Source organism: Medicago truncatula, chromosome 6 (assembly GCF_003473485.1).
Source record: "Medicago truncatula cultivar Jemalong A17 chromosome 6, MtrunA17r5.0-ANR, whole genome shotgun sequence".
Lineage (NCBI taxonomy): Eukaryota > Viridiplantae > Streptophyta > Magnoliopsida > Fabales > Fabaceae > Medicago > Medicago truncatula.
The window spans coordinates 4,354,979-4,476,874 of NC_053047.1; the positions used below are offsets into that span (position 1 = coordinate 4,354,979).

The 121,896-nt window shown below is 33.9% G+C and overlaps 12 protein-coding genes and 1 pseudogene across 15 annotated transcripts in view; 5 read left to right on the forward strand and 8 right to left on the reverse strand.

The window, feature by feature from the left end:
* Positions 1 to 2,551, forward strand: part of LOC25495327 (uncharacterized) — a 5,794-nt gene extending 3,243 nt beyond the window's left edge. Inside the window, exons 3-6 of one of the 2 annotated variants that reach the window (XM_013595542.3) lie at positions 1,054 to 1,127; positions 1,202 to 1,281; positions 1,655 to 1,806; positions 2,200 to 2,551. In XM_013595542.3, the coding sequence (XP_013450996.2) occupies positions 1,054 to 1,127; positions 1,202 to 1,281; positions 1,655 to 1,806; positions 2,200 to 2,267 (374 nt within the window). In that variant the 3' untranslated portion in view covers positions 2,268 to 2,551. Of the gene's footprint in view, positions 88 to 1,053; positions 1,128 to 1,201; positions 1,282 to 1,654; positions 1,807 to 2,199 lie in introns of those variants that run through there. The other variant, XM_013595541.3, reaches the window with a different exon arrangement.
* Positions 2,552 to 3,128: 577 nt separating this feature from the next.
* On the reverse strand, positions 3,129 to 5,600 carry LOC11417147 (membrane-anchored ubiquitin-fold protein 2). Its single transcript, XM_003618577.4, has 4 exons — positions 5,398 to 5,600; positions 4,694 to 4,966; positions 3,763 to 3,927; positions 3,129 to 3,481 (listed from the first exon to the last, which is right to left on the reverse strand). The coding sequence occupies exons 2-4, from the start codon at positions 4,824 to 4,826 to the stop codon at positions 3,426 to 3,428; spliced, it is 354 nt and encodes a 117-aa protein (XP_003618625.1). The 5' UTR covers positions 4,827 to 4,966; positions 5,398 to 5,600; the 3' UTR covers positions 3,129 to 3,425.
* A 7,142-nt stretch (positions 5,601 to 12,742) lies between these two features.
* LOC11412995 (probable galacturonosyltransferase 14) lies at positions 12,743 to 18,300 on the reverse strand. The gene is made up of 6 exons (XM_003618579.4): positions 17,607 to 18,300; positions 16,574 to 16,629; positions 16,304 to 16,459; positions 14,978 to 15,568; positions 14,159 to 14,461; positions 12,743 to 13,714 (listed from the first exon to the last, which is right to left on the reverse strand). Exons 1-6 carry the CDS (start codon positions 17,815 to 17,817, stop codon positions 13,430 to 13,432), a joined length of 1,602 nt encoding a protein of 533 aa, XP_003618627.2. The 5' UTR covers positions 17,818 to 18,300; the 3' UTR covers positions 12,743 to 13,429.
* A 900-nt stretch (positions 18,301 to 19,200) lies between these two features.
* Positions 19,201 to 23,006, forward strand: LOC120580853 (uncharacterized). Of its 2 annotated transcripts, XR_005646623.1 has the most exons (6): positions 19,201 to 19,487; positions 20,405 to 20,452; positions 20,533 to 20,654; positions 21,305 to 21,413; positions 21,736 to 21,919; positions 22,589 to 23,006. XR_005646623.1 is itself a non-coding variant. In XM_039835025.1 (5 exons), the coding sequence occupies exons 2-5, from the start codon at positions 20,408 to 20,410 to the stop codon at positions 21,809 to 21,811; spliced, it is 351 nt and encodes a 116-aa protein (XP_039690959.1). In that variant the 5' UTR covers positions 19,202 to 19,487; positions 20,405 to 20,407; the 3' UTR covers positions 21,812 to 21,997. The 2 variants fall into 2 exon arrangements, 1 of the variants encoding a protein (XP_039690959.1); XM_039835025.1 differs by lacking the exon at positions 22,589 to 23,006 and having other exon boundaries at positions 19,202 to 19,487; positions 20,533 to 20,651; positions 21,303 to 21,413; positions 21,736 to 21,997.
* A 4,220-nt stretch (positions 23,007 to 27,226) lies between these two features.
* On the reverse strand, positions 27,227 to 32,550 carry LOC112422631 (uncharacterized). 2 transcript variants are annotated; one of them, XM_024785886.2, is made up of 6 exons: positions 32,456 to 32,550; positions 28,801 to 29,202; positions 28,589 to 28,715; positions 28,207 to 28,497; positions 27,984 to 28,085; positions 27,227 to 27,882 (listed from the first exon to the last, which is right to left on the reverse strand). In XM_024785886.2, the coding sequence occupies exons 2-6, from the start codon at positions 29,193 to 29,195 to the stop codon at positions 27,361 to 27,363; spliced, it is 1,437 nt and encodes a 478-aa protein (XP_024641654.1). In that variant the 5' UTR covers positions 29,196 to 29,202; positions 32,456 to 32,550; the 3' UTR covers positions 27,227 to 27,360. The 2 variants fall into 2 exon arrangements, with proteins under 2 accessions (XP_024641654.1, XP_039691061.1); XM_039835127.1 differs by lacking the exon at positions 32,456 to 32,550 and adding an exon at positions 29,348 to 29,591.
* Positions 32,551 to 45,012: 12,462 nt separating this feature from the next.
* Positions 45,013 to 46,678, reverse strand: LOC11420064 (7-deoxyloganetin glucosyltransferase). Its single transcript, XM_003618584.1, has 2 exons — positions 46,159 to 46,678; positions 45,013 to 45,944 (listed from the first exon to the last, which is right to left on the reverse strand). The coding sequence occupies exons 1-2, from the start codon at positions 46,676 to 46,678 to the stop codon at positions 45,013 to 45,015; spliced, it is 1,452 nt and encodes a 483-aa protein (XP_003618632.1).
* A 6,787-nt stretch (positions 46,679 to 53,465) lies between these two features.
* LOC11415999 (7-deoxyloganetin glucosyltransferase) lies at positions 53,466 to 55,383 on the reverse strand. Its single transcript, XM_003618586.3, has 2 exons — positions 54,864 to 55,383; positions 53,466 to 54,622 (listed from the first exon to the last, which is right to left on the reverse strand). Exons 1-2 carry the CDS (start codon positions 55,381 to 55,383, stop codon positions 53,685 to 53,687), a joined length of 1,458 nt encoding a protein of 485 aa, XP_003618634.1. The 3' UTR covers positions 53,466 to 53,684.
* A 12,717-nt stretch (positions 55,384 to 68,100) lies between these two features.
* On the reverse strand, positions 68,101 to 69,905 carry LOC11412304 (7-deoxyloganetin glucosyltransferase). The gene is made up of 2 exons (XM_003618589.3): positions 69,383 to 69,905; positions 68,101 to 69,083 (listed from the first exon to the last, which is right to left on the reverse strand). The coding sequence occupies exons 1-2, from the start codon at positions 69,903 to 69,905 to the stop codon at positions 68,152 to 68,154; spliced, it is 1,455 nt and encodes a 484-aa protein (XP_003618637.1). The 3' UTR covers positions 68,101 to 68,151.
* Positions 69,906 to 76,162: 6,257 nt separating this feature from the next.
* Positions 76,163 to 78,170, forward strand: LOC11417148 (7-deoxyloganetin glucosyltransferase). Its single transcript, XM_003618592.4, has 2 exons — positions 76,163 to 76,731; positions 77,027 to 78,170. The coding sequence occupies exons 1-2, from the start codon at positions 76,209 to 76,211 to the stop codon at positions 77,950 to 77,952; spliced, it is 1,449 nt and encodes a 482-aa protein (XP_003618640.1). The 5' UTR covers positions 76,163 to 76,208; the 3' UTR covers positions 77,953 to 78,170.
* Positions 78,171 to 85,203: 7,033 nt separating this feature from the next.
* On the forward strand, positions 85,204 to 92,298 carry LOC112422679 (7-deoxyloganetin glucosyltransferase-like; annotated as a pseudogene).
* Positions 92,299 to 93,107: 809 nt separating this feature from the next.
* Positions 93,108 to 95,043, reverse strand: LOC11412517 (7-deoxyloganetin glucosyltransferase). The gene is made up of 2 exons (XM_003618594.4): positions 94,429 to 95,043; positions 93,108 to 94,247 (listed from the first exon to the last, which is right to left on the reverse strand). The coding sequence occupies exons 1-2, from the start codon at positions 94,949 to 94,951 to the stop codon at positions 93,316 to 93,318; spliced, it is 1,455 nt and encodes a 484-aa protein (XP_003618642.2). The 5' UTR covers positions 94,952 to 95,043; the 3' UTR covers positions 93,108 to 93,315.
* Positions 95,044 to 100,981: 5,938 nt separating this feature from the next.
* Positions 100,982 to 102,717, forward strand: LOC11410262 (7-deoxyloganetin glucosyltransferase). The gene is made up of 2 exons (XM_003618595.3): positions 100,982 to 101,515; positions 101,786 to 102,717. The coding sequence occupies exons 1-2, from the start codon at positions 100,990 to 100,992 to the stop codon at positions 102,715 to 102,717; spliced, it is 1,458 nt and encodes a 485-aa protein (XP_003618643.1). The 5' UTR covers positions 100,982 to 100,989.
* Positions 102,718 to 103,576: 859 nt separating this feature from the next.
* On the reverse strand, positions 103,577 to 105,488 carry LOC11412518 (7-deoxyloganetin glucosyltransferase). The gene is made up of 2 exons (XM_003618596.3): positions 104,857 to 105,488; positions 103,577 to 104,710 (listed from the first exon to the last, which is right to left on the reverse strand). The coding sequence occupies exons 1-2, from the start codon at positions 105,380 to 105,382 to the stop codon at positions 103,779 to 103,781; spliced, it is 1,458 nt and encodes a 485-aa protein (XP_003618644.1). The 5' UTR covers positions 105,383 to 105,488; the 3' UTR covers positions 103,577 to 103,778.
* Between the last annotated feature and the right edge of the window lie 16,408 nt (positions 105,489 to 121,896).

The following is a 121,896-nucleotide window of genomic DNA, read 5'->3' on the forward strand; positions in this document are numbered from 1 at the left end:
TTCTTATGGGTTTCAAATTTAAGTTTAATGAAGTGTTTGTAGTGATTTTCTTATGTTTGTTATTTTATATGAATTGATATGCACGTATCTATCAGTATCATAAATTTTGTAGGATCTTGCAATCCTTGCTAAAATCCCACTCTTTACGTTCTTGACTTCTCTTCCCAATCCCTAGTAAAATCCTCATTTTGATTCCCTTCTTAATTTGCGTGTAAAGTATTGTAGTGTGTTCAGTTAAGCGCTGATTTATGTAAACTGTTATAGGAAGCTTATTGTAATAGGCTGAAAACAGTTTATAGATGCCGCAAGCTATTTTGGAAGTGAACTCAAATATTAATATAAGTGTTCATGTCATGATATAAGTCTAAATAGCTCTTCCAATTTCCTTTAAGTAGAGAATATATCGGTGCATATTTTTATTTTGACATTTTTTTAGTGAAGACAGAACATGCATTTTTGACTTTTACTATTTTATTTGGTGGGTCAAGTGAGTAGACTAGTGAACATTAGAATGTAATGATTGATACAACAGTTATGTATAGAGCACATGATTGAGTTGTTAGTATCACTCAACTGGGCTTAAAGAGAAGAAGCACATATCTGCACCATGTTGGGAAATATGCTTGGTTTGAAAAATGTCTCTATTTTTACTTTTTAATTTAATCTTATTACCATTGCCTTAAAAGCCAGTTCAAGTATTGATTTCTTGTATACCCTTGGTCAAATGGTTGAATTTTATGTACTCCTTTGTGTTGCTGCTTTGAATGAGAAATTTAAAAAGCGCAGCAAATTGCCCTTCGGTTTCCGTGGTAAAGTATGCTCAAGGTATAGTTTTTAGTTAGTCTTTCAACTAGAGTTTGTAGCTGTGACTATCATCTCTCAAGGTAGTCAGTACTCTTTAGTATGCCTACCTTGTTGATTAATTTGTATGTTTGTTTCTTTCTCATGATTCTACTAAGTGAGGCCATTCTCTGTACAATTATTTTGATAATCTATCATCTCCATTGAATAATTACTTATGTATGGTTTCCTCTGTCTTTTTCATGGTAAAAGAATTGGAATGCGAAAGGGAATGCAGTAAGGGTGAGGACTATCGGCTCATCAAACTCACAATCACAGATTTCAATGTAATAACAGTGACATTTGTGTTTTTTTCTTTTCATGTCTATGTTATAATTAATATCTGTTTTTGATAAAACAGACGAAGAAAGAACAAGCCACTGTTGTGGAGTGCAAAGGTCACGATGCTGCTCGGTTCCACTGCATCGATCATGCTCATGGGTAAGCATAGTGATCTAAATATGATATACCTTCATGTAGAATTTATTTTCCTCAACATTGATCATCTTGTGGTTTCTACTCAAGACAAACTAAAGGAATCAAAATAAAAATCTGGCAAAAATGTAGAGACTAATTGTTTATTTCAACATATATTTTACATTTTGCACAAAGTAATTATCAGTAATTTTTTGCATCAGATTGAACTTCTCTATTTATGTCCAATTCATTTGTCCTCTGTACCTAGTTTTACAAACCGATTTCTCTTTGATTACATTATCTCTCCTCACAAATTGTGTGTTTTTCATTCATTTTGATGACCAATACTATAGATGATTTGTTAATTTTTTTTTTTTTTGCATTCACCTTTTAACAGTTGGGATAAGGAGATCACAGGTATGGTTGAACAAAAGGATGGGAAGAAAAGAATCACAGTTTCATTTGAGTGTGAGACACTGAAAGCTGAGGATGCAGCTGAAGACCACATCAGGAAGTTCATGCCAAAACTAGCTGGGATGGATGCTGTTGGTATGTCAATATTAATGATTTGTTTCAGTCTACCGATCTTTGATCTTCTTCATGTTACTGCTTTATAACTCTATTGGTCTTGCTGTTAGTTATAGTTTCATGTCAGTTTGGTTCAGTTTTGACAACCTTGGTTTTAACGGAATTTAGTAGTATAATTACTTTCTTCTAGCATTGTATTAATTTCATAATCAGAATATACAGAAGTTCAGTCCCTCAGAATATGTTAAGGTTTTATACATGCACGAGCTTAAGCATTGAATTATAAACTTCATTGTTTCTTCCCCTGCATGCTGGGTCTGTTTTGTGGCTAACTTATCTTCTTGGTTCTGTTTTGCTTAAATGTTTCTCTTTTTCTTGACTCTTATATTTCGCTTGGTGGTTTGAATTATGCAGTTAACGTTGGAAAGATGACAATTTCTGGGCTGGATTTTGGAGCTGATGAAGCTGATGATACAGAGTAGAAAATCTGATATTGTAACTAGTTAGTATCCCATTAAGCTATTAAGTTAAAGACCAAATTGCATGATTTGAACAAATCTTGTAGAAAACTATTCTGTAGAAAGGTAGGAACCTGAAGTTTTCCCAAAAAATCATCCTGGAATAGAGACATGTGCTCATCACTTGTTAAAGGATTGTGTGTTTTATTTACTTTTTCCTTTAATCTTCAATATCAGCTGGATGATTTAAGTATGAATAAGATGGATTTGGATTCCTTAACGATCCAAATTGTCTGATCTTGATCGAATGACGGTGTACATTTTCAACTTACTTTTTAAACCTGATTAAAATTGAAGAGTTTGTTGGGCGCACAAGATGAACTGTTTCCTTTCAACAAGGTTTTCTTATTTCATTTCATACATTGGCTATCATACTTAAAGATACAAGGTTTAAATCTCGGAGAATTTTCTTAAAATAATATTATATACGGACAACGAATAATTTTGTTTAAAAGATAGCAGTATAATAACTAATGTGGTTGATATGGCTCGAGATAAAATGATAATTTTGAGCAAATCACATGAATTTAATTACTATTCTTATAATTTGCATCGAGTTTAATTCAACTCTATAAAATTGGCTTGTAGAGTGAAGAATATCTCTCATTTATAAACTTATTTCTCAGACATTATCTTGTTAAAGGTTAAATTTTTAACACCCTTCACGTCTAGGATTAGACATCGAGTGTACGATCCGATAGCAGGTCAATCATAAAATGCTTCTTAGTAGAGTGTTTTGATACATGAACTTATAACTTCTAATGATGTGAATGTTTTGCATCAACCATAGAACAAAGAATAATTTTATAACATAAATCAAGAACATGATGCAAACTAGTAGATAGAGTTCATTTCAATCAACAAATACAATGTGACGAAAAAAAATCATCTATGAAAATTGCGTATGAAGAAACAACTAGATTCAGTTCACAATCTTCACAAACTTGACAACTTTTTACATGTAGTAATATTAGGGTTTACAACCAAAGAACTTGTGTATGAGGAAACATTTGAAAACCATAAACAATGATAAAAATGAATACAAATGTGACTTTTAACCATAGACAATGGAAATTTCTTTTCTCTAAAATGATGATATCTTCTATCTATTCATTGTGAATTCTATAATATAACACAAACACATTTGCTTTGCATTGCTTCATCTGCTACTTTCTTATCTGTTTCAAGAGAAAAGAACCAGAAAATCAAATTAAGCACCAAAACTATATGAACAAAAAATTGTTCAAACACACGAAGACATTGTTACGAGAGTTGGTAACATGAATCTCCGAAGAAAAGAACGTGAGTTCGATATCTGGAGTCGCTCATTTGGGTGACAATCCAAAAACCCGTGTGAAACAACCAGAAAGAGCCAACACACGCATTTTAACACGCTATAATTGCAAGAATCAATGACCAATAATAGCTTTCAAAACATGTTTAAGAAATAAATACAAACCTTTGTCCAAATTAGGTGGTTGCACAACCACAAGCATTGTCGTAACTCCACCAGGAAGATTACACAATGGACTCTGACATTCTTCTACTGTTTTGTTGTTCTCCAATATTTTTCCAGCACAAATTAACTTCACATCTTTTACAGTTTTTGGACCATACTCTTTATCTTCAAAAAAGAAACACAAACTTATAAATTTCACATATATACCACTAAAAAGCAACAGAGAATATTTTAAGACTTTGTAGTTAGACCTATGAAGCATGGACACTCCTAATATTAGGTGTCCTGGTGTCAGACACACGTTGGTGTCTGACACCAACACCTATGGTTACACTGAATTATATCATTTTCTCAAATGATCATCGTCGTCGGCGTGTATGGTGTCCGTGTTGTGTGCGATGTAAATGTATGTGTTCGTGCTTCATAGGTTAGACCTCTTACAATGTTAAATCATTAATAAAAACATTTGAATGGATGACAGCAAAATATATAGTTAGAATCCTACACTTAAAATGGAATCATCGTAACTTGTTATACCTCATTATATTCTTTCTATCAATCAATACATCCACATTAATATTCCTAATTTTCCATGTAACTCAATTCATTTAACTACCAGTTCTTATTAATTTTGCAGTATTTCATTCATTACAACAGACAAAAATTGGCATCTTATCGTATAAATATTTATGTATAAGCTACTTCTATAACAAAAGATAAAATAAAGTCAAACTGTTTCAAAAGATAAAATAAAGTCAAACTATTTTTGTATAAGCTAAGTTATTTTCCTAAGCTATCTTGGAGAGCTTATGGAAATAAGCTGAAAACAGCTTATGAACATGTCATAATTTGTTTCTATAAGCTCTTACGCAAGTAAATAAGCTCAAATAAATCAATCCAAACAAACGCTAAATAAGATTAAACAACTAACCTTTTGGCCATTGAGTAAGAATACTTTCTTTCAAAGTTGCAATACTAGTAGCAGCAGCAAAACTTTTGGGTCCAATATCCGATCCATCGCTCAACCGAAATTTGATCTCTAATTGATCTTGTTTCCCAGCCATATTCAGAGAGATACAGATTCTCACTTCAATTCAGTTTTCTCAGCAATGAATAAAAGGAATTCAACCAAAATCTCTCCTTCAAGACTTTGCAAAATTTGAGTCCTCTTAATCACACTCAATACCAAAACAGGATGCAAAATCTGAAACAGTGAAGTGGATAAGTAAGAAAACTAAGAAGAAAGGATGAAATTTCTGAATTCTGATCAAACTTTTTGTCATCATTCTATGAATAAATAATTTGGTGATAAAAACTAAGCTATGTCTATCCAATCCAAATAAATAAAGATTTTATTTTATCATTAATCAAAGTGATATTGATGATGATTTTACCATGAGTTTCGTCTTTTGAAATTACAAAGTCAAACTCAAATCACTGAGCTAACAAGTCATGTAAGAAGAAAATGATTGAAATCCAACAAACAAGTAATGATCATAGGAAACATCATAACATAAACCAATCAGCAAACTTACAAAAGGAATCTTACAAAGCTAAATCCAAAACCAACACAATATTCAAATGAACATAAACTAAATCACAAAATTCCAACAATAACAAGAAGAAAAAATGAACCTTGAGGAATGTTTTATTTTCCAAATGATTGATGATATCACATGAAATTGAGAAGAGACAGTGAAAGTGGATTATGAGTGTGTTTTCAAAGAGTCTTAAAATTTGTTCTATAACTTTTTCACATGGAAATGGAACATGTTATTCTTATCACAACATAGAATGAAAAGGGTCAACTTTTTTAGTGTCAGTGTTACTGTTCCAAAAGTGTGGAATCAGACAAACGCGTCTATATATGTGTCTGTCATCACTATTACCACATTCTTAATTTTTTCAAAATTACTATGTAACATAGTCACGTGATATAATCTAACACAAGTAACAACATTCTTGTACTGTTTTTTTCATAGTCACTATTCCTGTACTGTTTTTTTACATAGAAAACCACAGGATCCAATTATATTTATTACTTATTAGGGTATTTTTCATTCAACACAATTTTTTTTTTGTCAATACATTCAACACATATTTATTATGGTCTTATATGTTAATATTATTCTTAAAATAGTCTATAAATATAGCAAAAGATAAATTATGGTATTATGTATTACCAAAAAAATTAAAACCATTTTTTACTTAGAGAGGACCAAATTTTAGATAATGATATTATTGATTATATTTCTTCATTTTCATATAAATTTAAAAAGGATTCAACTTTTACACATGTCAATGTAAACAAAAAATACACGGTTAACCAATCATAATCATCATATCACAAAAAAGTATTTGATTTTCATCAAAATAAACACTAAAGTCACTTATATAATTGCTAAAGTTATTAGTTATTAGTCTACTTACTATATTATAAAGATAAATCCCAATGATTTTACCATTTTATCTCTAGGAAGGGCATTTTAGTAATTCCTATTGATGGAGTGTGGTTAGTGCCACCTCATCATTTTTAGGATGCATTTCCCATTTTTCCCCTCACCATTTTTTTTAATTATTTTATAATTTTTATATTTTTAATAACTTTTAACTATTTTTCAATTTTTATTTTTTTAACTATTTTTCAATTTTTTCACCCAAATTCAGTTGCTTCTACATTGCCGTTGTGGGAGATTAAGGTATCGTTTGACCCGACTTTTTTTCAACTTCTCTACATTTTTTAAGGAGAAGTTAGGTCAAACACACTATCAATTATTTTAATTTCAATATTGATAGTGATAAAAAGATAATAAAATTTCTTTGAAAAAAAGGTAATAAAATTAAATGGAACCTCCTTAAAAAAATTAAATGGAACGGCTAAAAAAAAATAAGGACAAATTTTATTATCTTTTTATCACTTATATCAATTAATGATACAAAATATTTTTATTTTCTTTCTTCAACCTCGCAAATATACAAACACGCATATTAGCGTTTAGATTAATACTTTATGTGTGTCTGTTTTTTGTTACGATAATGCGTATAATTTTTATAAAATTTTGATTTTAATTAAAAGTAAAATTGTAGATGTCTTTTCTTCAAAAAATGTATAGATATCTAAAAAAATTATATCGTAACAAACTATGCATATATTTTTCTTATTCAAAAAAACTAAACATTTCTAAATAGAAAATGTATTATTTTCTATTTTGTCAGCATCAGATGATAGGATTTTGTATAAGTTTGATAATGACCCGAAAGATGTCTTTCCTTATGTAGTGGAAATCTAGTTGATGTAACACTGTGGGAAAAATACTCCGTAGCTTTATCATTTACCATCTATTTACCTTGAGTTCTTTGCTTCCATTTTGTAGTCAATGGCAACCCAAATATATGTAACAATTGGTCAGGTTTAGGGTTTAGGGTTTAGGGTTTAGACGTTTAAGACTTAGTAAGTTTGCATTATGATTTCACAATAGAATGTTAGAGTAACTTATTATTTCACAACCTGATTTGATTGTTTTTTGACCATGTTTCTTGAATTGTTGTCGTGACTTTAACACTTCTCAAGCTCAGAGTCAAAGCTTCAGTTAGAACTTAAGTCAAAGTTCGACTTCTTCTCAACATACTTCGTACAACGATTTTTCCAAACTGTCTCAGGTTAGGCCAATTGCTGAATTTATAAACTTAGTCAATATCTGCTTTTTTTATGCACAAACATGCTTTGAGTTTTTTTACGCACAAATTAAAAATACATATTGCATTATTCTTTATTTCACGTGCATAATTTGTGTTTGGAAACATATTGCATCACTATTTGGAAAACAACTAAATTCAATCATAACCAATTTGGATTGTATTATGTGAGTTGCACCAAATGTTCGAAAACATTAATGTCAAATGGTGCTAGCTATATATGCACATGCGGAAGTGATGCTTAATTTCCATTTGTTTCAACAATGTTAATTGGTTAACGGGGTACATATAATGTACATGCATGCATTTATCTAGACTTTATAGGAAGATAAATTAGAAGTCATGCTACATTTTCTTTAGCTTAAAATCAGTTATGCTACCTTTATTTTATAAATTATATGTAACTATATTCGCATACATTTTATCCATGTAAATAGCATTAGACTAATATTGCAGTTATTTTTCTGTTTAGCATTTCCCAAACGAGGTGTCAAGAACAATTCTGAAAGGAAAGCGCAAAACATTCACATACATCTTATCCATGTAAATATGCATTAGACTAATATTGCAGTTATTTTCTTGTTTAGCATTTCCCAAACGAGGTGTCAAGAACAATTCTGAAAGGAAAGCGCAAAACAATCATTCTCAATGATGACCAGACACAGAGACAGTATCACTGTCACTCATTACCGCCGATAGAGCAAGCTATGAAAATTACTTGGGTGGGCAGTGGTTCAATTTCTGCATATAACGAGTGATAGAAGAAGGTGGTAAGCTCATCTTTGATCTCCAAAAGTTACAAAAGAACTTGCAAATTCGAGTTGTTCCAAAGTAGATCTTTGTTGTTGAACTATTTGAACTTCTACTATTTTGACGTATCGATTTGGACTGTAGTCGTAAACTATCTTGACTTTGGGATGTCATTTGTTCTTTTCATTTCGTCTGGTGTAAATATTGGCAAAAATCCCTTTTTGGTTAGTCTATGAAACTTGCAATCTCTTTTATAAACCTAACTATTATCTAACATTAATCTGCACATTATTGGTTCCTTCATTGGTTCCAATTAGTATCATTTAATTGTAATGTTGTTTTCCTAATCTCTTGAACAAAATAAAACATGCTCTTTTCCTACAATAAATCTTTATAACGCTTTGATAAATGTTTTAGAAATGTGCATATATATAACTTCTAATTCACACTGCAATATGTTTTATACCTAACACTTCTCAAATGAGATATCAATGACATTTTTAAAAGGAACACGGAAAACAATTACACTCATCGACAAACAAGCTCAAACAAGGTATAAGTGTCGCTTGATAACGACAAAGAAAGCAAGTTACAAAAAATACTTAGGCGACCAATGGTACAAATTTTGCTGAGAACATATGTAAGAGGTAGGTGATAAGTTAATTTTTGATCTAGAGAAGGCACCTAGAAATATGCACGTTCAAGTCGTTTCCAAATAAAGATTTGGTGTTCATGATCCGCACTTTCAACATATCACCTTAACTCTAATTGTAGACTAGATTATCTTCACTGACCGATGCTACTTCTTTGCTTGATTTCATTTGATGCAAATCTGGGTATCAATCATTTTTTGGTAACTCTATAACAACAACACTCTTTTTTATAATTTTGGATAATATGTAAATTCACACATCATTGGTTCCTTTATTGGTTCCAATTGTTTTCATCCTAAATATTATGTCAATTCCTAACTGATTATATGCTCTCTTAATCAACCCATACATATTTTATGATGAATCATAATGTTCCGTCGTTTTAACATCTCTTCTTTCGAAGAATTTTTTTATCGAATATGTTATTGAACCCGTGAGTTGTTCCAAAGTAGATCTTTGCTACTGAACTATTTGAACTATTACTATTTTGGCGTACCGCTTTGGACTGTAATCGTAAACTATCTTGACTTTGGGATGTCATTTGTTCTTTTTATTTTGTCTGATGTAAATATTGGGAAAAATCCCTTTTTGGTTAGTCTATGACACTTACAGTCTCTTTTATAAACCTAACTATTATGTAATGTTAATATGCACATTGTTGGTTCCTTCCTTGGTTCTAATTAGTATCATGTTAATTATAATGTTGTTTTCCTAATCTCTTGAACAAAATGAAATTTGTGTGATATGCTTGCTTGATTTTCACATTTATGAACAACAACAATTTCTTAAAAAGATGCAGCTATTTTCGTTAATTTGTTCATTTCTCCTTTATAACAAAGTTTTTTAAAAATACAGTAAAAGTGATTTATTTAGAATATCCGAGTTTGTGCAATATTCATTAATTTGCTCATTTTTTCTTTGGAATAATTTTTTTACAAGATACGTTAGTCAACCCGTGCGAAACACGGGTTTGTAACTAGTTTTAAATAATAAAAAAGAACGATATTTTTGTTCAAATAAAAATGTGCATACTTGCTAACTTGGACTATGTATGTATCCTCCATACACACGCGTCATCTCATCTAAATGTTCTTGTATTAATAAATATTAACTTGAGACATAAATATCGCAATTTAAATACTAATTAATGATTATCATTAGGCATTTCATATATCTAATTGTTCATGCACGAAAAATTCAAATATGTTTAGCTTTTGAGATTTTTTGTTTGCAATTTGAACCAATTCCTCTGAAGTTAGTGTTTAACTGTTTATAGATTCTCTCCTATAATATATTTAGAAGATTCGACTTTTCAACATATATGCACAAGTTGTAAAAAAAATAAAAAATATATGCACAATTAAGTGACACTTGTAACTTGTTAAAGTTTAATCATGCATATATACAACCAAATTACTTGTCAAATGACGGCATAAGCAAGTATCTATATTTTTTTGTTCCGGAGTTGAACCCAAAACCTTACATATATTATATATGTTATGCAATGTTCTTATCAACTGAACTAAACACACGAGGACATAAACAAGCATATAAATAAAGTGTCATGTTAGTTAGTATCCGGTTAAGAATATAAAAACGGTAAAATTTATGGTGAGAAGAGTATCTTTTTTATATAAGTTTTAAAATATTTTTATTATATTTGTTTATCTTAATCAGTATTATAAAAACATTTGTTAGCATTTTTCATAAATAAAATATGGAAGAGTTAACATATATAAAGTGAACACTCCAATATCCTAGAATTTCATTGTATATAGTTGATTTTAATGTTGAATTATTAAAGTGATGTTATTTTTTTTTTATATTCAATTATTGTAAAGTGAATTTATATTTTAGATTAATTTTGTCTACAAAGATACGATCTATCAAACAAAACTCTAGGTAGAATGGATTATCCTAAAAAGAAATGATAGGTTTATGCTTTGATTTTAGATGTCTTTAAATAGTGAGATCCTACATGCACTAAAAAAGGATCATTGAGGAGGAAATATAGTTGTAAATGGAATTCGTGTCATCACAACAAAGGATGGAAGATAAAGTAGAAAGGTAAAGTAAGATAAAGAAGCAAGAAGGATTGTGTGATCATATTTAAAAAGCAAATTGATGGGTGGAAAAAAATACAAATGTTCCAATGATTAAAATCTTCAAGAACACTTTTCTATCAAAACAATTTCAACGATATGAAGACGTCGGTTCTGGAGTTCGAACCCAGATGTTAGCATTTGATAATGTGTATATGATGTTTATTTGTCATTTTGACTAAAGTGGCAAAAAAAAACTTTAAAATTTAATGAGAAAATTAAAGACTTTTTTTTAGTAGTGGAAATATGTTACGTCTGCAAATAGAGAGAATTTGTACTCTCTTTTAGTGGAGGTACTTGGTTCATTTTTTAATAAGAAATAAAATCTTTGAAGAAAGATCTTACTATTGTTTAATGGAACTTTAATAAGAGGATACTAGTAGATTTATTCCAAAAAAGGGAAGTATGCACTGGTTGGAGTTATTTTGATGCAATCATAGATTTCATATGTGGAAATAATTGAAAATGCAAGGTAGTACACCATAATGAATGAGTCTTTTTGGTGCACTTTGTCATAGTTGGAGCTTTATTTGTTAGAATAGTAATTCAGGTTTGAAAGATAAAAACAAATGTAAGAAAAAAATATAGATTTGAAAGAAAACAAATACAAATAATGCAAACAAAGATCACATAAGATTTGATCCCATAGTTCGACCCGTTATCCCTACATTTATGGCTACAATATTTTTCTTAATACCATTTAAGATCATTCTAAATTTTATCCATTAATCTTACGTAAACTATGAGTCATATCTAACACTATTCATTTTAAAAATTTACAACTATTATACATATATTTGTCTAATCAATACAAATGGGTTGGTACATGAGAATAATTCTACATCCCCTAAAGTCTAAATAAGAATCAAATCAAACCCATAAGAAAACCCTACTTATACATAGTAATGGTCCCCTCAATAACACAATTCATGATAACCTTATCTAAGGAACAAGGACAGACTACCATGCGTCACTCTACCACTAAGGTCTAAGGCTGCATGCTGCATTTCCAACAGTTCATGAACGTGCATATTGACCATGAAAGTAACCTAAGTACAAAAAATTTATGATGAAATATTCATTTTAGTTTAAAGTACAATACTATTCCACTTGCATGTTTGCTTAACTTTTAGTTAGAAAGGGGGTAAAAAAAAATTAACATGTAAAAAATGTGGTATTGAAATGTTTGGTTGAATGTGGCAACTATATAGTGGACCACAAATGGCACTTTATTTTTGCATCTCTTTCAAATTTAATTAACTAATGATTAATTTATTGGGACTATGTTTAGATAGTGTTATCATAACACTTACCTACTCAAACAAAAGAGTGTGTGGAGTAGTAGACCAATGAGTAAGTCTAGTATATATAAGACACTCTAAAAAATCATAGACAAATATGTACTTCAATTTTTTCAACAAAAATTTGTCTTTTTCATCAAAACAATTTCACCACCCCTCAAATTAGCAAAATCGCATTTTGGTCCCTAAAATTGAGCGTCAGTCAATTTAACATTTTTCCAAATTTAATACCACAATTTTAACAGTTCTATAAGTTTTCGTTGAATATTTACAAAATAGATATTTTGACGGAGGGACTGTATTGATTGACGTTCTTTAGTTTATTAAATTTATTTGCATTTCATAAATTTAAGGGATTAAATAGTTCAAGGATCGAAATATTCAGTTACTCTTAAATGTATTGTAAGATCACCCTTGTGAGTGACCTTCCAATATCGTGAATGATGAAATTAACTACTACATGAAATTACTTGAATGATGACTTGGAAAAAAGAATTATCTGCACATTTCCAATGTCTTGTAATCATTGTACACAACAAATAACTATAATATATTATATCCTACAGACAGTTTCCTAATCCAATGAACCCTGTAACAAAGCAAATCTCATGAACTAAACCTAGAATTCACCATCATGATATCAAAATCAAACAAGGTGAAAGTAAAATTTGGCACTAACAAAAATTTAACAAACTAAAAAATGAACTGTTCTATAGCACGTGTGTTCTCAACACCAAACTATATATTGATGACACATGCATGTGACCCTTTTATCTTCAGAATTCAGTTTATTCTCCAATTTCCATTAAGGAATATTCTTTGATGCACTAGCCACAATGAAAGACCAATAATAGTGTCTATATGCTTTCATCAACCAAAATTAGAGGACGTGTTTCTATGTAACAAGACTCTGATCGTCAGGTCCATGCCAGGACAGATACCGTGTCTGCGAAAAACGGTAGGGGGTGGCAACGAATCCACCCACCATGTCCTTGACCACTTTGTCCTCTCAACCAATTTTCTACTCGCCTGTTCAAAATTCATCTCAAAGAAAATCTCAAGCTGCAAAATTTTTAGATGAAACATGTATTCTTTACTCATCCGTTCGGTAGTAGTATCCAGTGATGTTTTCAAACCATAGTGCTTCTTCTCATTGGCAGACAGACTATGATTCCATGATATGACAGTTCCTAACAAAATCATTTGAATAATTGACATACTTGGTCCAAAATGGTTTAAGATGTTCAAAACCAATCTCCAACCATGGTTTTGATTGGCCATTGTAATGAATAACAGCAGCCATTTTCACCTTTTCAACACTTGTTTTGTTCTGATAACCTAAACCAAGCATGTGCCAAGAAGGGTCAATTGGATGAACATGACCTCTAAATGCAATCAAAGCTGGAGGTAGGGTTCCAAGCTTCCACATTGTCATGTTTGACCTCAGATTCTGCCATACACAACACAAGCTGTCAATTATAACTTCTTCACAAAAACATAACTTGAAGGTCAATAAAAAGGATAATAACAAATGAAACTGAAGTCGCATAAGTTCTCACACTTCCTATGTAGCACCGACATTTGAGATTGAAGGCGTTCTGGTGTCGGTGTCCGACACCGACATGACACATATATTCAATCACTTTATTTTCTTAAATTATTATCGGTGTATACGTTTCAGTATCATGTCCGATGTTCACGTTTGTGTCAGTGCAACATAGCACACTACTACCGACCAATTACCAAATATATTAATATACAACAAAATATTTATGCCAGTACATAAGCATTAATTTAAATTCACAACTTGCTAGATTTCAAATATTAATATACCAAAACCGTAAAATTTTGAATGATTAAATGATATTGGATTGAGGTTATGATGATTTTATACCTCTTTAAGCCAGGAATGATATGTCTCTCTAATATTTGCTGCTCTCCATGCACGAAGATCAAAGACATTCATTCCGTAAGCCCAAGCACACTCGTCAGGATCCAAATGCTTTGCAATGAGGGGATGGGAAAAATTGAAATAGTTCCTAAAATGTTTTGACATTACCCATTCATCTTCGCCTCTGCAGGTTTCCACAGCTCCATTAACTTTTCCATTCAGATCAATTTCCCATAGTGGAGACAAGTCACGCTGAACCACTACATCGTCATCCAAAAAAACCACCTTGTCGAGGTTTGGGTAAAGCTGTTCAACACAAACAAGACAAACACAATCAGCACAAATAAGATTATGAAGATTTTCTTCAGTTAAAGTATTCATGTGTCAAAATGGGCTCACATTAAATTCATAATTTAAGAGCTAAATGCTATTTAACATAATTCACAGAACCCATTTTCTAGTCTTAAATCAATCATTCATTTCAATTTTCAATTTTATGTTGATAGTCATGTTATACGAAGTATCCAATGTTGTTTAGCAGTGACTAATCTCCGATGCGAACCCCATTGCGCATGCAAGGTGATTCTTAGTCTTCTCCATACGCAAGAGCCAGGGATCAAACCCCTGACCACTTGCTTAAGGTGTCCGAGTCCCTTACCACTTAGACCAACCACATGTTGGTACATTTCAAGTTTCATTAAATAAGTAAAGATAGTATCAAAAATATAAATATTATCATTTGAAAAGTTTCAATATTCAGAGAGGAAACGGACATATGGAGAAGCAATACAGAAAGAGTGAACGTTGATGAATCCAACTTACCTCAGGAATGTATATGCGGATATGATTGAGTAGAGATATGTACTTTGGACTTCTCGACTGCAATTTCGATGCAAATTTACGCGGACTGGTATCACTGAGATTGGTTCCCATCACATGATTCCCATGGTAGTAATTCCTGATTCCATTTTGACTTTCTACAGCTTCAAGTACCGGAACATTTTCTCTAGTTAACCAGTCAAACTGATGAATGCCTTTGACTTCAACAATAGCAGGTGAGGGAGGATTTAGTGCAAACCAAGAGTGCATACCCGCGTAAGTTTTTTTGTCGGTGATGACATGGAAAACTATATTTTCAGGTTTCAGAGACGATTGTACAGTAGAGGTAACAACGACTGAAGCAGCCAAGATGTTATCAGTTGACAAAATAAAATGGTGGAAAGAGTTGTCGGAGAGCATTGGTAATAACTCCGGAGGAGGCAATTGTTTGCGTGCATGCGCATTTGACGAGTATTCATCAGTCAAACGCAAGGAGAGACAATTAATCCCTTTAGGGATGGAACTAGCTGCAAAGTGTTTATTCATCAGCTCTGCAAATTTAGATTCTCTGATTTCGTTCTCAAATTTCTCCATCTGTTCAAGGAAGCATAGCATCGTAACAAAGATCAATATAATTCTCATTTGCCACCACTATCAATACAATAACCGAAAATTCTGTTATGATTAATGTGACTAACTATTAGATAAAAAAAGGGATTAATGGTTATGCACTGACGGGTAAAATAGGTTTACACCATCATCCAATAAAAGTTTATCATGTTGCCATCTAAGCCTAGATTAAAACCGCTTTTTAAATATAACTACCAGGTACTCAATTCTTAATGGACGACAGTATAAAACTAGTTTATACTAACAATGCTTGTCCCATTTTCTCATAAAAAAAATAATAAGAGATATGAGCATTCTATATGGCATCAATACTCCAGATTGAAGGTGTGTCAGGTGTCCGACACCAACAACGTGGTTACATTCAATTATTCCATTTCTCAAATTATTATTGGTGTCGTGTCCGGTGTTTGTGCCTCAATATTGCATACATGCAATTGTTCCTCCAATTCCAAAGAGTGATCCATAAAAGTAATGGATAGCTATCAGATATAATGACGATCTTAAAATTTCTAATATTCAAAATTCAGATTTCAGTGACAAAAGGTGCCTAAATGCGTGTTTTTATTTCAATCCATGTGTTAGATAACTTATAAGATTCGAAAACATCAACATAATTCATTGCAGACAAGCCTTTCACGAATTAATACTAATTAATCAAGGAAAATATGATAACTAATATTAACATTAAATGCAACTTACCATTCTCTTTAACATGAAAGCGAATGTTTTGGCATCATATTGATTGTTCTTCATATCAGAAACCATTTGATCAAATGAATCTGGTAGCTTTAAACTAGATGGAACTTCCCCGGTTTTCACTTCGTTTAGTATGTTGTAAAAATCTCTAACTAATCTCTGCAACACCATTACCATTATCACAGGAAGTATTCAGATAAAGTTGGTTAATCAAAACTTTGGTTGATATGATTATCTATTCTGAAATCTATTTTAACATAAAAAAGAATTTACCGCTGAATCGTCAGCCCTTCCAAGAAACCTTGGTCCTAACCGTCTACCTAAACAATCTGGAGACAGAGACAAGGAACCAATAAAGGATTAACAGAATGAAAGAAAGACACAACCACATGAGGCAACATTTCGAAATGCTAGAAATCGAAAAGCCAAAACTTATATTGATAACCGACAACAGAAACCAGCTTGTTTTCCAGTTCTAAATTGTAAAGCCCACGCCAATTTTGATTCCTCACACGAAAGAATCAACACAACAAGATACAAAATTCAGCAACACATTGCAAGATACATTATATTCTGAATCAGATATGACATTATATTCTGAATTGTAAGATACATTACCAATAAAGATACGACATTTTCAAGTCCAAACCAATGACTTAGGCAAATTATTAGTTGGCATGCCATATATGAACCTCAAAATAATTCAAGATTCAAGTCATAAATCAAATCACAAACGAAAAGTAGCTAGCAATACAATGTCGAGAAAAAACGTGTCCGACTACACTAAACATAAGTAGTTATTCATTAGAATGAACCGTGATTCATCTTAGTTAATCGGGATTCAACATAACGAATCATGATCCAAAATGAGATTCATATCCAAAATAGAAACACACTAGAAATTCATATCGATTGAATTTAGTTTTATATCAAACCGAGATACAGTTATTATGCATCCTAACTTACAAATAACATGGATTCAAAGTACATATGAAGCCAAATCATTCAAATAAAATGCTCAAATCATCATATCACAATCACACTTAAGATCCTAAAATGAAGGAAATCTCCACCTAGAAAACTTCCATAATGGCATAATCAATGTTTCACCTCAAATAATTCCATTATCAAAACTTTTGATCCAATATTCAAATTTCAAATCAAGATCTATCTTAAAAGAAACAAACACATATCAATCCAAAATTCCAAATACAAATGACCAACATCTATCATAACAAAAAAATACAAATGAAATATATCATAACAACAAAAACAAAAAGAAACATAAGAGGATGAAAAGGAGTACCAAAAGAGGAACACTTGTTGACACCTTCAAGGGTAACAACAGCAGTGAGAATGAAGACAAAAGGCAACAAAAAAGCAAGGATGAGGATAGTATGAAAAAGGGTTCTATAAGAAATGTGACAAGCTGCGACCTTGATCTTCATCAAGTCAATAAACCCATTGTTGCTTGATATCGTGATGCTTCTCATGCTAGGCGAGAACTGAAGCTGCATCGTCGTTTATGATGCCAAAAAGCACCACTATGTCATTGCCACCGACAATAACCTTAAACGACAATAACAACACTTTACTACTATTTCTTCTTACACATGAAACATAATCATCATCAACCTTAAAAACATTAACATTAACAAAATCAACAATAACAACAAATTTTCTTTCACAAGGTTTCACAAAATCCACCATCAGATCCAACATGACCCTTTGAATCTGAGTTATTGTTTGGTCTTTTGAAAGACCGCATTGAAGTTTTTAGCCAAAAGGGTTATCGAATCTAGCTGAAAGGAATCAAATTTCTTCTGGGTTTTGTTGGAGTTCTTCTTCCACCTCCATGGATCAAAGAAGAGAGAGAAAGTGTTTTATTTCTATTTAAGGAAAATTATGAAAGAAAAAAAAAAGAAAGAGAAAAAAAAAATTATGAAAAGCTTTTGTGAGTCAAAATTGTGTTTGGGTTAGAGAGAGAAAGTGTGTAAGAGAGAGAGAGAGATTTGGGGTGGATGTTTGACCTTGATTTTAGGATTATGTGTGGATAGTATTATTATGATGAGAGAATGGTGGTTAATTTTAGTTAATTAGTAATTTTTTGTATACTATTAATGAGAGGGAAATGAGATTAAGATTATGATGTAAGAAAAATAAAAATGTGATGTGGGAGAGGTAATGTTGAGATTAGAGTGTTGTTGTGATTTTAACCGACACTTTTAAAATATTTAGTTATTTCATGTATATAAAAATTCTATACAAATTTTTATATACATTTGTTACTATTTTTTAAAATATATTCTTTATTTTACTTCAAAAAAAATATTCTTTACTTATACAATTAATTTGTCTTAGAATTTTTTTTTAAAGGAAAGGTAACTCATTTCATTTCATCTAAAATATTAGAGTAAATACAATCAGGAGGATGAAAGTAAATACTAGGACCATCATCTAGGTCGAGCAAAGTTATGAGCGACTATATTAGCCTGTCTCCTAATAAGAGCTAGAACATAACTAATATTAGATAAAACCAAAATCCTACAATTAGAGAGTAAACTTTCAAATTCATTCATATCCTTATTATCTAATCCTAAACTACAATGCAAACAAAACATCTAAAACCCTAATCCTATGTTTTGAGCGGGAAAATTTTGCTAATACCTCACTTAATGTCATTTTCAAATTTCAAATCCCTTCACTATATGCATTTAAAGCGTTACATATTTCCCATGTACATTTACATGGTTGTGTATAAAGCAGTTCCAAATAACATCGTAAATGACAAATATTAATCTATGATGCGGTTCCAATGCATTACATTCCCCTTATCCTTATATCACACACTCAATGCCTCTTAACTAAAAAAAAAAAAACACGGTTCTTCTCCCTCATTCTCTCCCAGTCACTTCTCTTCTCCTCTCTAAGTCGATGCTCTGCTCTTCTCCTCTCCTCTCCAGTCGATGCTGCTCTTCTCCTCTCCCAGTCGATGCTCTGCTCTTCATCCTCATCGACTCAAGCTCCGGCCACCTTCCGTAAACCACCACGAGACCGTGAGTCGAGAGTGAACATATTCATATTCATCTCGCATCAAATCCAGATCTCGAAATCCTCTGCATCTCGATCTGTTGGTTTTAACCCATGAAAATACATTGATTTTGCTGACCTAATTTCATTTCTCCAGGTATTCAATCTATCCCAATCTGATGTATGCTAATTTGTTAATTTTAGAATTAAATATCTGGGTTTATTTAAGTTTATTTGATTTAACGTTAAATTAAGTGAATTTTGTATTTTGTTGTTATATTGAACAAACAATGGTATTTTTGAGAATAAAAAGTGGTAAAAAGAACGGAGACTCTGTTTAGTTCAACCAAAATTGTTCAGAATGTTGAAGCTATGTATTTTGACAGATGCATTTGTCAATGTAGAATCTCTTTTGTTTTAACAGGTTGTATATCACTGTTTTTATAATTTGTTTACCAATGTGATTTTTTTGCTTTCGTTTCTTTTGGTTATTGGATAGTAAAATTAAAGGATGTTTGCAGGAGCTGTCTGAATCAGGAAGCAATTTATTCAAAGCTGATGTAGATTATCACTATAAAATTTATTACTTCCGGTCTTATTCTAGGTTTTCATTATAAAATTGGTGATAATCTTGATTCTGATGTAGATTTTGTTAATGTTGATGTTAGAATTTTGATTTGCTTTGTGTCTGATAGAGTGACCGTTTACAAATTTTATAGTGAAGCCATAGAGGGATTTCAAAATTGTAGTTAGTAGTAGTCAAACCTGTACGGAATCAGTCATAGAATGGGTTTCAAAATTATAGAAATTGAATTTGATATTATTAGTTGTTTGAAATTTAGTATCAACTATGAGTCATTCAGTTTGATGAAATCTACTTTGCATTATAATTGTTCGATAAAAAGATCACAAGAACTTACTTGAGGCAATCCTCATTCTTATTTTTTATTTTTTTGGTACAACATTCTTATTTTCTTCTATGTGCATTTCTTAATCAAGTCATGGAAAAGGTAATAACTCTCATTATGATTGGAATTTAAAATTAACTTAGGGTTGTTTTTTCTCCAATTTCAGAATATGACACCTCTCCTATGTGCATTTCTTAATCAAGTCAAGGAAAAGGTAATAACTCATGTTGAACACATTTCTTCAACTAATAAATTTTGTTTACTTTTTGACAGTGTTTCAAATCCATTTCCCAGATAGGGAATAATAGTTTTTGCTGCACGTTCGGCTCACAACAAATTCTCCTGTCATGTGTCACCGACGAGCTGAAGTGGAAGCTCCACGAGAGCAGACAAAAAAGCAGCAAGACCTTTGTGAGGTTTGAGAACCTCCCTTTTTCCTTTTCAATTTCTTTTGACACTTAGATTTGGAATTCCAACATGATATTCTAACTGAAAATGATACTTTGTGTGACTTTTGTTGTGTTTAATTCCATCATTTTTCTACGGGTGATTTTTTTGTTTTTAGTTTAATATAGGATGTTTGACATATCACATTAATGAAGATGGATGACAAAGTTTGTCCATAAACTGCTTGACAAACAAAGTAATGAACGCTAATAATTTGTTCTATATGTTCCGCTAATAGCATACTGAACTTTGGTTGTAATACTCCGTGTTTCATGACAAACAAAGTGTGACAACAATTAAAGTATGGGATCTCTTATAATATTAATACTCTGTGTATCATAGTCTCCCATATCTAAAAAGTATTTGATATGTTTCATGATTTATGAATTTTGACCAATTTAATGGTCCATTATGATCGAAAGGGATAGCCTACTTTATATGATCTTACGTAGGGCTGCTACTTACTGGCGTGTTATATGGTTTGTGTATTTCACTGCATGCTTTAATTTAGATTTGTGTGTACACCTGAAAGAGCTGAACCAGTTGGCCTCCTTTTCCAATCTGGGCTATTTTATTTTATTACCTTTTATTCCATATTATATAATGATCATTCTTTCAGGTTTGAGATGCCTTATAATATATGGTGTGGAGGATGCAATTCTACGACTGCAAAGGGTGTCCGGTTCAATGCATAGAAGAAGCAAGTTGGGAATTACTACTCTACAAAGGTATGTGGCGAAGCATCTAATGTTTATTATGGCTACAGCGGCAAATTATTTTTTCATTTTTTTAAACAAAGGCAGGTATAGAAGCACATGCTCATAAGAACAAACTTATTTAATATATGCATGTAGTAATTGATTTTTAACTAATGACAGTTTAAAATCTTGCAATATTAGTCACTGTTTAATCACTGTTATTTGTTACCAAGTGCTGCTAAATAGCGGTGATTATAATTTTAACTAATACTAAACTTTCTACTAATTTACATGTGTCTTTGATATCGTTATCTAATACCATATGTGTAACATTATTCCTGTCTATATGCAGCAAAACAATGCAAGTGATTTCCCTTCCGAGCTGGATATTTTCTATGGGAAACATATGTTGTTCAAAGTTGAAGTAGCTGAGGGAAATCTTATACATAATTGACATAGCTATGTGGTGAAGCGAATCACTGATGATGGATGATGTGGATATGATAAAAAGGTTCATGGTATTTCATAATATCAAGGTGCTATGTCGATACCATATCCTTATTCTAATAATCACAGTTTATGCGCACTGTTTATAATCATAGCTTTTATTTTATGCAGTCAGTCACTGTTCCAACTCAGGTATATTGATTTTAAAAATGCAGTTATAAACATATACATACAATGATAGCAAAATAGATGAACCAGTTTAGGATTTGATTTTTTGCGGACTATGTCACCGCTATTTTGTTGTTACGGCTACCAAGCAACATTAATCTTATGTTATAGTGTTGATTCCAACCGTGTTTACTTTGTGATCAATTCACTCTACTTTTACTGCTATTAAATCCGGAGCTTATTTAATGTTACAGAAACACTGTCAAATAGTTTTTTATTTTTAACTGCTATGATATTATATAATCTAAGATTTAAGGTATAGAGAAACTAATAAGAAAAATGTGCGTTTGTAATTCATGTAGCATTTATGTTAAGAAATTCATTAGTAAATTTAATAACTGTGCATCATATATTTATTTGTAAAGTTCTGTCTTATAGTAATATTTGCATAAAAACAATTAATTTCTATAATGTTTTTTATTTATTCTAAAATAACCGCAGTTATAAAATAATTGTTTTATATTGTGCGCCCTACGCCTTCAATTCCGAGCTGCTCATGATAATTGAATGTTGTTTATTGTATCATGAAGGTTGAGGGCATTGATTCATCCAAGTCTGCCGTTAATCAAAAGGACACTGATGTCATCCAGGTTAATGATCGTGAGAAAGAGGATGAACAGACGCCTTGCAGCAAAGTTGTATGGAAAAGATCAGCTGAGAAAGGTGTTTCAGATGTGACAGCTTATAAGTTGGATGGGGACGAATCTGCCACAGAATCTATCAAGCTGAAGTGTGTGAAGCTTGAGCCTAAAAATTAGGATGAGTGTCATGATGCAGTCCCTTAATTATATTAATTTTACAATTGCCTAGAAATTTTTGTTTATGTATTTTTCTCTATTGTTTTTGTTTCTTGAAGTACTATTTGTTCGTTTTCCTTTAAGCGCCGGTTATGGTGTATGACATTTCATATCCTTATTTTGTTTAATTCGAATTTTATCGTTTCTTGAAGTATTTAACTCATTTAGTGAATGTCTTTTATCATTATAAGGCACCATACCACCGTTAATTGCCGCAACTATTCGATTTTATGACATGATCTTTCTAAAAGCATTTCACTCCTGTATCTTAATGCAGGTGTATAGATACTTGGTATTGATAATGCCAACTCATCTTTGTTATTTACAGATATAATCATCAATCGCGGTGTTCATGCATATGCCACCTATGGGATTAGTAGTAACTTTACAATATAGCAACAAATTGGAATTTATGTCACGTATGCTATTTGTATTGAATAGAACATTTCTTCTGTTTTAGTATCTTTAAAAAGGATATTTTAAGCTTACATGACTTGGTTTTTTTTAGGAAATTCTTATTAACTTATATTCTTTTTTATTCATTTTAGTAGTTAGAATTCAGTTCTATATAAATTTTTCTTTATATAAGTTAGGCTAATCTGCGTAAAACGCGGTGATTATTCTTATGTCACTAATGTGATCCAATAAAAAATAATGGAATAGATAGGGGTTGTTAATCTATAACTCATGAAGGTTTTCTTTATTAGTGCATTTTACAAAACACCCTTCTCTGTTTATATGCTTCCATTTTCAAAATCACTTAGAGCATCTTATATGCTTCCAATTTCCTTCATGCTAGCATTAATTCTTCACCACTCTAGAATCACCGTAAGTGTTAACTCTAACCACTAATATGAGGCATCGTTCAGGTGATCCTGTTGCAGCCATTGTTGAATGCATTTATACATCTCTTTTAATGAACAAAAATCAGATTGAAGTGGCTGTCGCTAACACCGTCGGATACAAGGATACTGTTTAAGTTCCAACGCAGACAGTTTCCTCTATCTATATGTTTTGCAATGACAATCAACAAGAGTCAAGGACAATCACTCAAACAAGTGGTTGTGTATCGTCCTCAACCCGTATTCTCTCATGGTCAGCTTTATGTCGCAATATCCAGAGTGACCTCCAGGAGTGGTTTGAATATTTTAATGACTGATGAGAATGGCAAAAGCATGGATAACACTTCGAATGTAGTTTACAAGGAGATTTTCCGCAATCTACCAACCTAATGTCTTCTTTTATTGTAATTTTATCATAAACTTTTTATTTTATACCGCAAGCACTTTTTATTCTCAATACATTTGCATGTTTTGTTTTCAATTAATATCGTCATCAACCCGTATTCTCTCATGGTCAGCTTTATGTCGCAATATCCAGAGTGACCTCCAGGAGTGGTTTGAGTATTTTAATGACCGATGAGAATGGCAAAAGCATGGATAACACTTCAAATGTAGTTTACAAGGAGATTTTCCGCAATCTACCAACCTAATGTCTTCTTTTATTGTAATTTTATCATAAACTTTTTATTTTGTACCGCAAGCACTTTTTATTCTCAATATATTTGCATGTTTTGTTTTCAATTAATATGACCCGGGCGACAGCACGGGTGGATGGTCTAGTATGAGTTATTATTAAAGACTGCATTCATAACTAGTTGACAATCACTTTCAAATACTACCCGATTCAAGCTAAAATTAAGAGCAATTTAGAAGACTTGTTGTAGAGTGGTAGCTTCATACTCAATTATGGTTGTGAGATAAGGAAAGACCATATAGCAATTTGTCTTTGAAATATTAAAGTCAATATTAAACATTTTTTTGGTCAAGCAATATTGAATACTTTTATACATAAAATTTAATTTAGTAATAGTCATACACAAATTGCACTCTCTCCGTTTCAAAATATATGTTGCATTTTTGTAATGTGCACTATTCATATAACTTACTTTGACCATACTTTTTAGGTAACATATAAATACAAATGTTAGCATGTAAGATGTTGTTCGATTTGTTTCGATAAATATTTATAAAATATTAAATTGTTTTTTTTGGTACAAATAATATTTTTACTTTAGATAATTAAATATATTAATCATCAAATTTATACATTGGCATATGTGAAGTGGTTGACTACAACATATATTTTGAAACGGAATTACTCCTATAATTTTTCTAAATATTCATAAAAAAATATATCAAGGAGTATTATAAATAGAGTCAAATGGAGTATTAAATACGGATTACAAGACTTGTTCAAAATAATACGGATTAGAACTTTTAGAAGGATACTTGCACTCAATACTTAAAATTCTCTATAAAAAAAAATACTTTAAATTAGGGCCGGCAATGAACCGAACCAACTCGACAATAGTTCGAAACTCGATTCGACAATTAGCTCGTTGAACTTGGTTCACGAACTAAATGAGCTGAACTTGAGTTGAAAATTAAGTTCGTTAAATAAATGAGCTGAACTTGAACTGTATATAGTTCGATTCGGTTGGTTCATGAGCTGGTTCGATAATCGATAATATAAATATTTTTTCGATAATATATTAGTTTAGTAAAAATTAATAAAAGTACAAGATTATTACAAGCTTCCTCTAATATTTATGTACTTGTTTTTAGAGAAATTATTTCTATTTTAATTAACAATTAACGATAGTTATAATAAAATAGAGAAATAATATCACAAAAAAAAAGAGGAAAAAAAGAAGCAAATGGGGTAACATACTTTTGCAGGATTTTAACTAGACATATGTGTATTACAATTAGTCACACATCGGGGAGTTTAAAAACAATAGTGAGGATCAGTGGTTATAAAACAAAAGCGCTTGTGTGAATACATAGTACACTACAGTTGCAGTTGTAAATGACCTACATATTATTTTCTTCTTTGTCGTCTTAAAACAAATATGTTCTTTAGTTTTATCTTAGTTCAATTTTTTTTTTTTTTAAATAAAGTAAAAGGTCAATATATGGCCTTTTCACAAAAACAAATTTTTTTTTGAATTATGTTATTTGAGCAACGAGTTGAACTTAACGAGCCGAACCGAGTTGTTCGTGCACTTTAAACGAGTCGAACTTGAGTTGAGTTTCGAGCCGAATTAATTCTTATCGAGTCGAGTTGAGCTCAGACAGGTTCGGTTCGACTCGACTCATTTCCAGACCTACTTCAAATTCAAAATCACTTGGATATGATTATAAAGGGTTTCTTCTAGTTTAATTAGATATTCTGAGTTCGAATTCAACTTTGAGAACACGTCAATGTTAAATCTCTCTCTCTCTCTCTCTCTCTCTCTCTCTCTCTCTCTCTCTCGAGTTTTGCCATATATTACGGTACTATCCGACTCTAGAGATTACTTTTAGTAGTTACACAGAGAATACATGATTCACAAAACAAAAAACATCGAAATAATTTATTGTTAACAACTAATTTAATCCGAACATTCCATCATATTCATACACAATTTCAACTCGAATGCATAATCAATTATCTTCCAAGCTTTCAGTTTGGTGGTCATGATGTGATATAGATTTACATTAAGAGAATTGGATAAGAATTTGATATGTTAAAAACATGATGTGTGTCGATAATATGGTTTGATCCGTGTGCAAAATCGTGTAAATTTGCAACTTAGTACATTTTTTTGGGTACAAATATGTATATTTTACGTGATGATACAATTCATATTATATAATCGCACCACAATATTACATATCCTATATTGTTAACAGAATTGTGCATTTATATTTCAAATTATACCTTTGGTATTCCCACTACAAGGAACATTGCCTTTTGCCAGGGGCAAAATCCTTGTCAAAAGGACAAAAGCCCTGGCAAATGGGACATTTGTGAGGGAAAAAACGAGGGGCAGATGGCCTGGCAAAAGCGCTCATCGCAAACGCTTTGCCAGGGGCTACACCCCTGGCAGAAAAACGAGGGGCAGAACCCCTGGCAAAAGGCAACGCTTTCTCCCTGGCAGAACCCCTGGCATGTCCCCTCACTTTCGTCTGCAGCTTTCCTGCACCACTGACACGACTGACACCTCTGCGCCGGCGCTGACTGAAGTGACAACAGCAAAAAACGAGGGACAAAGCGAGGGGTTTAACCCCTGGCAAATGTCCATATTTTTTAAAAAAAAAATATTATTTTAATGAAAACGTTTTTTTTATTAATTAATAAAATATATTTAAATTAATTTAAAAATCGTTTTTTTAATTGTTTTTTGTAATACAATTAAATGGTTAAAAAATCAATTTAATTAAAAAATATATATTTAAAAAATTAATTTTTTTTAAAACACAATTAAATGCATATCAATAAAGTTTAATCACACAAACACTAATAAATCTAATTAAAATGCATGAAATAGAAAGTGTACTTAATAATATTACAAACCGTGCAGGAAAATAAATATTGTGCCGGGAAGCATGGAAAACCTCCCAAAATCATACAAACCATAATATAATAGTAAAGAAAACACACAACAAGCATCATAAGCATCAATCATCCATCTCGAGGTCGTCGACATCATCATCCTCTTCGCCCTCACCATACACTTCATAGGGGTCATCCGCATCATCATCACACACTGGAGGAGCCCTCACACTCTCTCGGCTTCCACTCTGCTGCCCAACACCTTGCTCATTCATATTCCAGCCTTGCTCTTGCCTAAATGTGTCCAACTGAGAGTCTAGGAATTCTCGTTGCTTCCTAACCACCTCATGGATCAGGTCCTGTTGGGTTTGCATATGGGCAGCAAGCTGTTCTTGAGTCAACCTAGTGATCAGATCCCGCATTTCTGGAGTGAGCTCAGGTTGCCGAGAAGAGCCCTCCCCAGCATTAAGGGTCAACTTTAGAGTGGTAGCAACACCCTTGCGGTAGTTTCCAGCTAGGTTTCCTGCACCGTACAATCGCCCCTTCTTCTTCTCACCAGCAACTTTCGTCCATGCACGAAGTGTGAGAGCTTCATCAACAGAGCATCCACGGGAGAGCGCCTCCGATAGCTGACGATCATACTCCTCCTAAAATAAATAAGAATAAAAGTAGAAAAAGATAAATAAACATTAACAAAAAATTATAACCACTAATAAAATTAATTAAAATAGACTTAGGTAACAATTACCTGGCATATCTTGGAGCGATCATCAACATACTGGCCTGATCGATATGTGTGGGTCTTCTTGTGGAGCTCATTTATGTATGGCTCCCTACCCAGCTTCTTTGCCTAATTGACAAGAAACACAATTATTAAGTAGTTAGTAAAACATTAAACTACATTTAACCACAAAATATTTAAAAACATACATTCTATAAAATTAATTAACAGAGTTATTATTTTTAATTACCAGTCGACGGGCATGCTCTGCTGTGCTTATGCAGCCTCCCGTGTGGATGCATCCCCCTTTCTCTGATGCTCTGTTCTTCTTTGCCTTCTCTGATTTCGCCTTAAACTCTGGACTCCCCCAATAGTCCACCAACTGCCTCATAAGTGGCTCCCCGATCCAGTAGGGCCTCTTTCCAGCAGTTTCGTGACGAAGTCGGACATGTCGCAACATGTCGGAGAGGCGGGCAGAAGCTCTAATGTGAAAGTTCCTCCTTATCTGAGCATAGTACCTGGGGTTCCAGGTACACTTCATCTGCATATTTGTTAACATATTTTAGGAAATTAGTAAATTATAACATATGTGCAGATAAGTTAAAATATATTATGATAGGTATTAATGTTACCTCAAAAAGACCAAACCATGCATCCTTTTCATCATCTGGGATATCACCATAAGTCTTCCAAAATCCATGAAACCTTCCCTGGATGATGTCTCTAATGGCACTGGCGGCTGGCTTGCAGGGCATGAAACTACAAACAATAAAAACTCATATAGTTAAACATTACATAAATTTATAACAATATACATATTGAACAAAAATACATAAAGACTTACGAGTTCCCGCTAGGCACAATGATGTAACGCTCTTGTTCATCTTGCGGATAATCTGCCATCTCCTCATCATCATCATCAGCACCCTGTTGGGGTTGGGGTTGGGGCGGGGGTTGTTGATGTTGGGGTGGCGGGGGTTGTTGATGTTGAGGGATCATAAAGCCGGTCTGCCCATGAGGAAATGATGGTGGAGGAGGCAACTGGTAACCTGTAGGGAGGATAAAACCAACAGGTGCATAGGCACTAGCTTGGGATGACCCAGTCGATCCCTGGCTAGAAGAAGAAGGTTGTCTGGGAAAGGGAGTCAGTGTGGCAAGTGTGGCTGGATCCGCAATGTGTGTTGTGAACCGCCTCCTGGGGTCCTTGCTCTTGCCTTTCTCTTTTTGTTTCGGAGGCATTGTGAATCTGTTAAATAACAAAAAAAGTTATATTGTAAAGGACTCAAATATATATACATCATTAAATAAGCGATATCTTCATTCAAACTCAAATGTATTCAAGATTACAATAAATTCAAATTCAATCATTACAAGGGTGGATAACAATATACTTCAAGTGTTGTTATCAGACGCATAGTTATATTCATCTACATCACCATCATCAACTTGATTGTCTTGCTGGTCCCCTTCATTATTATCATCAACAACGTCTTCATTCTCATCTTCAACTTCATCACGCATCTCCAAAATAGAAGGATCAACCTGATCCCCTTCAACGTGAGAGTCTTGCCAACTTGTCACTTGATCTACTTCAATTATCTCATTTACATGTGTCATATCATCGGCTTGGTAAGCAACTTCTTCGTTTGGTTCTTCAGTCTCGACGCGGCCCCTCGGTTTTGTTTTGATTGCAACAGACCAACCTCGTTTGCGTGGTAGAGTTGGGGGATAAGGAACATAGTACACTTGCCTAACATTGTGTGCCATGATAAACGGGTCATATTCTTTATATTTTTTGTCGACTCGAATATCAACAGTGTTGCATAATTTATTAATTTTAGTCCATCTAGGCGAGGGATCAAACCAGTCACAATAAAACAACACAACTTTATTGTCATTATATGAAAGCTCATAAATGTGTTTGATCACGCCATAGAAATCATCTTCACCTCCATCTGTAACTCCTTTTACATAAACACCACTATTAATAGTCTTTTTGCCTTCCGTCCAAGAGTGGGTATGAAATTTATATCCATTCACAAAGTAGGTGTGAAATTCATTGGCACATTGTAAAGGACCCTGAGATAATTGCCGTAAACGAATGACTTCATCAGTTGGCTCGGCATTATACACTCTTTGTTTAAACCAAGCTGGAAAATATTCATGTATCGAACCAGCTGTCGATCCTTCACCAAACTCCGCATAAAAAGCAATAAATTCCCTAAAAAGCAATAAATTCAATACGAAGTTGTTAACCGCGTTAAAACTTATTGTTATATGGACTAGTAACAATGGGTAGGAATAAATTTACTTACTCAAGGTATGGTTTAACTTCCGCACAATTAATCAAAACATGAACATGAGCAGACCGCATCTCTTTCTGATCTACCATCCAATATTGAAGCACCTTGCCCGCGTGTCGACCATGAAGATTGAATACGGATAAGGTTGACGGATCCCGAACATCGTTAACCTCAACTTCATTTCTTGTATTTGATGGAGTAAGTAGACGATCAACGAAATAATGGCCGATAAAGTATGTGGTTTCCTTGGCGGTGTAAATAGCAACAATTGATCCTTCCACTTTGGCCAGATTTTTAACTGCTCGTTTTGAGTCACCCATGAATCTTTCAAAAGGGTACATCCACCTATATTGAACAGGTCCGCCAAGTATAGCTTCATATGCCAGATGCACAGGAAGATGTTCCATAGAGTCAAAGAAACCTGGTGGAAAAATTTGCTCCAACTGACAGATAATGATTGGCATATTCTTCTCCATTTTCTCAAGTTCACCGTAAGACAATTCCACCCCTAAAGCATCCGCAACCATATCATCCATCATGTTGAATTGTTCTGTGTTGACATCTTCATTGTATTCCACATTTGTTTCCACATTTGTTTCACCATGGCTAGTAGAAGCTTGTGCATTGACCCCTACCCCAAAATTCTGAAACATTTCACCATTATATGTCCAAACCCAATAATTAGGCATAAAACCAACTTTTTTTAGGTGTTTCTTCACATCTCCAGGATCGGTAATTATATGTCTACACCTACATTTTAGACACGGACATCTAATTCCTCCCTCATCTCTACATATTTCTTGCTCCCATGCCCATGAAATAAATCCGTCAACTCCTTCGACAAATTGCGGTTTTAGTCCAGTTCTTCTCGGAAACGTCCTATCGTACATCCAACGACGATAATATTCATAATACTCCATCTTCTACACGTTCCGCAACTTCATTGACATATTCCACGTCGTCAAAAATAAATTATTACTCGACGGAGATAACTAACATTACGCGCAAAAAAAAAATCCCGCTCAAACAATAAAATATAAGTTTACGCGCAAACAAATTAAATTTTTAACTCGCAAATTAAACATATAATAATTAATTATTAAATAATTGTAACATAGTTTTAATTTTCATCGATAAACAACTTTCTTGTACTATACTATTTTTGAGTCCCTCCTTTTTAAACAATATGCATTATTATATTATATTGTTTTATTTTATAAAAATAATAATTATAACATTTTAGACACGAATATCAAACATATTTTAATTTATTAAAAAAAATTACATTTTAACAAAGTTTTAATTTTAAAAAAAAAAAACTGATTTTTAATACACTATTTTAATAAATCGTTTTCCAAGAACTTTTTAGTGTAGTATTTTTTATGTAGTATTTTTATTTTCCTACGCTTTAATTAGTTTTAATTTATAAAAATAATAATTATAACATAATTATAATTTCAATATAAAAACAGATTTTTAAATATAAAAACATATTTTAATTTCATAAAAAACAGCATTAGGTTTAAAAATCTGTTTTTATAATTTAAAAACTGGTTTTTATATGGTACTAACTAAACTAAATTATATTTATAAAAACCAGTTATTAAAATTTAAAAAATATATATATGTTTAATAACAGATTTAGTTTAACAAACAATTTTACTAAGTGTTTGACCATATGTTTTTTAACATTCTACTACAACATACATATATATTACATTTTATAAAAAAAAAAAAAAAAAAAAAGACAGCATGCATATATTTCATTTTATCACAATAAAAACAACATGCATATATTTCATTTCATCACAAAAAATAAACATGCATATATATATATATATATATATATATATATTTCACTTTATCACAACAAATAAAAAAACATGCATACATATATATATTTCATTTTATTACAACAAATAAAAAAACATGCATACATTTCATTTTTTTCACAAAAAAAGCATGGATATATTTCTCAAATTCGAATAAATAAACCAACAATATTCATGCATAATAATATATATGAAGAAAAAAAAAATTACATGATTATATTAAATATTTTAAATTTTCGGAAAAAAAAAAATACCAAACAGTCATCATATATTTTTACAACATATCATCAAAATGTATAACTTTTAGGCCAAAAAATTACCAAACAGTCAGCATATATTGTTATGAGGAAAAAAAATCACTAACTTGTTGAAGCTTTACACTAGAAGATCTCCAATGCAATCCAAAAACAACAACAGTTGAAGCAATAGCTGACCACAGGAGGCAGATAAGTAACACAACTGCAAATAACATAGAAAATAAATAAGATTAATAGGTGCTACAAATTAATATCATGATAAAACATATAACAAATGAAGTATTTTTTTACCAAAGAAATGAAGTTTGATGAAAGTGTTGAGTTTTAAGAGAAGAAAATTTTCTATCTTGCTTCCCTGAGACCGGTGCAACTCTTATATAGGGAGGGGAAAAAGCCACGGCTTCTGCGACGGCATAACCCCTGGCTTATCTGGTCAAATCCTACCTAGCTAGGCGCAGCGCTAGGGCACAGAACGGCTTGCAAAAAGCCACGGACATGCGCAATTTCCGACGGGTTCTGCCCCTGGCAAGCCTGCAGCACATCACCTTTCCCAGACCCTTGTCAAGTCAACAGAAAAAGCAGCAGGAATCTATGGAAACGCGTGCATCCGAGGGGCTTTCCCTCGCATAAGCCCTCGGTTATTTCTGACATTGCAGAATTTGCACCAGGTTTTGAAATTTCAATCTGGCGCCTAAATGTTTGCCACGGCTTTTGACAAAAAACGAGGGGCAAAGTCCCTGGCTTTTTTGCCAGCGGTTGTCCCTGGCATTTTCCCTGGCAAATTTGCCAGGGGTTTCAAACCTTGACAAAATCCCTGGCAAAACGCAATGTTTCTTGTAGTGTCCTCTGAATCGTGGCGCGAAATCTATGGATCGTGCCATCATTTTTTGTGAGCTAAATTCTTCAAGTTAGACCCAAAATCGAGTCTTTAGGGTTAGGGTAAGCGAACAAATAGTCACACCTGACAAAATCGGGATGAAGTCCAAAGAAAAGACATTTATCAACACCCAAAGGATTAAAAAGATGTCGGTAGGGTTAGCGTAAGCGAATGAATAGTCACAACTGACAAAATTAGGACGAAATCCGGATAAATGACCTTGTAAAAATCCAAAGTGTTATTATGAAGTCTTTAGGGTTAGGGTAAGTGAAGGAATAGACATAACTGACAAACTCCAGACGAAGTCAGGAAAAATGACATTTATCAACACTCCAAGGTTTAAAAATAAGTCTTTAGGGTTAGGGTAAGAGAAAGAATAGACATAACTTACAAAATTGGGACGAAGTCTGGAGAAATGACATTTATCAACACCCCAAGGTTTAAGAAGAAGTAGTTAGGGTTAGGGTAAGTGAACGTATAGACACAACTGACAAATACGGGACGAAGTCTAGAGAAATGACTTTGTAAAAATCCAAAGTGTTATTATAAAGTCTTTAGGATTAGGGTATGAGAACGAATAGACACAACTGACAAAATCGGAACGAAGTCTGGAGAAATGACTTTTATCAACACCCCAAGGTTTAAAAAAAAGTCTTTAGGGTTAGGGTAAGCGAACGAATAGTCACAACTGGTAAAATCGAGACGAAGCCCGGAGAAATGACTCGGTAAAAATCCTAATAAATATATATTTTTATATTAAAATAATACATATAATACTTTATTTAATTATTAATCATGCTAAGAAATAATATTTTTTTATTAAAATAGTACATATAATAGGTATTATGAATGTTTAACAATTCGTATATTTTATTTATTTATTAATGAATGATTTAATTATAAATTAATAAAAAATAATGATGTTTCCGTGAGCTTAGCTCAGTTGATAAAGACAATGCATAATATATGCAAGGTCCGGGGTTCGAATCTCGGTCACCACAAAAAAAAAATCCAGTTTGGAGAGTTTGTCCATCCATTTTATAGATGCTGATCAGTGTGTATTGCATAGATTTAATCTATTACCTTTTTTTTTTTTTGCTAATAGGGCTGCTTATTTTGTAATTTGAAATAAAAAGAGAATGACAATAGTAATACATTAAGAGGGTAATATTCAAAAGTATGTGTAAGAGTTTTGTAACTAATTGTAAATCCAAAATTGCAAAATAAATAAATAAATTATGATATTGAAAATTTGAAGAAACCAAAAATTAATTAATATAATGAAGTATATATAATCACAAACATTTATGGGTCATTCTGGTAGGCTTAATGGACTTTTCTATAAAGCCTTAGCCTTGCCAATTTAAATTAACGAACTTTTTAAAAAGTTTTAGTTTAACCTATTTAATAAAAAAGATAGGACAAGCCGAACTTTAAGTAATCTAAGTCAGACCCCTGACCTATTTCCGCCTCTACCTATGGCTAAAAAAAATATGGCAGTAAACATGAAAAGGCCACTATTTTGAAAGTATTGCTTAACGTTTTCATATATAGTACACTATATGGCTTCCAACAAAAAAAAAATCTTACTTATTACATTCTAGGCGACACTAAGCATTGATTAAAAATTGTGGATATTTTTGAGCATGCAAACAACTGTGACCTATTCTCATATCACTAAGCAATGATTAAAAACGAGGGATTAACTGGTATCTCATGATTGTTGATTTCTTGGAGAATAAGTTAGTTTCTTGAAGAAAGAATTTCATACAACAGGGAAAACCCAATAAGAATTGGGTAAATCGATATCACAATTAAAACCGTAAACCTTAATCCACTATGTCCTAGACCTGAATAGGGAAAATTGATACAACAATTCAAACCTTAATTGAGAATATTCAAAATCATACACCCCCAATCAGAAGTGCTTGCAAATCGAAACAATAATTAAGACATAAAACCTTAATCCACTTTGTCCCCATTTACTGTTGCGATCACAAACGACATGCGAAGAAGTACCTTAGATTAGTTGCGATCACAAACAACTTCGAATGACAACAATTTCTGACAAACTCTCCCACAAAGTCGAAGACAAGATGAACCTCACGTGAAGAATACGATTCCATAGGAGAAGAAGGATTCCACGGAGATGAATGATATGAAGAAGATGATTGTTATACCCTGTTTTTGGACCTAAAAATACTGGGCCCAATTTCATTTCAAACTTTGTCAATTATCAAATTTTAACTGCACAGTTCAAATTGTCTCTGCCTCGCAGTATTTTCAATCACAATTTTACCTATGTTTTTCTTGCATAAAACCTTTCGAAATGTCTTTACTTGTCTTGTAAGTCATTCAAAAGTGTCTCTGAATCATTACTTTGCTTTTTCTACAGTTTATTTCAAAATTTGCAAAAAGTCATACAGAAGGGTATTTTGGTCATTTCCTGCAGTGGGACCCATTTTTCATCCTTGTGACTGTCTCTGAGTCTTTTTCAGATTGTTTTTTAACATTTCATCAGTAAACCTTGTTAAATTCATTTCAAACTTGCATCTGAGTCAGTGTCAAGTCAATTTGAATCTGTTTAGGTCAATTTTAGCCCTAGGGGCATTTTGGTCATTTCACACAAAATTTTGGCATAGAGAGGTTACTTTGAAGTACCTCATTTAGGCCATTGGTTCGTTTTAGTCCGTTTTGTCAATTTTATTTTTGTTTCGCTTTACGTTTTGTCAGGTTACCAATTTTATTTCAATTTTATTTTTATTTTTGCATTTTGATCCTCAAAGGGGTCCAAAATTGCTTTTCAGTCCAAAACCTTTTTTATTTCAGTCCTTTTAGGGTTAATTGCAGTTTAGTCCTTAAAGTTTTTGTTTTTGCAGAAAAGTCCAAAATTCATTTCAAGATCAAGGCCGTGCCATTTTCTTTCCAAGTCCAGGTGTCATTTTCTCATTGGTTCAGAAGCACACATGGCAGCCTATAAAAGGCGCATTTACTGTACAAGTCAGAATCAGAGGCAATAATCACACGCCAACTCAACAAACACAATCAGATTCTCTCTCTCTATTCAGTTAGATCAGAAACAGAAAATTTCTCAGAATTTCTCAAGAACGCCAAGAACAAAAACCCTAACCGTTTTCCAGAAACTAAAAGTTCATCAGAATCAACAATTTTTGGATCAATTCTCAGAGATTCTGTGGAATCTTCATCATCGAATTGATCATTTCTCTGCAATTCAAAACGCGAGCTCGCATTGAAGCAAGCTCAAGCGTTGATCACAGAAGGGAAATCAGAAGAGGGAAAGAAGCAAGGTTTACACCGGCGAAGAAGATGAAGAAGCAGAATCAGTGAAATCACCGGTTTATTTCCGGTCCAGCAACCAAATCAACAACACAGAAAACGAAGAATCAAGTGTTTCCGAAGAAATTCACCAGAATCTCCAATCAAAAACGTCAGGTAAAACTCAGAACAGAATTCCTTTTCGAAAATAATATCATAGTTTAAACCTGTAAAAATCACGCAAGCAAACAGATCTAAAATTTCCAGAATTCAAAGATAAAGCCGTAACCGTAAACACAAAACCTAGATCCATAAGGATCTAAGTTTTGAAAGCAAGAACAAGTACCAGAAAAGTAGTAAAACGACGAAACGATGTAGATCTTCAAGGATCTAAACGTTTTATTTCAAAAAGATCAAAATCAATTTCAAGACCGTACGAAAATTTTTAGATCTACGTCGTTTCAAGCTGTATTTGAGAAATTTCTTGCTGGATTCGTGTTTAGGGTTAAAGGACGAATCAAAAGATGTGAAAATCTTTAAGATCTGGAAATTTAGGTCACCGGAAACCGCATGAGCTCGCCGGAGAAGATGAAGATTCCGGCGGACCTTCAAGGTCTCCGCCGTCACTTCATCCTCACCGGCGGTAAGGTTCTAGAGAGAGGTGAGAGTTGAGAGAAGAGAGAAGGGTTTAGAGAGAGAAAGAAGAATACGAAATGAAATAAACCGGTGCTCCTTCGTTTTTATAGCCAGCGAACCGGACCGGTCCAGTCCGGTCCATTCCCCTTTGATTCCTGGCCGTTTGATCCAGGGTTTCAGAATCCTGGATCAATCGTGTGGTTCCTGTGCATCCGGATCCTGTGGTTTTGGGCTTGGGCTTGTTTTTCTTTGTTTTTCTACGTTTTTGTATTTTTTCTTGCTATTTGCACTGCCTTTCTTGCTACCTGCACCTGTTGCTTGCTTACATTTTTTACAAAAAATTCCTAAAAAATCCTAGTTGTTTCTTGATGTATTTGTGGTATTTCTATGGTGTTTTTGCATGTAAAAAAAAAATGTTAAAATGGCATGAACTAATTCCCATGTGTTTTCATACTTTTGGTACACTTTTTGCTATGTTTTTGTTCTTGTCACTTTGATATGTGACATGGATGAATGATGCCTAATATTGTGATGAATGTGCCTCTGGTCATGTGCTTTTTTTGCTGTTTTTTGGATATGATTTTGTGGATTTCTTGTTTTACAAGCAACAAGTGTTTGTTTCAAGGAATAAAGTGTCAAATTTCTCTATGAATTTGGTGTGATACTTTGCTTGCATGTGTCTCTATTAATTTCATGTCATGGCTTGAAACAAAATCTCTTTCAAAATTGCTATGATGTGATGATTATGGGTACAAGTACCTTTAGGAATCATATCAAATTTTTTTTTTAGGCTTTTACCACTTTATTGCTTTCTTTTGCTTTTCCTATACAATTTCTTTTTGTTTTATTTCCTACTATTTTGTGCTTTGTGATTACTAACCATTCCATTTCATGTGTCATACATTTCATAGCATTCCACCACCTCCTCCACTTTCTTTAGCTTAGCATTTATTTTTTGCAAGTTTTAATTCATTTGGTGATGTAATTTGTTATCATTGGTTTGTAGCTTGGCAAAGGGGCCATAGAATGTATTTAGGTAATTTTTGTAATATGGACTATGGACACTATGACGCACCGGCACGCACACACTCGCCCTAGATGTATGCCTAGGATTGTATGTGTAGATGTATGGCTAGGATTGCATGTTTAGATGAATGCTTAGGTTTAAACACTTAGAGAAAAATCCAACTTTTCCCAAAACATGCAAATAACCTCACTTGAAAACCTTTTTGAAAATAAAATAGGAGTCAAAACTCCTTATTTCCCTTTTATTTTCTTAAGTAAAATTTCTAATAAAACTTAACTATACTTGGACTTCATTTTGAAAAAGCTAACTCCACCTCACTTTTTTCCAAATCTCATGCCCTTGAGGCCTCTCATCTCTATTCTTCAAAATCTCTTTTCAAACTTAAAATCAACCAACAAAAACAAAAACTATTTTTTGAGAATGAACTACGATCGGTTTTGATCCCTTAAAAGGGTACGTAGGCAATGAGTCAAAACTCCTCCAAGCCGAAATAAAATCAAATTCTACTTCTTCTCACCCCCATTCTTCACTAATCATACCTTCTTTTTTTACAAATAAGCAATAAAACTAAAGCATAGAAATAAACTTAGGAGAACGGTTCTTATGGAATACCATAATCGCTCCGGGTGCCTAACACCTTCCCGTAGTGAAAACGACCCCCGAATCTAGAACTTTTTAAGGGTTTTTCTCCTTTTACCCTTCCCAAGAAAAAAGAGAGATATCAACGGTCGAAAGGTTCAAGTCCAATTAATGGCTTGGCACCCAAAAACCATGATAACAATGATGAATTTTGAAAAAGTGATACGAAGAAGATGACGAAGATGATGAATTTCGTGGAAAGAAGAAGTATTGATTTTGTGGTATGAATAAGTTGATGAATTTAATGGACTTTGTGTTGCGAAGAAGATGAAGTTTGGCTTTAAATTAAAAAAAAAATTAGAAGAGGGAAATTTTAGGATTTCAATATTGATTTTAATTAGTCAAAATGATAAATTTAATAATCAATGTAAATTGATTAGTTAGAGGCATAATTTTAAATCCCGGCTCGAATTGGCTAGTCTGATTGGTTTGGACTGTGAACCGGTGATATAACCGGTTTGAGTTGGTTATTAGATCGGTCGTGCAATTAAATCGTTTGAAATCAGTATGGCTTGGTAAAAACTGGTAGAAACGGTGGCTCGGTTAAAGATTAAATTGAGTAGATCAAAGTTTATCGATATGGGTAAGGGCTTGAAGGAAGCAGCTGCAATCAATGCACTTATGTTTCAATTGGCCTTTACCCAGTCATTGTTATTTTTAATTAACAATGACTAAGTGGTGGTCGGGGTTTGAACCCCAGACCTTGCATATATTATGCCTTGTCCATACCAACTGAGCTAAGTTGACGATGACTAAAGCATATTATTATATCAATTGTAAACATTTTATCTAGTCAATATTTTAGCTAGTTATTCATTCTAAATAGGTTTAAATTTAAAAAAATGAATTTGTTTAATGATGCCTTTTATTTTTATATAAATGTCATGAGTTTTTATATAATTTTTTTAGAACCCGAGTTATACAACAGAGTAATCCAGTTTCATCCGGTTCAGTCATGCGGTTTAACCAGTAAATCAGTGGTTATCGATGAATCAGTGAACTTGTCGAGTCGATGACCGGTCTGATTTTTAAAACTATGGTTAAAAGATAAGTAGAGTCTAATTTCCAATATTTAAAAGTTTCGCATTCCGCTTATAGTATTGTAGATCGGCTACAATCTAACATCATGATACTTGTAATTTAATTGGTTGAATTAAACGTCTGAAAAAGTCATTTTCGTAACTTCATCTTAAAAGCTCCCCTTAACTTTATTATATCCCAGTCTATGTATGTAAGACCCCCTTGTCGACAATATTGTCCCTTTTTTTAAGAACCTTTTCAAATTACAAGATATATAAATGATCTTTCACAAAAGTCAGAAATGGGAAAGGCATCTGATTTTGAAAAAAAAAATAGTCGAGCATGACATCTTAGGTAACATGCTTTGCAGACTTAGGTTAGCAAAATAGAAACTGAGTTTCTTTTGCATGTAGTGTCTAAGTGAGTTAATACCATTTGTGAAAGTCATAAACCCGAATGTATGAGTAGATCCTTATGAAAACACTTTCACATTGGTAGTATATGATCTCTGATTTGGAATGTCACTAAGGTATACTCTCTTTTTCTGTTGATTAAATGAGACAATCAATTTGGATTAACTGTTGTTCTAATTTCACATAATCTTTGTAAAAATTGGCCAACTTAAATTAAAATTTGATTTGATTATTGGCTGCATATATATATTGCTCTATTCTCTTTGCAGCTGAATTTCATTTGAATAATCAATCATATTCAATTCAGGGTCATCCACTACAATAATTCATTGTTTTAGCAGCAACCATTTGCTGTGGATTTGAACCCATGCAAATTTGCTGGGACCATATATGCCTTTGCGGCGGCATAAAGCCCACACAAATGTATTTCTGTAACAAAACAATTTGCAGGGGAATATTGGCTTTGGCGGAGGATGAGAAATCTGATGCTAATTCAAAGCGGGAAAAAAAAATGAATTTTGAAATTTGCGGCGGAAAAAATCCGCTGCAAATCTGACCGATAAAAAAACCCATTTGCGGAGGATCCTGGCGCTCGCAAATGCTTGGCGCTAAATTTGAAATTCAAAAAAGCGTCGGACATAGGCAGCCGCTAAGGCAGTAACGACACTTTTTTTTTACCGTTGGTATTTGCGTTGGACCTGAGGCCGCCGAAAATAACCAACCGCTATTATTTTTTTACCAGTTGGAATTTGCCCCGACTATATTTGGCTTGAGACTGATTCTCAAGTTGTTTTATCGGCTTTAATTCCATAACAAAGGTTCCTTGGAAGCTAAGAAGTAGATTGGAGAAGGCAATTCATGCGCATATGGTATGGCTAATTTAAGTTTATCTTTTTCTAATCATAATATCAGATGGTGTAATGACTCTCATGACTCAATTATGGGGGAGTACATTATGAACAAGTTGGGTATGTCCAACTTTAGATATTTTTTATATTTTGAAAAGGTCCTTAGCCTACTCACCCGTTTCTTTTATGTACTCCTTTTCTTTTTGGTTTAATGTGAATTAGTGGTGCTCTCTGCATCATTTATTATTAAATTAAATAAATAAATAAATTAACAGTGTTGTTGTTAAACCCTTTTTGAATATTGATTGAAACATTGCATCGTGAAAGTACAAGGTTTTTTTTTTATTGCTTACAATTTAGATAATAACCAGAACTTCTAAACTATGCATTATTTTGCTTATATAAGAAATTAATTCCATATGAAAAGATCACTTTAATATCTAATATTTGTGAAGCATGACTTCCTTAGTCACTTTGTCCAAGTTCAAGTATGAACATTCTCCAGGTCTGGTATCCTCCTCTACCTTTTTCTCCCACCATCAATTCATTGACTAACTTCTCCACCTCATCTCTCTTCACATTTGTATCGATTTCCATCCCAATCTCTCATTCATTGCAAATAAATCTACAACTTGTTGGCTTATCACCAAAGAATGGCCAACGCAGCATTGGCACTCCAGCGCATATGCTTTCAGTGGTTGAGTTTCATCCACAATGAGTCAAGAATCCTCCGATTGAAGGGTGGTTCAACACTTTATCTTGTGGACACCAACTTGCTATTAAGCCTCTATCAGAAGTTTCATTCACAAAATCCGATGACAAAACAACCGAGCCACCAATGACAAGATCAGGCCTAGTTATCCACAAAAAAGGTTTTCTTGCTGTTGGCCAAAACCCAAGCAAATTCTAAGAGCTTCTCTTGAGACATAACTGTGATGCTTCCAAAATTTACATAAATAACAGACTTTGGTTCTTTTGATTCAAGCCACTCAAGACATTTAGTATATTCTTTCCAAAGATTGGAATTTAAAGATGCCAAGTGATTTTGTGGACTTTGATTTATAAAAGAAGCAAATGGGCCAATGGTGTATATAGAAGGGAACATAGAGTAGAGAGTATTCATAACATCACTCTCAAGTTCATAAGAAGTATTGATAACAATAGAAGAGGCTCTATGACATCTATCTGCCACTTCGGTTATAAATTTTATCATCAAATTATTAGGATCTGTAATCTTTATAAAATCAGGAAGGTCCTTCAACCTAAAGTTTTGCAAACCTGAAATCCAGTCACCGACTTTTTTGTCCAAATATCCATTTGTTAAATAACTCTCTTCTGCATATTGTAATTGCAAAAGTATGTTAATAGTTGAAACTTTACAAACATGCGCTCGCGCACACATACAAACACACATCAAGATTTTAAATCATGTTTTTAATATTAATAATTGTGGTTGTGTCGTCATTTTGATGATGCACATAATCGCAATGCGACTGATGCAGCCCTAAACGTGATCACATATATAGACATTACAACCTTTATGTTCTGTATAGATTGCAAACACATACATTTTTTAAAACAATTGATTCATGCACATTTCTCTTAAAAGAAAAAAGGAGCATATATTGTTACCTTTGAGTGGTAGTAGACCTTTTCCAATCAATGTTAAAGTGTGTATAATTTTCTGCTTTAAAAGAGAGAAAAGTATATGAGGTTTCTATAACATGGAATAAGTAATGTTACTTATCTATTATATAATCTAAATTTTGTGTCATTCAAATTATTGTCTAATTCATTATATTTTCTTTTGACTAAATTAAATATTGTATAATTCACATTTTTTTACTTTTTATTATTTTAATAATTGAAAATAGAATGATATATAAAAATCATTTTAATGAAGTGTCATGTGATCAAAATTGAGTGTTCGAAGGTGAATAAAATGTTAGAATTCGTACAAATGAGGAGACTGAAATTGTGAGGAAAAAAAAAAAGAAGACCAGATTGCAGAATTGATAAATAAAGGGACCAAAAGTCTAAATTTGTATTTAACTCTTGTTTTTAGTGAAACTTTATTCAATTCATGGAATATGATACTCCATATTTATGAAATTATAATTAATCAATTGAAAATCAAATTTTTGAATTATAATCCATATTTGATGATTTTTTTTGACCAAATATAATGATTTATCTATAATGTAAACTTTTTTTTTTATAATAAAATCTTCCACTTAAGTTTATTATTTTATTCTAGTAAAAAAGAGAGAAGACCATATTGTCTTACTTTCTTGTTACTGTATTAGCTAAAGATTCAATCCTTTCTTTATCTTAATGAATAAAGCCTATTTATATATATTTTTTTGAATAAAGCCTATTTATAATATTTTGTTTACTTTTCCTTTATATATTTTTAGAAAGGATTTTATAGAATATTCTAAAAAGGATTTTATATTTCAAAAGTTTAAAATTTTGTTTACTTTTCATTTAGATATTTTAAAATTAATAATTTTTTTGAGAAAAATTAGTCTATTTATTTACTTTATAGCAAATTTGAAATTTAGAAATTTAATTAATTTTGTTCAAAGGATTATTATTATTTTTTTGTTAAAAGATTGTTCAAAGGATACATGAATCTTGAGGCCAGATTATAATGTTTCCAAGTCAGTAAATTTCATTGAGGATGCATCTTTTTGTTTTTTGTTCAAAAGTGGATGCTTCTTTAACTAGTTATCTTCTATACCTTCAAATATGTTATTAATAGAATAGAATATAATAGATAGATGTGTACTGAATTGTAATTATAAAAAAAAATATTATTTAACTTTTTGAATTTCAATCAATAAATTAATTAGTAAAATACTTGTCGGTAATTGTAATTCTTAATTGGAGGGGTAACTCGAACCCGATCTCTGTTTCAGTTGTATCCCAATCATTTTCCTTATTTTTTTCTCCGTTTATCTTTTTGATCGGGACAAACCCGATCCATTGCATTCGGGTCAGGTCGAGTTTCAAGACCGAGCCTGTATTGTACATCCCAATATAGTATGTGTTTGTTGTACCGGTAGAAATAGGAAAAAACGCCGTTTGCACAAAAGCTACAAAAGGTAGCTTCTTTATTTTCACGTTCAAAATGCCTTGGGACGTGGAAAATGCTACTACACCGCTGTACCAAACAGGTCCATAGAAGACACTTTATGCGGTTGTATATTACACTATAGGTTTATGCGGTTGACTATTACACTATTGGCAACACTTACGCGGTTAAAAATTAGGAATATTTCTGGCCACACAAACAATCTTTTTTTGACATTTTAGGCAACGCTTTAGCCATGGATAAAAATTATGGATGTTTCTATCCATAGGAAAAACCACTCTCTATCCGGTTTTAATTGCCACATATTTTAATTTTGCCCTAAAGATATAAAATGTCGCTTTAAACCGTTAATTAACATTGTTTTTTTTACACCTAACACCGTTCATTTCTTTATTATATTGTTAACGCAGTTCATATATTTGGTTAATGACGTTTAATAAATAGTTAAAAGAATATCGTGTAAATTTTAACATTGATTTTTTGACATGCAACATTGTTTATTTTTTCATTTCTTCATTAACACATTGCAAATATTACGCTGTTCTATTAATAGTTGATACATGTAACAAGATGTTGTAATTCGTTAACTATTTAAATGAAATGAATTAACCACATATTTAAACTGCGTTGATTAAGTTATAAATAAATTCTTGTCAAAAAAAAAAGTTATAAATAAATTAATAATGTTATTGTGAAACCTTATTGAATATTGATTGAAAGAGTGCATAGAAAAAATACAAGGTTTGTGATTGCTTAAAATTAGAACTTCTAAACTATGCATTATTTTTTCTTATCAAAGAAATGATTTCTAAAAGAAAAGATCACATTAATCTAATTTTGTTTAAGCAAGACATCCTTAATGACTTTGTCCAAGTTCTTGTATGAAACACCTCCAGGTCTGGTATCCTCCTCCACCTTCTTCTTGAATTCCATGACCTTTTGCCTCATCTTCTTTCCAATCTCTCCAACCATCAATTCGTTGACCAACTTCTCCACCTCATCCCTCTTCACATCTTTATCGATTTCAAGTCCAATCTCCCATTTGTTGCAAATAAATCTACAGTTTGCTGGCTGATCACCAAAGAATGGCCAACACAACATCGGCACTCCAGCACATATGCTTTCAGTGGTTGAATTCCATCCACAATGAGTCAAGAATCCACCAATTGAAGGGTGGTTCAGTACTTGCTCTTGCGGACACCAGCTTGCTATTAGGCCTCTATCTGAAATTTCATTCACAAACTCAGATGACAAAATAAACGAGCCGCCAATGACAAGATCAGGCCTAATGATCCATAAAAAGGGTTTCTTGCTATCAGCCAAACCCCAAGCAAACTCTAACAGTTGATCAGGAGTCATAACTGTGATGCTGCCAAAATTTACATAGACAACAGATCCTGGTTCTTTTGATTCAAGCCATTCAAGACATTTAGTATCTTCTTTCCAAAGATTGGAATTTAAAGATGCCAGGTGATTTTGTGGACTTTGATTTATAAAAGAAGAAAGTGGACCAATGGTGTATAGAGAAGGGAATATAAAATAGAGTTCATTCATAATATCACTTTCGAGTTCATTAGAAGTATTCAAAATAACAGCAGAAGCTCTGTGACATTTATCTGTCATTTCACTGACAAATTTTATCAGCAAGTTATTAGGATCTTTTATCTTTATTGTTTCAGGAAAATCCTTCAATCTGAAATTTTTCAAACCTGGAATCCAGTCAACTTCAGTGTCTAAATATCCATCTGTTAGATAAATCTCATCTGCATATCATAATTAAAAAAGTCAATAGCTTGAAGTTATATACATAAATATATATCAAGGTATAAAATCACATTTGCAATAATGATTGTAGTTAATCAAGGTATAAATATCTATCTGTTAGAATTTTTAAAAAAAACCTTGACATTATAACATACGCGCGCACAGACACAACAAACCTCTCTTAGGAAGAAAAAGGGAACAAAGATGATATACCTTTGAGTGGCAGCACACCATTCTGAAACAATTTAGGAATGTGAGAAGTAGTGAGTGAGCAACATGCACTGACCGGGGAAAAGAGAACGATTGGGAGTGCACGTTGTTCAGCGGCATCCACTGTAAATGGCATGTAACAATCAGAAACTATGCAAGTAACCGGAGGGATAAGATCGGCAGTGGCAGAGGCATCAAGTCTTGTAAGAAGTTCACTAAAGGGTTGAATGAAGTTCATCATGATTGATTGAAAAAATAAGTGTACGTCTTGAAAAACATCACCAGTTTCCATTGTTGTAAAACCATTTGGAATGGTCTCAAAGTTAAAGTCAGTGAAACCATCTAGAGAATTAGGACCTCTTGAATTGAGCAAGCAATTGTGATTGTATTCAGTGTTGACAAAGGTTATGTGAAAACCTCTAAGGTGAAGTAGTTTTCCTAGTTTCAACAATGCATTGATATGGCCTTGGGATGGACATGGAATCAACACAGCATGTGGCTTTGTCTTTGCAAAATTACTCATATCTGAATTTTTTAATCAATGTTAAAGTGGGTTAGAAAATTAAGAAAAAAAAACTGAGTATGTAATGTTACACATCTATGATCTATTATATAATGGAAAAAATTTCTATTATTGTCTAATTCATATATATTTTCCCTATAGAGTCGTTCTAATTCAAACATATTTTTTCTATTATGTTAATAAGTTTTTTTAGAGGTATTATTTTAATAATTAAAAATAACTGGAATGACATATAATAACATCATTCTTATAAGGGTGGAGATCAATTTACTTTATGGTCAAATCGTACTAATATTTACGTCATTTGATGAAGTGTCATATCATCCAAAGTGAATGATAAAAGGTAAATCAATAAAGTGTCATGTCATCCAAATTAAACTTTAAAAGGTGAATTATATTTCTAAGTTTTTGCTCTCAAAAAAAGTTTTTAAAAGTGAGAGGACCGAAATAATGAGAAAAATATAAGAAGACCAAAATTATGAATTTAGTAAAATAAGGGAACAAAAGTCCATAACCGTATATCTTTTTTGGGTACAGTCCAAAACTGTATATTTTTTTTTTGTTGTACAAAGTCCAAAACTGTATTTAACTCTTCTTTTCATTAAGAATTTGCTCTAATCGTTATATCATCTCCAATATAGTCAAAATGATAAATTTAATAATTAATGTAAATTGATTCATTTTTTTTAAAGGTAATGTAAATTGATTAGTTAAAAGCATAGTTTTAAAACCTGGTTCGGACTGGTCGGTCCGATCGGTTGGACCGTGAACCGGTGATATAATCGGTTTGAGCTGGTTATTAGATCAGTCGTGCAATTGAACCGGTTGAAACCGGCGTGGCTCGATAAAAATCGATGGAAACGGTGACTCGGTCGGTTTGGCAAACCGGATCGGGTTAATAGGCAATGTTTTAAACTATGAAAGGAAAAAAAAACGGAAAAGAAGATGGGAGATCAACAAGGATAGGAAGCAGAGGTGGATATAGGGGGGTTCGCGGTGCGGTTTGGATCTGTTTTGAGAAAAAATGTCATCCGATCTAAAATAAAAATCACATGCTGTTCAGTTTGGTTTGGATGACTATTCTAAAAAAATCTAAACCGGTTTAATTTGGATCGGTTTTTGGATATCCAAAATGTATATTTTTTGTTTACTTTTTTTTAAGAATATATTTTTTTTATTAATATTAATATGACACAAATACGGTAAAATAATAGGTTTGATGCAAAATATATATATAAAAAATTACAATATGAAAATTAGCGATTATTTTTTAAACTTATGAAGTAATAATAATATAGATTAAATTAGTGTAATATATAAGATTAAAAACCAGCAAGCAAGTCTAGAAGTTCTAGTTCAACTGACAAATGCCGAAATTGCAAGGCCGGACGTCATGATCCGGGTTCGAACCTGGGACCTCACAGTTGTGTGTGAGTTTAATTTCAGTGGTTTACCACTTCATCTAAGACCAAAAAAAAAAAAAAACCAGCAAGCAACATAATAATGCAATATATAAAACTAATAAAAGAATAAATAAGTATTAATATTTACTTTTGCGGAATTCAGTTTGTTTTGAGAAAGTGATTCGAAATTCGATCTAATTTCAGCGGTTTTTACAAAATAACATCCAAACACATCCAAAAATATTTGTTTTTTTTGCGATTTTTGTTTTTTTTTATCGGTTTGCGATTTTATATTGAATCAGTTACAATTTAGATCTAATGTATTTTCAATTAAGATCTACAATATTTGGAAGATTAGTGAGTTGTAGGTTTTGGTTAGAGAATAAAGTGAGTAGATCAAAGTTTATAGATCTGCAATCAATGGACTTATGTTACAATTGGCCTTTACCTAGTAATTTTTTTTTTTAATTAACAAAGGGAACACGTGAGGCACTTTGTTGGTTTGGTGCAAATCACAATTCACCCATCATAATAAGTAATAACGACATGAAAAACCAGAGAGATAACAAAGATAAGGGAAAATGCGGAAAGTAAAGAGCATGACATCTTAGGTAACATGCTTTGTAGATTTAGACTTTGTTTGCGAGTTTGGAGGGGAATGGAAGGAAAGACTTAGAAAAAAAGGAAGAAGTAAGTGACAGAAATAGAGGACATTGGAAGTAGGGTTTTGGGGGCTTATTTTTCTTCAAAATATACAACCTTCCTCATTTGGGGAACTAAAAAATTGTATTGGAGGAGGGTTTATATGAATTCTTTAAATTTTAATGCATGTTGTTATAATATTTTTAAAATTAAAAATATATTAATCATAAACATTAATTTATCATTCTTTAAAAAAATGTGAAAGATTTCTCAATATTCACTTATATTTCTCTCCCCCCAAAGCCTTTCCTTCCCGATCCCTTTCAAACTCTCAAACAAAGCCTTAGGTTAGCAAAATAGAAACCGAGCTTCTTTTGCATGTAGTGTCTAAGTGAGTTAATACCATTTGTGAAAGTCGTAATCCCGAGTGTATGAAAAGAACCTTGTGAAAACACTTCCACATTGGTAGTCTATGATCTCTGATTTGGAAGGTCACTAAGGTATGTTCTCTTTTTCTGTTGATTAAATGAGACGATCGATTTGCGATTATTTATTATTCTAATTTCACATAATCTTTGTAAAAATTGGCCAATTTAAACTAAAATTTGATTTGATTTTTGAAAATAGATAAATAAATTTTAAATTATTTTAATTTATGAAAATATAATAAAATGAATTACCAAAAATAAAAAACTGTTTTTAAAGTTTTTAATTATGTGGCGTGCCACATCAGTGCCATGTATATATATATATATATATATATATATATATAATATATTGCATTTATTATCCATTTTGGAGAGTTGGTACATCTTTTTTATAGAGGATAATAAGTGTGTATTGCATAAATTTGATCTATTATCTTTTATGTTTGTTGCTAATAGGGTTCCTTACTTTGTAATTTGTAACAAGATGAGAATGACAATAGTAAGAGATTAAAAGGGTAATACTCAAAAGTACCTCATTTTTGTTCCGATTCGGGTCCTTTTCTCACTTTATTTTAGTTTAATCTTTTTTTATTTTTACTTTATTTCCATCTTATATCTTTATTTTTATTTCTTATTTTATTTTATTTCACTTCTTTTTATTATTTTATTTCTCATTTTAGTTTATCATTTTTATTTTTTATTTTATTAGAAAGTGTCCAATAGGTCTGAAGTAATTGTCCAGGGGGGCCTTATTTTTTTTTTTCTTCTCAACACAGAAACGCGTTCAAGTTTTAATATCGTAATCACCATTCAAATCTCATAAAAAGAACAAAAACATGCAAATAATCAAAAATTCACAAAAAAATCCTTTTTATAATAAACCTTGATTTTTAATTAAGTGATTTCTCTTTTAGCTTTTTTTTTTCTAAAATAAAATTTCAATTTACTTTAATCATATTTGAGTCATTTTTCTTTTAACATAACTAACACAAACAATTTGGCTTTTACATTTTAATATCTTTTTCAAAACTAATAAAAAATACATAACAAATCAATCGATATTTTTATCCCGAACTACGAGGTTTTGATCCCTCACGGATACGTAGGCAAATGACCTTGTCATTCCAAATCAAAAAACATAAAAAAAAAAACAATTTTCCTTTTCTTTTAATCACTACTCTCATTCCTTCTTTAAAAACAAGCAAGTTATAGCCAAAAAAATAAATAAAATCAAAAGGTTCTCGTAGAATACTACGAACGTTTAGGGTGCTAACACCTTCCATAAACGTAACTAACCCCCGAACCCTAAATCTTTTAAAATGTGGTAATTTAGAACTTTTTTCCCTTCTCTTTGAAAATTAAAAGTTCAATCGTGAATAAAATTTGTGAGTCAATGCTAACTACTTTTTTTTTTTTTTTAAGGAGATGGTAACTAGTTTGATCTTCGAAAAATGACGTGACAATAATGACATATAAACTTTTTTTTAAAGAAGTTAAATTAGCCCACTCTAATCAGTTTGAGAAAGAATCGATTTGGAACCTTGTGGAGAAGCACGCAAGGATTCCAGATTAATACCACCAGGCTAACCCAAATGGATTTAGAGTGACATATAATAAGATCATTCATGTAAGGATGGAAATCTATTTACTATTAGGTCAAATCATAATGGTACACAAATTAAGGTCATTTTAATGAAGTGCCATTATTTTTTTTTTTACCAATGAAGTGTCATGTTATCAAAACTGTATGTTAGAAGGTGAATAAAATATCAAAATTCGTAAAATTGAGGAGATCGAAATTATGAGGAAAAAAATAAGAAGACCAAAATTATGGATTTGATTAATACGGGGACTAAAAGTCTAAAACTATAACTAACTATTGTTTTTATTAAAAAAATTACTCTAGTCATCACAACATCTCCAATATAGTAAACTTTATTCGAGTCATGGTTTTTTTTTTTTTTTTTTTTTAGGAACAATTCATGGAATATTATACTCCATATTTATCTATGGTCCTCATGAGTTTCACTCAATTGGTAAGGACAATGCATGATATATGCAAGGTCTGGGGCTCAAACCTCGGCCACCACAAAAAAATACTCCATATTTATGAAATTATCATTAATCAATTGAAAATAAGATTTTCGAATTAATATGTAATCCATATTTGATGATTTTTTTGACCAAATATGATGATTTATCTATAATTTAGACTTTCTTTATAAAATCTTTCACTTAAGTAAAAAAGAGGGAAGACCACAGCATTGTCTTATTTTCTTGTTGCTGTATTAGCTGACGATTTAATCCTTTATTCATCTTAATGAAATACCTTCATTTAAAAATAAAAAAGATTTTACATAGCCTATTTATAAAATTTTGTTTACTTTTCATTTAGATATTTTTAAAAAGGATTTTATATTTTGAAAGTTTAAAATTTTGTTTACTTTTAATTTAAATATTTTAAAATTAATAATTTTTCTGAGAAAAATTAGTCTATTTATTTACTTTACAGCAGAAATCGAAATTTAGAAATTTAATTATTTTTTTTCAAACGATTAATTATATTTTTTTTGTTAAAAGATTGTTCAAAGGATACATGAATCTTGAGGCCAGATTATAACGTTTACATGACAGTAAATTTCATCGAGGATCCTTTTTTTTTTTTTTTGGTCAAAAGAGGATGCTTCTTTTTTTTTTTGGTCTATACCTTCAAATATATATAGATGTGTATTGGTTTCTTATTATAAAAAAAATATTATTTAACTCTTTGAATTTCAATCAATAAATCAATTAGTAAGATATTAGTTCTCTCTTTCAATTGTATTCCAGTTATTTCCCTTATTTTTTTCCGTTTATCTTTTTGATTGGGTTTCACCCAATCCATAATATTTCGGCCAGGCCGAGTTTTAAGATCGGGTCTTGCATTGTACACCCCAGTATATAATACACTTTATGCGGTTGCCTATTACACTATAGGTAACACTTAACACATGGTTAAAAATTAGGAATATTTATGGCCACACAAACATTCGTTTTTTGACATTTTAGGCAACCCTTTAGCCACAATAAAAATATGCATGTTTCTATCCACGGGAAAAAATATTCTATTATCTCCCTATCCAACAAGCCGGCTCTAGTTTTCACTCTCTAGGTTTTTTCTTACAGTTTCTTCACGATTTTGGGTCAATTCTTGACATGAAGTCACCCCTCTTCATCTTGTTCTCTCTATTTCAATCTAAATAAGTGATTTTCATATAGATCTAGGTTTTTTCTTTGTGATTTCATCATATAAGTGTGGTGGTTTGTTATTCGTCGTCTTGTGCAGCGTTGTTTGATTTTCCGTCTTCATGCAGTGTTCATTTGATTTATATTGAAGGATCGATTATTCAATCAAAGATTTGGCCGTCAACGTTGCAGATCCAGAGGTCATGGATATTCCGGCCACTTTAATTTTATCATATATTTTTGTAGGCATTATGCCGTTATATGCTATTAACTTGGTGAGTTTGTTCGCAGATTCATCCTTTACACTTTTAGCGGTGTTGAATGATGTAAACTCTCGATTTAAATGAATGAATATCATTTTGTTTTTGACAAAAAAAAAAAAGGAAAAACCACTCTATCCGGTTTTAATTGCCACATATTTTAATTGTGGCCTAAAGATATAAAACGGCGCCTTAAACTGTTAATTAACATAGTTTTTTTTTTTTTTAACTTCTAACACTATTAATTTGTTTATTACATTGTTAAGGCAGTTTATATATTTGGTTAATTACATTTAATAAATAGTTATAGAATATCGAATAAATTTTAACATTGATTTTTTGACACACAACATTGTTTATTTTTTCATTTCTTCATTAAAACATTTCAAATATCATGCTATTCTATTGATAGTTAATACATATAACAAGATGTTGTAATTCGTTAACTATTTAATGAAATGAATTAACCAAAGACTATATTTACAAATTATCAACCATGTACTTTTTTAATCGATTATGAAAAAAGAAACCAACCTTGTAAACAAAAAAATCATCAACTACAAAATGAAATGAATTAACCACATAATTAAACTGTGTTGATTAAGTTATAAATAGATTAACAGTGTTATTGTGAAACCTTATTGAATATTGATCGAAAGAGTGCATAGAAAAAAAAAATACAAGGTTTGTGATTGCATAAAACTAGAACTTCTAAACTATGCATTATTTTTGCTTATCAAAGAAATGATATTTTTTTGCTAAATCAAGAGCACAAAGATAAAAAAGAATAGCAGGTGTTCCAACTAGACTCTAATCATTTGTGCTCATATATATTATTAATAAAAGGGAAAAAATACATAAAAAATTGGGGGACATAAACCTAACCCAGTAAACTCACACAAAAGGGCAGGTTGACCTAAGATGGGTGATACAAAAAATTAAAATAACAGAAATGGATGAGCCTTAATTAATTCTAAAAATAATCAAAGGTGTTCAAAGAAATGATATTATTTTTGCTTATCAAAGAAATGATTTCTAAAAGAAAAGATCACTTTAATATTTTTTTAAGCAAGACATCCTTAATGACTTTGTCCAAGTTCTTGTATGAAACACCTCCAGGTCTGGTATCCTCCTCCACCTTCTTCTTGAACTCCATGATCTTTTCCCTCATCTTCTTTCCATTCTCTCCAACCATCAATTCATTGACTAGCTTCTCCACCTCATCTCTCTTCACATCTTTATCGATTTCAAGTCCAATCTCCCATTCATTGCAAATAAATCTACAATTTGCTAGCTGATCACCAAAGAATGGCCAACACAACATTGGCACTCCAGCGCATATGCTTTCAGTGGTTGAGTTCCATCCGCAATGAGTCAAGAATCCACCGATTGAAGGGTGGTTCAGTACTTGCTCTTGAGGACACCAGTTCACGATTAGGCCTCTATCTGAAATTCCATTTACAATCTCTGATGAGAAAACTACCGAGCCGCCAATGACAAGATCGGGCCTAATGATCCACAAAAAGGGTTGCTTGCTATTTGCCAAACCCCAAGCAAACTCTAACAGTTTCTCTGGAGACATAACTGTGACGCTGCCGAAATTTACATAGACAACAGATCCTGGTTCTTTTGATTCAAGCCACTCAAGACATTTAGTATCTTCTTTCCAAAGATTGAAATTTAAAGATGCTAGATGATTTTGTGGACTTTGATTTAAAAAAGAAGAAAGTGGACCAATGGCGTATAGAGAAGGGAATATAGAATAGAGTTCATTCATAACATCACTTTCAAGTTCATTAGAAGTATTCAAAACAATAGCAGAAGCTCTTTGACATTTATTTGTCACTTCATTTGTATATTTTAACATAAAGTCATTAGGATCTTTTATCTTTATTGTTTCAGGAAAATCCTTCAATCTGAAGTTTTTCAAACCTGGAATCCAGTCAACTTCAATGTCGAAATATCCATCTATTAGATAACTCTCATCTGCATATCATAATTGAAAAAGTCAATAGCTGAAGTTATATACATAAATATATACCAAGGTTTAAAATCACATTTTTGCAATTATGATTGTAGTTAATTGTTTCATCATATTGTAGTTAATCAAGGTATAAATATCCATCGGTTAGAATTTTTTTAAAAAAACCTTGACATTAATCATCACATACGCGCGCGCGCACAACAAAACTCTCATAAGAAGAAAAAGGGAACGAAGATGATATACCTTTGAGTGGCAGCACACCATTCTGAAACAATTTAGGAATGTGAGAAGTAGTGAGTGAGCAACATGCGCTGACCGGAGAAAAGAGAACGATTGGGAGTGCACGTTCTTCAGCAGCATCTACTGTAAATGGCATGTAACAATCAGAAATTATGCAAGTAACTGGAGGGATAAGACCAGCAGTGGCAGAGGCATCAAGTCTAGTAAGAAGTTCACCAAAGGGTTGAAGGAAGTCCGTCATGATTGATCGAAAAAAGGAGTGTATGTCTTGAATAAGATCACCACTTTCCATTGCAGTAAAACCATTTGGAATGGTCTCAAAGTTAAAGTCAGTGAAACCATCAAGAGAATCAGGACCTCTTGAATTGAGCAAGGCTTTGTGATTGTATTCAGTGTTGACAAACGTTATGTGAAAGCCTCTAAGGTGAAGAAGCTTTGCTAGTTTCAACAATGCATTGATATGGCCTTGAGCTGGACATGGAATCAATACAGCATGTGGCTTTGTCTTTGCAAAATTACTCATATTTGATTTTTCTAATCAATGTTAAAGTGGGTTAGAAAACTAAGAAAACAAAACTGAATATGTAATGTTACATATCTATGGTCTATTATATAATGCAAATTTTTTCTATTATTGTCTAATTCATATATATTTTCCCTATAGAGTCCTTCAAATTATTGTCTAATTCATATATATTTTTTCTATTATGTTATAATTTTGTTTTGAGGGGTATTATTTTAATAATTAAAAATAACTTGAATGACATATAATAACACCATTCTTATAAGGGTGGAGATCAATTTACTGAGGTTAAATCATGACGGTATTAATGTTCACGTCATTTGATGAAGTGTCATATCATTCAAATTGAACGATAAAAGGTGAATCAATAAAGTGTCATGTCATTCAAATTAAATGTTAGAAGATGAATTATATTTCTAAATTTTTAAATGTGAGAGGACCGAAATTATGAGGAAAAAAAAATAAGAAGACCACAATTATGATTTTGGTAAGATAAGGGAACAAAAGTCCATCATTTTTTTTTTTTTGGGTACGGTCCAAAACTGTATTTAATTTCATTAAAAATTTTCTCTCTCCAATATAGTAAACTTTGTTCAATTCATTGAATAACTCTATATTTATGAATTTATCATTAATCAAGTGAAAATCAGATTTTCCTAATTAAGATAAATATCCATATTTGATGATTTTTTCTACAAATTAAACAAATTCATGGAATGTGATACTCAATATTTATGAATTTATCATTAATCAAGGGAAAATCAGATTTTTCTAATAAAGATAAATATCCATTTTTGATGATTTTTTCTACAAATTAACAACATTCTTTACTTTTTTTTTTAAAGAGAATTAAACTTTCTTCATAAAATCCTCCACTTAAGTTTATTATTTTATTTCAGTAAAAAAGATAGAAGACCATATGACTCAACTTACTCTATTATTTAGATTGATCAAATATTGTAGCTCGACTTTTTATTTATGTAATTTTGTTACTCTTTCTTACTCTGTTATTGTCTTATTTTGTGAGTAGTTTGTGTATAATCATCTTCATTTTTTCCAAGCAATTCTTGGGTGATATTCTACAATTGTGCAGTTTTTGTTTCTCTTTCTTCAACAATATGCATTGATATGGCCTTGGGGTGGACATGGAATCAACACTGCATGTGGTTTTGTCATTGCAAAATTACTCATATCTGATTTTTTTCTAATCAATGTTAAAATGGGTTAGAAAACTAAGAAAACAAAACTGAGTATGTAATGTTTCATATCTATGGTCTATTATATAAGGTAAAAAATTTCTATTATTGTCTAATTCATATATATATTCCCTATATAGTCCTTCAAATTATTGGCTAATTCATATATTCATATATATTTTTTCTATTATGTTAATAATTTTGTTTTGAGGGGTATTATTTTAATAATTGAAATTAACTTGAATGACATATAAAAACATCATTCTTATAAGGGTGGAGATCAATTTACTTTGAGGCTAAATCATGACAGTACTAATATTCACGTCATTTGATGAAGTATCATATAAAAAAGATGAATCAATAAAGTGTCATGTCATCCAAATTAAAGTTAAAAGGTGAATTATATTTCTAAGTTTTTAAAAGTGAGAGGACCAAAATTATGAGAAAAAAAAAAGACGATCAAAATTATTATTTTAGTAAAATAAAGGAACAAAAGTCCATAGCAATTTTTTTTTTTGGGTACAGTCCAAAACTGTATTTGACTCTTCTTTTCATTAAAAATTTGCTCTAATCGTTATAGCATCTCAAATATAGTAAACTTTGTTCAATTCATTGAATATGCTACTCAATATCTATAAATTTATCATTAATCAAGTGTAAATCAGATTTTTCTAATTAAGATAAATATCCATATTTGCTAATTTTTTCTACAAATTAAACAATTCATGGAATATGATACTCAATATTTATAAATTTATCACTAATAAAGTGAAAATCAGATTTTTCTAACTAAGGTAAATATCCATATTTGATGATTTTTTCTACAAATTAAACAATTCATGGAATATGATACTCAATATTTATGAATTTATCATTAATTAAGTGAAAATCATATTTTTCTAATTAAGATAAATATCCATATTTGATGTTTTTTTCTACAAATTAAACAATTTTATGGAATATGATACTCTATATTTATGAATTTATCATTAATCCAGTGTGAAAATCAGACTTTTCTAATTAAGATAAATATCCATATCTGATGATTTTTCTACAAATTAAACAATTCATGGAATATGAGACTCAATATTTATGAATTTATCATTAATCAAGTGATTTGGTCAAAAAAAAAAAATTCATTAATCAGGTGAAAAACAGATTTTTCAAATTAAGAAAAATATCCATATTTGATGATTTTTTTCTACAAATTAAACAATTCATGGAATATAATATGATACTCAATATTAATGAATTTATCATTTAATCCATTGTTAAAATCAGATTTTTCTAATTAAGATAAATATCCATATTTGATGATTTTTTCTACAAATTAAACTTTATTTTTTTTGAAAGAGAATTAAACTTTCTTTATAAAATCCTCCACTTAAGCTTATTATTTTATTTCAGTAAAAAAGATAGAAGACCATGTTGATTATTGATAGGAGATCCTTCGTCTTTTTTTTTTTTTTAACAAATCAAGATGAGATTATATTAACACAACCGTAGCATTTTTCAAGCACAAGGTGTGCCTAAAAAAACCATTACAAAAATACAAAGTGTTTCCGAGTCAACAGAAAAATAAAAGCTAGCAGTGATTATCCAATGCCTAAACATGCCATAGGACTTGACCACCACCTCTGAGTACCATAAAATGGCTTTTTTAGCTTTCAGCCACCTTAAGGATAACAATTTAATCTTATCCAACAACCTAGGGACATCCGTTACAACATTATTAAACATGTGGTTATTACGTTCGGTCCACACGACCCAAGTACAAAGAAGCCAGATGAGCTGCATAAAGGAACGTTTAGCTTTACCAAAACCTGTCAAATAAGAAAACTGCACCAAATTATCGGAAAGATTATTGGGATCCACCCCCATACAACCTAACCAATTGCGCACCTGCTGCCACAACAAGATAGTATTTGGGCAATGTAAAAACAAATGATCAGCGGTTTCAACATGACCGCAACCTGTACCACAAAGAGTTGCCTCGGAATTTAGAACACCACGGGCTGCAAAGTTTGCTTTCGTAGGCAACTGATTTCGAAGAAGCCGCCAAGCAAAAATTGATACCTTCAACGGAACCTGATGATGCTAAACTAGAACCGATACATCATCCATGGGAGGATTGACATCCTCAGTTAAAAGATCATAGGCTCCTCGAACAGTATAACCCCCCACAGGGTCAGATAACCACACCCATCTGTCTGAAACATTAGGCAGCAAAGAAACATTAAGCAATAAAGTCCTAAACTCCTCTAATAAATTCTCCTCCCACGCCCACAACCTACGTCTCCACCTCCACCCTTCCCCTCTGTAACACCCCGTTTTCCCAACATAAAAATTTCATAAATTAATCAGAGTAAAACACCTTAAACGGAATGTTACACTTCTTTTCTTAAAAATCACAAATGGAATAATTAGATAATTATCCTTCAAATTTCAACAACGTAATAATTAAAACTTTGCAGCGGAATTAATTTAACGACAATAAAAGCTTCAACAACATGTTCCAAAATTGATACATAAAGGAATGATAAACTTAGCAACAATTTCCCATCCCGTTACGTATCAGAGCCCTAAGACACTTGAGCCACCACTCCTACTAAACTTTAATACCTGCAAGTTACCCATACGAAGGACAACATTTTCAAGCAGAAGGGGTGAGATTCACAATCAATAATAATAATATATAATTCATCAAATGCATCTAACAACTTAAACTCCATCAATTAGTAATAATAATTCTTTTAACGACTCCTAAACCATATCATGTACTCATCATATCAACAGTCATAACCCGTTATCATAAACAATCATCATAACAGCATCATTTAACTTCATAATCAACATCTTAATTATAATCATATAACATCATACTCATAATTCATATACAACATGACAACTTCATAATCAATGGCATAAACAACGTAACAACATCATATTCATAGTTCATAGACACATAACAACATCATTAATTGATATTAACATTCTCCACCAAGCACCTTATTAACAACTCATGAATAGAGGACAACTTAGCAACTATACGTAACATCATCATTTCATAATAATAATTATTCATCAAACATTCCATTAGCAATTCATGAATAAAAGACAACTTATCAACTTAACATAACAATCATCAAGTACATTTAACAACTCATAAATAACATCACATAAATCATCATCACAACATACATAATCATCATCATGTAACATCATAACAACCTCATATTCAACACCATAAACGGTCATCATAACATCGTAATCAATATCATAAACATCTTCTCATAATAATATAAACGACACAACATAATCATCACATCATAACAATATAAACAACTACATATATTTAACAATAATGTTCTTACTTCTTAATCTTTAGTAACACTTACTAATTCAACCAACAACGACGATAACTACAATTATCCAATATATGTATATATTTCATAATCAACAATATCATCAATAATAGATATCTAACTCTTCAATTTAATCTAACACCATGTCATAGTAATAATTCATCAATATATAAGTATATCATCATTAACAACATCAACAACAAATGGTAATTAAAACCAATAACAACGACTCATGCAACAACTCGACACCACCGCTAAGACTCATGCAAGACATGACAACTCCACTAAGACTCCTCAACAAATGCGACTATGCATGTGGTACCATATCAGAGCCGAAGCCCTCATCGTTATAGAATGGTTAAAGCATTCTTTTATCAGGACATGAGTCCTCATCGTTAACAACGTTTTGAACAACATAGTGTTCCATCGTTTTGAACGACAAAGCGTTCCAGGACCGAAGTCCTCATCGTTTTTATGCTTATGCAACTGACTCCACTTGTGTATATCTGCATACAACTCAACGACAAATGCATATGTACTTATATGACTCACCACCCTTAATGCAACTAACTCCACTTGTGTATATCTACATACAACTCAGCAACATCAACGACAACCACTACTCATCAATGCATATATGTAAATATGACTTCACCTCGACAATTCAATTAATAATACTTCAACCTTTGAAAAGAATTCAGCAACATGTATAATTTATTTAAATATAAATATACATCACAGTCAACAATAATCCATCATAATTGATCCAACGATTTCAGAAAATACACAATTAATCATCTCCAAATTCACTAAACTCAACAACGGCAACATAGGCAGCACATAAACATCTCAAGATATAACAATATCAAATGATAATCAATATCAACTTAAACATCTTATATAATCCACATAATGCATATACAAATATATCTCATTACTAACAACATCAAATTATATTATAACTGACTCACTCAACATCAACGGTACTATAATCAACCTCCATTCCTACCCCAAGGGTCAACTCACAACATGGGTTAAATACTCTTAAACACCTTAATTGCACTCATATTACTTCTAGTTTTGAGCCTTGGAATTATCCCACCAGTTTTTGATTAACTTGGAAAATGTTTTGCTGAATTTTCATAAAATTTCCCTAAGACCTACTTGGAGTATTTTCATCATAACTCATAAACCAAAAATCATTTTAGAGTCAAACCAAATCCATTGGAAAGCTAACGAAATTATCTACAACTTTCATGTTTACACCAAAGGCCAATTCAAAACAGAAACGTGTGAAAAAGACACAAGAACACAAAATAAGAAATGCTGTAAAAAGGCACTTCGCTTAAGCGAACGAGTCTTTGCTTAAGCGAACTACTTACAGTAGCTGTTCGCTTACAGCTCGCTTCCGGCTCGCTTAAGCGAACAGTCATCGTTTCTGCATTATTTTTCACGGGTTTAAACCATTTTTCACCCCAAAACCCCCAATTTTGATCTCCCAATGCCCAAACATGTTTCCAAAGATTGTTTATAGGTTCATTATACAATTAGACATCTAAAGGAACATAAAACACGCATCAACAACAACAAATACAGATCACTCCACCATCATACAAATCTTTATCAAATCATCCAATCAATCATAATTTCAATCAATTTATGATCACAACAACAATATAGATTAAGTTTTCATTCTAAACATTACATTACAACAGAATTAGCATGATCAATACCCATTCCCCTCAGAATCATCATCAAACCCTAACCCACAATTTATCTTCCAAAAACTATGCAATTAGGTCAATTTTCAGAAATTATAGATTATGATTATTGAGAGATAGTCTCACCCTTACCTTAATTCAATTGCCCAAACAAAGCTACAGCAAAATCGATCCTCTCTTGCTCTAGCTCTCCCTTGTTCTTGATTTCTCTGGTTTTTCTCCCAAACTTCTCCCAAAAGCTAGTTTTCTTACGTTAAAACATTCTGACTGTTTTTCTTTCTTTTTCTAACTCCCAAACTATAACTTCCCTATTTCATTAAACTCCCTTAATTTTTATTAAATCCTAATTAACTCCCTAATTTCTAAAATAATAATAATTTCCACTTATTCTATTAAATAATGAAAATAACCATTTAATAAAATACACCACACCACAAAATCAACATAAATCATTTAAAATCATATAAAAGACTTTAAATCAACTAAAAAATAATTAAATAACAATTAGGGCGTTACAACTCTACCCCCCTTAAAAGAATTTCGTCCTCGAAATTCAAAGCACACAAGAAAATGAATTCAATTATTGGTTAAATATCTTAAACTATATATAGCCAAATAGAAACTTCAAACAAAACATACAAACCACATTAAAGTCAATCAATCAAACATGATCACATAATAAATATAACCATTAATCAGTAAACACAACGACAATCAAGACAACGTGAGACAGTATTACAACTGTTACTCAACAAGACACGACTCAACTACTTGGCCGGACGGACCAACCTGCTCTGATACCAATTGTAACACCCCGTTTTCCCAACATAAAAATTTCATAAATTAATCAGAGTAAAACACCTTAAACGGAATGTTACACTTCTTTTCTTAAAAATCACAAATGGAATAATTAGATAATTATCCTTCAAATTTCAACAACGTAATAATTAAAACTTTGCAGCGGAATTAATTTAACGACAATAAAAGCTTCAACAACATGTTCCAAAATTGATACATAAAGGAATGATAAACTTAGCAACAATTTCCCATCCCGTTACGTATCAGAGCCCTAAGACACTTGAGCCACCACTCCTACTAAACTTTAATACCTGCAAGTTACCCATACGAAGGACAACATTTTCAAGCAGAAGGGGTGAGATTCACAATCAATAATAATAATATATAATTCATCAAATGCATCTAACAACTTAAACTCCATCAATTAGTAATAATAATTCTTTTAACGACTCCTAAACCATATCATGTACTCATCATATCAACAGTCATAACCCGTTATCATAAACAATCATCATAACAGCATCATTTAACTTCATAATCAACATCTTAATTATAATCATATAACATCATACTCATAATTCATATACAACATGACAACTTCATAATCAATGGCATAAACAACGTAACAACATCATATTCATAGTTCATAGACACATAACAACATCATTAATTGATATTAACATTCTCCACCAAGCACCTTATTAACAACTCATGAATAGAGGACAACTTAGCAACTATACGTAACATCATCATTTCATAATAATAATTATTCATCAAACATTCCATTAACAATTCATGAATAAAAGACAACTTATCAACTTAACATAACAATCATCAAGTACATTTAACAACTCATAAATAACATCACATAAATCATCATCACAACATACATAATCATCATCATGTAACATCATAACAACCTCATATTCAACACCATAAACGGTCATCATAACATCGTAATCAATATCATAAACATCTTCTCATAATAATATAAACGACACAACATAATCATCACATCATAACAATATAAACAACTACATATATTTAACAATAATGTTCTTACTTCTTAATCTTTAGTAACACTTACTAATTCAACCAACAACGACGATAACTACAATTATCCAATATATGTATATATTTCATAATCAACAATATCATCAATAATAGATATCTAACTCTTCAATTTAATCTAACACCATGTCATAGTAATAATTCATCAATATATAAGTATATCATCATTAACAACATCAACAACAAATGGTAATTAAAACCAATAACAACGACTCATGCAACAACTCGACACCACCGCTAAGACTCATGCAAGACATGACAACTCCACTAAGACTCCTCAACAAATGCGACTATGCATGTGGTACCATATCAGAGCCGAAGCCCTCATCGTTATAGAATGGTTAAAGCATTCTTTTATCAGGACATGAGTCCTCATCGTTAACATCGTTTTGAACAACATAGTGTTCCATCGTTTTGAACGACAAAGCGTTCCAGGACCGAAGTCCTCATCGTTTTTATGCTTATGCAACTGACTCCACTTGTGTATATCTGCATACAACTCAACGACAAATGCATATGTACTTATATGACTCACCACCCTTAATGCAACTAACTCCACTTGTGTATATCTACATACAACTCAGCAACATCAACGACAACCACTACTCATCAATGCATATATGTAAATATGACTTCACCTCGACAATTCAATTAATAATACTTCAACCTTTGAAAAGAATTCAGCAACATGTATAATTTATTTAAATATAAATATACATCACAGTCAACAATAATCCATCATAATTGATCCAACGATTTCAGAAAATACACAATTAATCATCTCCAAATTCACTAAACTCAACAACGGCAACATAGGCAGCACATAAACATCTCAAGATATAACAATATCAAATGATAATCAATATCAACTTAAACATCTTATATAATCCACATAATGCATATACAAATATATCTCATTACTAACAACATCAAATTATATTATAACTGACTCACTCAACATCAACGGTACTATAATCAACCTCCATTCCTACCCCAAGGGTCAACTCACAACATGGGTTAAATACTCTTAAACACCTTAATTGCACTCATATTACTTCTAGTTTTGAGCCTTGGAATTATCCCACCAGTTTTTGATTAACTTGGAAAATGTTTTGCTGAATTTTCATAAAATTTCCCTAAGACCTACTTGGAGTATTTTCATCATAACTCCTAAACCAAAAATCATTTTAGAGTCAAACCAAATCCATTGGAAAGCTAACGAAATTATCTACAACTTTCATGTTTACACCAAAGGCCAATTCAAAACAGAAACGTGTGAAAAAGACACAAGAACACAAAATAAGAAATGCTGTAAAAAGGCACTTCGCTTAAGCGAACGAGTCTTTGCTTAAGCGAACTACTTACAGTAGCTGTTCGCTTACAGCTCGCTTCCGGCTCGCTTAAGCGAACAGTCATCGTTTCTGCATTATTTTTCACGGGTTTAAACCATTTTTCACCCCAAAACCCCCAATTTTGATCTCCCAATGCCCAAACATGTTTCCAAAGATTGTTTATAGGTTCATTATACAATTAGACATCTAAAGGAACATAAAACACGCATCAACAACAACAAATACAGATCACTCCACCATCATACAAATCTTTATCAAATCATCCAATCAATCATAATTTCAATCAATTTATGATCACAACAACAATATAGATTAAGTTTTCATTCTAAACATTACATTACAACAGAATTAGCATGATCAATACCCATTCCCCTCAGAATCATCATCAAACCCTAACCCACAATTTATCTTCCAAAAACTATGCAATTAGGTCAATTTTCAGAAATTATAGATTATGATTATTGAGAGATAGTCTCACCCTTACCTTAATTCAATTGCCCAAACAAAGCTACAGCAAAATCGATCCTCTCTTGCTCTAGCTCTCCCTTGTTCTTGATTTCTCTGGTTTTTCTCCCAAACTTCTCCCAAAAGCTAGTTTTCTTACGTTAAAACATTCTGACTGTTTTTCTTTCTTTTTCTAACTCCCAAACTATAACTTCCCTATTTCATTAAACTCCCTTAATTTTTATTAAATCCTAATTAACTCCCTAATTTCTAAAATAATAATAATTTCCACTTATTCTATTAAATAATGAAAATAACCATTTAATAAAATACACCACACCACAAAATCAACATAAATCATTTAAAATCATATAAAAGACTTTAAATCAACTAAAAAATAATTAAATAACAATTAGGGCGTTACACCCTCCCTGCTCTAAGCCAAGAGAGAACATATTTGCCACCGAAATGGTTTTGTTCTCAGCTAAGGCAAACAACCTACTAAACCACTCACTAAAAGGAGCATCACCAAGCCACCTATTCAACCAAAACAATGTATCAGCACCATCCCCCACCTTTCTAAGCACACTACCGCCGAACCAACCACCCTCTACATCGCCAACACCCTCGCAAATCCTCCCAACCTCCCTCCGCCAATAAGAACAACTCCGGCCCCCAATTACCTCCAACCTCCCACCTACTTCGCCATAACGGGCGACTAAAACATGATACCACAACCCTTCCCTATCCACTAACATCCTCCAACACCATTTTTCTAGCAGCTACATTAAACTCCTTTAACTTCTTAACCCTAACCCTCCAAACTTCATCTTATCTTATTTTCTTGCTGTTGTATTAGCTGACGATTCAGTATTTCAATCCCAAGTATTTTATATTTCGAAAGTTTAAAATTTTGTTTACTTTCCTTAAAAAAATTTAATTACTTTTTATTTAGATTTTTTCAATGTAGTCATTTTTTCTGAGTAAAAGTTAGTCTTTTTATTTACTTTTAAAAATTAGTGTTTTGATTTACTTTATTGCAAAATTCGAAATTTAATTATATTTTGTTTAAAGGAATCTGAGGCTGACTAGTTTTGCCATGTTAATAAAATTCTTTGAGGATGCTTCTTTAATTATCTTTTTTTTCTAATCTTTAATTAGCTTTTTTTACTAATCTTTAATTAGCTTTCTTCTATACCTTAAAATATATTATTAATATAATCGGGACCGTTTCTTGAGGGTGCAAACAGTTCTACCGAGTCAGACTCCCAAATTTTGAGGCCCAAATATTTTTTTTCTTTCATATAATGCATGTTAGACGAAATATATACTTTAAACGCGGACAACTTTGCATCAAACATTATATATATTTACAGGATTCAGATTTGTTTTTTATTTTTGTTCTTTTGGACTATTTATTTACAATTACAAACACATTAACTTTTTTTCTTCTTCTTATTTTTTTTAAGTGGTTTTTTAACCTTTGTTAATTTGCTGGGAAAGAATTTGTTTAAAGGGGTATTTTAGTTTGGTTTATTTGGTAATTTTTATGTGGTTGCAGGGTTTTTTGTTACCATTTGGATTGCTGGCTATGCTTTCTAGGTCAAATGACATTCTGCTGAAAGTCTTATTAATGTGTATAAATCTTATGTAAATATTGGTGGCTGCAGGGAGAGAGGAAAATTCCAGTTTTGATGGATTGTCTGCTTGATATTGGCTAAAAATTATCTACTAATTATGTAAAAAATTTTAAATGTTACCAAGAGTATTGTTGGAGAAAGAGGAATAAAAGGAACAGAAAATGTGAAAGTTATATAAATTGAAAGTAATGTTTCTTTTTATTGCAGTGCCTTGTCAATACATAGAACCTCTAGTTATATTGATACACAAAAAGTTCTAGTAAATAAGTGAATGCACCTAGGAATATTAAATGACATTCTCTGGAACTTACTGATACATTAAGGAACCTAGGAATATGGAAAATTACAAATTATCATTTAACAAGTATAACGAGTGTTACTAAAGCCATTTAGTAACACATGCTTTACCTAACATTTTTTCAAATGTTATTAAGTCAATTTTTTTATTTATTTTTTTACTATTTAGATTTAGTAATATGTTGTAGTGTTGATGTAATGGCAGGATCTGATGATGATCGGACCTGCCAAAAGAAATGAGTATAATTAGCCGGAACTTTCGTAGTCTTGATAGCTAGGTGCTGTTTGAAAGTTAAAATACCTCATCTGTTGATATAAACCAAATGTTATTCTGTTGTACGAGACCTTGCAGAAGAGTTGCGAGTGTTTATGGTTTTTGTTTTGTTGTCAAAAATATCTTAAGGATGCCATCGAACACTTCTACATTTAAACAAAAATTAGGTAAAAAATTGAACTTATTATAAAAATTTACAAAAAATCCATTCATAACACAAAATAAAGGATGCTTAATAAATTCCTTGGAAAATTATATAAAGCTTCCGATGGTGTTATTACATAAAATAAAAAGGTTCACATGATGTTAAACTTTTTTGAAACAATGCATAGTATAAAATACAAGGTCTGTGATTGCTTATATTTAGATATAATTAAAACTTCTAAATTATATATCCAGAAGTCCTAACTCAACTGGCAAAATGCCGAAATTGTTAGGCCGGATGCCATGATTGGGGTTCGAACCCCGTTACCTCCACTTGTGTGTGTGAGTTTATAATGGCTTTGCCATTTCGTCTATCTACCAAAAAAAAAAAAAAAACTTCTAAATTATACATTGTTTGTGCTTGCTTGCAAAAGAAATAAATCCAATAAGAAAAAATCACATTAATCTAATTTTGTTTAAGCAAGACCTCCTTAATCACTTTGTCCAAGTTCATGTATGAACAACCACCAGGTCTTGTGTCCTCCTCTGCCATCTTCTTCAACTCCATGGCCTTTTGCTTCATCTTCTTTCCTTTCTCTCCCACCAACAATTCATTGATTAACCTCTCCACATCTTCTCTCTTCACATTGGTATCGATTTCGAGTCCAATCTCCCATTCATTGCAAATAATTCTACGGTTAGGTGGCTGATCGGCAAAGAATGGCCAACACAACATTGGCACTCCAGCACATACACTTTCAGTGGTTGAGTTCCATCCGCAATGAGTCAAGAATCCGCCGATTGAAGGGTGGTTCAAAACTTTCTCTTGTGGACACCAACTTGCTATTAGGCCTCTATTTGAAATTTCTTTCAAATACTCAGATGACAACACCACTGAGCCACCAATGACAAGATTAGACCTAATAATCCACAAAAAGTTTTTTTTGCTATTGGCAAAACCCCAAGCAAACTCTAAGAGTTTCTCTTGAGACATAATTGTGATGCTGCCAAAATTTACATAAACAACAGATCCTGGTTCTTTTGATTCAAGCCATTCAAGACATTTAGTATCTTCTTTCCAAAGATTAGAGTCTAATGTTTCCAAGTGATATTGTGGACTTTGATTTAAAAAAGAAGCCAATGGACCAATGGTGTATAGAGAAGGGAATATAGAATAGAGAGAATTCATAACATCACTCTCAAGTTCATAAGAAGTATTGATAACAAAAGCAGATGCTCTTTGACATTTATCTGTCACTTCATTTTTATATTTTATGATCAAGTGATTAGGATCTGTTACCTTAATTAAATCAGGAAGGTCCTTCAATCTAAAGTTTTTCAAACCTGGAATCCAGTCTACTGTTGCGTCCAAATATCCATCTGTTAAATAACTCTCATCTGCATATCACAATCACAAAATTCAATAGCTTGAAGTTATATATGTAGAAGATATATCAAGGTTTAAAATCACATTAATTTGCAACAATGATTGTGGTTAATAGTTTCATCATACTGTCTTTGCATATAATCGCAACCAAATGCGGTTGATGCAACCTCAAATAAGTGCAATTACAAAGACATCACAACGTTTATCTTCGGCCTTTTATTTTTATTTTTAGGAAACCTTGATATTAAAGCATACGTTACACACATAAAACACATCTCTTAGAAAGAAAAAGAGAACATAAATGATATACCTTTGAGTGGTAGCACACCATTCTGAAACAATTTAGGAATCAAAGAAGTAGAGAGTAAGTAACATGCACTGACCGGGGAAAAGAGAACAATTGGGAGTGCATGTTCTTCGGCAGCATCTACTGTAAATGGCATGTAGCAATCAGAAACTAAGCAAGTGACTGGGGGGATAATACCAGCAGTGGCAGATTCATGAAGTTTAGCCAGAAATTCATCAAAGAAGTGGCGAAAGTTCGTCATGATTGATTGAGTAAGAGAGAATAAGTCTTGACTTACTTCATCATCACCTTCAATTGGAGTTAAACCATCTGGTATCGTTTCAAAGGTAAAATCAGTGAAACCATCAAAGGCTTTTGGACCCCTTGATTTTAGCAAACGTTTGTGATTGTATTCGGTGTTGACAAAGGTTATGTGAAAGCCTCTAAGGTGAAGTAGTTTTCCTATTTTCAACAATGCATTGATATGGCCTTGAGCTGGAAATGGAGTCAACACTGCATGTGGTTTTTTTTCTGCAAAGTTACTCATCTTTGATATTCTTTTATGCAATGTTAAAGTATGAGTCTTTCCTTTAATAAAGAGAAAAGGCCAATATATATCGTTATATAACTTGTTTGCAAATTATATAGCAATTAATTGAGATAAATATTCGGAAACAGATGTGATGACTTTGAAACCGATGCATAAGATAAATATTTTTTGCAAGTTACTCAAGTGATTGTTAATGAATTTGTAATGTCAGTTTTCCTTGTTAATGGAGTAAATACAAAGGTGTTTCTTCCAAGGTTGAATGGAATTAATGTCTAACAATAAAGCTATAATCATTGCGAACAATATCTCACCTTTCAATTAATATTTCAAATCAAATAGTAAAAATTGTATAAATTGGACAGATTTCATGAACGCAATATAATCTTTTAAATCAATTTTAATAAATAACAACCATTTTAAATCTAAATCATTATCATGTTTTCTATATCAAATCAACTCCTAAGACATTTTTTTTCGAATAAAGAAGGCCAACCAACTTACCAAAATTGGCATATGGTGGAAAATCGAACATGAAAGAAAGGTCTCAACCCAACACTAGTAACAAAGAAGAGTGAATCAATAATAATTGTTTTTTGAAAAAATCAATTGTAGTTATGAATCAAGGGGTGAATGGATGGAGAAGATGGTTTAATGTTGTAGATGGTGGTTGCTAATTGTTTTTTTTTTTGTTGACAAAGTGGTTGCTAATAGTTGTTTTAAGATTTCGAAAAAACTTTGCTGAAAAAAAAGATATCGAAAAAACTGTTTTTTGGAAAAAATTTTCGGTCTCCGAAGATATTATTAGATTGATGAGCACCAGTGGGACTCAATCACTACAACATAGTAGAATGAAAACATAATAAAATGGAAATATCATTTTTAGAAGTAATCTAGATGAGAAATACTAGCAACATACATTTTAACATACACTTTTCAACACTCTCTTTGATTGGTTAAAATTAATACGGGTCCCACCAAATCATGTGGGACCCATATAAATTTGGTGTGACCTACGTGAGTTTTAACGGATCAAAGAGAGCGTGTTGAAAAGTGCGTGTTAAAATGTGTGTTGCTAGTATTTCTCCTAAATACAATCACAAACGTTTGCTCAAATCAAGAGGTCTAGCTAGATGGTGATGGTGATATTAATCCAGACTTGCAATCTCGTCGTGAATCGATTAGAAATAAATTCATTTACACTTTTCGCAATCTGGTCTTGTGCCTCCTGTTACTTGCTTAGTTTCATGTCATTTACCATACAAGTTGTTGAAGAACTTGCACTTCCAACGGTTCTCCTTGTCCTATTTAGTGTATGTTCTTTCTTGTCTGTTTTACATTTTCGTACATTGATTGAGAAAGGTTTCATACCACTGAAAGGTAGCAACTTATGTTCTTTTCTCTCTTCCTAAGAGAAGTGTGTGTTTGTGTCAGTCAAGGTTTTGAGAAAAGGTTCACAACCGCAATCTGTACAGAACATATATGTTATGATGTCTTTGAGATCGCAACATATAGCAGCATTTGGTTGCAATCTCAATATGATGTCTTCGCTGGCGCGCTTTTTTTCAAGCCATTAACTTTTGTAATTATGATATGCAAATAAGAGTTATCTAAGCAAATGTATATTTGGACACTGAAGTAGACTGGGTTCCAGATTTGAAAAACTTTAGACAGAATTTTTCGTTGAAGTAGCATATACATTTCATCTCTTCTAATGTTTTCAATACTTTTAATGAACTAGAGAGTGATGTTATGAATATGCTCTTGATACTATGTTTCCTTCTCTATATATATACACCAATGTAACATTGATGCTTCCTTTTCGTCTCATAACAACTAGTTGAATTTGGAATTTATATTAGAGATAAATATGTCGATTTTATTCTTCCTAAAACAGAATGGTTCACACCAATTTGTGCAGTTCACATTGGCAAAGCTCTTGGTTTTGTTTCAGTGCTCAAGTGGATTAATGAGCTAAATTTGGAACCGGTGGAGTTTGAACGATATTCAAAGAAAGTTGTTAATATCTTCTTCTCCTCCAAGAAAGTTGTTACTGAGTTAGGTGATATTATCAAAAATCGTTATTTTCATCTTTTTATAGAAGTTTTAGTGTTGAGTTGGTTAGAAGACAAGCAAATAAGATTTCTCATGTATATTCTTGCAAAGGCGGTCACATCTCTAACTCGTTTCTAAATTATGGTTGATATACATATACCCGGTTGTATTGAACACATTATAATCAATCAATCAATTAATGTGACGAGAAAAGGGTTTCATATTGATTATTAACAATGATACAAGGCATATTTATATCCAAATACTAGCTATTTGTTAAAGGCCAGTTTACTTGCTCTACAAGTAAGTCTGCTTAATTATCTGCTCTCCTTTTGTTTTCACACTATAAAAGATTGTTAGTCCAGTATTTATGAAGCCACATTCAAAGATTGTCCATATAAAAGTAATATATCAGCTATATTTTCATACATTGGCTTCTTTATTAGTTTTCACAAACAAGGGGAAATAAATGGCAAGTTGAATTCTATGGTTTATACATGGAGGTGAAATGAAAGAATATGAGAAGAGGATATGATATATCCATATAATTTTATTCCTTGGATGTTTTTAAATTTGTTGCAAGTTCTTTGAAGGTAAAAACCTCTTGGTCAACTTGTGATGATGAAAGCTTAGGAGGTTGATTGATGTCATGCTTGAGGATATTGCATTGCAAAAACTAGTGGGACTACAGATGGGCACTAGTGAGAAAATGAAAACATAATAAAAAGGAACAGAGCCTATATATTTTATGCCTCCATATTGAAGGTTTATTACACATTTTCCTTCTTTCCTATACATGCTTTATTGGATGAAAACTTGTAATCAGTTTAGTATGTAATTGAAATCGTGTTGCATAGTGCATTCTATTATGAAATCAAATTTCAAATGAGCATGAGAACATCTTTCACAATTTTACTCTAGTCAGTTTTGCGATCCTTTTTACAGATTCTCAAAAGTTATTATGCGACATTTTTTTAATGTTATAGACAATATTAAAAGTGTTGCAAAAATATAAATATGCAACATTTTTTTAATGTTACTAATAATTCTATAGATTGTTACTAAAACTATTTAATAACACGGACTTTACCTAACAATTATTCAAATATTACTAAATTTAATTAGTACCATTTTCCTTGATTTAGTTGCATTTTTCAACTGATACTAGATCTTAATTATGTTGTAGTGATGTGGACCCATATAAACTTGGTGTGACCTATGTGAGTTTTAACCGATAGTTGAAAAGTGTATGTTAAAATGTGTGTAGCTAGCATTCCTCTTGTATTTATACATTTAGTGTTAGCAAAAGTTATGTGAAAGCCTCTAAGCTGATATTTTTCTCTGCAACATGTGGTTTTCTCTCTTCAAAATTACTCATCTTTGAATTTTTCTTACGCACCGGATAAAACAGATTACGTAATGTTACATATTACTCTATATATTATATTTTTATGAGGAGAGATATATTGACTCCAAGAGTAACTCTAAAGAGTTATTTAAAATCTCCACCTTCATTTTATCTTAATCTAATGAACTACATTTAAGTCTTATTAATAATCATGTGGCTTCATCATTTTTTTTTTGTCGTTGATAGAAATGAGGGCCTAAGCCCAGAAACAAAGAAAAACTACAAAGAAATTAATCGAGGGGTAGAAATCCCCATAATACTGGTTAATAATAAATGTGTAATTTGAGTTGGACATGTCTCATATATCTTCAGATTATAATCCAAAGAGCAAGTAATTGGCTAAATCATCTCAATATGAATAAGAAACATCAACATTCTAATCCATCTCTAATAGCAAATTCTTTTATTAACCAAAGCTCTACCCAAACGACTATCTGTCATACCTTCCTTTATAGTCTTCTTCACACTAATAGAATCCACATTCAATTCAACTGCTCTAGATCCCATCCTTCTTGCATATATCGAACCTTGCAACACTCCCCAAAGCTCTTCCACAAACGCACTACAATCGCCAATGAATTTAACAAAATAGGGCCGTCTTAACAAATTCATAGGCCCGGTTTTAATTTTATAAGGGATGCAAAAAAAAAAATTCTGGACCCCAAAAAAAAAAAAGTTATTTTAAAAAAAAAATATTAGAAATCATACTTTGATGAATCTTGAACACATGATCTCACACTCAACAAAAAGTGGCCATGCCTCTAAAGCAAACGGTACAAATTGAATAAACTTGCTTTTAATAGATATATAACCATTATTTTCGTGTCTTACATATAAAAAAAAAAAATTTTGGACCCCAAAAAATTGGAGGCCCGGTGTCGTCGCCCAACCTCGACGGGCTATGGGCCGGCCCTGTAACAAAACCATCAATCCATTCTCCACCACTCCCTCTCATCATTCTAACAATATTTAGGTTTCCTTTTTCACACTCAATGAACATTTATGTTTCATTAACACAATTTTTTTAGTCAATGTTTTACATTAACACAATTCTTATGCTTCAAAAAATTGTTTTCTATTATAAAAATATATACTTGTAAACAATTTATTTATTATAATTTTTTTTTTTTAAGAAATTTATTTATTATAGTTTATTTGATATAAATAACTAACGAATTTAAGAACTTAAATTTTAAATGAATTATAATAAATAAACTGTTTAGTTAATCATGGTTTAACGTACATTTGAAATTTATTCTAAAACATAACACAATTATTTTGGTATTATTTTAAGAACGTTAATCATAATCCAACATTTGAATTTATTCTAAAAAAACATCTCATTAAGCATAAGACTATTTTTTATTTTTTTCGATGCATTCTATATATTTTTTTCATGGAAAGATTGTAAGGCCAGAATCTCAAATGGGTAAAATGTAATTCAATGGAAGTGGGTCCACTCCTCAACCAAAAATCAGCAAATATTTTATCATCAAACCATGCACGCTATACACGCTTTACACGCTTCTTTTCATTCATGTCAGCTTGTGTTTGGTCTTCAATTAAATCAGTAAATAATTGGAGGATTCGTAAATATAATTTTGTAGGTTTATTTATTGGTTTTTTTTTAAATTTCCTATGAAGAATGGTGGGTAATTTACCCACCAACTAATGAAAATGAGCAATTTATTTGTGGGGTCAAGATAGTTCATGAATATGTACTCATGTGGCTAATGTGTATTGGTTGGGGTAAATTACCCATCATTCTTTCATGGGTAGCCTAGTTGCCACCGCATTTTGTAGGTTAATTTATGGGAGCTTCTATGGTGCAGTTAAAAAAATGACTTTTTTAAAAAAGTCATTTTGTTTAACCAATAGCATAGTTGTTCATGCCATGTCAGCTAGTGTCTTTGTGATGGACCACTGTAACACTAAATTTTACTTTATTACAAATCAGTCCTCATACAAAACATTAATTGATTTATTAACTTATTTTATTTAAAATTTCTAAAAAAATAAAATCATTATTTGTTCTTCATCTTTTCAATTTGTTCAACCTTTCTTCACGTTATGCATATTATTCATTTTTCTTCATCTTCTTCCCAAAATGGAAGACATGACCATCACTGACAAAAATCATTCTTAACCCAATTCAAAATCGAAATCGAAATTGAAATCCATTCAAAATCTTGAGTTCCTCATCTCAAAATCGAAATCCATTTGAAATCCAATTCTTCCATTCAAAATCAAAATCATGTTCTTCCATGCGGTTTGAAATCGAAATGCAATTCCGCTTTGAACCGGTTCGTATCATTCAAAAACTAAGTGAGATTGTTCTATCGCATAATCTTGTATCTAATCATGTTCGCTCGAAATCATGTTCTTCTGCTTGCTTTGAACCGGTTCATAATCCTGCATCTAATCCTTCCCCAATTTCATTTATTTTTTCAATCTCACTTAGTTTTTTCATTGATTAATAATTTATTTGTTTATATTTAATTCAAGGTTGATTGGTAAAAAATAATAATAATAATAAAATGTTTAATTTTGATTTAATCAAGAACACAATTGCAACAAGTAAAAATATAGTGGTACACCATATGAGCAAATGTACAATGCGCACTAAAATTTGATGTGACATGCATTAAATACACAGATGTATTATGATCGGTCATTCTAATGACTTCACCAAAAAAGTCATTTTAACGACTTCACCGTAGAATTTCCCTTAATTTATATATATATATATGCCTTTTTTTTTTTTTTTTTTTTTTTTTTTTTTTTTCTATTAAAGCAAAGACGTGTACTAACTTTAACATTGGATAAGAAAAATATCAAAGATGAGTAACTTTGAAGAGAGAAAGCCACATGCAGTGTTAACACCATTTCCAGTTCAAGGCCATATCAATGCATTGTTGAAACTAGGAAAACTACTTCACCTTAGAGGATTTCACATAACCTTTGTCAACACTGAATACAATCACAAACGCTTGCTCAAATCAAGAGGTCCAAATGCCTTTGATGGTTTAACTGATTTTAGCTTTGAGACTATTCCAGATGGTTTAACTCCAACAGATGGTGATGGCGATGTTAGTCAAGATTTACGCGCTCTTTGTCTATCAATCATGAACAATTTTCACCAATTCTTTGGTGTATTTCTTGCTAAACTTAATGACTCTGCTACTGCTGGTCTTATCCCTCCAGTTACTTGCTTAGTTTCTGATTGCAATATGGCATTTACAGTAGATGCTGCTGAAGAACATGCACTCCCAATTGTTCTCTTTTCCCCATGTAGTGCATCTTACTTCTACTCTACTTTTCACATTACTAAATTGTTTCAGAATGGTGTGCTACCACTCAAAGGTAATCATTATGTTCCCTTTTTCATCCTAAGGGAGGTATGTTGTGTGTGTACATGTATGTCTGCATCAAGGTTTTTCACAAAAAGGATTGTGAGCGCAATATGGGCCGAACACAACCGTTTTGATGTCTTGCTAATTGCATTAAATTTGAGGTTTCATCAACCGCACGATTATAAGCAATGACAGTATGATGAAACTACAAACCACAATCATTATTGCAAAGGCGATTTTAAACCTTGATATATATTTTATATATATAACTTCAAGCTATTGACTTTTGAAATTGTGATATGCAGATGAGAGTAATCTAACAGATGGAAATTTGGACACTAAAGTTGAATGGATTCCAGGTTTGAAAAGCATTAGTTTGAAGGATTTTCCTGATATAATAAGGATAAAAGATCCTGATGTGATAAAATATAAAATTGAAGAGACAGATAAATGTCAAAGAGGCTCAACCATTATTTTCAATACTTCTAATGAACTTGAGAGTGATGCTATCAATGCTCTTAGTTCTATATTCCCTTCTGTATACACAATTGGCCCATTTTCTTCTTTTTTAGATCAAATTCCAGAAAATCACTTGAAATCTTTAGACTCTAATCTTTGGAAAGAAGATACTAAATGTCTTGAATGGCTTGAATCAAAAGAACCAGGATCTGTTGTTTATGTAAATTTTGGCAGCATCACTGTTATGTCTCGAGAGAAGCTATTAGAGTTTGCATGGGGTTTGGCCAACAGCAAGAAACCCTTTTTGTGGATCATTAGGCCTGATCTTGTTATTGGTGGCTCACAGGTGTTGTCATCTGATTTTTTGAAAGAAATTTCAGATAGAGGACTAATAGCAAGTTGGTGTCCACAAGAGAAGGTATTGAATCACCCTTCAATTGGTGGATTCTTGACTCATTGTGGATGGAACTCAATCATGGAGAGTATATGTGCTGGAGTGCCAATGTTGTGTTGGCCATTTTTTGCTGATCAACCACTTAGCAGTAGAATTATTTGCGAAGAATGGGAGATTGGGATGAAAATTGATACCAATGTAAAGAGAGAAGAGGTAGAGAAACTGATCAATGAATTGATGGTGGGAGAGAAAGGAAAGAAGATGAGGCAAAAGGCGACGGAGTTGAAGAAGAAGGCAGCGGAGGACACGAGACTCGGTGGTAGTTCATACATGAACTTGGACAAAGTGATTAAGGATGTCATGCTTAAAAACTATTAGATTTATATGATCTTTTCTTGTTGATTTTATTTCTTTTGCGAGCACAAACAATGCATGATTTAGATTTCTAATTATATCTAAATTGTAAGCAATCACATACCTTGTATTTTTTTACAATGCATTGTTTCAAAAGGGTTCAACGCTAAGTGAAGATCTTTTGTTTTATGTAATAACATCATGGGAAGCTTTATAAATCCACAGGTTCCAAATTTAGCTCATAAATCCACTTGAGCGCCGAAAGAAAACCAAGAGCTTCGCCAATATGAATTGGACAAATTGGTGTGAATATTCTGTTTTAGCAAGAATAAATGCGCCATATTTATCTCTAATACAAATTCCAAATACAACCTTGATTTTATGAGAAGAAAAGGAAGCGTTAATGTTAGATTTGACTTGAACCGCTGCACGTTTTCTCCATTTATCGTCATCTTTAAACCTGATCCAAACCTGTATGGGGCTGAATATTACGGGTAGCTTGCAAATGGTTTATCAGGCGCTTCAGCTCAAGTAATCACAAAGTTTTGTGCAACGAAAGTGTTTTTCCAAATCTTATGATTTTCTTACTTCCAAATGTGTGACATTATAGCAGAAAAATATGACGGTTCTTTCTCCGAAAACTGGTGTAGGAGTTGGAGAACGACATCTGCAGCAGCTGAACCGTGGGCTGCTGATCTAGCAGAAACAGTAGCAGAAAAACTACTTTTCTGCCAGACGCTGTCGCTGTCGGATAGGTAAAGAATACGTGCAAGTTGTCTTCCAATGCATCGACACAAATAGCACAATTGGTTGGGAAATTAATCGTGTTGGGCAGCTTTGTCTACACACCGGCCACAGAAATTTATAACCTTCAGTGCAGTTTTTATTTTCCAAATCAAATGCCACCGCTCCCCCAAATCTTAAAGGGGATGTATCAATTAATTCTTGCACACAAAGGTGATAAGCCTTGTTCACCAAATATTCCCATTATTCTCCACTCGCCAAAACCGCTTATCTTCGGTAACTGAGGATGAAGTGGAGTATTTAGAATTCTGGTCACATCATCCGGACTAAAGACAGTAGAGATTGGGGGAACATATATCATAAACTAGAAGATTCAATCATAACATACAAAGTATATAGGGCGACTAATCAAGCCTTAGGAAAATTATAAAAAGCTTCAAATGGTATTTATAACTTTATGAAATGAATATTGAAACAATGCATACTGAAAAATACAAGATCTGTGATAAATTACCATTTAGACACAAATAAACTTTTCAAAAGAATGAATTGTTTTTTAGGCCTTCTGATCATCACATAGTTCAGATCAGATTTCAAGCATAACGAGGCTTTCAGTCTCTCTTTCTTAGTATTGGCAGTGTTCAACTCGCTCTTGAGAGCCATAATCTCATTTTCAAATTCACATGCGTGCTGCAATTGAACATTCAAATTTCTGGATTCATCCATGTATTGTTGTCTTTCATATTCATTGTCTGTAAGTTTTGATTCAAGTGAATTAATAGTGCTTTTGAATTTCAGTTCTCTCGATTTGTAGTCCTCCACCAGCTCTGACAATTTTTCATGTTCATCCATCAGCATTTCCATTTTAAATTTGTAATCGGCAAGCTCAGTTGTTAGGTCTTTCAATTTCTGTTCATATCCAGTCTGCATCATACTTGAAGAAGAATTGATGACTGTAGAAACATGTCGATCTGGTGGTTTTTTCGGAAGCGGCGGTGGCGATTGAATTAAAAGGAAATTAATTCTAGCATTCGTGTCAATAATTGCCCTTTTGATATGAGAATTTTTGCCAATGCCAATCGGAACACTGCCTTTAGCAGCCAAAAACCCCCTATCAGCATCTGTCTCATAATAATCTGCCCCCATTAGCAATGTGTCCTCAATAATTGCAGTTTTTTTCAAATATTCCTGATCATAAATTTTTGCAGCGATGCCAAAGGTTCCAATGTAGTACTCTTTGACATATCTGGCATATGCATCCATCAAATCCTCACCAGCGTTCTTTGCATCAACCAAAGGCTTGCATAACTTATCTGGATTTCCTTACTGAAACGCTATAACAGCAGCAGCAGCCAGATAGTACAAGAAGTCTCCATCAATTTCAAGATCATCTGCATTAAAAATTGATCTCAAGCCTTTCCATCGGCTGCAAGTTTTGTTTCAACGAGTTGAGTAGTTTCTTGTAATACTGCTTTACACTCAGGACCAGCCGACTCACCAATCTGTTGATCGAATTCACCGAAGTCTTGAACAGCAAGAACAACGGCAGAACTGGCAAGACATTCACATGTTAAATGGGGAAACTTAAGACGGAACCATGCACTGAGTGCTCCAGAATATGAGCCACTGAAAAAGAACCATGGATTTTCAACTCCTGATCTATTCAGCTTTGCATTTAAAGAATACCGATAATACTGGCAAAAAATACAATACTCTTTTGCAGACATAAAATCATTTTAATCTAATTTTGTTTAAGCAAGACATCCTTGATCACTTTGTCCAAGTTCATGTATGAACAACCACCAGGTACTGTGTCCTCCTCTGCCTTCTTTTTCAACTCCGTGGCTTTTCTCCTCATCTTGTTTCCTTTCTCTCCAACCATAATCTCATTGACCAGATTCTCCACATTTTCTCTATTAACATTCCTATCGATTTCTACTCCAATCTCCAATTCATTGCAAATCAATCTACAGTTTGTTGGCTGATCACTAAAGAAAGGCCAACACAACATTGGCACTCCGGCACATATGTTTTTGGTAGTTGAGTTCCATCCACAATGAGTCAAGAATCCACCAATCGAATGGTGGTTCAGCAGTTTCTCTTGTGGACACCAACTAGCAATTAGGCCTCTATCTGTGATTGTATTCGGTGTCAAAGCCTCTAAGGCCTCTATCTGTGATTGTATTCAGCAGTTTCAGCATTGCATTGATATGACCTTGAGCTGGAAATGGAATCAACACTGCATGTGGTTTTCTGCAAAGTTACTAATGTTTCTATTTTTCTTATGCAATGTTAGTCTTTCCTTTAATAAAGAGAAAATGCCAATATATATCGTTCTATAACTTGTTTGCAAATTACATGCTATATGTACAAATATGCAGTGATGATATAATAATATCAATATTAAACAGCAATTAATTGAGATAAATATTTGGAAATAGATGTGAAGAATTTGAAACCGATGCATGAGATAGATATTTTTTGCAAGTTACTCAAGTGATTGTTAATGAATTTGTCATGTCAGTTTTCCTTGAATGGTAAGGAGAAAGAAGGTGTTTCTTGCAAGGCTTAAATGGAATTAATGTCTAACAATAAGCCTATCATAAGTGCACACAATATCTCACCTCACAATTAATATTTCAAATCAAATAAGTAAAACGTTGTATAAATTGGACAGAATTTATGAACGCAATATAACCGTCTAAATAAATTTTAATTAATAACAGCCATTTTAAATCTAAATCATAATCATGTTCTATACATTATTATTATTTTTTGTCAAGTAGACTAGTGGCAGGAGCTCACTACCATCTGAGCTATCAACTGAGCTAAGCTCACGAGGATTGTTCTATACATTATATCTATGCACTAGTTGTCCAGTGTTTGATTTGTAAGACTCTTTCAGGTACAGGACAAACTGGAGGCAAGTGACAGGACAAAAAACTCATATTTTTGTCCCTCACCAAACCACAGTACAACTTTTTGTCCCACGTACAAGTTGTCTAAAATACCGAAATAACATTTTGTCCCCAAAAAATTACTCATTGCCATAAAAAATTTGTCCTGTGTTGTTCTGCCTTATGTTGTGCTGTTCTATCCTGTACTGTTCTGTCTAGTACTTACTGTTTTGCAAACCAAACACCTCAACTCATAATTTATAGAGGAATGCTAGCAGCACACATTCTAACACATTTTTCAACACACTTTCTTTGATTGGTTAAAATTCACGTCTGATCCACCAAATTTATATGAGACTCACATGATTTGATTACCCTTTTATATTATTATCATATTTCACATGGTGTCCAAGTATTTTTTGTCAATATTTGTGTTCAAATAGTATTTCTTAAAATATTTTAACATTGAATGTGTTTAAAAATAATTAACTGCAATCGATAAAAAAATGGTTTGACATTCCATTTAACTATGATTTGATTTGGACAATTTTAAATTAGAAGGTCCATATTCAATTTATAAAAAAAAAATAAAATAAAAGAAATTGAATCAAAACCGCAGCAAAATTTGCAGGAAGTGAAAATTGAAAATCCAAAAAAAAAAACCTGCAGCAAATCATGTATTCATTACCTGTGGATATTCATGACGTGATAGAACCCGCAAGAAAAAAGTTTTTTTTTTTTTTTTTTTTTTTTTGTGGTGGCCGGGTTCGAATCCCAGACCTCGCATATTTTATGCATTGTCCATACCAACTGAGCTAAGCTCACGAGGACCGCAAGAAAATAGTCTTGCGCTACAGGACGAGGCAAAATCCCCAAGAATTCCTGCGTATTATTTTCCATAGGAAACTCGGAAAGAAAAACGAGAATTTGTAGTAGTGAAACTAGCCCACCGAAATTTACAGCGTAGAAAATCGAACATGAGATCTTGAAAGTAAGGATATCTTGAAAATCGAATGAATGCACCTTCCAGCTACAACAATTGTCTTCCTTTGAATGGGGTAATTCAATCTGGCCAAACGGTTGGACTCCAATGTTCGACCGACATTTCCATTGTTCCTTTTCAAAAGATTAAATTCTTGTTAGGCCGGTTTAAATGAAGGTATTGAAGTGTCAAGGAATGAACCTCATTCTTTTGACACTTGAATACCGTCATTTAAACCAAATCTAACAAGAATTTAATATTTTGAATGGAACTATGGGAATGCCGTTGTATATTGGAGTCCTGCTGCTTGGCAAGTTTGAATTGACCCCATTCAGAGGTAACACAATTGTTGTAGTTTGAAGGTACAAACGTTCGGTATAAACGTCCAAAAGATCGTCAGTAACTACGAAATAAATGCACCTTCCAACTGCAACTCCTTTGAATGGGGTAATTAAAACTTGTTAAACGGCAGGAATCCAGCATTCGATCGGCATTTTAAATGCTGATCGCATGCTGGAGTCATGCTGTTTAGCAAGTTTGAATTTACCCCATTCAGAGGTAAGACAATTATTGCAGTTGGAAGGTACATTCCGGAATGTAGTGTAATGTAATGTGATGTGATAACATATATAGTTGAATATGCATAATACATGTTGTTTTGAATTGAACAATAATTATCTTATTTATTTACTTTTCGAATTTATTTATTCGAATACGCAATTTTAATTATTTGCATTCACGTTAGATTTAATTAATTTTTATTCGAATACGCAATTTTAATTATTTGAATTCACGTTAGATTTAATTAGTTTTTATTCGAATTCACGTTAGAATTAATTAATTTTTATTCGAATAAACAATTTTAATTATTTGAATTTACGTTAGATTTAATTAATTTTTATTCGAATTCACTTTAGATTTAATAAGTATTTATTCATTACGCAATTTTTATTCGAATTCACAGAAAATTATCATAAACTTAGCAAGTAATAATAGGAGGCACAAGATCAGATTGCGAAAAGGGTAAATAAATAAATTTCTAATCGATTCACGACGAGATTGCAAGTCTGGATTAATATCACCATCACCATCTAGCTAGACCTCTTGATTTGAGCAAACGTTTGTCATTGTATATATTTAGACATTTAGTGTAAACAAAAGTTACGTGAAAGGTGATATTTTTTATATTTTTCTCTGCAAAATTACTCATTTTTGATATTTTTCTTATGCAATAGATAAACCAGATTGCCTAATATTACATATTACTCTATATATTCTTTTTGTAAAAAACAATATATACCGTATAAAATTGAAATAATTATCTTTCAAAAAATAAAGAGTTTGGGGTGGCTTTTTCACTGTCCTTAAACAAATTTATTTATAAGAATGTTATATTGCTAGTGTCATTAAAAAATGGCTTAAATAGGTAAATCGTCATTGTAAGTTCACGTGTTTTTGGTTTTCGTCCATGTATTAATTTGTTCTAAAACAAACCATGTAAGTTATCATCGTTTTGGTTTTGGTCCATATGTTGTCATCATTTGTTACAAAAATGAGTATGCGGGAATCACATGATGACGTTGCGACATGTGACGTGGCAGACGACGCTGATGTGTCATCTCAGATGCTGAGTTAGAAAGTTAGAGGAACGAAAACCAAAAAAACAAAATTACTAAAAGGACCAAAACTAAGAAACAAGAAAACAAACAATCGAGAAAAATATCCAAAAAATTCTTCATTTTCTTCGTTCTATATATTTCTTCTTCATCATCTTCAAAATATAGAATTTTTTGGTTTTTTTTTTGGGATCTTTATGAATGTTGATGAAGGTGGTGTTAAAGATGATGTAGAAATAAAAGGAAGAAGTTGAAGAATTTTTTGATTTTTTTTTTTTGTATTTTTTGCCTTCTCATTTGTTAGTTTTATTCCCTCTACGAATTTTGTTTTTTGGTTTTGATCCCTCTAACTTTTTGACTCAGCATCTAAACGATACATCAATGTCGTCTACCAGGATGAAATAAGAAACTCGCAAACATAAATGTAGTTTTTAATGTAGCCTCCCTCAATCAATGTCATGGTGATATTGGTATGCATGGTAGGCCATGTAATTTTATTTTGAAAAAACGAAATGTAATTTTTTTTCCATGCATTCTATATAATGTAATTTTTTTTTCCATGCGTTCTATATATTTTTTCATGGAAAGATAGCAAGGCCACAATCTCAAATGACTAAAATGTAATTCAATGCTGCTTCAAAAAAAAATGTAATTCAATTGAAGTGGTCCTCAACCACGCTATTCTTGTCAGCTTTACACGTTTCTTTTCTTGTCAGCTTGTGTGCGGTCTTCAATTAAATCAGTAATAATTAGAGGATCCAAAGCAGAGAGAAAATGGTTGGGATAAATTGTTTACCAATGTAGTGTCTTTTTGTGAAAAGTATGAAATTGAGATTTCTGACCTTAATGATTGTCGTTCAACAACAAAATTTAGGCGTTCTGGTCTCGACGAGAATCAGGTAACAATAGAGTATTATTTTAGAGTTGAAATATTTTTTTACTACCATTTACATACAATTACAAGAGTTGAATTCATAAATATAATTTTGTAGGTTTATATATATATATATATATATATATACACACATATTTTCTATTAAAGCACAGACATATACTCACTTTAACATTGGATAAGAAAAAATATCAAAGATGAGTAACTTTGAAGAGAAAAAGCCACATGCAGTGTTAACTCCATTTCCAATTTAAGGCCATATCAATCCATTGTTGAAACTAGGAAAATTACTTCACCTTAGATGTTACATGTTAATATTTAATTTAATTATCATTAACTATAACCTATTAGTTAGCCTGCTTATTAGTATTCTATTCAATTGTATTTATACATGTTGATTAGTCTTCTCTTTATTTTAGTGTATAAATAAACCTGTCATGTACTTTTACACATAGATCAATGAGAATTATATATCACTTGTCTTTCTATTTTCTACTGTGTTCTAAATATTAACATGGTATCAGTTGTGAATCTCTTCATCAATTTCTCTTGTTGATCGATTCATCTCAAGAATCCTCTTTATTATTCAATTTCTGAATTTTTATTTTCAGTTTTCATTCCGCTGTTCATTTGATTCCTTGATTATTTGATTTCTTTCATCTCTATGGAGAATCCACCATTTTTTGATTTTGCAACCAATCCTTCAAATCCTTACTACTTGCATCCTAATGAAAATCCATCACTTGTTCTTGTTACTCCATCATTGGATAACAAGAATTACCAGACTTGGTCGCAATCTATGCGGGTCGCCTTAATTTCCAAGAACAAATTGAAATTTGTTGATGGCACCCTAAATCCTCCTCCTGTTTCAAATCTCCTTCATGAACCATGGTTAAGATGTAACAACATGGTTCTGTCTTGGCTTCAACGATGTATTTCTGAAACCATTGTGAAATCAATCATTTGGTGTGATCGAGCCTCCGTGGTTTGGAAGCGATTGGAGAACCGTTTTGCACAGGGTGATATTTTCAGAGTTGCTGATATTCTTGAGGAATTGGCTAAATTTCAACAAGGTAATCTTGATATCTCCTCCTATTTTACACAATTAACCACTTTGTGGGAAGAAATTCAGAACTTCCGGCCAATTCGTGATTGCACTTGTGCCATCCCTTGCACTTGTGGTGTTGCTTCTGATCTCAAAAAGTATAATGAGCAAGACAAAGTAATTAAGTTTTTGAAAGGTTTGAATGAGCAATATGCACATGTGCGCTCTCAGATTATGCTAATTAATCCTTTGCCTGAACTGGATAAGACTTTTTCTCTTGTACTTCAACAAGAAAGACAAACACATATTCCTGTTTTTGGTGAAATTCCTGTTGATCAACAATCAGCTGTTAATCAAGTTCAGCAAACCAATTCTAACAAAGGTTTTGCTCATGGTGGTTCTTCTAGCTATAGAGGTCGAGGTAAAGGATCTTATAATGGAACAAGAGGACAGAATCAAGGCATTACTCGCACTTGTAGTCATTGTGGAAGACATAATCATACAATTGAGACTTGTTTCCTTCTCCATGGCTATCCTCCTGGTTATCAAAACAAAGGTCCTAAGTCAGCGAATCTTGCGGTTTCTGAACAAAAGTATACTGATGCTGTCCAGAACCAAGGATCTGTTAGCAGCCCTTCACTGAATTCTATCCATGAGCAATATAATCAGATTTTGCAGCTTCTACAACATTCAAATTTGCAAGCTTCAACGTCAAACACCAATGCTACTATGCCTCAGCCTGCTGTCAATTCAGTTATCTCACTTCCCGCAGCTTATACTTCCACATCCACTCCCATAATCGGTAAGAAATCTACTCTTTGGGTCATAGACTCAGGAGCAACTGATCATATCACTCACTGTTTGCAAAATTTTTCTTCTTTCTACAACATTCCACCTATCTCCATGTCACTACCAAATGGTAATAAAATAGTGACAACCATAGCAGGCACAGTATCCTTATCCAATTCACTTATCCTTCATAATGTTTACTACATTCCTGATTTCAACATCAATTTATTTTCAATATCTCAATTTTTGAAAACTTCTAATGCCAGTTTCTTGTTTTCTATTGATACATGTTCTATTGTGCAGATTTTGAATCAGAGAGTGATTGGTACAGCTAAGAAGTTTGGAGGACTGTATGTGTTGGATTCTTCACTTCTAAATAAATCTCAAAATAATGGTTTAGTTTCTGCTTCAATTTGTAATTCTGTTTTTCCAAGTTTGTCGTCTAAGTCAACTGATTCTGCAAATGTTTGGCATTATAGATTGGGTCACATTTCGGATTCCATACACAAATGTATTTCCATTCAGTTTCCCATTGTAAAATACACCAGTACCCACTCTCCTTGTGATATATGCCATTATGCAAAACATAAGAAAACATCATTTCCTCATAGTCTTATTCATTCCACTCAAATATTTGATATACTACATGTTGATATTTGGGGACCCTATGCTACCCCTTCTGTTTCCGGATTTAAATATTTTTTAACCTTGGTTGATGACTTTAGTAGATTTACATGGGTCATTTTTATGAAATGTAAAGGTGAAACAAGAAATCATCTCATGAATTTCATTTCTTTCATTGATACTCAATTCCATAAGAAACTTAAATGCTTGAGAAGTGATAATGGACTTGAGTTCATCATGCCTTCATTTTATCTTTCTAAAGGCATCATTCATCAAAGGTCTTGTGTTGAGACTCCTCAACAAAATGGTATTGTAGAAAGGAAGCATCAACATATCCTTAATGTGGCTCGAGCCCTCTCCTTTCAATCTCATATCCCTACCAATTTTTGGCATTTTTCAATTCAACAAGCTGTCCATATCATTAATCGAATCCCAACTCCCCTTCTACAAAATAAATCCCCATATGAATGTCTTCACCAACAACAACCTTCTTTAATTCACCTAAAAGTCTTCGGTTGCCTTGCTTTTGCCTCCACCATCCAAAGTCATAGAACCAAATTTGATTCTAGAGCAAGAAAATCAGTTTTTCTTGGATATAGAGAAGGCACCAAGGGTTACCTTCTTTATGATCTTCATTCACATGAATTTTTCTTATCAAGAAATGTCATCTTTCATGAATCATCTTTTCCATTTTCTACATTGCATGAACGATGTTCCCCTGATTCCTCTACACCTCATGTCTCCGTTGATAATTCACATCTTTCTTCCTATCATGAACCCATCCAATCATCTGTTATTCCAAATTCTTCTTTTCCTCTCTCTCAAAACCTTGATAATTCTGATACTTCTACAACACATAATTCTACCCCTCCTAATGCTACATCTTCTGCAACAGCTATTCCAGATCAGACCACAACAGATGTACCTATTCGACGATCTGCACGACCTAAAACAACACCGGCATATCTTAAAGACTATCACTGCAGTCTCCTTACTTCTTCTGAATCACAATTACTCTCTGACTCAGGTAAATCGGCATATCCTCTCTTTTCTGTTTTGACATATGATCATTGCACTCCTTCATATAAAAAATTTTGTCTAACTGTTTCTTCTAACCCTGAACCTAAGACCTATAATCAAGCTTGTAAGATTGAATGTTGGAAAGAAGCTATGAAAGATGAGTTACATGCTCTTGCAGCCACAAATACTTGGTCAATTGTTGATTTACCACCAGGAAAAGTTCCAATTGGATGCAAGTGGGTTTACAAAACTAAATACCACTCTGATGGTTCTCTTGAAAGGCATAAAGCCCGGTTAGTTGCAAAGGGTTATACTCAAATGGAAGGAGTTGATTACTTTGATACTTTTTCACCGGTTGCAAAAATGACTACAGTTAGAACATTACTTTCTTTGGCAGCCATCAAAGGGTGGTTTCTTGAGCAACTTGATGTCAATAATGCATTTCTCCATGGTGACCTCAATGAAGAAGTTTACATGGTGTTACCCCCTGGTCTGAAGCTTCAAAATTCAGATTCTAATGATCTTAAAGTTTGTCGGTTAAATAAGAGTCTCTATGGCTTGAAGCAAGCTAGTAGGCAATGGTATGCCAAACTTTCTGCAGCGTTGGTTTCTCTCGGATACACTCCTTCTGTTGCTGATTCTTCTTTGTTCACTAAGCTAAAAGGTACCAATTTTACTGCCTTATTAGTTTATGTGGACGACATAGTTTTATCAGGAAATGATTATGCTGAAATTCAGCATGTTAAGCAGTTTTTGGATCAAAAATTTCGCATCAAAGACCTTGGGAAGCTAAGATTTTTTCTTGGCTTGGAAATAGCAGGATCAAACAAAGGAATTTCGGTGAATCAACGCAAATATACTCTTGAGCTTCTTGAAGATAGTGGTCACATGGCTGTTAAGCCTAGTTCCACTCCCTATGATACCTCCTTAAAGTTGCATAATTCTGATTCCCCTCCATATCATGATGAATTCTCCTTCAGAAGTTTGATTGGTAGACTTCTCTATTTGACACTCACGCGGCCTGACATTGCTTTTGCTGTTCAACAACTTAGTCAATTTGTTTCCAAGCCCCGTGAAGTCCACTTTCAAGCTGCTACAAAGATTCTGAAGTATCTCAAGAACTCTCCAGCCAAAGGGTTATTCTATTCATCTTCATCTCCCGTCAAACTTGCAGGTTTTGCTGATTCAGATTGGGCTAGCTGTCCCTCTACTAGACGATCTGTCTCCGGTTTTTGTGTGTTTCTTGGCTCTTCCCTCATCTCATGGAAGTCTAAGAAGCAAACAACTGTTTCTAGATCCAGCTCTGAATCTAAGTATAGAGCCTTGGCCAGCCTTACTTGTGAATTACAATGGCTCTCCTATTTGTTCAAGGATCTTCATATCAACTTTCAACAACCAGCTTCAGTATATTGTGACAATAAATCAGCCATATATCTTGCTCATAATCCAACATTTCATGAGAGAACAAAACACATTGAGATTGATTGTCATGTTGTGCGCGAAAGAATTCAAAGTGGTCTCATTCATCTCTTTCCCGTGCCATCTTCTTCTCAAATAGCAGATTTGTTGACAAAACCACTTCTGTCTCCAGCTTTCAATTCCTTGGTTTCCAAGCTTAGCCTATGTGATCTTCATAGTCCAGCTTGTGGGGGGATGTTACATGTTAATATTTAATTTAATTATCATTAACTATAACCTATTAGTTAGCCTGCTTATTAGTATTCTATTCAATTGTATTTATACATGTTGATTAGTCTTCTCTTTATTTTAGTGTATAAATAAACCTGTCATGTACTTTTACACATAGATCAATGAGAATTATATATCACTTGTCTTTCTATTTTCTACTGTGTTCTAAATATTAACATTAGAGGATTTCACATAACCTTTGTCAACACCGAATACAATCACAAACGCTTGCTCAAATCAAGAGGTCCAAATGCCTTTGATGGTTTCAATGATTTTACCTTTGAGACCATACCAGATGGTTTAACTCCGGTGGAAGGTGATGGTGATGTTAGTCAAGACTTACGCGCTCTCTATCTATCAATCAAGAAGAATTTTCACCAATTCTTTGGTGAATTTCTTGTTAAACTTAATGACTCTGCCACTGCTGGTCTTATCCCTCCAGTTACTTGCTTAGTTTCTGATTGCAACATGCCATTTCCAGTATATGCTGCTGAAGAACATACACTCCCAATTGTTCTCGTTTCCCCATGTAGTGCATCTTACTTCTACTCTACTTTTCACATTGCTAAATTGTTTCACAATAGTATGCTACCACTCAAAGGTAATTATTATGTTCACTTTTTCTTCCTGGGGTATGTTGTGTGTGAACATGTATGTGTGTGTATCAAGTTTTTAAAAAAAATGGTCTATGACCAATACGGGCCGAACCCCAACGTTGTGATGTCTTGGTAATTGCATTAAGTTTGAGGTTGCATCAACCGCATTGGGCGGCAATTATATGCAATATCAGTATGATGAAACTATTAACAACAAGTTCACAATCATTATTGCAAATGTGATTTTAAACCTTCATATATCTTTTACATATATATCTTCAAGCTATTGAGTTTTGCAATTGTGTTATACAGATGAGAGTTATCTAACAGATGGAAATTTGGACAGTAAAGTTGACTGGATAAATGAAGTGGCAGATAAATGTCAAAGAGCCTCAGCCATTGTTTTCAATACTTCTAATGAACTTGAGAGTGATGCTATGAATGCTCTTAGTTCTATAGAGAAGGGAATATTCCCTTCTCTATACACAATTGGTCCATTAGCTTCTTTTGTAAATCAAAGTCCACAAAATGACTTGACATCTTTAGACTCTAATCTTTGGAAAGAAGATACTAAATGTCTTGATTGGCTTGAATTAAAAGAACCAGGATCTGTTGTTTATGTAAATTTTGGCAGCATTACAGTTATGTCTTAAGATAAATTGTTAGAGTTTGCTTGGGGTTTGGCCAATAGCAAGAAACCTTTTTTGTGGATTATTAGGCCTGATCTTGTTATTGGTGGCTCAGAGGTGTTGTCATCTGATTTTGTGAATGAAACTTCTAATAGAGGACTTGTAGCAAGTTGGTGTCCACAAGATAAAGTGTTGAACCACCCTTCAATCGGAGGATTCTTGACTCATTGTGGATGGAACTCAACCACTGAAAGTGTTTGTGCTGGAGTGCCAATGTTGTGTTGGCCATTTTTTTCTGATCAGCCACTTAATAGCAACATTATTTGCGAAGAATGGGAGATTGGGATGAAGATTGATGCCAATGTACAGAGAGAAGAGGTAGAGAAACTTATTAATGAATTGATGGTGGGAGAGAAAGGAAAGAAGATGAGGCAAAAGGCCATGGAGTTGAAGAAGAAGGCAGAGGAGGACACAAGACTTGGTGGTTGTTCATACATGAACTTGGACAAAGTGATTAAGGACGTCTTGCTTAAAAAATATTAGATTAATGTGATCTTTTATTATTGAACTTGTTTCTTTTGCAAGCACAATTGATGCATAACTTAGAAGTGCTAATTATCTCTAAATTGTAAGCAATCACAGACATTGTATTTTTTTTACTATGCATTGTTTCAAAAGCGTTCAACATATGAAGCTTTTTTGGTTTATAAATCCATCGGTTCCAAATTTAGTTCACAAGTCCACTTTGTGCGCCGAAAGAAAACCAAGAGCTTCACCAATGCGAATTGCACAAATTGGTGTCAACCATTCTGTTTTAGAAAAAATTAAAGCGCCATATTTATCTCTACTACAAATTTGAAATACAACTTTGTTGTTATGAGCAGAAAAGGAAGCGTCAATGTTACATTTATTTCGCACTGCTGCACATTTACTCTGTTTATCGTTATTTTTTTAAATCTGATCCAAACCTGTATGAAGCTGAATATTACGGGCAGCTTGCAAATGGTTTATAAGCGCTTCAGCTCAAGTAATCGCAAAATTTTGTGCAACGGAAGTGTTTTTCCAATCTTATGATTTCCTTCATTCAAAATGCTTAACATGATATCAGCAAAATACGACGGTTCTTTCTCCGAAAACTGGTATCGGAGCTGAAGAACCACATCTGCAGCAGCAGAACCACGGGCTAGCAGAAACAGTAGCAGAAAAACCGCTTTTCTGCCAGACACTGCGACTGTCGGACAGGTAATGAATATGTGCGAGCTGTCTTCCGATGCATCATCATAAATCACAATTGGTTGGGAAATTAACCGTACGTGTTGGGTGGCACCGTCTACACATCCACCACAATTTTTTTTAACCTTCGCTGGAGTTTTTATTTACCAAATCAAATGTCACTGCTCCCCCAAATCTAAAAGGAGATGTATCAACTAATTTTTTCGAACAAAGGTAATAATCACTTTTCACCAAATATTCGCATTATTCGCCACACGCCAAAACCGCTTATCTTCGGTAACTGAGGATAACGTGAGTATTAAGAATTCTAGTCACATTATCCGGACAAAAAACAGTAGAGATTTTGGTAACATATAGCAAGAACTAGAAGATCCAACCATAACATAGCTAGAATATAGAGACACTAATCAAGCCTTAGGAAAATTCTAAAAAGCTTCACATGGTTTTAATATCTTTATGATTAATGAACAATGCATACTGAAAAATACAAGATCTGTGATAACATGCCATTTAGATACAAATAAACTGTTCTAAAGAATGCATTGTTTTTTCTTGTCAATGAAAGATTGTCAATACAAGAAAATCAAGGAACTAGTACAATACACTTTTGCAGACATAAAATCATTTTAATCTAATTTTGTTTAAGCAACACCTCCTTAATAACTTTGTCCAAGTTCATGAATGAACAACCACCAGGTCTTGTATCCTCCTTTGCCCTCTTTTTCAACTCCATGACCTTTTTCCTCATCTTGTTTCCTTTCTCTCCAACCATAATTTCATCGACCAGCTTCTCTACATTTTCTCTATTCACATTAGTATCAATTTCGATTCCAATCTCCAATTCATTGCAAATAAATCTACAGTTTGTTGGTTGATCACCAAAGAACGGCCAACACAGCATTGGCACTCCAGCGCATATGCTTTCAGTGGTTGAGTTCCATCCGCAATGAGTCAAGAATCCACCAATTGAAGGGTGATTTAACACTTTCTCTTGTGAACACCAGCTTGCTATAAGGCTTCTATCTGAAATTTCATTTGCAAACTCTGAAGACAAAACCACTGAGCCACCAATTACAAGATCAGGCCTAATGATCCACAAAAAGGGTTTCTTGCTATTGGCCAAACCCCAAGCAAACTCTAAAAATTTCTCCGGAGACATAATTGTGATGCTTCCAAAATTCACATAAACAACAGAAGCCGGTTCTTTTGATTCCAGCCATTCGAGACATTTAGTATCCTCTTTCCAAAGATTTGAATCTAAAGTTGCAAACTGATTTTGTGGACTTTGATTTACAAATGAAGTTAAAGGGCCAATAGTGTATAGAGAAGGAAACATAATATCAAGAGCATTCAGAACATTACTCTCAAGTTCATTAGAAGTATTGAGAACAATAGAAGAGGCTCTATGAAATGTTTCTGCTGCTTCAATAATAAATTCTATCCTCAAATCGTTAGGATCTGTTGTCCTTATAAAATCAGGAAGATCTTTCAGTCTAAAGTTTCTCAAACCTGGAATCCAGTCTACCTTAGTGTCCAAATATCCATTTGTTAGATAACTCTCATCTGCATATCATAATTACAAAAGTTAATGTCTTGAAAAACTTGGCGCCCTTGCACACACATAAATATATATTAATGTTTTAAATCACCATTAGAACCAAATGCTGCTGTGAGCCTTTTCTCAAAATCTTGACTCACACACACACACACACTTCTCTTAGGGAGAGATAATAGAACTTGTTACCTTTGAGTGGTACGAGACCTTTCTCAATCAATGTACGAAAGTGTAAAACAGACATGAAAGAACAAGCACTAAATGGGACAAGGAGAACAATTGGAAGTGCAAATTCTTCAGCAACTCTTATGGTAAATGACAAGAGACAATCAGAAACTAAGCAAGTAACAGGAGGCACAAGACCAGATTTCGCAGAGTCATCAAGTCTAGCTAGAAGTTCGCGAAAAGGGTAAATAAATTTCTTTCTAATCGATTCACGAATAGATTTCAAGTCTGGATTAACATCACCATCACCATCCATTGGAGTTAAACCATCTGGTAGAGTCTCAAAGTTAAAATCAGTGAAACCATCAAAGGCATTTTCACCTCTTGATTTGAGCAAGCGTTTGTGATTGTATTCGGTGTTAACAAAGGTTATGTGAAAGCCTCGAAGGTGAAGAAGCTTAGCTAGTTTGAACAATGGATTGATATGGCCTTGAGTTGGATATGGAATCAACACAGCATGTGGTTTTCTCTTTGCAAAATTACTCATCTTTGATCAGTCTATGATATGTCATAAAACTATACAAAAGATAAAACAGGTTACGTAATGTTACATATTTTGGTTTTTGTATGTTTTGCAACAAGTAACACGAGGAACATTTTTTTATAATTAAAATAATGGAGCGGCAAATAGTACGCCTCTTCTATCCGTATAGATAAATCAATAGCAAGTGGTCCACATTTATTAATACATGTCTCTTTGTCTGAATATGTTTTCAAATGAATCATAGTTTCAAATGAATCATCAATATCATTCTAGTCCTTGCAAATATCACCTAAGCGCCATGTAAATTTTCCAAAAATGCCCTTGTGTATTCCGGATTTTAAAATCCGGATTCATGTTTACTATTTCGAATTTTATAATCCGGACAATTCTTATGTATAATCAGCCATCAGACTCTCACATTTCAGCAATTTTGAGTTTTGTTTTTAAAAACAACAAAAAAACTAAGTAAAAAAAATGCTAAAAGCCTGTCAAATAAAATCATAAAAATAGAAACATAAAATTCTAAAAATCAAATAAAACTAATGCAAATTTTTCCGAATTTTTCTGAGAATATGAAAAATTAAAAAAAATGAAAAATGGGTCTAAACGATGGAATTTTGGATTTTGAGGGGCGGAGTCCCTTAAGAAGTCTCTTCTGTGGGAGTCATGGTCCTTGAATTGTTTCTGATTTTCTGCGGAAGTTTCGGAGCAATCCAATCAAGTAGCCCGAAAACCCGATTTTTGACTAAGAACATGTAACAATGACCCAAAACAGAAGGATGAAAGTTAGGAAGATTAATATTGTCCCTAAAATGACTATCCATATTACAAACATGTTTAGAATTTGTGCTGATACAGTTCAGATTATATAATCCGAACTGTTTTACCTTGAAAAAAGTTGTTTAGGGGATTTCCGGATTATATAATCCGGAAACATCATGTAACACGCCCTAATTTTTGAAATTTCTGGATTATAAAATCCGGAAAAATCCGTTACTCATTTTTTCACCCTCTAACAAAAGAAAACACCATTCTGGATTATAAAATCCGGAAACTTAAGGACATTTTTGGAAAAATAGGGCGCGCGAGGAAACCCACAGGGTGGGAAAAGTAACTCCCTAAAATCTTACAACTTCATATTTTTAGGCCCCTTAAATTAAAGCCCAAAATATTAAGATCCAAGTCCAACGAGATTTTAGGATCCATCAGCAGCCACTTTCTTGCATGAAATGTGCATGGCTTCTTACATGAGATTGCACATGGCACTTTGAGTGAAATTACACTTGGATGATTGCATGAATAACACATGTCCTTGTTGCGTGTAGCTCTCTTGCCGCATGACTTAATGCATGTAACTCTCTTGCCACTAGGCTTAATGCATATAATTCTTCATTTTCATTCTCCTATAGATAAGAGTTTCTAATGTAACTTCATCATTCAAGTTTTATAAAGTGAGTGTTCATCAAAACCGACCATCTATTTGTTCTTGTCCGGTTGTTGTAAACCATTTTTTCAAAGATTAATGATATTTGTAGACAACTCTCATTTTTTCTCTTCTTATTGGTCAAAATAATAGAGAGAGACGGCAAAAAGTTAAGAAGATAATGTGAAAATGAAAGAGATAGTTGCTTTAAAGTTATACAAAAATAATTGTATAAATATGATTTCTCTTTTTCAAATTAATTGGTTTTGAAAAAAAATACAAAAATGTCCTACATTGAAACATGAATACCAAAATAACTTGTTGTAGATTGTTTCCTTCGTCATGGCAGTGAGGTTACCATGAAGAATTTGTAAACAGTTTGAAGGCGAAGGAGTTTATAAAAACGTGAAACCGAAAAATCACAAGATGGAAGAGGAAAGGAGATGCAACAGTCATTGTGTAAATGGTGAAACACTGAAAGGTTAATGACAAATGCAATAAAAAATAATGTTTTAATATTGGCAAATTCTATGGTACACCTAATATATTTGAGTGTACCGGTACACCCACTCTTTAAATTAATAGTTAAATAAGTTATTTTTTGAAGAAAAATATTATTTTTTATCATTTATAATTATAATAACTAAATCTTATTCATAAAAAATGTCAACAAAATAAAATTACTATTTTTTGAATTTTTATCACTCATAATCGAGAACATTCATTATTTTTTATGATAATATGTAAAAATAATTACTATAATTCTTATAAACAATGAAATGATGTTTTTTCTTATGAAATAATGTTCTATAAAATATAAATATTGAAAATAGCTATTTATTACATAAAAAATATCGTTAATTTATAAAATTATGAAGCAGGAGTACCGGTACACCTCACTTTGTGAGTGTACCGTAGAAGTTCCCTTTAATATTTAGTATTTTTAAAAAATTCAACAGATGACAGAAAAATATCAGTTATTTCTTGTCAAAAAAAAAATATCAGTTATTAAATTTTGACAGCTTATACAACGATTATATAACGTACACTTTGCAAAATAGACAACACTTTTTTTTAAGCAACTTTTATATAATCATTGTTGATATATACATTTGAAAAAAAAAAAAAGGAACCTATCTTCGTCATTTGGAATGGCGACGCTCTTCCAATCATTTCCTAATCCTCGCTAATCCAAATTGCAAGGTCCAGCTAGTTTCCAAAAAGTAAAAGATTTTGGTATTTAGTTCTTAATGTAGGGCATTTTTGTAATTTTTTAGGGTTAAATATGTTTTTAGTCCTTACATTTTACGCCTATTTGAAGAATAGTCCCTACATTTCATTAAATGTTTTTAAAATCCTCCATATTTTATCTCGGTTATCAAAATTAGCTGCCGTTAATTCTCGTAAAGATCATATTTTGAGAGAGAGAAAACATATAATATTTTTGCTCAAGAAAGATCAAATGCCAAGAAAGTTGCTTACCGACGATAAGTATAGTACATATTTGACTATATGAGGTCAGTGTACAAGTATCATACAATATGATTGAATCCATTTAGATTGGTCCGGTGACGTTGGTTTAGGACCTTCAATTATGCTCTCTATAGGTTATTGTGTTCGATTTTCCCTATCGTCAATTTCGGTGAATTAATTTAGTTTCTTAAAAAAACATAAAGTGGAAGTGATTAGAAAGACACATAATTTATTATTAATATTGTAATGTATTCTTGAAATGTATGAGGCAGCCTCTGGACAAGTTATTAGCCTTCCAAAGTCTGAAGTTTATTATAGTAGAAGTCTTCCGATCCCTACACAAGAGTCCATCACGGCAATCCTTGGTGTTGGTGCCGTTATGGGAACTTGGAAGTATCTGCCTTCCATGATTGGCCGAAGCAAAGAAGCCACCTTCGGCTTTATTAAAGACTGTGTTTGGCATAAAATCAATTTTTGGAGTAGCAAATGTCTTTCCAAAGTAGGCAGAGAAGTTCTTATTAAATCGGTACTCCAATCCATTCCTTCTTATGTTATGAGTATTTATTTGTTGCCAAACAGATTAGTCGATGCTATAGAAAAATGATTAATGCATTTTGGTGGGGAAATGGCGGTTCTACTAGATGAAGTTTGCATTGACTTTCTTGGGAAAGGTTATCTGTTCATAAAAATTATGGTGGAATGAGATTTAAAGATCTTACGTCCTTTAATGTAGCAATGCTAGGTAAATAGGGTTGGAAGTTTCAAACAGATTCAGATAGTCTTGTGTCACGTTTGTTTAAGGCGCGCTATATTCCTCATACTGATTTTCTGATTTGTCGAATTGGTGCTAATCCTAGTTATGTGTGGCGTAGTATTTTTAGTGCTAAAATAGATGTCCAACATGGTGCTAGATGGAGGATTGGAACGGGTGCTAATATTCCTTTGTTTGGTGCACCGTGGCTCAAAGATGGGCGATCTTTTACAACAAATTGTCCTATGTATGAATCTCTTTCTCATGTTAAAGTACAGAATATTATCGAGCCAACGACAAAGGTTTGGAGCACCACTCTTATATCTTCTCCTTTTCGTTATAATACTATCCAGATTATTTTGAATACTACTCTTCATCCACTTGTTAGCGAAAACAAATTAGTGCGAAAGGCTGAGAAAAATGGTAATTATTCTGTCCGTAATGCATATCGTATTTGTGTAACTGACATTGCAGATAATTTCCATTTACATGTGTCGGGGAGATGGAATTTGATTTGGAAGCTTAAAGTTCCTCCCAAGATCAAAAACTTTGTGTGGCGTAAGTGTCAGGGATGTTTCCTGATGACATCTCGTCATTACGTAATTTTATATGTATTTTGATCACAAATTGGAGTTCACAAGGAATCTTATGCAGCAAAAAGAGCAGAAAATGTGTCATGATTTGGAACAAACGTGACACGATTTTAGAAACCAAAACATGCTTTCAATATTGAGGAAAACGTGTCACGATGGCAAAAACGTGACACGATTTGAGGAAACCCTAATTTAGCTTTTTGTTATTCAGAGGAAACCATGTCACGATTAACTTAAAACGCGACACGATTTTGGGCGAATTTCTATGCCTATTTAAGCTGAAGTCTATTCCAAAGACAAGCGTTACAATTTGAAGAGAGCAAAGTGCGATTTTGAGACTACAAGATGGCTAGGAGGGCGATTTCTTCATCCTTTTACCTGTTCATGTATGTATTGATTCCTCTAATGATTATGTTATTTGTAAACACCATTATGACTAGCTAAATCCATTAGAGGTTAGGTCTGAGATGATTCTTTATAACCTTAATTGAACCATGTTGCTGTGAAACTCTATTTATTGTGAATGACAATATAGTTTTTATTCAATTCAATTGTTCTTAATACTTTTTATCTCGTGATCAAATATAAACATGATTTAGTGAGAACGAATGACTACTGACCCTAGCTTTCGACTTAGACTGAATTGAATTGTTCTAATAAACATGGTTAGTCTAGGAATGAATAATCATTTATTAGTGATATTAGGTTAACATGCTTAAACCTTCAAAAGTTAGTAGACCACCTAAGGAATTAGGGGCTACAAGTAACCCTAGAAGAGGGTCCGAACTCAATGGATTGATTATGACTATTTTGTTAATTATCGTGGAACTAATGAATCATTCATAAGAATAGGTGCAGTATACCAATTAGGGGAACATAGATGATTCGAAAGACCTAAACTCATCTCTCTCTTATTCTTAAAACCAACTTTACTTTATTTCGTTAATTTTATGCAATCAAACCAATCAACTGCCTAGTGGCAAATAAAAATAACTTTTGTACATCCTAACTTACAACGTAATTGAATTATTGAAATTAAAATCAGTCCTTGTGGGAACGATATTTTTACTACTTCGATAGTATTCGGTACACTTGCGAAACGTCTATCATTTCCCAACACGCACACGCCTTAGCAGCCGAGGAGTGCATTGTTCCACACAGTCTGTTCTTTGTGGTAGTAACTATGAAGATAAGATTCATGTGTTGTTGGAATGCCCAGGTGCAAGGAAAGCTTGGCGTGAGGTTCAATTATGGGACACGATTGACAAAACTCTCCGAAAAAATTATAATATGGATACACTTATTTTTACTCTTCTTGATCAACTGCCTTTGGTCCAAAGAGAATTAGTTTTCAGAACTCTCATGTCGAGTTCAATAGGAGGCAAGCCAATGGGGTCGCTAATGAATTAGCTAGGGTAGCCCCATCTCATACTAGCTCCCATGTTTATGATAATGTACCGTCATGTATTTCTTCTTTGATTGATAATGAGAAGCAATGAATTTCTCCTTTCAAAAAAAAAAAAAATATATATTTTAATGTATATATTCTATCCACACCAGTCTTGGAGGAGTTTACTATGGTCGGTCCATTACATTGTACCGTTACATGACAAAACTTATACAACCAAAATAACTATATTTAAAACTATGTAACGAGAAACACTCCAATCTGTTTACTTGTCTTGTTCTATTTCCTTTGTAGTTTTCTTGCATATCATATATTGTAATATTCCATTTGTTTCTATTAAAGAAAATACTCATCCTTAGAATACTTTAACATTGCACAAGAAAATTATCAGAAATGAGTAATTCTGCAAGCAGAAAACCACATGCTGTGTTGATTCCATATCCACTTCAAGGCCATATCAATCCAATGTTCAGATTAGCAAAACTACTTCACCTTAGAGGCTTTCACATAACCTTTGTTAACACCGAATACAATCACAAACGTTTGCTCAAATCAAGAGGTCCTAATGCTTTTGATGGTTTCACCGATTTTCGCTTTGAGACTATTCCTGATGGTTTAACTCCAATGGATGGCGATGGTGGTGATGCTACTCAAGACTTGATATCTCTTCGCGAATCAATCAGAAAGAATTGCATCGAACCTTTTCGCGAACTTTTAGCTAAACTTAATGACTCTGCAAAAGCCGGTCTTATACCTTTTGTTACTTGCTTAGTTTCTGATTGTATTATGCCATTTACTACACAAGTTGCTGAAGAACTTGCACTCCCAATAGTGATCTTTTTCCCGTCAAGTGCTTGTTCTTTCCTGTCTATTTTACACTTTCGTGCACTTATTGAGAAAGGTCTCATACCACTCAAAGGTAACAGTTTGTGTTCCTTTTCTTATTATTTAAGAGAGATGTGTGTGTACATATCAAGGTTTTGAAAACAAGGTCTGCAACCGCGATCTAGGCTGAGCATAAAGATTGCGACGTCTTTATGATCGTATATGAGGCTGCATTAGGCTTATTTGGTTGCGATTATGATTCATATAAAAATAGCGACATCATAGAGATGATTATTGCGACCAAGATTGAAAACCTTGATATTTATATATTTCTGCTATTTACTTTTGCAATTATGATATGCAGATGAGAGTTATTTGACAAATGGATATTTGGACACTAAAGTTGACTGGATTCCAGGTTTGCGAAACTTTAGACTGAAGGACCTTCCTGATTTTATACGGACAACAGATGCTAATGATTTGATGTTAGAATTTATCTTTGAAATGGTAGATAGACTTCATAGAGCTTCTGCTATTTTTTTAAATACTTCTAATGATCTTGAGAGTGATGTTATGAATGCTCTTTATTCTATGCTCCCTTCTCTATACACCATTGGCCCATTTGCTTCGTTTTTGAATCAAAGTCCACAAAATCACTTGGAATCTTTAGGTTCCAATCTTTGGAAAGAAGATACTAAATGTCTTGAATGGCTTGAATCAAAAGAATCAGGATCTGTTGTTTATGTTAATTTTGGTAGCATCACGATTATGTCTCCGGAGAAATTGTTAGAGTTTGCTTGGGGTTTGGCCAATAGCAAGAAAACCTTTTTATGGATCATTAGGCCTGATCTTGTCATTGGTGGCTCAGTGGTTTTGTCGTCTGAGTTTGTGAATGAAATTGCAGATAGAGGCCTAATAGCAAGTTGGTGTCCACAAGAGAAAGTTTTGAACCACCCTTCAATTGGCGGATTCTTGACTCATTGCGGATGGAACTCAACCACTGAGAGCATATGCGCTGGAGTGCCAATGCTTTGTTGGCAATTCTTTGGTGATCAACCAACAAACTGTAGATTTATTTGCAATGAATGGGAGATTGGGATCGAAATCGATATGAATGTGAAGAGAGAGGAGGTTGAAAAGCTTGTCAATGAATTGATGGTGGGAGAGAAAGGAAATAAAATGAGGAAAAAGGTTATGGAGTTGAAAAAGAAGGCAGACGAGGACACTAGACTTGGCGGGTCTTCATACTTGAACTTGGACAAAGTGATCAAGGAGGTGTTGCTTAAACAAAATTAGTTCAAAGTGATTTATTTTTTGCAAAGAAGTACTTTTCTTGTATATCGATTTTCTCTTGTTTAATATATTTCTTTGACAAGCAAAAACATATGATTGTGGACCACCACCATAAGTTTTGTTCCTAAGCTTATGCAAGCTACACAGAAACAGTGTCTGATGTTATCAAGACTCATTCATCCAAAATATATATATGCTGCAGCTTCACTCTACATATTCAAAATATAATTTTATATCATTCAACTCGATTAATAGAAAAAACATTTTCACACTTACAATATTCCGGTAAAAGTATAACGGATTCATCACATAAAACAGAACAGATTCTAGTTTTAGCCCAAAAAATAAGAGCAAAACAATTAAGAAATAGACTAGAGACCAAAGTTGCAAAATTCAACTTTATATGCATACCATATAACTTCAAAATGTTGATACTCAAAACATTTAAGATTAGCCAGAATCACAACTTCAGTTTAGGAACTCCAGCTGATGATAGGTTCCATCATTATAAACTCATTAACTTATTACCATCATTGTATTTGTACTTGCTAATACACTGCAATAACATCATAACTTAAGACCCTGTTTGGATTAACAGCTAAATTTATAGCTTATAGTATTAGTACTTACCATAATAAGCACTTAGTTATAAGCTATATTTATAATGCGAAAATAAAATAAAGTTAAATTAGTTTTTTTATAAGCTGTAAGCTCTTTTTATAAGCTACTCTTCTAGAGCTTACGGAAATAAGTTGAAAACAACTCATGAACATATAAGAAGTTGTTTACATAAATTCTGCAAACAGTCTTCTAAGTGTTTATGCCGGTAAATAAGTTCAATTAAGCTAAACCAAACAGACCCTAAATCATGAATAGCTAGAAATTTAAGTGCGGAATAAGGTTGAAACCCTGATCAACCAAATTATAAACCTATGAAGCACGGACACAGACAGAGACATTGGACACGATACTCACATGTGTTGGAGCTTGTCAAAGAAATATATTCAATAAGAGAAAATCAATATAGAAATACAGTACTTTGCAGGGAAAAAAATCACTTTAATCTAATTTTGTTTGAGCAGCACCTCCTTAATCACTTTTTCCAAGTTCACATATGAACAACCACCTGGTCTTGTGTCCTCCTCTGCCTTCTTCTTCAATTCCATGGCCTTTTGCCTCATCTTCTTTCCTTTATCTCCCACCATTAATTCATTGATCAGCTTCTCCACCTCCTCTCTCTTCACATTGGTATCAATTTCTGCTCCAATCTCCCATTCATTGCAAATATATCTGCAATTTGTTGGCTGCTCAGCAAAAAAAGGCCAACACAACATTGGTACTCCGGCACAGATGCTTTCCATTGTGGAGTTCCATCCACAATGAGTCAAGAATCCTCCAACTGAAGGATGGTTCAACACTTTCTCTTGCGGACACCAGCTTGCTATTACGCCTCTATCCGAAGTTTCATTCACAAAATCGGATGACAAAATAACCGAGCCACCAATGACAAGGTCAGGCCTAATAATCCACAAAAAAGGTTTCTTGCTGTTGGCCAAACCCCAAGCGAACTCTAACAGTTGATCTGGAGTCATGACCGTGATGCTTCCAAAATTCACATAAACTACAGAACCTTGTTCCTTAGATTCAAGCCATTCAAGACATTTCATATCTTCTTTCCAAAGATTAGAACCTATAGAAGCCAAGTTATTTTGCGGACTTTGATTCAAAAATGAAGTTAAAGGGCCAATGGCATAAATAGAAGGGATCTTAATAGATAGAGCATTTATTACATCATTCTCAAGTTCATCAGAAGTATTGAAAACAATAGAATTAGCTTCATGAACCCTATCGGCCGCTTCAATGATAAATTTTATCATTATATCATTAGGATCAGTAGTTCTTATAAAGTCAGGCAGGTCCTTTAGTCTAAAGTTTCCCAAACCTGGAATCCAGTCAACTTTAGTGTCCAAATATCCATTTGTCAAATAACTCTCATCTGCATATCATAATCACAAAAGCCATTAACATCAAACTCTCCAAACTTCTAATACATATTAAGACTTAACTATTTCATAAGTTCTAGATATAAAAGGATCAGATTCTTACAACATGGACAAAGAAATAACATATATAAAGTGTTACCTTTGAGTGGTATGACACCTTTATCAATCAATGTACGAAAGTGCAAAGCCGACAGAAGTGAACATGCACTAGCTGAACTAAATAGAACACTAGGTAAACCATGTTCTTCAGCAGCTTGTATAGTAAAAGTCAATCCAATATCAGAAACTAAGCAACTAACAGGAGGAATATGACCATCATTGGAAGAATCTTTAAGTCTAGCAAGAAGTTCACAGAAGGGGTGATAGAAATTCTTTCTTATTGAATCGGAAAGAGAGATAATGTCTTGACTAACATCACCATCGCCTTCTATCGGAGTTAAACCATCTGGAATAGTCTCAAAGGTAAAATCAGTGAAACCATCAAAGGCTTTTGGACCTCTTGATTTGAGCAAACGTTTGTGATTGTATTCGGTGTTGACAAAGGTTATGTGAAAGCCTCTAAGATGAAGAAGTTTTGCTAGTTTTAACAACGGATTGATATGGCCTTGAAGTGGATATGGAGTTATCACTGCATGTGGCTTAATTCTCTCTGCAAAATTGCTCATGTTTGAATTTGTGTGTGTAAGATAAGTTTAAGAATAAAGGGATACAAGTGATCTTTGCTTTAATAGAGAGAAAATGTCATCTTCATTGTTTGGTGTAAGAAAATGAGGGAAGTACAAAGGATAAGTGTTATACCCTGTTTTTGGACCTAAAAATACTGGGCCCAATTTCATTTCAAACTTTGTCAATTATCAAATTTCAACTGCACAGTTCAAATTGTCTCTGCCTCGCAGTATTTTTCAATCACAATTTTACCTATGTTTTTCTTGCATAAAACCTTTCGAAATGTCTTTACTTGTCTTGTAAGTCATTCAAAAGTGTCTCTGAATCATTACATTGCTTTTTCCACAGTTTATTTCAAAATTTGCAAAGAAGTCATACAGAAGGGTATTTTGGTCATTTCCCGCAGTGGGACCCATTTTCATCCTTGTGACTGTCTCTGAGTCTTTTCAAATTCATTTTTAACTTTCCATCAGTAAACCTTGCTAATTTCGTTTCAAACTTGCATCTGAGTCAGTGTCGAGTTAATTTGATTCTGTTTAGGTCATTTTTAGCCCTAGGGGCATTTTGGTCATTTCACATAAAATTTTGGCATGGGGAGGTTACTTTGAAGTACCTCATTTAGGCCATTGGTTCGTTTTAGTCCGTTTTGTCAATTTTATTTTTTTGTTTCGCTTTACGTTTTGTCAGGTTACCAATTTTATTTCAATTTTATTTTATTTTGCATTTTGGTCCTCAAAGAGGTCCAAAATTGCATTTCAGTCCAGAATTCTTTCTATTTGCATTTTTAGTCCTTTTTGTTATTTCCATTTTAGTCCTTTAATTTTTCAATTTTGCAGAAAAGGGCTCAAAGTGTCAAGCTCACGTTTTTTTTCAGTTAAAGTCCAGATGTCACAATTCTATTGGTCCAAGATCACACATGTCAGCTATAAAAGGTGTACAGTGCCACACAGACCCATTAATCACACGCCAACTCATAAACACAAAATCAATTTTCTCTTTCTCAGCAATTAGATCAAAAACAGAAAATCTCTCAGAATTTCTCAAGAACACCAGGAACAAAAACCCTAACCGTTTTCCAGAAACCCTAATTTTCATCAGAATCAACATTTTTTGCATCAATCCTCAGAGATTCGTGTGAATCTTCATCACCGGACTGAAGATTTTCCTGCAATTCCAAGTGCGAGCTCGCATTGAAGCAAGCTCAAGCACTGATCACAGGATCTCCTCGCGTGGATCTAAGAAACATTGAAGCAAGCTCAAGCACGTAATCACAGAGAAGCAGAGAAAGAGTCAGAGAAGATGAAGAATCTGGACCGGTGAAGCAAACAGAATCAAAAATCATCAAGAACAGAATCAAGATTTCCAAAGATTTCCTCCATTAAAGGTTTCAACCAAAACCTTAGGTAAAACTCATAATCTTTTCTCAGAAAATAATATCACTGTTAAACCTAAAAATCACGCAAGCAAAACAGATCCAAAATTTCCAGAATTCAAAGCCAAAACCGTAACCGTGAACACAAAACCTAGATCCATAAGGATCTAAGTTTTGAAAGCAAAAACAAACATCAAAGAGGTGTTAAACAACGAAATGATGTAGATCTTCAAGGATCTAAACGTTTTCTTTCAAAAAATCAAAATCAAATTCAAAGCCGTACGACAAATTTCCAGATCTACATCGTTTCGAATTGAATTTGAAAAAACAATTGCTGGATTCGTGTTTAGGGTTAAAGGACGAATTGATTGATGAAGAAATTTTGAAATTCTGGAAATTTTAGGTCACCGGAGTTCTTGAACTCGCCGGAGAAGATGAAGTTTCCGGCGGACCTTCAAGGTCTCCGCCGTAGCTTCATCCTCGCCGGCGGCGAGGTTAGTGAGAGGTGAGAGAAGAGAGAGGAACTTAGAGAGAGAAAGGGGAGTGAAAAGTGAAGAAAACCGGAACCTCTTCCCTTATATAAGCTAGTGAACCAGACCGGTTCAAGACCGGTCCAATCCTGTTGATTCCAGGCCGTTTGATCTAGGGTTTCAGGATCCTGGATCAATCCTGTGGCTCCTGTGAATCCGGTTCTTTAGGGTTTTGGGTTGGGCCTTTGGTTTCTTTGGATCTTTACGTTTTGCTATTTCTGTGCTATTCACACCCCTATTTTTTGCTGCCTGCACCTATGTCTTGATTAAAATTGTGATAAAATTCCTAGAAAAATTCATACATGTTTCTTGATATTTTCTTAGTGTTTTTATGACATTTTTGCACATTAAGGATCTATGAAAATTTTGTATAATCAATTCATAGCATTTTAATTCTCTTTGAATTATTTGTTATGGATTCTTCTTCACACATTTGTCCTTGATGTGAGAATATGTAATAAAAGCTACTTGATGTGTTAATATGAGAGATTTGTGCCTATAATTTCATGTTGATTTGCTGTTTTGATTTGGTTTATGAGTTCTTGTTTTTATGAACAATATATCCATATTTTGAAAGATATAAAATGCCAAGTTTACTCTAGAAAATATGGCATGAAATCATGCTTGCATGTTTCCAATAATTCCATGCTATAACTTGAGATAAAGAAAACTCTTTCAAAATTTGTTAAAGCATGAGAATTAGAGGCCAAGAATGCTTTAGGTTTCATACCTAAGTTTTTAGGGTTTAATGTCATTTTGTTAACTTTTTGTGCCATCTTGCATGCTTTTATTTCTTAGTACTTGTTATGTTTTTTCTTTTCACTAACAAGTTTATTTCCATGTTTCATGCATCCCATTTAGCATTCCCTCCACTTTCTTTAGCCTAGCCTTTATCTTTTGCAAGTTTTAATTCATTTGGTAATGTAATTTGTTATCATTGGTTTGTAGCTTGGCAAAGGGGCCATAGAATGTATTTAGGCAATTTTTGTAATATGGACTATGGACACTATGATGCACCGACACGCACACACTCACCTTAGATGTATGCATAGGATTGTATGGTTAAATAAGCGTTTAGGTTTTAAACACTTAGAGAAAATCCATCTTTTTTTCAAAAAAAAATAATTGAACTTCACTTCAAAAACTTTCCTAATAAGTATGAAGTCAACACTTCATTTTTTTCCTTTCTTTTTTTCTTAAGAAAAATTCAATTCATCTTAATCATTTAGACTTTCTTTCTAATCACTAATCAAACCTCACTTTTTGCTAAATCTAATGCTCATGAAGCCTCCCAATCTCCTTCTTCAAAACCTTTTTTCTCAAAACTTAAAATTAAACAATTAGAACAAAAAACAAGTCTTTTTAGCAAGAACTACGCCGGTTTTGATCCCGTAAAACGGTACGTAGGCAATGAGTCAAAACTCATCCAAGCCGAAATAAAATCCAATTCTACTTCTTCTCACCCCCATTCTTCACTAATCATACTTTCTTTTTTACAAATAAGCAATAAAACTAAAGCGTAGAAATAAACTTAGGAAAGCGGTTCTTATGGAGTACCATAATCGCTCCGGGTGCCTAACACCTTCCCGTAGCGAAAACGACCCCCGAACTTAGAATCTAAGGGTTTTTCTCAATTTTGCCCTTCCCAAGAAAAAATAGAGAATATCAACGGTCAAAAGGTTCAAGTCCAATTAATGGCTTGGCACCCAAAAACCATGATAACAGAAATGGCGACTTCACTGGGGATTTTTTTAGCGGGTCACGCCTAGTTTTCCTTAGTTTATTTACGCTTTGTTTTATTGCTTACATATGTGAATACTTGTTTACTTTCATTTGACGTGTGGGGTGAGAATATCAAAAGTCCTATACCCGGGCTGAGTGAACTTATGTTTAGGTAGAGATATAATCGACAATTCGATCCGGGGGTTGCCTCGTGTATTGGATTATGCGATCAATCTCACATAGCTGAGGCATTTTGAAGGTGATATTGTCGGCGTGTGTTGTCATGCTTAGGCACTTCACTTTCAATTGTTCGACGAAGCTATGAACCGTAGTTACCAAACCCATCCTAGCCTTTTTAGGACGTAGTGCGGTGGCTAAATTGAGTGTTGTCTCAAACTTTAGTCGTCACGCGATACTACACTCAAACTAGACCTTCTCACAAATAATCATGGAACGGGTGTCGTCCTGTACTACCATGATATATGTGAGAGAGGTTGCAGTTTGGGAACTGTGTTAGAACCATGGTTACTACTATCCAAAGCCTTAGTTCACCGGACGCCGTGTCCATCCGTGGCCCCGTTACTTTGAAACTCAATCCACTTTTAACAACACGATCATGCATACATGCATTCATGCATAAACATTTTTCATGCATTCATCGAAGGGTTTAAACAAATGGAAATTTTTGTAAATAATCACAGGTATGAAGAAGACTAAGTGCTACAAGTTCAAGGAAGTGGATTTGGTTAGTTTGAGAGAGTTGGCACTCAAGGTCAAGAGTCAAACAGGGTTCCGACTCCGGTATGGGGGATTGCTTACTTTGCTCCGAACCGATGTGGACGAGAAGCTAGTGCACACTCTAGTGCAATTTTATGATCCAAGCTTCTGTTGCTTCACCTTCCCGGACTTCCAGTTGGTTCCTACTCTCGAGGCTTACTCCAATCTAGTGGGTTTACCTATGGCCGAGAAGACGCCTTTCACCGGTCCCGGGACTTCTCTTACTCCTCTGGTTATTGCTAAGGATCTCTACCTCAAGACTTCCGACGTCTCCAACCATCTTATTACCAAGTCTCACATTCGGGGGTTCACTTCGAAGTATCTTCTTGATCAGGCTAATCTCGGTACTACTCGTCAGGATACACTCGAGGCTATTCTTGCTTTGCTTATCTACGGGCTCATTCTCTTCCCGAACCTCGACAACTTCGTGGACATGAATGCTATCGAGATCTTTCATTCCAAGAACCCGGTTCCTACTTTGCTAGCGGATACCTACCACGCCATTCATGACAGGACTCTCAAGGGCCGTGGGTATATTCTTTGCTGCATACCTCTTCTGTATAGGTGGTTTATTTCGCACCTTCCGAGTTCCTTCCATGATAACTCGGAGAACTGGTCCTACTCGCAGCGGATTATGGCCCTCACTCCTAATGAGGTCGTCTGGCTCACTCCGGCCGCTCAGGTGAAGGAAATTGTCATGGGTTGTGGAGACTTTCTCAATGTACCTCTTCTTGGTACTCGTGGAGGAATTAACTACAACCCCGAGCTTGCTATGAGGCAGTTTGGTTTTCCTATGAAGTCGAAGCCCATCAATCTTGCTACATCTCCAGAGTTCTTCTTCTATGCGAATGCTCCTACCGGACAAAGGAAAGCTTTCATGGATGCTTGGTCCAAGGTTCGAAGGAAGAGTGTGAAGCATCTAGGTGTGAGATCCGGTATTGCTCATGAGGCCTATACTCAGTGGGTGATAGATCGAGCTGAGGAGATCGGTATGCCTTATCCAGCTATGAGATATGTGTCTTCGTCTACTCCATCTATGCCTCTACCTCTACTCCCCGCGACTCAGGATATGTATCAGGAGCATCTAGCTATGGAGAGTCGTGAGAAGCAAGTGTGGAAAGCTCGGTACAATCAAGCCGAGAATCTAATCATGACTTTGGATGGTAGAGATGAGCAGAAGACTCATGAGAATCTAATGTTGAAGAAAGAGCTAGCTAAGGCCCGGAGGGAATTGGAAGAGAAAGATGAGCTGCTTATGAGGGACTCCAAGAGAGCCAGAGGACGACGAGACTTCTTTGCCAGATACTGTGATTCAGATTCCGAGTCCGATGATCTTCCGACTACTTCCTATGCTTGAGGGCTTCATATGTTTATTTCAAAGTCTTTCTGTTGAGAATACTATGTAGTTTTGTTTATTTGCAAGATTTCTAATTTGTTTAAAAATCCTTCGATGAGAGAATAAGTCTTTTGCATTTGCATTTGCACATCATGCATCATATGCATCATGCATTGGTCACAAAGGCTTCCAAGTGCTTACCACCTCCTGGTTTCTCTGCCGCAGTGTGAAAAGTGGCTCGTGCTCAGAGAATTTACGAACCTGATAGAATTGATCGAACCAGAGAATACAGAAGAAAGAAAAGGGCTATGGAAGAAGAGAACACACAGCTTCGTACCGAATTGGCATCTCTAAGGGAGGAATTGGCCAAAGCTCATGATGCTATGACTGCTCTGTTGGCTGCTCAGGAACAACCAGTTCCTGTAGTTTCTACAGCTGCAAATGTGACTCCTACCGTAACAACTGATCCCCGCTCTATCATGCCATCCGGGTACCCTTACGGACTTCCGCTGTACTATACTACTAATACAGGGGCAGGGACCTCTGGTACTACCAACAATGGCCCAATCCCAGGGGCAAACTTAACTCCTGTTAGTACCGCCTTGACTCAAGCTGCAACGACTGTTACCGAGCCCATTGTGAATGCGGTGCCTCTATTTGTCCATGCTAATGCGCACCACGGGAGTATTGCCACAACCGGAACTATGGAAGAGAGAATGGAAGAACTTGCCAAAGAGCTCCGACGGGAAATTAAGGCCAACAGGGGAAACGGGGACTCCATTAAAACCCAGGATCTCTGCTTGGTATCGAAGGTAGATGTTCCAAAAAAGTTCAAAGTCCCGGAGTTCGACAAATATAACGGGCTGACTTGTCCTCAAAATCATATTGTCAAATACGTCCGGAAGATGGGCAACTACAAGGACAATGATTCCCTTATGATCCATTACTTCCAAGACAGTCTGATGGAAGATGCTGCAGAGTGGTATACTAGTCTGAGCAAAGATGATGTCCATACCTTTGATGAGCTAGCCACCGCTTTCAGGAGCCACTACGGGTTTAACACTCGTTTGAAGCCGAATAGGGAGTTCCTCAGGTCCCTATCTCAGAAAAAGGAGGAGAGTTTCCGTGAATATGCGCAAAGGTGGAGAGGGGCAGCTGCCCGTATCACTCCTGCTTTAGATGAAGAAGAAATGACCCAGACATTCTTAAAGACCTTGAAGAAGGATTATGTTGAGAGGATGATCATCGCCGCCCCGAACAACTTTTCAGAGATGGTCACTATGGGAACCCGTCTTGAGGAAGCAGTCAGGGATGGAATCATTGTGTTTGAGAAAGCTGAATCTTCTACGAGTGCATCGAAGAGGTATGGTAATGGACACCACAAGAAGAAAGAAACGGAAGTGGGGATGGTGTCAGCTGGAGCCGGTCAATCTATGGCTACTGTTGCACCTATCAATGCAGCTCAAATGCCTCCGTCATACCCATATATGCCGTATTCTCAGCATCCGTTCTTCCCACCGTTTTATCATCAGTATCCTTTGCCACCAGGCCAACCTCAGGTTCCTGTCAATGCCATCGCTCAACAGGTACAACATCAACCGCCAGTTCAACAGCAGCAGCAGCAGTATACTAGACCAACTTTTCCTCCTATACCAATGTTGTATGCTGAGTTGCTTCCAACTTTACTCCAGAGAGGACATTGCACAACTAGACAGGGCAAGCCACCACCTGATCCGTTGCCTCCAAGGTTCAGGTCTGATCCCAAATGTGACTTTCATCAAGGTGCCTTAGGTCATGATGTCGAGGGGTGTTATGCTTTGAAGTATATTGTGAAGAAGCTCATTGATCAGGGAAAGCTGACTTTTGAGAACAATGTTCCACATGTCCTTGACAATCCACTACCAAATCATGCCGCTGTGAATATGATCGAAGTGTGTGAGGAAGCTCCTAGACTTGATGTCCGCAATGTTGCCACTCCCCTGGTGCCTCTGCATATCAAGCTATGCAAAGCTTCTCTGTTCAGCCATGATCATGCCAAGTGTCTAGGATGCCTCCGTGATCCTTTGGGTTGCCATACTGTTCAAGACGACATCCAAAGCCTGATGGATGATAATCTTCTGACTGTCAGTGATGTTTGCGTGGTCGTGCCAGTTTTTCACGATCCGCCTGTCAAGAGTGTACCTTTGAAGAAGAATGCTGAGCCTTTGGTGATAAGGTTGCCAGGACCAATTCCTTATGTTTCGGACAAGGCAGTGCCATACAAGTACAATGCTACTATGATAGAAAATGGAGTAGAGGTGCCTCTAGCCTCCTTTGCCACAGTAAGCAATATTGCCGAAGGGACTTCTGCAGCGCTAAGAAGCGGGAAGGTTCGTCCGCCATTATTTCAGAAGAAGGTAGCTACGCCAATCACTCCACCAGTTGAAGAAGCAACTCCAACCGTTGTTTCACCCATTGCTACAGATGTGAATCAGCCAGGCAAGTCTATAGAGGATTCGAATTTAGATGAGATTCTGAGAATAATAAAGAGGAGCGACTACAAGATCGTTGATCAATTGCTGCAAACTCCTTCGAAGATATCCGTCTTGTCACTACTCTTGAGCTCTGAGGCTCATAGGAATACCTTGTTGAAAGTGCTGGAGCAGGCTTATGTTGACCACGAAGTCTCGGTAGATCGTTTCGGTGGCATAGTGGGAAATATCACTGCTTGTAACAACCTCTGGTTCAGTGAAGAAGAGTGGCCAGAAGTGGGAAAGGGTCACAATCTGGCTTTGCACATCTCGGTGAACTGTAAATCAGACATGATATCAAATGTGTTGGTGGATACCGGTTCCTCTCTCAATGTAATGCCCAAGACAACTCTAGATCAGTTGAGCTACCGCGGGACCCCGTTGAGGAGAAGTACTTTCTTGGTCAAAGCTTTTGACGGATCTCGAAAGAATGTGCTGGGAGAGATAGACTTGCCGATAACTATTGGCCCTGAGAATTTCTTGGTTACCTTCCAAGTGATGGACATTAATGCATCCTACAGTTGCCTGCTGGGAAGACCGTGGATACACGATGCAGGTGCGGTTACTTCCACTTTACATCAGAAGTTGAAATTTGTGAAGAATGGAAAACTCGTTACAATCCATGGTGAAGAAGCATACTTAGTCAGCCAGTTGTCTTCTTTTTCTTGTGTTGAAGCAGGGTCTGCTGAAGGGACTGCTTTCCAAGGTTTGACCATTGAAGGCGCAGAGCCTAAGGAAGCTGGGGCTGCTATGGCTTCATTGAAAGATGCTCAGAGAGCCATCCAAGAAGGTCAGACTGCCGGCTGGGGCAAGGTGATACAGCTCTGTGAGAACAAGCGTAAAGAAGGTCTCGGGTTCTCCCCGTCATCAAGGGTTTCCTCGGGAGTCTTCCACAGTGCAGGGTTTGTTAATGCTATCTCTGAAGAAGCCACTGGATCTGGTCTCAGGCCTGTATTTGTTACACCAGGAGGCATTGCGACAAATTGGGATGCCGTTGACATTCCTTCAATCATGCATGTTTCTGAGTAATGTGTCTTGTTGCTTTAGTACTTTGTTTTCAAAATAACAATCCTCTCGCTCTGCCCAAAGCGAGAGTGATATTTTCTGTAAGGGCATGTTTGTTTCGGCATTGCCGTTGATTAATAAAATTTTGTCGTTTCTTCCACGACTACTTTTTTTAAGTGCTTTTTCCCTTGGAAGCAATGGTAATGCCAGAAAAAACCAAAACGTCTGTATTTTCTTATTAATTTCAAAAATCTGCATGAAAAAAAACTCTTTCTAAAAATCATCCAATCATTATATGCAGGTTGAACCATAATAAATCCGTTGAACACAGTAATCCTACGGTTCCTCCAAGTTTTGATTTCCCTGTATATGAAGCCGAAGATGAGGAAGGTGATGACATACCGTATGAGATCACTCGGTTACTTGAGCAAGAAAAGAAAGCCATTCAGTCTCACCAAGAAGAGATTGAGCTTATCAACATAGGTACCGAGGAAAACAAGCGAGAAATCAAGATTGGTGCTACCCTAGAGGAAGGGGTTAAACAGAAGATCATCCAACTCCTCCGGGAATATCCGGATATTTTTGCATGGTCCTATGAAGATATGCCAGGTCTAGACCCTATGATCGTGGAGCATCGGATCCCTACCAAGCCTGAATGTCCTCCCGTCAGGCAGAAATTGAGAAGGACTCATCCTGACATGGCCCTCAAGATTAAGAGTGAAGTTCAAAAGCAGATTGATGCGGGTTTCCTCATGACAGTGGAGTATCCCGAATGGGTTGCCAATATTGTGCCTGTGCCAAAGAAGGATGGTAAAGTCCGGATGTGTGTTGACTTTAGGGACTTGAACAAAGCCAGTCCAAAAGACAACTTTCCGTTACCTCATATTGATGTGCTTGTTGATAATACTGCTCAATCTAAGGTGTTCTCCTTCATGGACGGTTTTTCCGGTTATAATCAGATCAAAATGTCTCCTGAAGATAGAGAAAAGACATCTTTTATCACGCCATGGGGTACTTTCTGCTACAAAGTGATGCCGTTCGGCCTAATCAATGCTGGTGCTACCTACCAAAGGGGAATGACCACTCTGTTTCATGACATGATTCACAAAGAAGTTGAGGTATATGTGGATGACATGATTGTGAAGTCAGCAGATGAGGAGCAGCATGTTGAATATTTAACAAAGATGTTTGAAAGGTTGAGAAAATACAAGCTGCGACTGAATCCCAACAAATGTACATTCGGTGTCAGGTCTGGAAAGTTATTAGGCTTCATTGTCAGCCAAAAGGGCATTGAAGTCGATCCTGATAAAGTCCGGGCCATCCGAGAAATGCCAGCTCCACAGACAGAGAAGCAAGTCAGAGGTTTCTTGGGACGTTTGAATTACATCTCCCGATTCATATCTCATATGACTGCAACCTGCGGGCCGATCTTCAAACTACTTAGAAAGAACCAGCCTGTTGTATGGGATGATGAATGCCAAGAAGCTTTTGATAGCATCAAGAATTACCTGCTGGAACCACCTATCCTTGTCCCACCCGTGGAAGGAAGGCCTTTGATTATGTATTTGGCAGTATTTGATGAATCCATGGGATGTGTACTTGGTCAACAAGATGAAACCGGAAAGAAAGAGCATGCTATCTACTATCTAAGCAAGAAGTTCACCGATTGTGAAACTCGGTATACAATGCTTGAAAAGACTTGTTGTGCTCTAGCTTGGGCTGCCAAACGCCTGCGCCATTATTTGGTGAATCATACAACTTGGTTGATATCCAGAATGGATCCGATAAAGTATATCTTTGAGAAAGCGGCCGTTACTGGGAAGATCGCACGCTGGCAGATGCTTTTGTCTGAATATGATATTGTGTTCAAAACTCAAAAGGCAATCAAAGGCAGCATTCTTGCCGATCACCTTGCTTATCAACCTCTTGATGATTACCAACCAATTGAATTCGATTTCCCTGATGAAGAGATCATGTATTTGAAATCCAAAGACTGCGACGAACCGTTGATTAATGAAGGTCCAGATCCCAATAGCAAGTGGGGTTTAGTCTTTGATGGTGCTGTCAATGCTTATGGCAAAGGAATTGGGGCAGTCATTGTATCCCCGCAAGGGCATCACATTCCTTTTACCGCCCGTATTCTGTTCGAATGTACAAACAATATGGCTGAGTATGAAGCATGTATCTTCGGGATCGAGGGAGCAATTGACATGAGAATCAAACACCTCGACATCTATGGAGATTCTGCGCTCGTCATCAATCAGATAAAGGGTGAATGGGAGACCCACCATGCTAAGTTGATTCCTTATCGTGATTATGCGAGACGTCTTCTGACATATTTTACAAAGGTTGAGCTGCATCATATTCCTCGTGATGAGAACCAAATGGCTGATGCTCTTGCTACTCTATCTTCCATGTTTCGAGTAAACCATTGGAATGATGTGCCATTAATTAAAGTGCAACGCCTTGAAAGACCTTCGCATGTGTTTGCTATTGGGGATGTGATCGATCAGGCTGGTGAAAATATGGTTGACTATAGACCCTGGTACTACGACATCAAACAGTTCTTGCTGAGCCGTGAGTATCCGCCGGGTGCTTCCAAACAAGACAAGAAGACCTTGAGAAGATTGGCCGGTAGATTCTTGTTAGATGGAGATATTCTGTACAAGAGGAACTATGACATGGTATTGTTAAGATGTGTTGATGAACATGAAGCAGAGCAGTTAATGCATGATGTACATGACGGTACCTTCGGGACCCATGCTACAGGGCATACTATGTCAAGAAAGTTGCTACGGGCAGGTTACTACTGGATGGCCATGGAGCATGATTGCTACCAATACGCCAGAAAATGCCACAAATGTCAAATCTATGCTGATAAGATTCATGTGCCTCCGCACGCTCTCAATGTTATGTCATCCCCATGGCCGTTCTCAATGTGGGGCATCGATATGATTGGAAGAATTGAACCGAAAGCTTCAAATGGTCATCGTTTCATCTTAGTGGCAATTGACTACTTTACCAAATGGGTTGAAGCAGCATCTTATACCAATGTGACCAAGCAAGTGGTAGCTAAGTTCATCAAGAACAACATCATCTGTCGATATGGTGTTCCCAGCAAGATTATTACCGACAATGGTACCAACCTGAACAACAATGTGGTGCAAGCTCTTTGTGAAGAATTCAAAATTGAGCATCATAACTCTTCTCCTTATAGACCTCAGATGAATGGTGCAGTTGAGGCCGCCAACAAGAATATCAAGAGAATTGTCCAGAAGATGGTAACCACTTACAAGGACTGGCATGAGATGTTACCCTATGCTCTGCATGGCTACCGTACTACCATGCGCAGTTCAACCGGGGCAACCCCTTTCTCTCTTGTATATGGTATGGAAGCAGTTCTTCCTTTGGAAGTGGAGATCCCATCTCTCCGTGTGATCATGGAAGCAAAGTTATCCGAAGCTGAATGGTGCCAAAGCCGGTATGATCAGTTGAATTTGATTGAGGAAAAACGTATGGATGCCATGGCTCGTGGACAGTCATATCAAGCAAGAATGAAGACTGCCTTTGACAAGAAAGTCCATCCTCGAGAATTCAAGGTAGGGGAACTTGTATTGAAAAGGAGGATAAGCCAGCAACCCGACCCGAGGGGCAAGTGGACGCCTAACTATGAAGGTCCTTATGTCGTCAAGAAGGCCTTCTCCGGTGGTGCTTTAATCCTTACACACATGGATGGTGTAGAGCTTCCAAATCCAGTGAATGCCGATATAGTCAAGAAATACTTTGCCTAAAAATATGAAAAGAACAGCGTGGTAGGTCGAAAACCCGAAAGGGCGGCCTAGGCAAAAATGCGCTTCCCGGTGGATCGAAAACCCGAAAGGGCGGTCCAGGCAAAAATAAGGGACAAAAAAAACAACAAATATGAAAAGCTCGCTGAGATTGTACACAACTCAGGCAAGAATGAGCGTCTCGATGAGCCGAAAACCCGGAAGGTCGGTTCATGCAAAAATGAGATTGAAACAAAAGGCAAGTAACTATATCTGGCCAACCACCGTCCCCCTTGGGGCATCTGCAGCTGTTAATGCCTATCTTCATCAAAAGCTTCTGTACTTGTGAATTCGAAGTTTCTGGGAAATGTCATGATTACTGTGTTCAATGTACCACCAACCAATAAAATTACCATTTTCCAAGCTTTGTGAATCCGTGGAGTCGTGCCTTCGGCTGATCACCACTCTTATACATCAATTTGAGCTTGTGCTTTTGTTTGAAACTCTATTTTTCTTCTACTTTCAAAGCTGTATACAAAACATTCTCTTTCCATTTTGATAATGACAATGCTTGAAACAAACATTTTTGAAAATTGAAAACTTTTTGTCTATTTTGAAAAGCAAACCCGAGCAACAGGGTACATTCAAATGAACATGCATGAGCGAGTGTGTGTGGGTGTCTATCTTCAATATATGTTACAAGCAGGTTCTCCTCCAAGATAATCTGTGGTCAATGGCAAGAATGAAAAAACAGAATGAAAATGCATGAAAATGAATGAGCTCGCTAAGTTGAAAACCCGAAAGGGCGACTTAGGCAAAAATGAGCACCCCGCTGGATTGACAACCCGAAAGGGCAGTTCAGGCAAAAATGGGGCATTGAAAAGAATTTATTTCCCCGGTGGGTCGAAAACCCGAAAGGGCGATCCAGGCAAAAATGGGATGCAAAAAATGAATGATGAAGATTGAGAATATAACATGCAAAAAGCATTGACCACAGATGCGATGTCCACAACATGCCCAGCACAACGGCATTATCCCCAGTAAAGTCTCTCAAGATTCTATCCCCAGCAAGTTGCATAGCTACCAGCCCTCAGCCTAGGTCCCGAAACGTCTCCCAACGACGTCATCTCCAAAGAGGATTTCCAAGAATGTGTAATATAGCTCGAGCCACTACGTGCCCAATACTCTGATGTCTTGTCTTCCCCGTGAAGTCGTGCCTACAAAATGCCAACAGTCATGCATTACAAGCATTCATACATGCATAATCATGCATATTACGTACCCATGCATTTAATGAAATTGTTATATCATCCATGCATATTGCATTTCCAATGTCAACATCAGTCTCAATTCAACACTCATGTCAGGTTCTCTGTCAAAACCTTGTGAGCCAATAATATCGGTCAATTTCTACCTTTCAATTCAAATCGACGTCAAGTCAATCTCAATCTATATTTTGTCAACAAACCAATCCCCAGTGAATATGTTTTTGTTCGGTCAAGTTACTAGTTCGCATCCAAGAACGACTTGCACCCGTTTACTTTTCAATGTTATCGGTCGAGTGCCCAGCTCAATCCAAGAGCAGCTTGTACCTGTCTATTTGTTTCTGTCCGGTGGAGTAACCAGTTCGCATCCAAGAACAAGCTCACACCTGTTTATTTGCCTTGCTTTCGGTCGAGTAACCAGTTCGAATCCTTAAGAACAACTCGTACCTGCCAATTTTACATGTTTTCAGTCGAGTCACCAGTTCGAATCCGTAAGAACAACTCGTACTTGCCAATTTTCTCTTTTTCCCAGTCGGGTCACCAGTTCGAATCCATAAGAACAACTCGCACTTTCCAGTATCCCCAAGTGAGTTATCAGTTCGAATCCATAAGAACAACTCATATTTGTCCAGTAACCTCTATCCCCTGTGGAGTGACCAGTTCGAATCCATAAGAACAACTCGCAGTTGTCTGTTTGTTTCATTCCCGGTCAGGTGCCCAGCTCGATCCAAGAGCAGCTTGTACCTGTCCAACTTGTTTCTAGTTTCCCGTTACTCTGCTATTCACTATCTTTGTCAATGTCTACCAATCCCGCAATGGATACGACATATTTTGTTAATTCCAATCCCCATGAGGTCTTGCATTCATAATCCAAACGATGCATGGCATGCATATTATTTGAAAATGGGTAGGCGTATTTTTACGTCCAAACACAGTGCAAATGCTAATATTTAAGTATCTTCGTCCTGTCAAGCCAAAGACTCCGTCTCTTGACTCTCCAGACAAAGAAACTTAAATAGGGGCAGCTGTTATACCCTGTTTTTGGACCTAAAAATACTGGGCCCAATTTCATTTCAAACTTTGTCAATTATCAAATTTCAACTGCACAGTTCAAATTGTCTCTGCCTCGCAGTATTTTTCAATCACAATTTTACCTATGTTTTTCTTGCATAAAACCTTTCGAAATGTCTTTACTTGTCTTGTAAGTCATTCAAAAGTGTCTCTGAATCATTACATTGCTTTTTCCACAGTTTATTTCAAAATTTGCAAAGAAGTCATACAGAAGGGTATTTTGGTCATTTCCTGCAGTGGGACCCATTTTCATCCTTGTGACTGTCTCTGAGTCTTTTCAAATTCATTTTTAACTTTCCATCAGTAAACCTTGCTAATTTCGTTTCAAACTTGCATCTGAGTCAGTGTCGAGTTAATTTGATTCTGTTTAGGTCATTTTTAGCCCTAGGGGCATTTTGGTCATTTCACATAAAATTTTGGCATGGGGAGGTTACTTTGAAGTACCTCATTTAGGCCATTGGTTCGTTTTAGTCCGTTTTGTCAATTTTATTTTTTTGTTTCGCTTTACGTTTTGTCAGGTTACCAATTTTATTTCAATTTTATTTTATTTTGCATTTTGGTCCTCAAAGAGGTCCAAAATTGCATTTCAGTCCAGAATTCTTTCTATTTGCATTTTTAGTCCTTTTTGTTATTTCCATTTTAGTCCTTTAATTTTTCAATTTTGCAGAAAAGGGCTCAAAGTGTCAAGCTCACGTTTTTTTTCAGTTAAAGTCCAGATGTCACAATTCTATTGGTCCAAGATCACACATGTCAGCTATAAAAGGTGTACAGTGCCACACAGACCCATTAATCACACGCCAACTCATAAACACAAAATCAATTTTCTCTTTCTCAGCAATTAGATCAAAAACAGAAAATCTCTCAGAATTTCTCAAGAACACCAGGAACAAAAACCCTAACCGTTTTCCAGAAACCCTAATTTTCATCAGAATCAACATTTTTTGCATCAATCCTCAGAGATTCGTGTGAATCTTCATCACCGGACTGAAGATTTTCCTGCAATTCCAAGTGCGAGCTCGCATTGAAGCAAGCTCAAGCACTGATCACAGGATCTCCTCGCGTGGATCTAAGAAACATTGAAGCAAGCTCAAGCACGTAATCACAGAGAAGCAGAGAAAGAGTCAGAGAAGATGAAGAATCTGGACCGGTGAAGCAAAC

Coding starts and splice junctions, on each gene's coding strand:
- LOC11417147 (XM_003618577.4), bottom strand. CDS start 4,826: ATGGCTGGGAAACAAGATCAATTAGAGATCAAATTTCGGTTGAGCGAT. Junction 3,928..4,693: donor TCTTACTCAATGGCCAAAAG/GTTAGTTGTTTA, acceptor TCTTTTTTGAAG/ATAAAGAGTATGGTCCAAAA. Junction 3,482..3,762: donor ACCACCTAATTTGGACAAAG/GTTTGTATTTAT, acceptor CTCTTGAAACAG/ATAAGAAAGTAGCAGATGAA.
- LOC11412995 (XM_003618579.4), bottom strand. CDS start 17,817: ATGCAGCTTCAGTTCTCGCCTAGCATGAGAAGCATCACGATATCAAGC. Junction 16,630..17,606: donor CAACAAGTGTTCCTCTTTTG/GTACTCCTTTTC, acceptor CTCTGTCTCCAG/ATTGTTTAGGTAGACGGTTA. Junction 16,460..16,573: donor GAAGGGCTGACGATTCAGCG/GTAAATTCTTTT, acceptor ATGGTGTTGCAG/AGATTAGTTAGAGATTTTTA.
- LOC120580853 (XM_039835025.1), top strand. CDS start 20,408: ATGACACCTCTCCTATGTGCATTTCTTAATCAAGTCAAGGAAAAG. Junction 20,453..20,532: donor TTAATCAAGTCAAGGAAAAG/GTAATAACTCAT, acceptor TCCATTTCCCAG/ATAGGGAATAATAGTTTTTG. Junction 21,414..21,735: donor GGAATTACTACTCTACAAAG/GTATGTGGCGAA, acceptor GTCTATATGCAG/CAAAACAATGCAAGTGATTT.
- LOC112422631 (XM_024785886.2), bottom strand. CDS start 29,195: ATGCCTCCGAAACAAAAAGAGAAAGGCAAGAGCAAGGACCCCAGGAGG. Junction 28,498..28,588: donor CATGGTTTGGTCTTTTTGAG/GTAACATTAATA, acceptor ACAAATATGCAG/ATGAAGTGTACCTGGAACCC. Junction 28,086..28,206: donor CAGAGCATGCCCGTCGACTG/GTAATTAAAAAT, acceptor CTTGTCAATTAG/GCAAAGAAGCTGGGTAGGGA.
- LOC11420064 (XM_003618584.1), bottom strand. CDS start 46,678: ATGAGTAATTTTGCAAAGACAAAGCCACATGCTGTGTTGATTCCATGT. Junction 45,945..46,158: donor TGGTGTGCTGCCACTCAAAG/GTATATCATCTT, acceptor TATGATATGCAG/ATGAGATTTATCTAACAGAT.
- LOC11415999 (XM_003618586.3), bottom strand. CDS start 55,383: ATGAGTAATTTTGCAAAGACAAAGCCACATGCTGTATTGATTCCATGT. Junction 54,623..54,863: donor TGGTGTGCTGCCACTCAAAG/GTATATCATCTT, acceptor TATGATATGCAG/ATGAGAGTTATCTAATAGAT.
- LOC11412304 (XM_003618589.3), bottom strand. CDS start 69,905: ATGAGTAACTTTGCAGAAAAAAAACCACATGCAGTGTTGACTCCATTT. Junction 69,084..69,382: donor TGGTGTGCTACCACTCAAAG/GTATATCATTTA, acceptor TGTGATATGCAG/ATGAGAGTTATTTAACAGAT.
- LOC11417148 (XM_003618592.4), top strand. CDS start 76,209: ATGAGTAACTTTGAAGAGAGAAAGCCACATGCAGTGTTAACACCATTT. Junction 76,732..77,026: donor TGGTGTGCTACCACTCAAAG/GTAATCATTATG, acceptor TGTGATATGCAG/ATGAGAGTAATCTAACAGAT.
- LOC11412517 (XM_003618594.4), bottom strand. CDS start 94,951: ATGAGTAATTTTGCAAAGAGAAAACCACATGCTGTGTTGATTCCATAT. Junction 94,248..94,428: donor AGGTCTCGTACCACTCAAAG/GTAACAAGTTCT, acceptor TATGATATGCAG/ATGAGAGTTATCTAACAAAT.
- LOC11410262 (XM_003618595.3), top strand. CDS start 100,990: ATGAGTAATTCTGCAAGCAGAAAACCACATGCTGTGTTGATTCCATAT. Junction 101,516..101,785: donor AGGTCTCATACCACTCAAAG/GTAACAGTTTGT, acceptor TATGATATGCAG/ATGAGAGTTATTTGACAAAT.
- LOC11412518 (XM_003618596.3), bottom strand. CDS start 105,382: ATGAGCAATTTTGCAGAGAGAATTAAGCCACATGCAGTGATAACTCCA. Junction 104,711..104,856: donor AGGTGTCATACCACTCAAAG/GTAACACTTTAT, acceptor TATGATATGCAG/ATGAGAGTTATTTGACAAAT.